The sequence below is a fragment of the Acinonyx jubatus genome, chromosome D1 (genome assembly GCF_027475565.1).
Source record: "Acinonyx jubatus isolate Ajub_Pintada_27869175 chromosome D1, VMU_Ajub_asm_v1.0, whole genome shotgun sequence".
NCBI lineage: Eukaryota > Metazoa > Chordata > Mammalia > Carnivora > Felidae > Acinonyx > Acinonyx jubatus.
Genome location: NC_069390.1, coordinates 82458851 through 82580746, shown reverse-complemented (window position 1 = coordinate 82580746; position 121896 = coordinate 82458851). Strand labels below are relative to the sequence as shown.

General features: G+C 46.1%; 2 protein-coding genes across 7 annotated transcripts; one reads left to right on the top strand and one right to left on the bottom strand.

Moving 5' to 3' along the window:
- Positions 1–445: 445 nt before the first annotated feature.
- On the top strand, positions 446–56999 carry LOC106975155 (beta-galactosidase-1-like protein 2). 3 transcript variants are annotated; one of them, XM_027036961.2, is made up of 20 exons: positions 446–632; positions 19949–19996; positions 20410–20607; positions 22252–22320; positions 22907–23002; positions 24789–24897; positions 29563–29655; positions 32489–32570; positions 38859–38929; positions 42016–42100; positions 43923–44060; positions 44622–44702; positions 45103–45209; positions 45861–46001; positions 46297–46368; positions 46633–46711; positions 48886–48973; positions 49254–49365; positions 49804–49920; positions 50198–56999. In XM_027036961.2, exons 1-20 carry the CDS (start codon positions 517–519, stop codon positions 50282–50284), a joined length of 1989 nt encoding a protein of 662 aa, XP_026892762.2. In that variant the 5' UTR covers positions 446–516; the 3' UTR covers positions 50285–56999. The 3 variants fall into 3 exon arrangements, with proteins under 3 accessions (XP_026892762.2, XP_014927949.3, XP_053059818.1); XM_015072463.3 differs by lacking the exon at positions 19949–19996 and having other exon boundaries at positions 451–632; positions 50198–56997; XM_053203843.1 differs by lacking the exon at positions 446–632 and having other exon boundaries at positions 18527–19996.
- On the bottom strand, positions 53504–84248 carry B3GAT1 (beta-1,3-glucuronyltransferase 1). Of its 4 annotated transcripts, none has more exons than XM_015072464.3 (7): positions 83570–84248; positions 62571–62666; positions 62259–62405; positions 58374–58882; positions 57437–57733; positions 56638–56738; positions 53504–55446 (listed from the first exon to the last, which is right to left on the bottom strand). In XM_015072464.3, exons 2-6 carry the CDS (start codon positions 62572–62574, stop codon positions 56652–56654), a joined length of 1044 nt encoding a protein of 347 aa, XP_014927950.2. In that variant the 5' UTR covers positions 62575–62666; positions 83570–84248; the 3' UTR covers positions 53504–55446; positions 56638–56651. The 4 variants fall into 4 exon arrangements, with proteins under 4 accessions (XP_014927950.2, XP_014927951.2, XP_053059820.1 ...); XM_015072465.3 differs by having other exon boundaries at positions 62554–62666; positions 83570–83718; XM_053203845.1 differs by lacking the exon at positions 83570–84248 and adding an exon at positions 63336–64828 and having other exon boundaries at positions 62554–62666.
- Positions 84249–121896: the final 37648 nt, after the last annotated feature.

Here is a 121896-nt window from a genome sequence, read left to right as displayed (position 1 = left end):
GCAAACGTGAACCACACTAAGCCATAAATTATGTCTAAAGAAAATTCTACAACGTTTTGACTTTTCACATATGTCACTACAAATTTTTCTTTCTTCAAAATCTGAATTGCTTTAAGATAGTGCGTTGGCTTTGCAGGTGCCTTTAATCGCTGCTTGCTAATGTAGCGTGGGGGTGGGGTGTACTCTACGAGTGTGCAAGGACTGGGCTACACGCGCCGGGTATTTTGCATCCGTTTGCATATCACGTGCAGGTAAATATCCGCAGAAACAGCCAATGCCTCTTTGAGACTTGGGGCGCGGCAGACCCCGAGAACCGCCGGATAGCGCTGGGCTGCAGCCTGTTCTAGGCCCCGTTCCCGCCCACGCTAGCCCGACGGCGCGAGGGGCGGGGCCGAGGGCTTCAGCGAATGAGCGCCTGCGGGCCGGGCGGGCCGCGGTCAGGTAGCCCGGGCGACCGGAGTGCGGCCCCGCCCCCCGCGTCTAGCCTCCCGCGCGCGCAGCTGAGTGCTGGCTGGAATGCTAGCTGCGGTCCCTCCGAGCAGCGCGATGAGCAAGTGGAGCGTCGGGCGAAAGCCCAGCCGCACACTCGGACTCCTGCTGCTGGTGATCTTGAGTTACCTGGTGCTCCGCAGGTGAGAGAGCCCCGCCCGGCACCTGCCTGACTCCAGACATCTCAGCCTTCCACACCCGTAGTTCTCGCCTACCCTCTCACCTGAGGGAGGCGGCCCCAAGAGTCTGCATCCCGCGAATTCCGAGCCCCCACGGGGAAGGGCTCTCCAGTCTCTTCTTCTTTGGGTCTGGCGTCCCCCTGCATCATTAGGCACTCTGCTCCTTGCCTCGAGATCCAGGCCCCTGGGTCACACTAGGTGCTACCCGCTCAGTCTCCAGGCGTCTGTGTCCTAGAGCTTCCCCACTCTTTCTCTGTGCTTCTGATGCCCGGGCTCTGCTTTCCTCGTGGATACTCCCAGCTCTCTGGGAAGGACAACAGAACTAGCTTTCAGGTCTCTTTCAAATGTCCCCCATCACTGCTCCGCCCCTAGTCCTCCTTGGGGAACCTGCTTCTGTTTTTCTCCCGGGTCCGTACGTTTCCTACCAATCCTGCTAGAAGGCTTGTCTATTCCGCAGAGGCCGGAGCTCCGGGGCTCCCAGCTCTGGTAGATCTTGACTTCCCAGAGCAGTCAGCAGAACGCTGTCCCATGGGTCCTCCAAGATCCTCAGCCCTGGATTTATTTGCCCCACTCTAGGATTGATACAGCTTCTCTCTCCATTTGTCAGTCACCAGCTCACTCCTTCCCAGTCCCCTTTTGCAAAGTGTTGTCTGTGGCAAATGGTTGTGTTTAATGATAGAATAACTTACCCACAGCCTGCATGGGTGCCCTAGCCCAGATTTTTTGTTAACTGTATCTATTTATAGTATTCTATAACCCTGACCATGTCTTTCAGGTAGATGGCTGGCACTTTCCATATTCAAAACCTCCAGTGTTGCTGGGAACACAGACCAGCAGTATCAAATGCTTTGGCAGTGCAAGTTAATGTTGAAGCTTAGTCCGGGCAGACAACACCACTTAGCTTTTGCTTCTTCTCTATCCCCTTTGTTAGTTTCTCTGAGTTTCCTCCAGGAGATAGGGAAGTTTTTGATGGAAGTGAATATCTGAATGTATTTTGCTGCCACAAGAACACCTTCAGAAACACTTTCTATTTCCACCTTTTCAAGACTTACATGTCTTCTTTGTTTTACCTGTTCTTGACTTTGGTGTTGGGAAGGATGTCATGATATTGTTTGAGAGAAAGACATGGCACTCTTCTTACTCTGGGGCTCAGAAAATTAAAGAGGCATTTTGTTTCCCCAGTTGTTCCCAAGACTTTTTTTCCATCTCGTCAGTGATCTCTAACCCATTCCTCTTTGAAGACTGGCTCTGGCTCTTGTAGGATGCTCAGCCTTCCTCCTGATGCAAGGCTGATGCAAACCCCAGAAGGATTTACTCAAAGCAGAGCCAACAGGAGCCTCTGGCATGCAGCAGGGTATCAGGAGCCCACACCACAGAGAGAAAGGCCAGAGGTGTGCAAGTAGCATGTTGTTTATCTATTGTTGCGGGTCAAGGATATGGCAGTCCATGCATGGGACCCAGACAGGTCATTATGAGGAGCAGCTCTGAGGGGCTTGAGTTGGGCCAGATAGTGCACCCTAATAGTCCACAGGAAAAGGTGTGGGAGGGAGGCTGGGTATTTGTTGATGTCTGGCATGAAAGAAGATGAGGTGTCAGGTAGTCGACTGGCTGTGAAGAAGCCTGAGCTTCTCACAGGTGAGTTAACCATGTCCCTACCTGGGTTGGGGTGGCTGCAGCAGGAATCAGTCAGGGGCTTATGGAGGTACCTGGGAATAGCTGTGACTCAAGCCTGAGGAAATAGTTTGAAATGCTTAGTAAAGTCATTGTTATCCTTGTTATTCTTTTATATTAGGTAAGACAGAGAAACTCTGACCCAAATTCAGGGCCGTCTCTTAGGGTCCTTCACAATATGTGTCTTTTGGGCATCTTTTTGATTGTATCACCATCATGGTAATAGGCTTTCTGATCAATTTGTCCTGTCTTGCATGGGCTGGGCACCAAGGATTATCTCTGGAGGCCAGAGGAGAACACACTTTTTGTTGCTTCCTCTTCTTGCCTTGCTCTAGCTTTGACTGGATCATTAACTGAGTTGGAGGTGGGGACCTTTCCCAGCAGTAGCTGGGAATGTGGATGTGGCCAGTGGAATATAGGTCACAAGGGAATTGGCTACTTAGCTGGCAGCTTTGTGGAGCTGAGCTGTTAGGATCAGCCCTTTTCTTGTACCTCAGAAGGCAGGTAGTGGGTGGGGGAAGGGAAGGGGCTGCTGGGATCCAGCTTTTGTTTTTTCCCATGAACTTTACCTTATGCTGGTTCATAGTCAGTCATAACTGTTTGATTATATCACATCCAAGAAATAGGAGGACAAAGATGACTTTTGAGGATGACCTCTTTTTTTTTTTCTTTAGATTGGACAGTGGTCTCAAATTACCTTTACTGCAGTATAATTGTTAGCAATAAGCTTGCATGTTTAGCTTGCACAGTTTGAAAATTTTACAGATATATAAATAAATATATATATAATTATATATATAATTTTATATACTATATAGTTATATATATATAATTTATATATATATAGATCAACATATATATATATATATAAAATTTTCAAATATGAAAATTCAGAATTTCAAACATGAAAATACTACCACAATTAAGACAGTGAAAATATCCATCAGCCCCAGAGATTTCCTTATGCCCCTTTGCATCTCTCTCTCCTGCCTCTCTCTGCTTCCGCAGCCCCAGGCACACTGATCTGTTGTTTTCTGGCACCATATATTTGTTTGCATTTTCTAGAGTTTTATAGAAATGCAGTCCTAAAGTATGTACTCTGTTTTTATCTGGTTTCTTTTACTCAGCATATCATTTGGAGATCTTTGGTGCTTATCAATGTGAACCATATCTGAACCAGCTCCCTCTCCTCTTTCCTACTCCCACTCCATGAATGCAAGAATTCCTGCTTGATATGATCAAGGCATAGTTCTTACTCATGACTTTTTTCCTTAATATAAATGCATCAGTGAGCAATAATCCAATTAACTCTGCATCTCGTATACCTGATATTTTAGCTGGCAAAAGTTAGGAGAGAGGAAAGTGGCCAGGTAGGCACCCTGCATCATGCCTCTGTAAAGGTAAGTTCATCTCTTTGCCCAGCTCTGCCTCATTTAGTGCTCCTTCACTGACATTACCTGGATTCTAGATCCAAAGTTCTTGAAGGAAAGAAGAGGAGAACCTTATCAGTCTTCTCCTTAGAGGAGGTGGATAACTTAGCAACATGACCTGGTCACCTTCTTTCAAATATATTACGGAAAGTGCTGCCTTCCAAGGGTGTGTGGGCAAATTGTGCCTCTCTTCCTGGCCTTATGTGAGGTCACCGATTTTATGAGCTTTGCCTGTTTTAGGACTTTACCCTGCTTGAGGCCTGAGTCATATTCCCTGGAATGTTTGAACTCTTTGAACACTGTTCCTTTCATCTTCTAGTAGTGAAGTTTTCAGCATGTGGGAAGTGTCTCTTTCAGCAGGTAGTCATTTCTCTGACACAAGTGGGGGAACATGGCTACCTGGGCAGTGGCTCAGTCAGAGAGAGGTAGGATGTCTGAGCCATCCTGTGCTGGGAAGATAGAGTTGGCACTGGGATTCTTACAGTGCTGTACTAGCCAACTGAAGGGACCAGAGTGTCTTGGAGCAGGAACATGGAGATTAAATTTGGGGCAAAATCTGCACAGCCTGAGCAGCAGAAGTATTGGAAGGTTAGCCAAAGAGTTTTCTGTGCGTTAGGTCAAGGAAGTAGCAAGTGAAATAAAAGTGCTTAATCTTTGATGCAATGACTCAGAGTTCCATTATACTGACTTGAATGCTCTTCTAATGAAGATTCAGGATATGCTGGAGTTTAGGTCAGTATTTTCAGAATATTTAGCACCTGAGAAGGATTCTGGAGGCCAGCCCCCTTTCTCTGGTTCCTCCCCTATAATCTAGCAGAATTCTTTTCGTATAGGGATATTTTCTGCTTCTTCCCCATTCAGGTTTATTTCTTGCTTAAATCTATTGCTCTGGATATTAAAGGCCACACATGTTGTGTGAGATTCTCCTGCAATAGAAGGGCAGGGGTATTTTTAGAGGCTAATGGTAATGAAGCAAATAACTCTTGACTGGGTCTACTGGGTAGACCTTCTTAGGTGATGATCCTCACTGATTTCATGCATCCGTGCACAGCAAGACAGTGGCATTGTTCCTTTCAAGAGCATGCTGCTCTTCCTGCAAAGTTTACTTTGTGAGTAGGTAATCTGTAAGGATAAAATATTCAAATAATATAAAGAGGAAAATAAAGCCTCCACTTCTGGTCCTAAGGTACCCCTCTCACCTCTAGCAGAGGTGATTACTAATAATGGTTTCTTCAGGGGAATTACATATACAACAAGACAGCTCTATGTATTATTACCCCATTTGTCCATTAGGGACATAATTTATTCAAACAATCTCCTATTGATGAACATCGATTGTCTCCAATCTTTTAGCTACTGCAAGCAAAGTTGCAACGTAGGTTAACTACACTGGAATTAAAATAAAATAATATAAAGTAAAAACAAATAAGAAAATCCACAAAGTTACAATGAATATCTGTAGGTATATTTCTGTCTCTAGGATTGCTGACCATATAAGATATTCATTTTAAATATCTATAGACATTTAAAATAAGTAAGTAAAAATAAGTTAAAATAAGTAAGTAAAATAGCACATTCTGTTTCTGTTGGATCATTGTGAGGGAGATTCTGAGATCTAAAGTCCGAGGGGAAAATTCTGTTTACTTTGTATGTGCACAGGTTCTTAGGTTCTTTGTGTCTTTAAGAGCTAGTACATTTCTTGTATATCTATGTAGATAAGTCTCATGCAGTGGCGACTGATTAAAAAAAAATGTTGAGCATATTTATATTGCCCCTGTGTCATTAAATCATTTTATTCTGATTCCACAAGTACTGTAAGAGGGGAGTCTTGCTATCAGTAGAGTCCTCTGGGTCATCTAACAGAATTTTCACCCCTCTCTAAGTTGAGATATAATATTTTTTTCTATTTATGATGCTATCAGTGGGAAATTTTCCCATAATGAAAAAATTCTGTTACATAACATCAGGACACTTTTTATTGTTAATATGTGGTTGATTACTCCTGAACTGTTTTGTTGCTTCACCTTTGGGTCTCAAGGTTTTGGTCTAGTAGGTGTTTATTCAATACAAACTTCCTACAGCATTTGGAAGATGTTGCCCTCCAAACCAACAGCATGTCCCTGGATCATGTAGGTAGACACTTGGCCTGACTTGCTGGAGTCTGCATGCTAGGCCAGTTCCTGGCTCACCAAGAAGCCTTTTCAGAGGGAAAGACAGAGGTACTAAGATTGTAGCAGTGCCATCGACCTGCAGAATGCTGCAAAATGACCTGCAAAATGAGGTTATACTAGCTTTTGAAATGGAAGGTTCAACCCCTTTGGAAATATTTAATGCTGTTCTAGCAAAGCAGGAGCCTAAAGCTTTGGGCACAGGCCAAGGATCACATCCAGGAAGTTGGATCAGTTACAAGGATAGAGTTCCATTTCCCTGGGATTGAAGTTCTTGGGGTTCCAGGATTGATCCGAGAGCCATTATTCTGGATTAGAGGCATTAAAGGCACTGGCCTGGGTCAAAGAGTGGGCAGCTCCTTCCTTAGGCCTTCACGATTCCCCACTGAGGGAGGAGTATATAGCCTTAAGGCTGGTAAGGCCAAAATATCCCCAAGTGCACAGTTGAGGGGAACAGAATGCCCAAGGAAATAGGGCCTCATGGGAGCCTGTAACCACATTAGGATCTTGAGAGTGACGACTAGAAATTTGTATTTTAAATCCAAGTGAGGAGATTTCTATGCATGATGATGTCTTTTGGGCAGTTTAACATAACTGCCATCTAAATAATGGTTTCTAGCATGAACACTTGGATTAATGAAGATATGAGTGTTTCCTTGGTCATCATCTTTAATGTGATGCTTTGGACCCAGATTGAACCTCTTCTCAAGGTGGCCCTGATGGGTTCACAGTGCACCTGGAAATTGGATTTGTAAGTTGTCATATCTCAAGTATACATTACATATAGTGCCAAAATAACCAGTCCTTAGGACCAGCGAGGACTTATGTTCTGTGACTTGAAGGACTATTTCTACAGGTTCCTACTTCATCTCCTGAGCTTGTCCATACCCTTGGAGAGCCTCAAATTGTATGGGCATTGCCTGGTCTATGCTGGAGGCCATGATGCTCCAGAAGATGATGATGCTGTCTCTGTCACATCTGGTCGATGGATACTGGTCTGAATCTGGTCAGACTGTGTGGTATGACAGAAAGCTGAAGGAGATGGCTGTGACCCCAGGTGAAGCTTCCCAGTTCTACAATGGCCCCAGTTACTGACCAATATATTTTCAGGATTTACAGGTGATATAGGGATGCCTTCTGGCATGGAAAGAACCATTTCAGACCTGCTTCAATGAGCATACTTCATTCAAGATCATTCAAGTAAGCGACCGGATCTGGCTCTTCTCCTACCCCACCCTGAAGACTCTCTCTGAGATCTGAGAATCAATTCAGGGACCCATTTCACATGAAAGAAATTGTAAGTTTGCCACCTGCTCATCTGCCTTTTCTAATTCAAGCACATTAACTCAGCACTTTTGACCATGTCTGGTGAAGTCTGGCCTGTGTAGAGCCTGTGCTGTGTCCCTTGTCCTTATGATCCACTACTGTGATAAAGTATAAGAAGGATTCATCCCTCTACCCCTTCACACTCCCAGTCTCTGCCTGACGGCAACTCCTCACCTGGGAAACTCAGGCCCCAAGTCCTCTGCCTAATGTTTCTGCTATAACTTGTTGCATCTATGGCTCACACAGCATATATCACCTGCCAAAAGGGATGGAAGTAACCAGAATGTAGAGGTATTGTTACATTGTGTGGGGCCCCGTCAGAAATCTGACATGTGTGCCACTTTCCAGGAACCTCACTGTAGACTGTGAACAGAGTAGGACTCTGAGCAGGGCAAACCTGAGGACAGGTCAGGTCAGTGACCAAGGCCTGCTCTTCAGTTTACTCAAGGACTGAAAATTTACTTATCCTACTATGAAGCTAAGATACAAAGGCAAACAAAAATTCCAGGAGAAAGTAAAATACGCTCCAGCTAAAAAGAAGGCAGATGCCCTGTATCAAAAAAAAAAAAAAAAAGTTTCAACAAGGGACACCTGGTTGGCTCAGTTGGTAGAGCATGGAACTCCTGATCTTGGGGTTTTGAGTCTGAGCCCCATGTTGGGTGCAGGGATTTCTTTAAAAAAAAAAAAAAAGAAGAAGCTTTCCACAATCTAACAAACAAACAGACACACAGAAAAGCTTTCCACAATCTGAAACAAAAAGTTTCAACATGAATGAGTTGCTCACTGGGAAAAACAACACAAACAAGGGAACAGGGTTTCCTAAAGGTTTGGTTTGCTCTGTGGTAACAGGCCTAATTTAGAAGGAAAGTGTCTCCCGACCTCATGTAACCATATAGTTTCCATTGTCCTTATTTTGTTATTACTGAGTTAATTATTCAGGAAGCACTGAGGTTATTATTAACTTATGGTAACAAGTACTAATGATCATTATCAGTATTAATAACCATTTTCACTGTGTTTTCTCGTTTATGAAGCTCTAATATATATCATCTCATTTTTCACAGTGGATTCCTTGGAGAAATACCAAATTTATCATCCTCATTTTCTCAGTGAATTCATCCCTTTTATTAATGTATTAAAAATTCACCTAGTAACCTACCAGAAAGATTTCAGAAAGGTAACAGTTGAATTCTCTAGAATTTGGAGTTACAAGCTAGCTTTTTTTATTTGCAGTGTTAGTTTCATGCCTCTAAACAAGCACTGAGAGGTAATATTTATTTTAAAAAATCTAGAAAGTGATAGTACATAAAGACACTAGCAAATACAAGCTCTGTCCAGGAAGAGATGGCATATACGTATATCAAAGGACAAAATATAGATTAGTGCTTCTCAAACTTTACTGTGGGGTCTGGTCAAAATGCACATTCTGATTCAGGTCTCAGGTAAAGCCTGAGTTTCTGCATTTTTATCAAACTCCAGATGAAGGTACCCTGCAGGTACAGTGCACACCTGGAGATGTAAATCCAGAAGGAGGGGACAGATTAGGGAGACTCTCTTACTAGCAGGAAGTATTTCGGAATGAGGGTCACAGAGAGTGCTTCCAGCACCATCAGCACCTCTGCACCGAGTGGGTGGAGAGAGGGAGGCTCTCGCATCATTTGGGAGACACAGTCCTAAATAAAAGTTGGGGTCAGTGATGTGAGCTTGGTGAGCTGGAGATTGTTCTTTTGAAGTTCTTGCCAGTGGATAAGGATTGCTGCCTGGTGGCATGACTGCTGAATTGTATTTTCACTGTCTTTAAAAGTAATGAGATTTTGTGCGTGCATGTGTGTATTTTTACCACTGGCAAAAATATGTATTATTACCACTGGTCAATGTATCTCTGTGTTTAAGAAGAGAATCTGTCCATCAGTTCTTCCTCACTCTAGCCTGGGGTGAGCCTGAAGGATGGAGGACCTAAGGGATGCCTAGAGGTGTCCAGTGGGGAAAGTACATAAAGCCTAGTGAGTAGATGAGGCATGAGGGCAGAGTGTGTTCTTTGGAGCAGATATGAGGAAAACAACTTGTCCTGTGCACACGGTATGAGAAACTTCAGATGCAGTCAGAACACTCAGGAGCTTATGGTCAAAGGGAAGAGCTAAGGGGAAGAGCCAAAGCAAGGAGATGGCTAGGAGGCCCAGACAGTGGCCACAGAGGGCCTGAGGCCTCCTTTTAGTATATAAGGCCTCATCCTTCAGGGCAGGGTTGGCAGTTTCCTGTAAAGGGCCAGGTAGCAAATGTGTTCAGCTTTGCAGACTACATGGTGTCTTTCACGTCAACATCACTATGCCCCAAAGCAGCCGCAGACAGTATGTCAACGAATGGGCATGGCAGGGTGCCAATAAAACTATTTATTAACATTGAAATGTGAAGTTAATATAATTTTTTTGTGTTCCCACATCTTGCTCTTTTGATTTTATTTTTCTAACCACTTAATAATGTGAAAGACATTCGTATCTTGCTGACTACACAAAGACAGGAGGCATAGTGGCTTTGGCCCACACCTGGGGTTTGCTGACTGCTGGTCAAGGGGCTGGGTTGGTTTGACAGGATCCCACTGGACAGACCTTTTGTTGTAAAATTTTAGAAACTTTAATAAGATGACTTGACACAAAATCTTGTGCATAAAACATGGTTAGACAGAAAATTAAATGCTTAAGAATGGAAAGATTGGGATTATTCCCTATTAAGGACATAAAAAAAACCCCACACTGAGGCTATTCTAATATACAAAGCATACAAAAATAAACATTTCAAATATCCACAAAACTCCTTTATAGCACGTTTCAGAGTATTTCATTTATATCTGACCTTCAAAGGGTCTTTGTGAACAGTTAGGCATTCACCCATTTTACAGAGGAAGAAACTCATGGCCACAGAGCTAGTGTCACTGACCCAAAGTGATGGTCCTACAAGGGTAGGGCCAGGATCATGTCCAGATCCTCCTTGTGCAAATATTGTTCTTGTTTTCACTTTCCCATACAGGTGGTCCTCTGGAAGAACTATATTCTGAAATATCACTTACAAGTCACTTGGAACATGGGACTTTTCTGTTTAGAGAAAGGAAAAAGTGATTAGGTTCCCAGGTTATCCACAAATGACTGTTTCAACTATAATATAGCATAACTTCACTCCTGCAGTGGCATCATGAATTCTGGGTCCTGGTGGCTGTGAGAAGTAGGAAGGAGGAGATCAAAATAATTTACTTTTCCCATAGTGGCCATTTACAATATTCCCAAGTGGTCAGTGATGTCTGTGCCACCTCTGTCTTCTTGGCCTCCTGTTCTCCCTACTCTGGCCATCAGGGTCCCTGATTTGCCCCAGACCCTCCTGTAAAACTTGCCCTAGACCAGTGGCTCAGCCTTGCTCCGATCTGTGGAGGAGCTTTTAAAAACTACCAATACCTGTGCCCCACCTCCAAGGTCATTAACTGGTCAGGAGTAGGGCCTGCGCATTCATTGTTCTAAGTTTCCCAGGTGATTTAGATATGGGACCAGCTTTGAGAGCCACTGTGGCTAAACCCAAACCTCTCTTTTTGTGCTGTAGCTGACTTCAGCAAAGTGCTAGGAAGGCTTCTGCTGAAGTGGTTTCACACTGTTTTGGTCTCATACGTCCTACATCCATTTGGTTGCTAAGCCTGGTAAACTGAACTGGTCAATATATTTGTCCTCCCAGCTCTGATCACAACTGCCCAAGGACAGACTGTTTCTGGTCTAGAGCAATACTTCTCAATCTGTCTGTGGTGAAGAATCATTTTTCCTTTTGTAAAAAAATTTTTTTCTAGTCTGTTACTTGATAAAACACATTCAAAAATTATTACTAGAAAAAGGAAATGAAAAGATATACAAAGTCCCTGCCCCAGCTTTTATGATGAGCTTCAACAGACATAAAATTACCTTCATTACGGTAAAGGTACCTCAATTTCTGTACCAATCCCAGACTGTAGCAGGCAGTTGTGAGCAGTGAGTGCCAGTGCCACGCATACACTGTTGAGGGGCTCCAGGCTGGGATACTGCTCATACAGTCTTCTCACCAGTCTGCTTGCTATTCTTGGAGTACATCTGAGTTCACTTTTTAATACTTTTGCCCCTAGTTTCCTCTGTTTTCTTATATTCTCTGCCTTCAAGACCTGTGAAATAGTTATCATCTAAACAAAGCCTTCTGACTCCTCCTGGATGATTTAGATAATTTCTTCATTCAACAATTAGCTATATATATATTTCAGCTACTGCCCTCTGCCACTGCTAGGCCAGGTTACCCTAACGTGTGGGGCCCAGTGCGTAATGAAAATATGGGGCCCTTGTTTAAAAAGTATTAAGAATTTCAGGATGAAGGTAGTGTGTCTGAAACTATGTATACAGTGTGTGCTTTGATACATTTATATGTTGTAATATGATTGCCACTGTAGCAGTATTTATCACATGACATAATTATAGTACAATATTATCTATATTCATTGCACTGTGGATTAGATCTCTGTGGCTTATTTTACTTGTTGCAAGGGAGCCTTCTCAGCTTGGGACCCTGTGTGGACTGCATGCCTTACATGCCCTGGAGGGCCAGCCCTGGCCTTATCTTTGCGCTTGGCTTATAGCAGCCGATAATTTGTAATTATCTGAGTGTGCAGTGATGTGGAGAACATTGTACATGTCAGAAGCATCTGGTTTGGAGGAACTTTGGTAGGACGGGAGCTAACTTCCCGAGGAGTGTGTGCAATTGAATTTTTCCCATTAATAGCAGGGCTCCAGCTGCTTTACAGTTTAGGGTATGTAACTTTATATTCAGAGCTGAAGCACTTGGCATTGTAGGTGGAGGAGAAGCTGGCTGGCCTGTAGGAAAAGGACCCAGCAGGAATACAGGGCTGTGGAAGAAATGGAGAGAGAGCAGGAGGGATGGCTCATCCAATAAGCACGTTGGGAGAGTCAATGATGGTGTGTGCGACATGCATGTGTTCTCTGCCCCCATGACCTGCACCATTGGTCCCTGTGGCTGGCCAGAGCTCTGTGAAAGAGCTGCCTATTTGAAGTGCACAGAGAATGGCTGAATCCAGAATCAAGACTGAAGATCTCAGCCCATTTTGGTTCATGCATCTCTGTTTCTTCTAAGTGATGACAGTCCCCAGTGTGTATCAGTATCGATTGAATGAAGCAATTTGGGCCTTAAGCAGTGGCACAGTTTTAGCCAGTGTTACAAAAGGAATGGAAAGACCAGCAGCAGTTTAGGGAGCTCTTTTATGCAGAAGAGCCCTGCAGGGCAATATGCCTTCTAGTGGCAGGAACTGTAATGAAAAGTGGGCATAGAAGAGGCACCAATGGAAATTTGCTTTTGCCCCAGACTCACTCACTCACTCACTCACTCACTCACTCACGCTGTTGTTTTCTGTCTCCAACTCTCATATATATATATATATATATATACACACACACACATACATATACATATATACACATATGTATACATATATGTACACATATATACATATGTATATATAAATTTGTGTATATATATGTATATGTATATATATGTATATATATAGATTTGTGTGTGTGTATATATATATATATATATATATATATATATATCTCCAATTTCCCCTCTCCTCCACCCCCCATCGACCCTCAGTTTGTTCTCATTATTCAAGAGTCTCTTATGATTTGCCTCCTTCCCTCTGTGTAATATATTTTTTACCCCTTCCCCTCCCCCATAGTCCTCTATTAAGTTTCTCAGGATCCACATAAGAGTGAAAACATATGGTATCTTCCTCTGTATGACTTATTTCACTTAGCATAATACTCTCCAGTTCCATCCACGTTGCTACAAATGGCCAGATTTCATTCTTTCTCATTGCCAAGTAGTATTCCATTGTGTATATAAACCACAATTTCTTTATCCATTTGTCAGTTGATGGACATTTAGGCTCTTTCCATAATTTGGCTATTGTTGAAAGTGCTGCTATAAACATTTCGGTGCAAATGCCCCTATGCATCAGCACTCCTGTATCTGTTGGGAAAATTCCTAGCAGTGCTATTGCTGGGTCATAGGGTAGATCTATTTTTAATTTTTTGAGGAACCTCCACACTGTTTTCCAGAGCGGCTGCACCAATTTGCATTCCCACCAACAGTGCAAGAGGGTTCCCATTTCTCCACATCCTCTCCAGCATCTATAGTCCCCTGATTTGTTCATTTTAGCCACTCTGACTGGCATGAGGTGGTATCTCAGTGTGGTTTTGATTTGTCTTTCCCTGATGAGGAGTGACATTGAACATCTCTTCATGTGCCTGTTGGCCATCTGGATGTCTTCTTTAGAAAAGTGTCTATTCATGTCTTCTGCCCATTTCTTCACTGGATTATTTGTTTTTCGGGTGTGGAGTTTGGTGAGTTCTTTATAGATTTTGGATACCAGCCTTTTATCCGATATGTCATTTGCAAATATCTTTTCCCATTCCGTTGGGTGCCTTTTAGTTTTGTTGATTGTTTCCTTTGCAGTGCAGAAGCTTTTTATCTTCATGAGGTCCCAAAAGTTCATTGTTGCTTTTAATTCCCTTGCCTTTGGAGATGTGTCAAGTAAGAAATTCCTGCGGCTGAGGTCAGAGAGGTTTTTTCCTGCTTTCTTTTCTACGTTTTTGATTGTTTCCTGTTTCACATTCAGGTCCTTCATCCATTTTGAGTTTACATTTGTGAATGTGTAAGAAAGTGGTCTAGTTTCATTCTTCTGCATGTTGCTGTCCAGCTCTCCCAGCACCATTTGTTAAAGAGACTGTCTTTTTTCCATTGGATATTCTTTCCTGCTTTGTCAAAGATTAGTTGTCCATACATTTGTGGGTCCAATTGTGGAGTCTCTATTCAATTCTGTTGGTCTGTGTGTCTGTTTTTGTGCCAATACCATGCTGTCTTGATGATTACAGCTTTGTAGTAGAGGATAAAGTCTGGGATTGGGATGCCTCCCGCTTTGGTTTTCTTCTTCAATATTACTTTGGCTATTCGGGGTCTTTTGTGGTTCCATACAATTTTAGGATTGCTTTTTCTAGCTTCGAAAAGAATGCTGGTGCAATTTTGATTGGGATTGCATTGAATGTGTAGATAGCTTTGGGTAGTATTGACATTTTAACAATATTTATTCTTCCAATCCATGAGCATGGAATGCTTTTCCATTTCTTTGTATCTTCTTCAATTTCCTTCATAAGCTTTCTATAGTTTTCAGCATGCAGATCATTTACATATTTAGTTAGATTTATTCCTAGGTATTTTATGCTCTTGGTGCAATTGTGAATGGGATCAGTTTCTTTATTTGTCTTTCTGTTGCTTCATTATTAGTGTATAAGAATGCAACTGATTTCTGTACATTAATTTTGTATCCTGCGACTTTGTTGAAGTCATGTATCAGTTCTAGCAGACTTTTGGTGGAGTCTGTCAGTACAGTATCATGTACAGTATCATGTCATCTGAAAAAGTGAAAGCTTGACTTCATCTTTGCCAATTTTGATGCCTTTGATTTCCTTTTGTTGTCTGATTGCTAATGCTAGAACTTCCAACACTATGTTAAATAACAGCGGTGAGAGTGGACATCCCTGTCGTGTTCTTGATCTCAGGGCGAAAGCTCTCAGTGTATCCCCGTTGAGGATGATACTAGCTGTGGGCTTTTCATAAATGGCTTTTATGATGTTTAAGTATGTTCCTTCCATCCCGATTCTCTCGAGGGTCTTTATTAAGAAAGGATGATGAATTTTGTCAAATGCTTTTTCTGCATCGATTGACAGGATGATATAGTTCTTATCTCTTCTTTTATTAATGTGATATATCACATTGATTGATTTGCAAATATTGAACCAGCCCTGCAGCCCAGGAATGAATCCCACTTGATCATGGTGAATCATTCTTTTTATATACCATTGAATTTGATTTGCTAGTATCTTATTGAGAAATTTTGCATCCATATTCATCAGGTATATTGGCCTGTAGTTGTCTTTTTTTGTCTGGTTTGGGGATCAGAGTAATGCTGGCTTCAGAGAATGAGTCTGGAAGTTTTCCTTCCCTTTCTGTTTTTTGGAACAGCTTGAGAAGGATAGGTATTATCTCTGCTTTAAATGTCTGGTAGAATTCCCCACGATGCCATCTGGTCCTGGACTCTTATTTGTTGGGAGATTTTGGATAACTGATTCAATTTCTTCGCTGGTTATGGGTCTGTTCAAGTTTTCTATTTCTTCCTGTTTGAGTTTTGGAAGTGTGTGGGTGCTTAGGAATTTTTCCATTTCTTCCATCTTGTCCAGTTTGTTGGCATATAATTTTTCTTAGTATTCCCTGATAATTGCTTGTATTTCTGAGGGATTGGTTGTAATAATTCCATTTTCATTCATGATTTTATCTATTTGGGTTCTCTCCCTTTTCTTTTTGAGAAGCCTAGCTAGAGGTTTATCAATTTTGTTTATTTTCTCAAAAAACCAACTCTTGGTTTCATTGATCTGCCTACTGTTTTTTCAGGTTCTATATTATTTATTTCTGCTATGATCTTTATTATTTCTCTTCTTCTGCTGGGTTTGGGGTGTATTTGCTGTTCTGTTTCTAGTTACTTTAGGTGTGCTGTTAGATTTTGTATTGGGGATTTTTCTTATTTCTTGAGATAGGCCTGGATTACAATGTATTTTCCTCTCAGGACTGCCTTCGCTGCATCCCAAAATATTTGGATTGTTGTATTTTCATTTTCATTTTCATTTGTTTCCATTTATTTTCTAATTTCTCTAATTACCTGATTGACACATTCATTCTTCAGTAGGATGTTTTTTAACCTCCATGCATTTGGAGGTTTTCCAGACTTTTTCCTGTGGTTGATTTCAAGTTTCATAGCATTGTGGTCTCAAAGTGTGCATGGTATGGTCTCGATTTGTTTATACTTATTAAGGGCTGTTTTGTGACCCAGTATGTGATCTATCTTTGATATGTTCCATGTGCACTCGAGAAGAAAGTATATTCTGTTGCTTTGGGATGCAGAGTTCTAAATATATCTGTCACGTCCATCTGATCCAATGTATCATTCAGGGTCCTTGTTTGTTTATTGATTCTCTGTCTAGATGATCTATCCATTGATACAAGTGGAGTATTAAAGTGTCTTGCAATTACCACATTCTTATCAATAAGGTTGCTTATGTTTGTGATTAATTGTTTTATATATTTGGGGGCTCCCGTATTCTGTGCATAGACATTTATAATAGTTAGCTCTTCCTAATGGATAGACCCTGTAATTATTAAATAATGCCCTTTTTCATATGTTGTTACAGCCTTTAATTTAAAGTCTAATTTGTCTGATACAAGTATGTTTACTCCAGCTTTCTTTTGACTTCCAGTAGCATGATAGATAGGTCTCCGTCCCCTCACTTTCAATCTGAAGGTGTCCTCAGGTCTAAAATGAGTCTCCTGTAGACAGCAAATAGAGGGGTCTTGTTTTTTTTTTTTTATCCATTCTCATACCCTATGTCTTTTGGTTGGAGCATTTAGTCCATTTACATTCAGTTTTATTACTGAAAGATATGGGTTTAGAGTCATTGTGATGTCTGTAGGTTTCATGCTTGTAGTGGTGTCTCTGGTACTTTGTGGTCCTTGCAACATTTCACTCAGAATCCCCCTTAGGATCTCTTGTGGGACTGGTTTAGTGGTGATGAATTCCTTCAGTTTTTGTTTGTTTGCGAAAACCTTTATCTCTCCTTGTATTCTGAATCACAGACTTTCTGGGTAAAGGATTCTTGGCTGCATATTTTTTCTGTTCATCACATTGAAGTTTTCCTGCCATTCCTTTCTGGCCTCCCAAGTTTCAGTAGATTGGTCTGCTACTACTCTTATGTGTCTACCATTGTATATTGAGGCCCATTTATCCATAGCTGCTTTCAGAATTCTCTCTTTATCCTTGTATTGTGCCGGTTTTACTATGATATATCATGCAGAAGATCGATTCAAGTTACGTCTGAATGGAGTTCTCTGTGCCTCTTGGATTTCAATGCCTGTTTCCTTCCCCAGATTGGGGAAGTTCTCAGGTATGATTGTTCAAGTACACCTTTAGCCCATTTTTCTCTCTTCTTCTTCTTCTGGAATTCCCATGATATGGATATTGTTCTATTTGATTGCATCACTTAGTCTCTAATTCTCCCCTCATACTCCTGGATTTTTTTGTCTCTCTTTTTCTCAGGTTGCTGTTTTTCCAAAATTTCGTCTTCTAATTCACCTATTCTCCCCTCTGCCTCTTCAATCCGCACTGTGGCTGCCTCCATTTTATTTTCCTCCTCATTTGTAGCATTTTTAATTCATCATCACTATTTTTTAGTCCCTTGATCTCTGCAGCAATAGATTCTCTGCTGTCCTCTGTTTTTTTCAAGACCAGGAATTAATTTTATGACTATTATTCTAAATTCTTGTTCAGTTATACTGCTTAAATCGGTTTTGATCAATTTGTTAGCTGTTGCCACGTCTTGGAATTTCATTTGAGGAGAATTATTCTGTTTTGTCATTTTGGCTAGTTTTTTGTCCCTTATGCATTTTAAATGCTTGTTGTGTGCTCTGCACCTGCAAGCACTGCTATATGAAAGGAGGGTTATACAGTGTCCAGGGCCTGGCCCTTCAAGAGGTGTTTTTTCAGAGATGGTTACTTGCTCTCTGTTGTGTTTGGTTTTTTTATTACCCTACTCTTAGTGATATTTTGGATCCTCCTCCAGGTGTGCTTTGATTTGTTCCTTGGAGTAGCCCTGTAAAGGAAAACAAATAGACAAACAGGAGACAAAAACACACAAACACACAAACAAATAACACAAACAAACAAAAACAAAAACCTAAAGACTAAAAACAAAAAACCCCAAAACACTGACTAAAGTAAAGAAGAGGGTGGAGGCAGTGCTAATGGAAGAGAACATACAAGGAGAGAAATGACAGGAGGAGTGGCGGTGGGGAGCGTGGGGGCGGGGGGGGGGGGGAGAAAAGATAAACATTGATTAGACAGAGAGGTAAAAGGCTTAATCCAGATGGAGAGAAAGGAAAATAAAGAAGGAGGCAGGGAAAAGGAAACAGATAAAGTTACCCAGACAGAGAAACTATATTGCTTGATTATTCCAGAGAGAGAGAAATGAGTGTAAATAAGGAGGTGTAGAACATGTATCAAGACAATGGATTAAATATGTCTGTTTAGACAGACAATAACCAGAGTAACCAGCCTAGGGCATGGAAGAGATAAGGAGGAGAAATGGGGGGGGGGGGATGGAGAATATATCTATATATCCAGAATTGACCTAGAGTTAATCCAGGCAATGCTGCGTCGCTTGTCGGGAGTAGCTGTCTGCAGGGTCTGTGCTGCTGTGGTGGATACGCAGTTACCCAGCACAAAGGGGCATGGTTTGGCATAATCTGGACCCACCTCCACTCTGGGCCCCAGTACTGATCCCTGAGGCCCCACCTTGGTGGTGGTGGTGTGTGGAATGGTGATCGCCCAGTCTCTTCTCCACGGAGCTGGACCCGATGGACTCTGTTTGAGTCGTCCTTATTGTGCCGAGGGCACAGGTGGGGAGGTTCTTCTCGCTCCACCAACTCCCGTGACCCTGTGCTTGACTAGGATTCAAAGTCCCGCTCTGTGCACTCTGGCACTGGGGAAGCGCCTCTCAGTGTGACGGATATGTGGTCCTGGCTGGCTTTGTCTGTGCCCCTGCACTTCAGGGAGGACAGCCTTCTCCTACTGGGGACCAAGAGCCACCACCTTCGCCACGAGCCCCCGGGGTGGCAGACACAGGCAGGCTTTGTCTTTTCCCACAGCACTCCAGAGAGATGGCAGCCTTTTCCTCCTGCAGACTGCACCCTTGGCCCAGCCACTGTGCCCAGGAGTGGCAGACACAGGCAGATTCTGTACTATCACATAGCCCTCCAGGGAGGGAACCACTTCCTCCAACTGAGGACTGAGCACCTGACCTACCACCACACCCAGGCTCCCCTCCTCTTCAGGTGCACCAACAGGGAGCCAGCTCCAGTCCAAAGAAAGCCCTGCAGTTAGAGATCGGATCCCTCTCAGTCTCAGTCCCTGGTCTTTCTCCTGTCCAGATACGGTCCTGCACTTCCCTAGCTGCTCTTTCTTTTCCCTTTGTCTCTCCGTTGAAGGGAGTGCCTCCGCTCCGTGCCCATGTGGCTGTTTTTTATCTCCCCCAGTTTGCAGTTACCCACCTATCTTCTTTCCAGCTTCCCCATTTTCTTCCTAGTAGATTCAGTCTCTTTTCCTCCCAGGCTCTGGTGTTCAAAGTCCTTTGGCTTCTGCACTTCTTTGTTTGAGAGTGGCAGGAAGTATGGGTCCCCCTACTTCTCTGCCATCTTGGCCTAGCTGAGGTTCTTTCTCTCCAACTCTCTTGAATGTCCTGGCTCCTCCAGCGTCTCTTGCTGGATTTCTCTCATGGCCTTTGGAGACTGGGGAGAAAAGAGAGGGAGGGAATTCTAGTCATGGGGATCAATTTGAGTGGGCTCCGCTTGGTCGAGTTGCTTTTCCAGGGACTAACACTTTCCAACAGCCCTCCCAGGTGGGGCTCTCTGTTGTGCTAGATCATCACTTCAACTTGATCTTTAGATAATAATTAAGACTTGGAAATTTGGTCAATGAATAAATGCTGTTTCTAACCCAGATACCTCCTTCCAGGTATTTGCACCTCAAGCCGGGCAGCTGTGACCACAATGTGGCTCAGAGGTACTATTTGAAGTAGCTGCTCCTTTGATGTTTAGTCAAATGGCCTAGAAGAGCTGGCCATTGTAGGAACCTGCGTGCCACACCTGCCCTGGGCACCCCGCGCCCCCTGAGAATATCCATTCCGTGCCGTGTGCCCCCACCTTGCCCTCTGTCCCCATAGCAGAGTCTCCATGTTGACCATTGTGTTTGTCTTGTTCCTGACTATAGTCTCAGCTTGCTCTTCCCCTACAGTGGGGTGCATATGAGTGTGCTGAAGAAAGATGCCTTTCAAAGTTTGGCTAAGTCGGAGGGTGGGGAGCCTTTTCTGAAGGCCTCAGAAGCAGGCCTGTGGAGAAGAACCCTGTCTCCTAACACTCTGTGCTGCTCATTGCTGAAGATAAGCCAGCCTTGCCAGCTGCCTTTTCTCTTTGCAGGTTGGACTGGTATAATCTGGTCCCTGCATGGCTGAGACACCGGCAATCAGGGCTGCAGGCCAACGGCCAACACTTCATGCTGGAGGACTCCACCTTCTGGATCTTTGGGGGCTCTGTGCACTATTTCCGGGTGCCCAAGGAATACTGGAGGGACCGCTTGCTGAAGATGAAAGCCTGTGGCTTGAATACCCTCACCACGTGAGTGCTGCCACCCCCCCCCACCCCCCCAGAGCTTTGGCATCTGTGGCATCTGTGTCCTGGGCTGCTTCTAGGCATCCTAGCCTGTAGGTCTCCATCGTGTCAGGATGGGGGAGCACTGCCAGATCCTGGACCTGAGCAGTCCCTGAAGAGAATCTTTGTGCTAAGCTTTGTGAGGAAAAATATAGGAGGATCAGGTCACCCACACTCCTGCTTAGGTTTGCCAGCTATGACACCTTCCTTTTCCTCATCTGCACAGCACTCCCCACTAGTGCAGATGAGGAGACAGGATGGACGTAAGGTTTAGAGGCATAGAAAGAACAATGGTGTATACACGAAGGAATATAGTGAAGGAGGGGAGTGTAGGGGTGGAGGTGATTAAATTATCATATATATATATATATTTTTTAAACAAGCACTCCACCCCCCAATTTATTTAGCAAATGAGTGTGATCTTTTTCAAAATAGCTTCCTAAGGAAGTTCTCATCACCTTTCAGCATTCCTGTTTAGAATTATCTTCAGAGCACTATGGCTTCCAGTCTAGCACTGACCACAAGGACAGGCACATGATAGGCACTCAGTACAATGTTGAATATGTGAATCAGTTAAAAATATGCTCAGTTGCGAAGAATCTTATCATTCTGTGGATTTATTTTTCAAAACTGCCAAAAGATAGTTGGATCCAAGTCTATGAAATAAAGTGGGTTATATCAGGCTGGACTATTCTATTTTCAGGAAAAAATATGTGATTACAAGATCAAGGATGTGGATTTTCTTGGGTGGTTTATTGAAGCAGCTCTGAAGATAATTTCTAAAAAGAATTACAAGAATGTTCTGGGCTATAACAGCACAGTTGAAACACATGTATATAATTTTCCAGAAGGATTACTTAAAAGGATCCATTTATTTGTGTATGTAAGTTCTGATCCTGAGGGTACATTCACACATCACAGGACTCCTGAAGCTGGTGGGAATATTGTAGGCTAAGCATCTTGCATTATAAAATCTGAGTAATGTGTATTTCCTTAAATGTGGAGCTCCTGAGTCTCAATTGGAAGGGGCTCCACTGGAAGTCAGGGGTGGGTGGGAGTCCAGGAGAGGAGCAGCTGTGTTACTATCATACATCCCTTGAGTTGGGCCCCTTGAAGAACTTACTTTATTTCCTTATCTTCTCTTTAGAAGATAAGGAAAGAGTTATTTGAAATTCTGGTTGCTTCAGTAAAAACAGGACTGATCAGAGGTTTCCTCTTACCTTACTTCTAACTTACTCTCTTAGAAAGTTACCTTTTCTCCACCAGCTGATAAAGAGAGAACAGGAGACATGGGAGGGAAGGAGGAATGTGGGGGAGTGCGTGCTCAAGCTGACCTGTGATCACATCTTATGCTTCACCCAAATCTTACTGGCCTTCTCTCCCTTCTCCTAAGGAGATGAGTTGTTAGCCACCCAGGGACTGGCCCTGGATACTCTAAGGTCCCTAGATCTCCTCAGTTAGTTCTTGGTTCCAGTCCTGATACCATTAAAACAATGTGCCTAAGAAATACATCTTCGACCATCATAATGGGTTTTAGGGATAAAGAAGGTAATCTGGAAGATGAAGTGGAATAAATGAAAAGCTCATTCCTGTAATTATCTTCTATTATAGCTATGTTCCATGGAATCTCCACGAGCCAGAAAGAGGCAAATTTGACTTCTCTGGGAACCTGGACCTGGAGTAAGTGCTGTCACTGCTTCTGTGGCATGGCCTAAGGCTGGGAGGCAAAGAGGTGGCCCCTTGGGTTGGTCAGGAATCAAAGGGCCATCTCCATTCTGCATTGAGAACCAGAGACAGCCTGGGGTCTGGAGCCTTGTTCTCAGGACCCAAATGCTCTCCAGACATGAACCTGTTACTCTCAGGGTCTGAGTTTGCCTCCTCTGAGCTCAGACCTTTTCACTGCAGCTCAGAGGTATCAATCTTCAGTGTCTGCCCTGTTCTGTAGTGTGGTCCAGCACCTGGGCTGGGACAGGGCTTACCCATGTAGGGTAGCAAGACTGTTGGGGTCAGGTTCACTGTTAGGAACACCCCCCACCCCCCACCCCCCCACACACACCGTATCTTGTCTGATGTCCTTGGTCCTCATGCCCCCAGTAGAACTATGCAGAAGGTACTGGGCTGGGGGCAGGGGAGAACCCAGCTCGAAGGGTGTCTGAAAGCAGGGAGGGGAGGAGCCAGGTAGATCCACCACCTTGTGATGTGTGCCAGGCTCATCCCCACCTTCCCCCCCTGATGTCTTGAGAGCTGCTAACACTGACCTCCCTAGGGCCTTTGTGCTGATGGCTGAAGAGATCGGGTTGTGGGTGATTCTGCGTCCAGGCCCCTACATCTGCAGTGAGATCGACCTCGGGGGCTTGCCCAGGTGAGCGGGGCTGTGAGGGGCTGTGGCTTGAGCTGTCCTGTGTGCTTGTGCAAAATGCTAATCACAAAGGTAGGTTTAATTTTGCTATTGACGTATATTTTTCATTCTGTACTGAAACACCATTCCAGAATAAGTGGGACCTAAAGGGAGCCATTTTAAATGATGTTACTTTATCTTAATAAAGTATTAGAGAAACAAATTATTGTTTTTGTTTTATGTTTTATCTTAAAATTTAAGGCTTTAATGAGTTATGTTAGAATGTGTAGTCTCCACTGAGGTCAGTAGAGTGCTCTGTGGCTGGAGTAGAAATCTGGGCAGTAATCACCTGGTACCACATTCATTCCTTGTCCTCATCATTGTGATTAATTTTCAGCAAAAAGACTTCCTTGTTAATAGGGGTAATCTCTCCCATCCTCACAGTGTTCCAGATGGTTAGATAAACTCTCTCCTATACCATGCCACCCCAAGAGGGAAGAAGGCTGGTCCTGTTTTGCCTCGTGGTCTCCTTTGGGAATGGCCTCTCCCTGTAACACAGCTACTAGCCCAGGCTTTGTTTTCTCTCTTTTCTCCAGTTCCACCCAGCCCTTCCCTAGGGATCCCAGGCAGGCTCTGTCTCCATCTCCTTTGCTCTCCAGGATGACTTCTCTGTCTCTGTGCTGTTCAGCTTGGCAAGAGTGCCCTTGACAAGGCCATGCACACAGCCAGAGTGCCCTCCCCCTGCACCTAGGGATTAGAAATCTGTGTGTCAGTGATGTCCTCAGGCCCAGCCAGAGCTGCCAGGAGGACAGGATTTAAGTGTTAGCTCAGAACAGCAGGAGCTCCAGCACTCAGCCTTTCTCCTGGGCAGCATTGTCCACTCAGGTCCTGGCATCGAGGATGGGCATGTGGGCACACCCCAGGGAGGCCCAAACAGGCAAAGACCCAGTGGTGATGAGAAGCTAGACCTGGTTTAGGTGAGATGGAGGGTAGAGGTGTCAGTCTAAAGGAAGCTGCTCTCTCCTCCTGCATTTTTACCTAACATCAATTGATAATTTTCTGACCTTGTTCAGGACTTCCAACTTAGGATGTGAAGCATTAGACCCTTTTTAAGAAAATATAAGTGTTTTACTTAGAATTTCAAGTGAGAAGGAAGAGTTCCTAACTCTGGAACAAATGATCTGGGTTCACCTGGGAAATGTGATCACAAGGGACAGGCTGTGGGAAGAACTAATCTTGCTCTGCAGCTCCTCCTCTGAACTAAGCTCTGAAGAGCTGTGGAGGCTGATGTTAATGAGTCACAGGGTCAGCGTGGAGAGCAGCAGATGGATGGATGGACAGGAATGAGAAGTCGATTAGCCTCTCATGACCTCCATGTCAGGCTTAGTTTTCTGGGAGACACCAGAAAGTTGCATCTGGTCCCAGTGATTCTTTAACCCTTTTGGCTTTACCCCTTTGTAATGAGATTTTAGAGTAAATGCTTCCATGCTGGGCCTTGAATTCAGTGAGAAGCTTTTCTCACTCTGACTGGCAGCCAGACCATAGCCATAAAGCTGGAAATAAAATCCCTAGCAGTGCTGGTGTCTTTTGGTAGGGAAACAAGTGCAGAGTGCAGGTCTTGAGTTCTGGCAGTGTTTGCCCCTGAATCTGTTTGCACAATCTCCTGCCTTCCTGGCTGAGTGGAGGTGGTGGGGTGGGAATTGTCTTGCTTACCCCCAGCACTCTGAAGCCACTGCTTTTCTCCCCACCGTCTCCTGCCAAGAGAAACCCACAAACAGTGCAACTAATTCCCACCCCCCTTTTATTCAAGCTGGTTACTCCAAGACTCTGGCATGAGGCTGAGAACAACTTACAAGGGCTTCACCGAAGCAGTGGACCTTTATTTTGATCACCTGATGTCCAGGGTGGTGCCACTCCAGGTAAAAGCAAGGAGACTCTTCTTGGAAGTTCAGCTATTTTCCTACTGGAAGTAAACAGTCCTAGGTTAGCTCTCAGACAAAGGGCTCCCAGTTCCTTTCAATACAGAACACATTCTTCCCCACTGCCTGAGATCTATAATTGGAGGGGTTTGCAATAGTTGTCTTTTAAAAGATGTATTTCAATATTGTTTTAGGTGGTTCAGTGCTGAAGAGATAGGCACAAGGGCTTACATTATTCCACACAATGTCCGATGTGATGTCTTATTCTGAAAAACCCACTGATTGGCATCCCAATAGTGGCTCAGTTCTTTGTGAAAAAGAGCATAAATGGATAGGCCCTTACCTGTAATACACGGGACTTTTTGTAGTTATAAAATTACAATTGATGACTTTTCAAGGTACATCTTTCTACTATCAAAAAGGTGCTGTATGGTGCATATTTCATTCAATAAGTGATAAAAATCAATTTTGGGAAGAAATTATCTTATCATTGCATGTAATATTTGGAAGCAATAAAAAAGCAGGAATGGGAATAATTAATAGTTTATGTAAAAATAAGAGTCATGCTGAGAAATTAGTACATTAATAAAAAATTAGTACATCAATAAAAATTGCTCTTCAGTCAATGGTTTGTAATGTTCACAGCACACATAGATCAAAGGAACTACTTGATCATCTGTAGGGTAGACAAATAAAACACTGGGTACTAAGTTAAATTTGAACTTCAGATAAACAAGGAATATGTTTTAGTATAAATATATCCTAAATGTTACATGGGACATACTTACATTAAAAATATTCATAATTTATATAAAAACTTATTCATTATATATTCACGTATAACTGGCTATCTTGTATTTTTATTTCTTAAATCTGGAAGCCCTAATAATGAAAGAAGCAACAAGCCAGGAAGTTTTTGGCCTACATTTTTATAAGGAAGATGGAATTACTGAGATGATTCAGCAGGTTGTAGTAGATTGGTGGAGGTAGAGGTTTTAGGGAAGGTGGTTTTAGGGAAGGTCATGCCAGGAGTATGGCTTAGAAGCATTCTTAAATATGGAAATGATGTACTAGACCTTTCTTTAAAAAAGCATTTTCTGAGTATAACATAATTATTTTATTTTTATTATGGTAATTTTGTCATAATATAAATTTTACCTAACATAAAAATTACCATTCTAACCATTTTTAAGTGGTTTTAAGTTCACTGGTATTAAGTACATTCACATTGTTGTGCAAACATTACCACCATCCATTTCCTGAACTTTTTCAGCTTCCCAAACTGAAACTCTGCATCCATTAAATATTAACTTCCTATCTCCCCTCTCCATAACCCCTGCCAACCACCATTCTACTTTCTGTTTCTATGAAATTGACCACTCTAGGTACCTCATATAAGTAGAATCCTGTAATACTTGTCCTGTTATGTCTGGCTTCTTTCATTTGTCATAATGTCTTCAACATTCATTTGTGTTGTAGTGGGTGTCAGAATTTCCTTACTTTTTAAGACCTAATAATAATCTATTGTATCTCTGGACCACATTTTGCTCATCCATTCATTCATCAGTGGACACCTAGGTTACTTTTGTCTATTGTGAATAATGTGGCTATGCTAGTTAATCTCACTAAAGCTTTGCCAATTTTGTTAATCTCTTCAAAGAACTAACTCTTGGGTTTTTTTTATTTTTCTCTATTTTAAAATCTCTTTTTATCTCTGTTCTAACCTTTGTTATTTCCTTCCTCCTTAAACCTTTAAGTTTAGCTTCTCTTTCCTAGTTCATTAAGGTGAAAAGTTAGGTGTTGACTTAAGACCTTTCTTCCTTTTTAATATGTTTATAGATATAAATTTCCCTCTTAGCACTGCTTTTGCTTCATCCCATAGCTTTATGTTGAATTTTTATTTTCATTTGACTCAAGATATATCCTGATTTTCCCATTATATCTTCTTTGGGTTACTGGTTGTTTTTTAAGAGTGTGTTGTTTAATTTCCACATATTCGTGGAATTTGAAATTTGAATTTTTCAGTGTTCTTTCTGCTGTTGGTTTCTAGTTTCATTCTACTGTGATTGGAAAATATGCTTTGAATGGTTTCAATCTTTTAAAAGTATTAAAGCTTCTGTTGTGGCCTAAAATATGATCTCTCCTGGAGAAGAATGTTCCATGTGTACATGAGAAAAATGGGTATTGTGTCACTGGATGGAGTGTTTATATATGTGGATATGGTACATTTGGTCTATAGTGTTGTTCAAGTCCAAATCTATGTCTTTTTATTGGGGAGTTTAAACATTTACATTTAAGGAAGTTACTATTAGGGAAGCATTTATTTTGGCCATTTTGTTATTTGTTTTCTGTATGTTTTGTAGCTTTTTTTCTCCCTTATTTCCTCTATTACTACCTTCCTTTGTACTTATTTGATTTTTCATAGTGACAAGTTTTGATTCCTTTTTCATTCATTTTTGTATATATTCTATAGATATTTTCATTGTGGTTACCATGAAGATTACAAATACTGTCCTAAAGATATGATGTTCTATTTTATATTGATGTCAACTAAACTTTAATCACACATACAATCACAACTACTCCTTTACAGCTCAACCTTGCTGTATGTTATTGATGTCACAAGTCACATATTTATATATTGTGTACTCATTAATCTAGATTAATAATTATTTTCATGCATTTGTCTTTTAAATCCTGTTAAAAAATAAGAAGTAGATTTATAAACTAAAATTAGAATAATACTGGTTTTTACATTTTTAAAATATATTTACCTTTACAGGAGAACCTTATATTTTCAAGGGGCTTCAAGTCACTGTGTGGCATCTTTTCATTTCAATTTGAGGGACTCTGTGTAGCATTTCTCATAACTCAAGTCTAGTGGTATCAGATTCCCTCAACTTTTACTTGTATGAGTATGTCTTAACTTCTTCCTCATTGTTTAAGGACAGTTTTGCTGGATACAGAATTCTCAGTTGATAGTTTTTTTTTTTCCCCTTCAGCACTTTGAATATATCATCCTTCTGTCACTGCCCTGCCAGATTTCTGGTGAGATATCCACTGATAGTCTTATTGGGGATCCTTTGTATGTGTCAAGTTGCTTTTCTCTTGCTCCTTTCAAGAATCTCTTTTTGTCTTTGGCTTTGATGGTTTGATTGTAATGTGCCTCAGTGTCGTCTCTTGGTTAATGCTACTTGGAGTTCACCGAAGCTTCTTGGATTTGTATACCCATGTCCTCTCAAATTTGAGAGGTTTCCAGCCATTAATTTTTTCAAATAATCTCTCTTCCCCTTTTCTTTCTTCTTTTTGGAATTTCCACAATGAGTATTTTTGTCTGCTTACTGATGTTGCATAAGCCCCTCAGGTTTTGTTCCCTTTTCTTCATTCTCTCTTTTTGTTCTGTAGACTGAATAATTTCAAATGACTTGTTTTCAAGTTAGCCCATTCTTTCTTCTTCCTGTTTGAATCTGCTGTTGAACTTCTATGGTGAATTTTTTCTAGTCAGATATATTTTTCAGCTCCAGAAATCTTGTTTATTATATTTTATAGTTTCTCTATGTGTATTGATATTCTCACTTTGCTGATATAGCATTTTCCTGATCTCTTTGTCCATGTTTTTCTTTAGCTCATTGAGCATATTTATGGCGATTGTTTTAAAATCTTTGTCTATTAAGTGTGTGCATTTCTTTAGAGATTTACTTTATTCCTTTGAATGAGCTGTATTATCCTGTTTCTTTGCCTTGTGTTTTTGTTGTTGTTGAAAATTGGACATTTGAAACAACAGTCACCTCTCATAGTCTTTGCAGACTTGTGGGGAACATCTTCACTATTTGGTGGGCTCCTACACATTAAGATAAGCATGGGGTTATGGCTCCAGGTCTTCTCAGATGTTTCCTGGGTATGTGTCTAGTCTGGCCTGTGTGTGTGTGCCTTTCCCCAAACCCCTGCCTCCAATTTTCCCTGGCTGCTTTTACATGTCTTAATTTTCCAAAGAGTCTCACCCCACCTTCCTTTGTGGCCTTAGATGTTCTATCATATTCCTCTGCCTATAATCCCTTGCACAGGCATACATGAGTCTGTAGAACCTCTGAATTTTCACATGCTGTGACCTCCACTGCCTTGTGTTGCTTTTAGCCTGAGGTCCAAACTATGCCAACATTTGCTGTCTGAGCTCCAAATCAGATGAGACAGAAACTAGTCTACTGGGCAGCCCACAGACAAGTGGGCTACAAACAAGTTCCATTTTGCTCCTTTTGTCCTGAGGGAAGGAACTGGGAATTAGATTGATCTTTTGGGATTATGCCACACTGTGCCAGGGAGGAGGTTGGGCAAGGATGAGCAAAAACACCAAGATATTTCCTATCATTTTAAACATGTGTTTTTCTTCATTTGCTTAAACATTTAACTAGTTTCCAGACCAGTTAATAAAATAAAGTTATTTTATTTAGTCTTTAATTGTTTGATGTTTCCATAGGGAACCAGGGCCTGGAACTCCCTACTTTCTCTGTGTCTTACTGACATCACTCTCAATTATATAATCAAATCTTTTGAGACTTTTGCTTCCAAATGGAATATTTTGCTGCTAATGGGTGAGAAGTATGATGAAATTAGATAGTACAGCTTCCACTACAAATTCAGCTTCTGATTGTTTATCTCTTTCTCCAGTACAAGCATGGAGGCCCCATCATTGCTGTGCAGGTGGAGAATGAATATGGTTCCTATAACAGAGACCCCGCCTATATGCCTTACATCAAGAAGGTAAATATCAGCTCTTTATTTCTTCATATTCCTTCCTCTGGAATGTAGTATGGGCTGTGATGTGACATGTTGGTCTAGTACTTTTCTCATATTAATACCACATTTATTAGTGAATCCTTTCACCATACTTTTATTTCAGTGAGGTCATCACTTATTTACTTTTTATTGAGTCTAATTGGGGGTTGCAGTACACACATGGGGTTGCAGTGGCTGAGAATAAAGGGATGGACTTAATTGAGTGTGAGGATTAGTGAAGTCTCCCTGTAAAGGCTGCCCTCATTCCAGCATCTAAAGCAAGGGTTCCCAGCTTCGTCTGTACATTCACTTTAAAAATCCCTATGCCCAAACCATATAGCATATCAATTAAATAAGAATCTCTGGGGTGGTCCTCAGACAACTGATTCCAATGTGTGTGTGTTTGAGAACCATTGATTTAATGTATGGGAGATCAGAGAAGGGCTGGGCTAGATGACACTTTGAAGAACAGGCCTATCTGGTTTCTGTTACTTAGTAGCTGAGACCTTGAGAAAAGGCCTTTATTTTTCTAAACCTCCATTTTCTATTCTTTGAAGTGGGGATAATGAGAGAATTTGCCTCTCTGAATTGTGCGCGTGTGTGAGATCACTTGGCTCAGGATTGTTCTAGGACTGTTCTCAGTAAGTAGTCAATAAATAAGACTTTGATAGATCATTGGCAGTGGTTATAGAGGAAACATTGAGGAAATGTTAAGTGGCCTCAGGGAATCCACCTAATTAAAGCTGCTTTAGCTTTGGCCCATGATGTCAGCATCTCTTCTACTGTCATAGGCAGATTCATTTTCTGTCTGGAAATTACTTCAGTCCCTGCATGTAGGTAGAATGAGCTCAAGCACTCCTGCTTATAGGATTTCATCTACTCTTGCTCCCTTTTTGTTTCTTGCAGAAAGCCCCATGTAGGGAGCAAGGCTGTCTCCAGAAAGAGGCATTCCCAAAATCAGGAAGGGGAGAGTTCCACCCTGATAGTCAAACCCAACTGCAGACTTGATTAGACCACACCTCCAGCTTCCTCTTTGCCTTTGAATTAGCTAGAAAGATCCCAACGAGGGTGCAGGACAGGAGAGCTTCTTGCATTATAACTCTTTCCCTTGGACTATCTCTTGAATGCTGGAGCTTCTCCAGCAGGTGTTTACTGAGTCCTGAGCTGCAGAGAAGAGCTCTGCTGATGGTGTGGAGAGGAGAATACAGTTGTTAAGGGGCTTCTCCTGCTCAGTCAACACCTCCCTGGTGTCTGGGGAAGGTACCATATGTGAGACAGATGGACAAAAAGAAGCTGCAGCACACACCCCTATCATCCTGAGCTCTTGCTCTCAAGCAAGAGCTCCCAGCTCCCCTCCTGAGCTGCCATGCAGCTTCTTCTGGGTGTAATGGACATGTGGACACCTTCAGCATAGGATGACCTTGGGTAAGTCACCTCACCTTTCTGAGCCTTAGCCTCATCATGTGTTCAATGGAGACAAGAATGCTTTCTCTAAGGCTGTTCTGGGAATGAAATGAGATTATAGACACAAGACCCTGAACTCTGCTTGGCAGGTCGTCAGGAAACAGTAATAGTAATTACCCCTTACAGTGTGCAGTCAGTAGATTAATGGCCATGAAAAGTCAAGTGCAACTAGTACAGCTGTAAAAGATGGTTACACCCTCTCAACCCACATGATGCTATATGTATAAGGTACAAACAAAGGCAAAGCCTGTTGCATATCAGCAAATGACTGGCTAGAGAGTTGTGAGGTGGTAGGTCCAGGGCTTTTAATAAACGTCTTATCTTATCTAATGGATTGAACTTCTGTGGCTTCTGTTGTCCCTGAGAATTAGGGCCCACTCTGCTCTTTCCTTACTTGCATCAGGTTTAGATATGAACATTATGCACCCCAGGGATTATCTCTCTGCCTCACCTGTTTCCCAAAGAATTTGGTTGAAATAAGCAATCTTATAAAAATATCTGCATGTTAAATTATAGGAAAGTTCCCCTTGCTGGGGTTTCTAATCCAAAAGAGCCCATAGGCCCAAAGCAGAGCCTTTCAAGGTGGGCAGACTCTAGATTCAAGTCCATACTGGCTCACTTGCTCTGTATCCCTTAACACTTTATCCAACCTCTCTGAGACTCTTCATCTGTACAGTTATTAAATGTAAGGATTGAATTGGCTAGTCTATGTAAAGTAGTTAGCAGAAGGCCTGGAGTGACTGTAAGTGGTCCATAAATGTTAGCAGTTATTTGGAGTGGTAAAATGGTTATTGCATCTCAACACAGTGTGTGTTCCTTCCAGTTCTTCATTTGATTTACAACCTGCAAGGAGTGCCTCCTGTTCTACTGGGCATGTGCAGCATGTCATAGGCATGTGGCTGGGGCATGGCGGTTGAACAGAGCCCACCCTGGCCCAGTGTGAGGAAGTGATGGGCTGCTTGCTTCTGGTATCAGGAAGGCCTGACCCACTTGTAGAGCCCTGTAGTCAGCTGCTAGGTGACAGCATAGCATCTGGCCCTGCCGAGCTGCCCTCTGTTCCTAGATGGGAACAGGGCACCAGCCAGACCTGACACCTTGCCAGATCTGGGGCAGCCAAGAGATGTCAGAGTCTGATAGCCCTACCCCTGCCTCAGCTGGACTTTAGCTATAGGAGCTTTGTTGAACATGGTGGGCACAGACAGGAGGGTTTCTGTCCATTTTCTGTGGAGAGGTAAATGCTTTATTTTGAATCTTTCCCTCTTTCTTTTCTGGCTGCCACCTTCCCAGCTGTGTGACATGGCAGGAGCTCTGAGGAGTGAATATTGACTTGTCTTCTTCCCCCCCCCCCCCATAGGCCTTGGAAGACCGGGGTATTGTGGAATTGCTCTTGACTTCAGACAACAAGGACGGCCTGCAAAAGGGAGTCATGGATGGAGGTGCCTACCTGGAGGCTGTGCAGGGATAGGGTGGGGGATCAGCACCCTGGCCTCACTGTGCACGCCCCCCTCCCCAAATGGCCTGAGCCACAAGTGGAGTTTCTCTGCTATCTGTGCTTCTCCTGTTTGCATGGCACTGGGCCTGAAGCTCTGGGCCTCAGAGGGTTGGAGGATCCATGTCACATGGATCTCTCTGGTCTCCCACTTCTGCTGAGCACTTACTCAGGACACTAACAGTGTTCTGCAGACTACAAGCTGGAAATGGTGAGTTGGTCATACTGGAAAGCGTCTGCATGTCTGCAGAGAGGGTGTCCTGTGAGGATGGCTTACTCAAACCCTGCCAAAATCGTAGAGATGGCTGACCACTGCCCAGGGGGTATGTAGCCCCTGCTGTGACAGCAACTGGCTGAGCAGCAAGTGTAGATGACCATGGTGGCTCTCCATCCAGCAGCATCCATCTCCCTGACTCTAACCTCTCTTCCTGTTACTGTAGATGTGCCGGCCCAGCTCCACCCTTGTGCACCAAGCCCTTTCTCCCTCAGCTACTCAAGGGCATTGCTCCAGGAGCTCCCTGCTTCTGCCCTCAGTGATCAGATTTTCTCTTTCTGTTTGATTATTCCCATCTGCATATCAACATGTTCTTTCTCTCTTCTTTATTTTTTAAAGTTTATGTATTTATTTTGAAGAGAGAGAGAGCGAGAGAGAGAGAGAGAGCACCTGTGCCCATAGGACAGGCAGAGAGAAAGGAGAGGGAGAATCCCAAGCAGGCTCCATGCTCTCAGCAGGGAGCCTGATGCGGGGCTCAAACTCATGAACCCCAGATCATGACCTGAGCCAAAAGCAAGAGTCAGATGCTTAACCAACAGAGTCACCTAGGCACCCCTATTTCTCTCTTCTAAAAGAAATCTCTTGACTCATTTCCCCATCCAAAGCCTGTTGTGTTTCTCTGCTCCCCTTTAAAGAGCTCTCCCCATGTCCATGCTCACTGGCCCCCCAGGCCCTTTCCCCTCCTCTCTCTTAAACCATGGGAACCACATTACCACCCTCACCATTCCACTGCCACTGCTCTTTTTGAGATCGCCAGTGACCTCATGTTATAAATGTAAGCGTTCATCCTCATTGCCTCTAACTTCTCTGATTTTACTTATCAGCAGCCATCAATCTCTTCCCTTTGAAATGTTTTCCACCCTTGGTGTCTGAGACCCAATTTCCTACTTTTTTCTCTGAACTCACAGGCTGCTCCTTGGTATCTCCTGCTGGTCACATGTCTGTCTCCAAATTCTGATGTTTAAATTCTTTACTTCTCACCCTTTGGAATGAATTCTTTCCTCCATACACTCAGTGCCCTGGTGGTATCATCCAGGTGACTTTAAATCTGATCTGTGTGTTGATAACTGTGAGATGCTTGTTTCTGTCAGCAACCTTCCCTGAACTCCTGCCTCACGTGTGCATCTGCATACTGGGCACAGTGCCCAGGAAGGCTGCAGGTCTCAGTGGAACCAGCAGAGAACTGAACTTGTCTGTTTCCCTCCCAGAGTCTGCCCCACTTTTTAGTCTTCTTATTCTCAGTAAATTGCATCTCCATTTCCCCTAGTTGCCCTGGCCCTAAACTTTGTAGGCACTCTCAGACCTCTCCTTCTGTGTGCCTGACATACAGCCATCAGCAAATTCTTTTTATCTTTATCTTTATCTTCAAATTTATCCAGATTCAAGTTTTAGCATCTGAACTGTTACCACTGTTCTCATATGCATTATTGCCACAGCACTGAACTAATGCTCCTTTTTACTGTTGACTCCTGCACAACTTTTTCTGAACATAGTATTTGAAAATGTCATTTGGATCACCTCATGCCTCACCTGAACTTCAGGTACATTCTGCCTTGCTGACAGTGAAGCACAAGCTATGAGAAAAACCTCCAGGGGCATCCTTTGACCTGTGACCTCTGTGATCTGGCCAGGTGTCTCCTGCTCCACCCTCCTGGCCTCCTACCTGTTCTTGGAACATACTGGACACCTCCAGCCTTCATGCAGATACCTGCATAGCTATTCCATTTCCTCCCGTTTTTCTCTGAGATCACCTCCAAGTGAGGTTTCCTCCAAACACCCAAGCTCCTCCTGGAGCTCCCCCGGCTCTTTGGGCCTGCTTTATTTGGCCTTCTAACATTCTGGGTAGTTTGTTTTATTTACCTGTCTCACTGCAGTGCTAAGTTCCGTCTTGTTAGGCTGTACTCCTGTGCCTGGACACGGTTCGGTTCATGCTCTGCATAGATGATGGTGGTTGAAGGGCCTCTTATGAGCTGCCTGGTGCTTCCTGCGGGCTCCCACAATCGGCTTGCCCCTGCTGCAATGCATGTCCCTTTCCAGTTCCTTCTTCGTCGCCCTCCCCTCCACTAGACTGAACAGATAGGGACTTTCATCTTTGCAGCCCTAGGCCAGCGCCGGCCAGCAGGGGGCCCCCAGGGCGTGACTGCTGGATGAATGAACAGAAGGCCCTTTCCCTAGACTATTGAGTTCCTCAAGGACCAGCAGCGATTCCCGCCATTTCCACGCGGTGGCACTGTCTCCTGTGACTACTTCCAAGGCCTCCGCTGGCCCATGCCACTCGGTGGGGCCTAGGAAGAGCTGTGGCCAGTGCTGGGAAGGCAAGGCCCTTTGAAGGCTGGTGTACATTTTTAGCGTGTCGGCAGTGTGCTGAGCAAGGCCTCCGGTGCATTAGGGAGTCTCCCAGGCAGGTTGCTGGACACCATACCCTCTCTACGGCGCGCTCCTCCCCTCGCCCGCCCGCCAGGCCCCTTCTCCAGGCTATGCCCCCTCCATGCTCCTCCCCACGCCCCGCTTCGGCCCCTCCTTGCTCTCCCTGCCAACTCGGGCGCCGCCCCCGCGGTGCCCTTCTCTGCCTCACCCTGGCTCCGCCCCCGCCGTGCCCCTCCCGGTCCCACCCCCCGGCCCCGCCTTCGGCGTGCCCTTCCCGCCCCAACCCCGGCTCCGCCCCCGCCAAGCCCCTCCTGGTGCCTTCTAACTCCCTGACCTCCAGAGCCGTGCTTGCTGCCCAGAAGGACTTTTTTCAGTTAGTTAAAAATGTAATTAAAGTAAGACATTCACAAGGTGTAAAAATAAAGCCACAGAAGTGCGGCTTCCTCCTCCACTCCCCGTACGAGACCTGGGCCCGCAGCGTTCCTGGCGGTGTGGCTACGTCATAATTCTGGTTGGTTTCTTGGTGCCTGCATTACGACGTGGAAATGCCCTTCCCACCCGCTACGGTGCGAGCCATATTCTGGGCAGTATTTGTGAACTGGCTGACTTTCGGTTGCTTGGTTTTCACTTTCGGTGTAATTATCCTGTTTATTCTCTTTTCCTTTCAATTTTTTAAATCTCCCCTCTTCCCCCTTTCTCTTTTATTGTTTTTTTTTTTTAAGTTGACACACAATATTACATTAGTTTTAGGTGTCCCCCCCCCCTTTCTCTTTTAAACAAACCTTTACCAAAGATCTTCCAAATTTCTGTCACACTGTGTTTCAAACATCTGTATATATCAGATTCTGTGTCAAGTCCGATGCGTCTGAGACCCCACTGCCCCTGACCTGATGGAGCTCTACCTGAGGCTGACCTCTGGTTCTCTCTGGAACTGTGAAGGCACTGTTCCCTGATTTTCTAGCGCCCGCTGTCACTGATGAGGTACAGGCACATTCTGTTTCCTGATCCTTCTTTTATATGTTCTCTGTGTATATTTTTTCCTTCCCATTTCTACAAAATTACAGGATTTTCCTTTATCCTTGGTATTCTGGTATTTCACAATGATGTTCTTTGGTGTGAGATTCTTTTCCTTTTGTGGCACTTTTGTGAGTCATTTGAATTGAAACAGTTGTGGTTGTTGTCAGTGGGACATCTAGTCAGTGCTTTCTTTCTTTCTTTCTTTTTTTTTTTTTTTTTTTGATATGTTTTCCCTCTTTTTTCTGATCTTTTGGTCACTCCTGTTATTTGTAGATTGGGCTTTTATATCGATTATCTAAGTTGCTTGTCTTTTTGATTGATCTCTGCCCTTTAGTTCCATATTCTGGATTACTTCCTCAATTTCTGTCCTGTAATCTTTCTCTTATTTCCTGGATTCTATTTTCTTGAATATATTTCTTTTCTCAGGGCATACTTTTTTTTTTTAACGTTTATTTATTATTGAGAGACAGAGAGACACAGAGCATGAGCAGGGGAGGGGTAGAGAGAGGGGGAGACACAGAATCTGAAGTAGGCTCCAGGCTCTAAGCTGTGAGCACAGAGCCTGACGCGGGGGTCGAACTCACAAACTGTGAGATCATGACCTGAGCCAAAGTGGGTTGCTCAACCAAGCCACTCAGATGCCCCAAGGACATACTTTTTAAATGGACAGTATCTTTCTTACCTTGCTTTGAGAATGTGCTACTTTTTTTTTTTTTTAATACTTAACAGTTCTGCTCAATCTTCCACGAGGGGATTTTTCTCAATTGTTTGGCTCTTGTCTGAGCAGTTGAAGGAGGAGGCACTGAACAGCCACATGGCAATGAGTGCCAGGAGAGGCTGGGGCAGGGGTTGGGCTGGGGTGTGCTATTTAAAGGATGGAAGCCTTTAAATGTCAGTGTTTGGAGATAATCTCTTTAGCGCTTTTAAGTGTTTCCAGAGAAGAATCCTTTGATCTGTTGCTGGAGTCAGGCAGGAGGAATGGGCAGGAATCCCCTGACTGAGATGGCCCTTATGCCCCACTGCAAACCTCTCCACACTCTGCTGCACAGATCCCTCCAAGCCTGGAGACACTCGGGCTCAGCTTTTCCGGAGAGTGTGGTCCCCTGGGGTTGGGCACCAGTGGGGAAGCAGCTGGGGAAGAGGCTTGAGGAGTGTGTAAGGCAGGGGACAGAGATGTCCTCTGGCTGCATGGTGTCTGGGACGTCAGGTAAGTCCTTAGGCTGGAAGTGGGGAGTGGTCGAAACTTCTTCCACTCTCCTAGGCCATTTACTGACCCGCTGCCCTTTGCAGTCTTCTGAGATTTTCTTGAAACTTCCTCTCTGCTTTGTCTTCTCTTCAGGTCTTGTTTTTTACAAACTTCTACTTTTGCATTCCTTCATTTTTATTTTAGTGGAGTGTGAGGAAGGCTAGCAATAGTTGTTATGTTCAGTTAGCCATGCTAATCCTGTTCACTTCTGAGATTTTTGCCTGCTCAGTTTCAGACGGGCTTCTTGTCTTCAAGGTTTCTCCTTTATGTGATGAGGGGTCTCGATATAGAGTCTTATCCAGTAGATTGCTGGAGTATGGTGACATCCAAGGACAATGGGTCAGTGTCAGATGGGCCTGGGATTGTAGCCCTAGTCTGCTGCTCACCAATTGTGACCTTGAAGCAAATGTTTTAATCTCTTAGAGCCTCAGCTATTGTTTATTTTTAATCACTGGTAATCAGTGGCTTATGTCCAACAGGACAGTGTCAGGGTGGCCAGCTTGGCAGGCTGGCCCAGTCTCTGTCATGTATTCCCAGACCCACTGGAGCTAAGACCAAGCCCAGTGCCTCTGAGTCCTACTGTCCAGGTGGACAACAGGCAGGCAAGGAGCCTCAGAGCCAAGTTCTGCAGCTGGGGTAGGCCAAAGGGTCCATGGCCACAAGCCAAATGTAGCTTTCTTTCTCCAGCATACCTTTCACTGGTGCCATTTATTATTATTTTTAAATGTTTATTTGTTTGTAGAGAGAATGCCAAGCAGGCTCTGAGCTGTCAGTGCAGAGCCCGATGCAGGGCTCGAACACGTGAACCATGAGATCATGACCTGAGCCAAAATCAAGAGTTGGATGCTTAACCAACGAAGTCACCCAAGCACCCCTCACTGGTGCCATTTAAAATATAATTTTAAATTATAGAATGGACACATTATGGAATGGAATACAAAATTAGTCCTCATCTAAGGAATAAAAGAGGAGTTTTCATTTAGATCATCACCTTGCACTAGATACTTGAGGTGCAAAATAAACATCAGACTCTCGGCTCCTCCAAAAGAATAACTAACAGAAATGCACACTCTCATTGTAAAAATTACATTAATCAAGAACAGATGCCTCGTGAGTGACTGCCCTGTAAGCTCTGTGCTGAGTGGTAGAGTTTCCAAGATGAATAAGATAAATCTCCTGACATCACAGGAACTTAACTCTAATTGGAGGTGGGAAACAATGTCAAGATTAGTTAATTTATTTTGCTGATGAATTGGGAAAGGTCATGGTTAATTCAGAATGTCTCCCTGGCTTTAAGACAATCCTTTCTCTTTTCTGCTTGCCGTTCACAGTGCTGGCCACCATCAACTTGCAGTCACAGCATGAGTTGCAGTTATTAACCAACTTTCTCTTAAGTGTCCAGGTAAGTCTGGCCCAGGAGCAGCTGCCTGCTCTGCTTGGAATGAGTGTAGGAAGTCTTAGAGTCAAGTAGAACCTCTGTCAGGAAGTGTGTGGTGTTTTTGGGTACCTGCAGCTATGCCCAGGGCTCTGGGACAGGGGAAGAAGGACTCAGGACTCGCTCAGCCTTTCATCTCACAGACATCCTGTTGCACTGTGGCTCCTAACCCCTGTTGTCCCCATGTTGCCACACCCCCAGTCAGAATAGCAGTGTAGAAGTGGAGAAGTTTCTCTAAGTTGTTGCTATATAGACTGATGCATGAATGTGGTTTCCTGCCTCTGGAGAAAGGGGCCCTTTTTGGAGCTCTAGGCTCAGTTTGCTCATAGAAGCTCTGGACTAGAATTTTGTGGACTCCACAAAAATGCTTTCCTGTCCTGTACTGTGTGTCTGACCTTAACTTGTAGGTTTCTAGGCCTAGAAAGATGATTTCATCAGCAGGATGGGAGGCCTGAGCCATTCCAGGTCAGAGGAGAAAAGAGTTTCTAACTATAAGTCCACATCTCTCAAGTTGATGGGAATTTACAGTTAAATCCTATTCTGATTGATTTCTCTTCTCTAGAATTCATGTGTCTGTCTTTCCTAAGGAGGCAGATGGAATCTGGCCATGGCCCATTCATAGAGCTGAGGCCCCATCTCCCACCATGTCTTACTGAAGGGTGTGAATGCTCCAAATTGTCACCACCTATTAGATGTAGGCATTGATCCCAGGCCTAGTGTGGAGCTGTTGGAGTGTTCATATCACTCGTGAATAGGTGCCCACAGAGATGGTAGGGCTGTTCTCCATCCCACCTGTTTGTTTGGTAGAGCAGAAGTAGCATCCGAAGGCACATGCATCTGAAGTCACCATGGAAGTGTGAAGCCGTGGAAGATGAGGGCTGCCCATGTGTATGATGTGGCTACTACTTGAGTTTAGAGGGACAAATGGAATGAGAAGAGATGGGGCAGGATGGGAACTGACCCCAGGGAGATTTTGTTAGGCTGATCAGGGGAGAGACAGTAGGTCTGGGTGGGCCTGGGTCCAGACCCTTTCTCCTTGCCTTCCTTCCTCCAATGTTCACTGAGTGTCTTCTCTGCATGTAGAGTGTGGCTAGGCCCTCTTACCCTGAAGTAACTAAGATAGTAGGGTCTGTGTCCTCATGGGGTTTGTGACCTACCTGTGGAAATATGTGTCCAATAAACAGTTCCCCAGCAACTGAGTAGGATTGTGCTTGAGTGCTGTCCAAGGCAGGTATAGCATTTTGTGAGCTTCCCCTCTGCCCACTCTGTAGTGTGATCTCTTTGTGCTTCTCTTTCCTCTTCTGTGAAGTGTGAATGATGGTAGTATCTTCTCATAGGGTTGAGGATCAAATGAGGTAATATTTGGAAAGCACCTGGGATAGCAAGGCTTCATGTTGGCTCCTTTCTAGTCATCCTTAGAGAGCGGCCCCACACCTGTGCACCCAGGCCAGGTCATCCTGCTGACAGACTGGTACTACCAATGGCCTTTCTGTCCACAGTTCAGGGATGTCTGTTTTCCTCAAGGAAGAGGACTTAGATCAAAGTCTGCTTTGAATACTCAAACAGGATAGTTCCAGCTCTGCTTACTTTGGGATGTCAAAACCTTGCTGGGTCCTCATGTCCATGTCCAGTGATGGTTTCTTGAGCTCTTCCCAAGTGCTAGGCATCATGTGCTGAAGGCTGTACATGTAATATCTCATTTAATTCTCCCAGTAACCAGGTGAGCTGTCTCCTCATTTTACAGTTAAGGGCACAGATTTATAGAACAAATAGAGCACCCAGTAAGTGACTGGTGAGGGAGTATAACACAGTTGACTGAGGCAGAGTTCTAGCTCTTCACCACATTGTGTGGGGCAGTGACCTGGGCCACTGGTAGATACCCCCATACCTTGGCCCTGGCACCCTCAAGTTGGGAAATCCCTTCCTGGCACTGGAGACTATTGACATATGACACTTGGAATCTACTTCTCCCTTAGTGACTTAAACATGGTATAGTGTATCCCCTTCTTGGGAGGGAGATAGCTGTAAAGACAACCAAACCACCAGTCTTGCTAAAAAAATTGTTGTGACTACTTTGACCTTTACTCTGGTGAGGTTGATATCTTCTACTCATAAGATAATAAATCTACCCCATCACTCTGGACCAGATTTTGTTGCTCTGTATGTGTTGTCCTCTAAATGTAAGGCCATCACTAACAGAGAAACTACTTGATAAATGAGGATGAATGAGGAAGGATCTCTAGTAGGAAACCTGAAACAGCAGCAAATTAGTCCTTACACCTCCCTCAGATGCTCTGGTTCTTCTGAAAACATGGCAGAATAAAGCATGGCTCTGGGAATGATTTCTGCTTCCTGGGGACAATCCCATGCGAAAGTCAGTACTCTGAGGTAATATTAAAGACTTAATTGTTATTGAACATCCTAGCCAAGGTGTGGAGCCAATTATTGTGGCTGCAGCGCCTGAACTGTGAATAAGTGTGCTATATAGTGCTCTGATTTTCTTGTCCAGTTTTACACTTTTGTTTAAGCTAGATCTCAAGAAAGGGCCCACTCTATAGCCCTCTGACTCTTCCAGCACCTGAGGGGTCTGCATCCTCGGCGTGCCCTTCAGAAATGGAATTATCCTGATATAACATTCTCCTTCCCCGAGAGAGGATAGGCAAAGGTTGGCTTGGCCTGGAAAGCAAACCAATGTAGGAAAAGACTCTCGGAGCACATGCTGAATTCTAATGCAGACTAACATTGAACACACATTTCTGTGTTTTCTCACTAGCACCATATGCAACATTAAAACCACATTAAGGCAGCAGGGTCTCCTGCATCAACTGTGTTAGTTCGTTCCACTTTCCACCTGAAGTGTGGAGGCCACATGTGGAGATTCAGCTGGTGCTCGTGCATTTGGTCCTCATCTGTGCTCTGCTTTTGATAGACCTTAAGTCAAGGAGTGTGTGGCCAGGGATGAGTTGGGAGGGTCGAGGGGCTAGGATTTCCCTGAAGGAAGAGCTCTCCTCTGCCTCTTTTGGCCAGCTAACTTCTCATTTTGTGGTGTCCAGAGGGTTCAGCCCAAGATGGTGATGGAGTACTGGACCGGGTGGTTTGACTCGTGGGGAGGCCCACACAACATCCTGGATTCTTCTGGTGAGTGCTTTACGGTACCTATATCCACCATGTGTATTGACCTACAAAGTAAAAATCAGTTCCAAATAACCTGCTAATTGATGTAAATAAGCTGTAGGGTGCAAGGCTCCTGGGATTATCTGCATGTAATAGTCAAATCTTGATAGTCCAGAGTCATTTGTCTTGACATTTAAAGAGAATGGTAGGACTTTTAACAGTACTTTATCATGTTTCTGTATTAGATAAATAACGTGTGCCTATTGAAAACATCCTGCAAATACAGAAAATGTAGAAAGAAGAAATAAAAATCCCAGAGCCCAGAGAAAACACATGCAGTTGACTGTTGAACAATGTGCAGGTTAAGGGTGCTGACCCCCTGCACAGCTGAAATCTGGGTATAACTTTTGACTCACCCCAAATATAACTAATAGCCTGCTATTGACCAAAAACCTACTGATACCATGAACAATTGATTAACACATATTTTGTACATGGTATGTATCATATACTGTATTATTACAACAAAGCAAGCTAGAGGGAAGACAATGTTATTAAGAAAATCACATGGAAGAGAAAATACAGCACTGCACTATAAAAAAGTATACATAAATGGAGCTGCACAGCTCAAACCCATGTTGTTCAAGGGTCAGCTGTAGAGTGTGCTAGCAGTTTGCTATCTCTGTCTGCAGCCCTGTACGCACACACAGATAGAGATATGGACACATACAGTCACATCTGCTCTGTGTTACCTGCTTGTGCCAGTGACTGACACAAATGGAGAGCCTTCCACACTATTAGAGAGTCCATCACTGTTTTAAAGGATGCAAAGAACCCTGTGGTGTTGGTGATTAAAACACGATTTATTTAGCCATTCTCTTATTGATGAACACTTAGGTTGCTTCCAGTGGTTTTCGTTTTTTTAAATTTATTTTTAATTAATTTTTTTTTTTTTAGAGATCAGGGAAAGAGAGAGAGAGGGAGAGCGAGAGAATCTTAAGCAGGTTCCAATGCTCCGTGCAGGGCCCCTGATGAAGGACTTGATCTCATGACCCCAGGAGCATGACCTGAGCCAAATTCAAGAGTTGGATGCTCAACTCCTGAGCTCAACGCCTAAGTCACCCAGGCACCCCTCAGTGGTTTTTGTTAATTGAACACCATTGCAGTGAACATTCTTAAACATCCAATTTTGCATACCTGGCATATTATTTTTCCTAGCTTAAGTTCCTAGCAATAGAATTGCTACATGAATGAAGTTTCAGTATACATTTTGGTATACATGTACTCTGGCAAGATGTTAGCAATTCTTACTATTATTAAACAAGAATACTTATTTCCCACAGATTCATCAATACTGAGTTTTAAAAAAAAATTAATATTTTCCAATATGATTGCCAATACATGTGTGTGTGTGTGTGTGTGTATAAAAGTACTTGATATTTCTCCTTTGATGTTATGTTTTCACATCTTTGGCTTATTTTCTCATAGAGGTGGGATTGGGGAGGTGATCAGAATTAAACATCTCCAATTATGAGTCCAGTCTTTTGCATCTTTCCAAGTGTGAGTAATGGTTGAGAAGGGTGGAGGTAGCCCAAGCAGCACACTGTTCTGATCGTAGTCATCAGGGACATGGTGGAACCGACAGCTGGAAGGCTGCAGCTCGGGGGCTGTGGTGCTGGCCCATTTCTCTTCATGCCCTTCATGTTTTGTGATTGCGGTTCTAGTGGAGGCTGAAGGGCAGAGCTATGGAGTTGAATTTGATGGGGTTGGGGGATCAGAAAAGCTGAGAGGCTTGTCCCAATCTCTGACTCGCTCTGCACATCCCCTCTCTCCCCTCCTGCTGCAGAGGTTTTAAAAACAGTGTCTGCCATTCTCGATGCTGGCTCCTCCATCAACCTCTACATGTTCCATGGAGGCACCAACTTTGGCTTCATAAATGGAGCCATGCATTTTCATGACTATAAGTCTGATGTCACCAGCTATGGTAAGTAGTCCCCAACACTGGCCTTCCCTGGAACATGCCACATTTGCATGTCTGGGGCTTTTTATGGAGAATCATTTAGGGGCAGCATCTGGCACCTTTAATGCATTCGGCTCTAGAGTGCCTGGGGAAGGGATAGTTTTGTCTGGATTGTCACTTTTAAATTTCTAGAGCAGTAGGAGATGGAAGCCCATGGACATGCCTGTGAGCCTTTGGAAATGAGAGGCACAGGCAGGGTGAAGGCAGATTCTTCAATGAGGGCAGCCTCTTTAGGCCCTTGAGATGTGTGACCTCTGATTCCCTTTAGGTTGAGAGTCCACAGAAGGTAGGCAAGATGCAGGAAATTGAGGGTCATGCTATGGCCATGGCACTTTTGGTGTCACTTTATAGTATTTAGTATTTATTGTATTCTGACTGATGGCTCACACGAAAAGTGTTTTGCCTCCCAGATTACTGAGAAAAAGACCCTGCCTCTATACTCCAGCTTCTCCTTTCTCTTTTTTTCTGCTGCGGACACTATCCTGTGATACAGGTGACAAGTGACAGTGTCCTGGTGTCTTGCAGACTACGATGCTGTGCTGACAGAGGCGGGGGATTACACAGCTAAATACTTCAAGCTCCGAAGTTTCTTTGGCTCCATCTCAGGTACCTGGCAGTCAGCAGACTTGAGCACCTATTTGGGCCCTTACTTGTGCTCTGAGACCCCTAAAGAGTTACTTCTTCACTATCCCACCTAAACCCCAGTTGACCTATGTGCAAGAATGTCCCTAGACAAGGACAGGCAAGTTTGAGAAACTGTTTTCATCATAGTTTGTGTGCTTGCAGCTTCATCTTTTCTCTGGGCGGTAAGACTCCTGAGGGTATGAGAAAGTCCCCTGCACCCCCGCCCCCACATTACTTTCCCAGTGGGAATCAGGCAGTCTAAGACTGTTTAAATCTTGGCTCCAGAATAAAGGATCACACTGGGCTGTGGACAAGAGCCAGTGGCTAGGGAGGCTGGAGGAGGCAATGACTTTTTGGGATGGCCCTCTTGTCTGTGTTGCAGGTGTTCCTCTCCCTCCCCAGCCTGACCTTCTTCCCAAGATTGCATATGAGCCCTTGAGCCTGAATTTTTACCTGTCACTGTGGGATGCCCTGCAGTACATGGAGGAGGTGAGTGCAGCAGGGTAGAGAATCCAGGGCAGTTGCTAGGTGGGCAAGCAGGGCTGTGGAGGGGTAAAAAATGCTTGATAGCTTTGAGGTCTGTTTTATGACGTTAGAGCTCAGAGTTAAGAGAACAGACTTTTGCTAGGGTATGAAGTGGGAAGGAACAAAAAGAACTTGAAGAAAAACTGGGTAACACAGTAGGAAGTCTTTTTCTCCAGCCTGGGTGGACAGAGAGGAGGTGAGGAGGCCTGTGAGTGGGCTCTATCCCTCTCTGAGAATAGGGTGCACCCTGGAGCTGACTCAGGGGGTGCTGTGATGCAGCAATGGTGGCGGTTTGAAAGGCCACAGGTCTGATACATTGCTGGGCTTCATTCCATTGCCTTCACACACACGCGTGACCCTGGATAGCCATGGGTTAATGTGATAAGTCAAAATCAGAACTTTGGAGGTTGGAGAACCAGTTGGCAGGACTGGTTCCCCATGTTTGTGTAATGAGAAGTCAAACTAGTAGAAAAGGCTAGAGGGCCCCTTGCCCCACAGCCAGCCCCAGGTAGGATCTGTCTGCTACTCCACACTCCCCAAGAAGCCTCAGGATGAAATTTGTGCCTCTTTTCTCCTCTGCCTAGTCTGCATCTTTCCCGACTCTTCTCTCTACAGCCAGTCAATTCTGAAAAACCAGTCAATATGGAGAACCTGCCAATAAACAATGGAAATGGACAGTCATTTGGGTACACTCTGTATGAGACTACCATTGCTTCATCAGGTGTCCTTAGTGGTCTTGTGCGTGACCGGGGACAGGTAGGAATGTCTTCTCTTAATTCCTGTGACCTTGTAGTCATCCAGCCCTACCATATACATCTGACTCTCTCTCCTGAGTCTTCATGTATCTGCCTGGTACCAGTGTGTAGAAATGGCCCATCATTGTCTTTTTCAACTACAATCATGGGCTAATGCCCATTTTTCCTCCTATGCCTGGCTAACACCCATATTCACCACACACACATAATATTACCCCTTTCTTTGCTTAGCAGAAATTCCTCTTATGCCACTCTCCTGTGGACCCATGGATGCTTTCTGTCTGTTCCTTTGGCAGGTATTTGTGAACACAGTGTCTATAGGATTCTTGGACTATGAAAAGAAGAAGATCGTTATTCCCTTGATCCAGGTTTGTTATTCTGGGGAGCTGGGTAATGGCTAGCACCAGCTGCTTCCTGAATAGGTTTGGTGGGAGTCAAAGAGGAAGACCTAGAAGATGGGAGCCTTCTTAATCACAGAGCTGCTGATGGCAAGAAGGGAAGAGCATTGGTATCTGATCAGTGGGTACTATTTCACCCCCATCCTCAGAGTTCAGGGAATAATTGGGGTTCCACAAAGAAATCTTATGGCTGGGTAATCAGGCAGTCATCATCAACCACTATGTTCCTGGCAGGGTTACACCAGGCTGAGGATCTTGGTGGAGAATCGTGGGCGAGTCAACTACGGGGATAATATTGATGACCAGCGCAAAGGTGGGTCATAGCATGTGCTAAGAGAAGAGCTTCTAGTGCTTAGCAGTGCCTGGCTATATTTTCTTCATACCAGCATGCCAGCAGTTCATGGAGGCTGACTCTCATGAGGTAGAGTCATTGTAGCCCATTGTAGCCCTTTGGAGGGAGCCCATTGTGGAAACCCATTGAAGGCAGGTGGGTCATGGAGGCCCATTGGAAGGAAGAGGTTTGTAGAGTCCTATTGGAGACAGGTGGGTTGCAGAGGGCCATTGGAGGGAGCTGAGTCATGGAGGCCCACTGGAGGGAGGTGGATGTGGGCCTGAAAGTCCCACCTGGGTTCTGACCTCTTTCCTATGCATGTTGTCCACATGTCCATGGTGAACACACAGGAAACACTGAGCCAGCCTTTCCACATCTCTCTGGGCTGCAGTCTGCTTTATCAGGGGATAATCTGCTTGGGGTGGGGTGGGGGTGGTGAGACTTAAGGAAGGGGATCCCCAGAAATCGAAAAATGGCGTAGGACCCTTGCCTTCTTGGATCTTCACACTCAATTTCTTTTCTTGATCCACCTTGGAAATCCATTGATGATCTCATTTGTGGTGGGGAGGAGGAGTTAGTACATACAGTAAACAAATGCTCTTGATGGTATGCTCCCCTAGGAATATTTTACCAATTCATGTTATTTTTCCTGGGTTGTTTGTTTGTTTGTTTGTTTTTTGAAAGAGGCTGAGAGAGGTGAGGGAGGGGCAGAAGGAGAGAGAGAATCCCGAGCAGTCTCCATGCCTGGCATGGAACCTGATGTGGGCTTGATCTCATGACTGTCAGATCATGACCTGAGCCGAAATCAAGAGTCGGATTCTCAGCAAACTGAGCCACCCAGATGCCTGTATTTTTCCTGGTCTTCTAAACCTTCTATGCTTAAATGTGCCTCTTCCTTTTCATCTGTCAAAATGTGGGTGGTTTCATGTAAGTTGTGACATAAGAATTCAGACAAATAAATCCTACTACTGTAAGGGACACTGGTGACCTCCCAACTCTCATGGGTGTTTGCCTTTGTAATGAGGAAGTTTGTGCATCCCTTCCCTGCCTGCCAGGGAAGCACTGTGGCCCAGCCATTGGGGGCTTCTTGGGTCCTGGGGATTGGCCCTCTCTGGATAGGCCTCACAGTTGCTTCTAGCATTGTCCAGGCTTACCTTCCTTTTCCCCTAAGCAATCCCCCCGGTGTTACTCTCTGGATCTCAGCTTCTTCCTCCAAAGAGCTCCATCTCCAGGCCCATCTTCACTTCCTTTGCTCTCCTGGGGACAGGAAGGGATTGCCAGCATGACCCTGTTCCCAGTCTTTGCCTCCCAGGTCCCTGATTAAGATGTGCCTTGGACTCTCACTGTGGAGTTCTTACCCCTGGAGCAGTTCAGTGTTTTTAAGTCATAGACCTACCCCCACATACACCTGTACCTGCAATTTAAGAGTCCACAGGCTCCATGGAACCTGTTTACAGTCCCAAGCCTATTCACAATCCCTCTTCAGAAACTCAGCAGCTCCATGATTATGAGGACCTTGGAAGCTGCTCCAGGACCAACATCGATGGCTCCTCCCCCCAGGCACTAGTTAATCACTATGCAAAAGTGTGCATGGGTCCTCAGACTCAGATGCCCAAATCATATTGCCATCTGTTCACAATTCAAATACTTGAACAATATATCCTTAATCCTAGGCCATATAGAAGATTTCTGGCTGAGTTATTAGGTCTGTTTAGTTTGGGACACCACTGAATCTGACCCTGAAGCTAAGTTAGAACTGTTGTGACCTCTTGATCATTTGCCCACTGGGCTTCATTTTATTGTGTTGGAATTCTCATACCCAAAAGGGAGTTTCCCCTTCAGAGAGAGACCAGAGACTGTTCTCACCCTATGACATTCTCAGCTCTGTCATTGCCCTTAGATGTACTCTTCCATGCAAGTCCCAGAGAAGGCCTGGCAAATATTGCTATTACTAACTCTTCTCTCCTTTGGGATTTCTAGAGGAGGTTTTATACCACGTGAAGAGCTCTGTAGTATATACTGTAGGGAGTATATACTTCTGGAGGAATTTTCACTTGAGCTTTCCAGAAACTCTCCATGTATGTGCTGGGCCTTAGCTGGGTCAGCTGTGCCCCTTCCTTTGGCCTTATTCATGTTTCCTTGGCTTCTTCCAACAGGTTTAATTGGAAATATCTATCTGAATGATTCTCCCTTGAAAAAATTCAGAATCTACAGCTTGGATATGAAAAAGAGCTTCTTTCAGAGGTGAGTCCTGACCCCATGAAGTGTGTGTACCCATGGATAACATGTAATAAGATCCAGGAAGGCCCTGCTCTGGCCTAGCTCCTCCCAATCACATGTAAACAGACCCAGAGCTCAGAGCAGCTTGCTCAGGGTAGGGGCAGTACCAACGCTAAAGACTGGGGAATTTCCATGATATGCTGGTTAACAGGTGGTGAAAATTTGGGATGCCTTTGTGATTGAGTGCGGGATAGGGTCCAGATGTGAGAATGTGCCCTTCTTCTTTCTTGTCTTCTGTTCATAGGTTCAGCGTCGACAAATGGAGCCCTATCCCTGCAGTACCTACGTTCCCTGCTTTCTTTTTGGGTGTCTTGTCAATTTCCCTTTCCCCTTTTGACACCTTCATGAAGCTGGAGGTTTGTAGTCCCCTTACTGCCTGGGTTCTCCAGTCTTCCCTCCGAGGGCTCTGAGCCCAAGCCCCTGTACTTGCCCTTGCTGGAGCCTTCTATATCACCTGCACCCAGAGAGTCTCTGTCTTTGTGTTGCCCTCTCTGAAGGGTCTCTGGGGCCTCCCTGGAGAGGGGGAGTGGACTCAAAGCAGAAGAACCACCTGGTGATACTTCTTAGGGTCCAGGTCTGAGCTTGGGTGCCTTGCTGGGGAGGCTTAGAGCTAGTGGACACAGGAGATAGAATACCCCATGTGTTAACCTCATGACTGTTAAAATATCCATTCATACTGATATCTTGGAAGCTGAGAGAAGAATGCAAGGCATGTGTCCATCTCTGTCTTCTCATGTGACTTTATATTCAGTGCCTTTCATGGTAAACTAACCCCTTTCCCACTCTGCTTAAAGGGCTGGGAGAAGGGGGTTGTATTCATCAATGGCCAAAACCTTGGACGCTACTGGAACATTGGACCCCAGGAGACCCTCTACCTCCCAGGTGCCTGGTTGGATCAAGGCATCAACCAGGTGGGAACACTTGCAAGTCCTTCCCTTGTCCCAGCCCTCCCCAGTATCACAGTGTTTCCCTGGGGGCTGCGGGTGACAGTCTATTAAGGTTGGTTAGGGCAGGAGAGGGGGGGGGCAGAAGGTTTAGCCAGCTCCTTCTGTATTCCTCCTTAGTGCTCATGAGTTGTGGGTCCTCATTCCTTCCAGCCTGCTTCTCAATCCCTTCCCCTAAGGCACCCTCATCTGGCTCCAAGACAAACCTCGGCTACTGTCATACACCAGCCCTTCTCTCTCCCAGGTCATTGTTTTCGAGGAGAAGATGGCAGGCCCTGTGATACAGTTCACTGAAACACCCCACCTAGGCAGGAACCAGTACCTTGATTGAGCAGCACCGCTCCTGCGCCCCCTGGAAGCAGGAGAGCACCACTGTCCTCCCAGCTGAGCAAGGCCTGGTGCTCTGCTCCCTGACACTCTCCCATGTGGGAGAGTTTCCTTAAGTAACATTCTCAGGCAGCCACGGGGGCTACAGCTCTGCCCCCTACTTTAATTCAAGGCCCTAAACTTGGAAGAACTGAAGAAGAGAAGTGGAATAGGAGGGAGGGACCCTCTTCTTACCTAAGTGGCTTTTTGACTGGGCTTTGTTGATGGCACCTTTCTACTTTCCTGCTCTTTGGGAGAGGACAGAGGGATGTCTCTCTGTGGGGTGGGAATGTCTCATCATATCTCCACGTGATGAGGTTTGCTTCTATGATGTTCTCACCTGCACTCAGCATGGCCCTCATGGCCCCTTTTCATTTCTGAAATAGAAGGTTTGTCACCATTTGTATAGAATGGGGAAGGGGGTGGATGTCTCACCTCTCTCTGGGATTCTGGAAGAAGCTCCATTTGAGAGACACACACATCTTCTTCTTTTCCTTTCCACTTTAACTGCATCTGACAGGATGACAAGCCAAGCTTAGGAGAAACAGAAATACTCAGCCTGAATTAGAGAATATTTCTGGTTTTACTTGATGAGAAGGAACATCAGCTGAGGAGGGAATGCAGGCCCTAGAAGAAACCACACCCCAATATGAGGGCCCAGCTCCAGTGGCTTGGGCAAGGAGCCTCCCTGCTATGTTGGTGTAACCACGGGGCCTGCAAGCCTAGACCAGACCTTGCTTCCGGCTCAGTCTCTCCTTCAATCCTTGTAACTAAGCAGGAGGGAGGAGAGCCAGCCTTCCTTTGCAACTGTCTGTCCAAATTTGAGGTGCTTGTTCTAGGGATCAAGTCCACTGGTTTGGCTTAGGTTCACTGTCCTGAATTGCAATAAAGCAAGAGTTGAATCAAACCCTTTTTAATGATATTTCTGATCCCATCTGTGCCCCTGTTTACCACAGGCAAAGGCATTGTGGTGTCAGGCACCCATTTAGTCTATCTGGCACTGAGAATCTAGACCCTGACTTTACCTAGTTAGTGGATGATCTAGCCCCTGGCTCCTTACCACCTCCCTCCTGACCTTCATTCTGCCTGACATGTCATTGTGGATTGGTAGTGCCCTTGGAGAGGAGAAGTCAAGTACATATTCACTCTGGTGCTGGTGGGCAGTTGCAAGAATCTGCTAGATAGCCAAGAGCTCGACATGTGAGTTAGCTACAGAGGGTGAGTTTTCCTCACGAATAACATCTGGATTGTACTGCCAGAAACTAATTATTGCCAGTAATAATCAAACGTAAATAGCCAATACCTCTCCAGGACGATGACTATGCCAGGAATCCATAAAGGCCTGTGGGGAATAGCAGGCCATGGGGCTCCCAGCCATCCCATGGCTTACATCTTGGGCTTGGCTAAGGAAAGGACTCTGCAGTAGGGCATTTGTGGTGTGTAGCCACTGGGCCCAAGAGCTGAGCCTGGGTCAAGGACATACAGTAACAAGGGGCTGGGCCCAAGGGTCCTACTATCTGGGGATGGCCAGCACTGGGAGCGGTGTCACTGTACCTTACTTTATACCTGACCGTGTTCTTACAAAGGTGTATGTAAAGGTTGGCTTTGTTGGAAGATGTGATAGGGAACAATCTTACAGCAAATCCTTTTATAAAGTGAAGAATCCCCTTGAATTGCTTTTATCAAAATCTGCTTAGGGATGCATTGGTCCTCTTGCCCCATCTTACTGTTCTTGACCTTCTTATCTGCCAGCTAACCCTGCAGCTTCTCTCTGTCAAAGCCCCTTGGCAGAGCTCATCCTAGAGTTTATTCATGTTTGTCCGGACCTTCCCTACTGGATAGCTTCATCACAGAATCTTTAGAAGACTCTTCATCACCCCCACATCTCTAGACCTGCTTCTTGGGCCTCTTCTTCCCTCTGTCCACACTCACTGTGGGTGCATCACTAACCAGGGTTTGTAAACAGCCTGGAAATTCATGCTCTCCAATGTTTATCTCCATCTGAGCTCCAGATCTACTGGCTGTACACTCACCTTTGCTCCTGCATGTGATGACAAAGTCCGATTACTCCCCCATGATCCCTGCTGCACTCTGTCCCGTAGCAGGAAATGGTTATTCTGTGTCTCAGATTGGTTTTAGCTTCTCCATTTTATATTGCACAACCACTCCACCACTCCATTCTCCTGGCTGTATCTCAGGCATATCCAGAACCTGACCACTTCTCTCTGTCCCAAGGCTTGCTCTTCTGACTCACCATCATCTCCTGCCTGGATCATGGCAGGAGCCACCTCCGCTAGCCTGCCCTGCCCTCTGTTTATGGTCAGCACAGAAAGGGGAGTGATTTCTTTATAGGCCAGTTTGGCCCTTTGCTCCAAACCCTCCAACGGCTCCACTTCCCTTTTTACTTGCAGAAGCCAAAAGCTTTGCCCGGTTCCCAGGGCCAGTATATTCTGTGCACCCCACCAACTGCATCCATCTTACCTCCCACCCAACCCCTCCTGTCTTGCCAGTCAGTTGTAGGCACACTGGCCTTTTTGCTGATCTTTAAAAATGCTAAGTACTCTCTGCCTGGAAGTGAGTTCCCGTTTCTGGAATGGTCTGATCCAGGTAACTGTGTGTCTGTACTCTACTGCTCTGCTGGGTCCTCTCATCAGGGAGGTCTTCCTGATCACCCTAGAGAGGGGATCAACTCCTCCTCAGCTACACTCTGACACCCCTATCTGGCCTCATACTTCTTGTTAGACCAGATCACATCTAAAATACCGTATATGCCTGGTGTTCATCTGTCTTGTCCCTAAGGAGGGAAGCTCCATGAAGACAAGTGCTCTGTGCTAGTTCCTAGAATAATGCCTGCTCATAGTAGGCACCTGCCAAGTAAATACTTGTTGGATGGTTAAAGCAGTAAATGAGAATAAAGTAAGGCAGGGCTGCAGAGGATTAGGGCTATTAAAAACCATGTTTGACTTTTAATTTTGGAAACAAATTAAATACAGTTAAATTAAAACAGACCAGATGGTGCAGCTGCACAGGCTTCACCCTCACCCCAGGCTCTGTTCTGGTGGCTCCTAGACCCCGGCCTCACTCTTGTGGTGGGGAGCAGGAACACACTGGGTTTGAGAAACAAATTGTAGTCACGGACCCAACTCTGATTGATAACAAACTCATTCCCAACAAAGATGAAAGCTGCAGTCCACCAGGGTTATAATTATAAATAAATACACATGCGGCTAAGAGAGGCTATTAGGTGAAATCAACAGAAATAGCATCCGCCAAAAAAAACAAAAATAAAAACAGAATATCCCATTTTGTTGTTCATTATCAATTTCCTGAAAAATAAGCCCTGGGTTTTTGGCTAAGAAGGTGGCCTAAGACCAGCCAGGCTGACCTGAGCATTCAGGGCTGGTTTCAGTGAGTGAGGCAGTGCTGTGCCTGGGCATGAATTCACTCATTTGGTGGGTGCCCTGTGCACACCTCCTCCCTCCCCTCCCATGACACCCCACTTGATTCTGATGGGTTGATTTCCAGAGCCACCATAGAAAGTGTAAGAGGCTGGGAATATCCTGCAAGGTGGCTCAGGGTTCTCAGGGATATGATCCCATCGGATGGTTTCACGAATGCTGTGGGAAGTTAAATCCATTTCAAAATAGGCAGCCAATGCTATTTTTTGAATGTTAGGTTGCTGGACTGAATCCTACCCACCCACCCAGGAGTGGGTTCTTAGCGGTCCTCAGACCGGTCCTGTGAGTTTAAATGGAGTGGGGGCTGTTAGGGTTAAAAAATAAACACCTCTTCAGTAGGCTCAGGCCTTTCCTTTTCCTCCAGTTGGGAGGAAAATTGTGCTTCCAACTTTCAGGAGCATGAGTGATAGCCAGCAGAGGGCTGTCCCTGTCAGTAGCCTCCAGGTACAGGGAAGTAACACATGCACACTGTTCTTCCTCAGGGGTGGGGGTGGGGGGAGAGGGAACAAGCAGCAGGCTTGTTCTCATGCTCCCAACTCAGAGAGAAGGGAGAGTTTTGTTCCCATTTTGTGTTTACAATAGAATGATTTCCAAAGTAATGTGTGCTCAGGTCTCCTTTCCCCTCAGGATCCAAATGATCTCTGCCCCTTTTCCACAAGTCCCTCTGCTAACCCAAAGCCCCTTCCTCCCTTAAGCAGGGGCAGGAAGGAGTACTGGATGGCCCCTGCCTCCCTCCTCTTTCTGCCTTGCCCACCCCTGGCTCACTTCAGCCCCTGAGGTCTGTGGTTCTCAAGAGCTCCAGAAAGAGGGCTCCTGCCCTCCCCAGTCCCAGCCCAAGCAAGAGGCCATGGAGCCCAGTGGGCAGTGGGGAGACAGTGTCTAGACAGGGGCCCGCATGATCTTAGTCCAGGTCAGTCCATGACCTGTGCTGGCTCAAGGGCCCACCTCCTTCCCTGTGCTGGAAGGAGCAGGCTTGAAGGATGTGGGCCCGGAGTAGGGGACTCCACTCCCACCACAAGCCTGAGGTATGGGGGAGCCTGATGGCAGGCCCAGGCTCCCCTCATGCAGGGTGGTTGCCTGTTGGGATCAAAGACAGCCTTATGCTCTGGAAATAGGAACCAGAGGAAAGCCACAGAGGTATGTCTACTTGAGAGCAGCTCTCCGAGGACAGGGCGGGGCAGTGTTCCTGATGCCTGGGCAGGGGGCTGTTCTCTGGTCTTCAGAATTCCCTGGCCAGGTGGCCTGTGCAGTCGTGCTGGGCCCCAGGAGCAGGGAGCCGGGCAAGGCCACACTGCACTTGACAGCTGGAGTCTTTTCACCTCTCTCCCAGCCTGGCATCACTCCAGGGCTTAGGTGCCCACCGCATCTGCTCCGTCAGGCCCTGTCAGTGCAGGAAGCTCTGGGGAGGCGTGCTGGGGCACCGGCTCGCTGGTTGGCATGACTTGGCTAGCAGCTGGGCCCCTGGTCATACTGGATGGAAGGTAACAACAGATCTGGGATTTCTGTGCTTTGATTCTCCGTCCTTTGTCCTGGCATCAGGCTGGGCTCTCTCTGAAGCCCCCAGTATAGAAAGGAGGGTGATGGTGATTCCTTAGGAGTTTGCCTCGGAGGGACCATCAGCCATGGGGAGAGGATGGAAGGCCAGGAACAGGGTTCGAGAAGGAGGCTCCTGTGAAGGGGAGAAGAATATGGGTGAGGCGTTTAAGCAGGGAGGCAGGTGAGGGGCAGCCAGTCTGGCCAAACTGCTCAAGCATGAGCCCCCATCAGGGTTCACCCAGGAGCTCCACAGAGCCCAACCCCTAGGGTCCTCTGTGAATCCCTTATTGAGAGGCAGGTGGGGGCAGGTCCTTCCAGTGACCAGGTGAGGAGGTAGGGGATGGGGCTCTGTACAGATGCATTTTCAGTGGCACTGTTCAAGCTGATATTTTGGTTCAAGGCACAAAACAGGCAGACTGACACCCCATGGTCTCCTGTGGGCAGGGTAGCTGCCAACATGGTAAAGAAGTTGAAGCTTAACTCTGAGGCCAGAGGACAGATGTGTATCCCACCGTCTGAGCTCCCACCTCTGGGATGATATTATAGAAAAGCCCATAAATTTCCTGACTTGGACAAACAGCTGGCACAATTCACTTCATTTAGCTTTTCTGAACACCCTTTCTTTACCTCTAAAATGTAGATAGATCCTGTGGCCTACTTCAATAGAAAGTTTTAAAGAATTAAATAAAAGTAGCAACACTTACATAAGACTCATTATGTACCAAAGATTGTTCTTGGTGCCCCTAACAACCCATTTTACAGGTCAATAAACTGGGGCCTAGAGAAAGAAAGTAAGGTCAAAGGATGAAAAGTGGTAGGCCTGGAGCCTGAACTAGGCTCTGGGGTCCATGCTTTCATCAATGTGCTACACTGTTGCTATTAAGAGACACACGGAGGTGCTTGATGAGGTGGAAGCAGGAGAGTGAGGGGTGCCTGCCACAGCAGCATGGCTGAAGAGGAACCCACAGGGGAAGACAAAGCCTGGAGAAAGAGTCCACATAGTAATGCCTTGCAATGGGACTGGTGTCATGGCCACAATAACAGCAGTAATGACAGGAGGTTGTCATGAGGCTGTGTCTAGAAGCTGAGACCTTCAAAGGAGTTGGTGGCAGAAGGACCCAGGTGTGCAGGGGAAATTGGCTCCCGTGAACTTCTAGGCGGCACAATGAGAAGGGGACTTCAGCTATGTCTCTTCCACTCTTGAAGTATTTGCCCTGCCCTCCCACAATTAAAAACCAAGAGGAAACGCCTTGGCAGATTTGTTCCACATCCACACTTGGGGTGCCCCTGCCCAGTGTGTTGTCTACCCTTGTCACTGCCATACCTGTAGCCTGGGGCTCAGATCTCCACAGTGGGGTCAGTGAAGCCTTTTTTCCCCTCATTCACCAGCACCGGCTTCTCTGTCCGTGTGTGCCAGACCAGGATCTGTGTGTCCAGAGACACAAAACAACATGGTGCAGGTCCCCCCACTAACCTCACCTTGCCCCCTCCCAGGTCCCTCCCACACTCTACAAGTACTTCTGCTGCCCCTCCATTCTGTCCTTGTTCTTTATTTCTACCTGCCTCCTGATTCTTGCTGTTTGTACATATAAGGCATTCAAAATGTCTGTTGGAAATACAAAGTGTGCAGCTACAGAAAATAGACAAATAAGTCCCAAGATTTCCTCTTACTTCTCATCTTCCCCTGTGTTTTTTGATGGGTCTCTTCAAGAGACTTCGGCTCAGCCAAGTGTATAGTCCTGGCCCTCGCTGGAGCAGTCCAAACTAGAAGCAGTGTGTATGTGTATGTGTGTGTGTGTGCATGCACCTTGGCATGAACATGTTCATGCATATGTGTTCACACATGTCTGGAGCCTAGCTGTTTTGAGGTTTGGGAGGGGATGCGACCCTTGGTCTTCCTTACTGACTGCCACCCTCTCCATTTCTGTGCTTGATTTTAGCATGATGGCCTGACTGGGTATAAGCTACCTTCTTGGGAGGGTGTTCTAGGAAGGCATGGCTCTAGGCTGGTCCCTTGCAGTGCAGTTTTGAGGTCTTTATTTCCTTCCCCCTGACCTGTCGGGAGTGTTTGGATGGGCTGGGAAAAGCTTGCGTTATACCTGCCAGTTCTGCTGAGGGTTTACCTTGGTGCAGTTGGCTGCCTTGGGCTCCAGGTCATTGAGGGTAACAAGTTCTCGGAGGAGGCTGCTTTCCTGGTAGCCTCCCTTCACACCACGCAGCTTGAAGTAGGCCTGGCTACGCTGTAGAATGAGCCTCAGGTTGACTGCAAATCCAGCCATGTCTATTGCAAATGGTCGGTGTGGGTCGAACACTGTCTTCCAGCCGACCACCTTCCCAGCCCCGTTGACCCGTGGGGCCTCGTACCGAAGGCCACCAACGAAGGCAACGGGCCACACAGATACCCTCCTGGTGCTGCGCATCTACAAGAGGGAATCCAGAGTCAGGACACATGGGACTGCTGATAGGGAGTGGTGCCTGTCCCCAGAGAAGGAGAAATCAATTAACTCTACACACATAGGCCATCTGAAGCCATACCAGGGGATCCCGCCCAGCCCATCTCCAGGTGCATCCTCCATGGTAGGCATCTACAGAGGAACCTGCCTTGCCATAAGCAAGGCCTGACACTCACCCCAGCTAAAATGCTTCTTCTCCACAACACTTGGAGTCTAGCTTTCTCTCCTCCTGCAAAAACCTCTGTCTTCCCAATGTAGAGTCTGAAATGACTCCTTCCCCTACCCAGACTCCCATGACTCCCCAGTCCCAAGGATAAATTATTGCACATAAAATTATACCACTTGAGGGCATGCCTCTAAGGCCAAGACTTTGTTCTATGAGCTACATCCTCTGCTTTCTTCCTTTGAGGCAGGGGTGACTGCAGAAGTCTGCAATGAGTTTTTTCCATCCCTTCTCGGGTTGCCTGCAGTCTACACTGACACCCCAGCAGGCATTGCTCGCCCCACCCCACTGTTTCCCTTCGTGCCCATACCAAAGGGCCCCCACACCAGAGGCCCCTCACCGGCATCCTCCCACCCCTTCCCAGCCTTCTGCCCCGTCCCACACCTCCTCAAAGAGCTCCAGACTGTAGGTGTTGTCGTCGTCAGCGAAGTACACCACACCCGGTTGGCTGGTGTTGCGCGGGAAGGTCTCCCGCAGCCAGCGCAGGGCCAGGTTGCGCTGCATTGTGCCCCGCGGGATGCGCGGGTCACGGGCGTCGCCGCGCAGCTTGTAGTTACGGGGCGTCTCCACGTGCAGATGGGTGTAGTTGAGGCCGGTGTCGCGCAGCAGGCGCGCGGTCAGCGGCGTCCGGCGCGGCGCGTCCTCCACCACCAGCCAGTGCAGGTTGGGCACGTGCAGCAGTGTGTTGGCCAAGCGTGTCAGCTCGGCCTTCTGCACCGGGCGGCTGTAGGTGGGCGTCACCACGTGGATGGTGGGCAGCGTGTCGGACCACGGCGGGGGCCGCGTGTACACATACTCGGTGCGCACCACCTCCACGATGTCGCGGTCGGACATGCAGTATTCCCTGGGGTCGGCGCCCTGAGGCACATCGCGCCGGGGGTCACTACCGTCATCTGTAGGGTTGGGAGACACACGGTGTGTGGCTGGGCTGTGCAGGCCTGGCTCTGGCCTTAGGTACAGGCAGGATGTCACCCACCCTGCTAAGACACACCTCCCCACTGCTCCTTCTGCAGGAATGCCATCGGAAACCTGCCTGGGCTCTAGCTTTTACAGGTAACCGAGAAAGCTGCATCCCTGGAATTCTCTCAGGCATTTTCCCAGTTCTGACTCCCGAAATGACACAGAAATAACCTCTTCCTCCTTCTCATATTTGACAGCTCTGTGGCTATTTGAGTGTGGCTGGCCAAATTCCAAGACTGCTTTCTCACTTCCTAAATGTGTTGGGTTTTATATGACAAAGTGTCCTGACGCTTCCCACCCTAGTGCTCTCCCTATCTGGCCAGAGCTTACTGCACTTGCCGCCCCCGCTCTCCCCCCGCCCCCCACCTCCTTGGGATTGCATAGCAGGGCAGCACTGCCACCCGCAGTGGTGTAAATGCCACAATGCCCCAGTGTTAGTGCTTTCCTAGCTGCAGCACACTGTGGATCTCACAAAGTGTGAGGTTAGCTCAGCCCAATTTTTCACAAACCCTCTACTCAAGTGGGGCCTCTCTCTCCCTTCCTGTTTATGAATCTTGGTGCAGAATTTCATGCTTAACTACCACGTTTTCTTCCAGGGTTATGCCTATAGTTGCCAAGATAATTTTGAATCCTGAACCTGTTGTTTGTGCTTTTAGATGTTCTTAAATTTTGACCTACACAAAAAGACAGAGTGGACACTTGCTTTAGCTTTTCTGCTGCTTGATGTCAAACTCCTGATCTGCACTTTCTAGACACTCATTCAAACATCTGGGAGACTAACCGTACCACTGACCCTAACTGTGCTAGCATCCAGCTAGTGTTTATACATATCTCCTCAAGGACACCATCAGGGGCAGTGAAATTTTGAAGAGGTCTGGCCTCTGGTAAAACACTCACAGGCATGGGGAACCCATTCCTTCCTGAAGGCAACCTGTTTCGGTTGGGGCAGCTCTTATTACCAAGCTTTTTCTTACATCCTGGACATTTTTCTCATTAGTAAGGCTAGCAGTCCTGTCAAGAGGACAAATCAGGGTCATTGGTATTGATTTTACTGAGCTCCTGCTCTCCAAGTCTTTCTGTGTGAAAAACTGTGTGGCCCTCACTGCTCTTACATGATCTCAGCAGGAGGTGGCAATGGTCAGAGGACATACCTAGGAGATGGGAATGGTCAGAGGACATACCTAGGAATCCAAACACTGGGCTCATACCCTGTCCAGTTCTGGCACTAACTATGCCCTTGAGCAGGTTACTTCTCGTGCCTCAATTTTAGCAACTGCAATATGGAGCTAATAATAGCATCTATTTTATTGAGTTACTATGTGGATTAATGAGTCAATATATGTAAAGCACTCAGAACACTGCCAGGCAGTTGTTATCATTTCCTCGTGTTTAAAAGGAGGACAGTTGCCAGCCCTACTTCTGCATAGCTTCCTGTACCTAGAGAAAGGATGCAATAAGCATTTTCATGATTGGGTTGAAGTATGGTTCCAGGGAGGATGCTGGGAATCAGCCATTCTGCCACCTCCCCTACTTCCCATCACTGACATTAGCACATGGAGTGTGTGCAGTTCATGTATTAGATCTGACACTGGGCTCTGGGAGGAGGTACAGATGCACCCAGAAGATGACCAGCTCCAGGCTCTTAGGGAGTTCACACAGGCCAAGGGCACAAGACATGCAGTGGGGAATACCATGCCCCATGGTGTGTGAATGCAGGTGTAGAAGACTAGCTCAGCCTCTGTTGATCAAAGGTGACTTTTTGGAGGGGTTTTAGGTCAAACTTGGAAAACAGACCAAGGTGGAGGAAAGAGAGATAGGTGATGGGGATTCTGACCAAAATTGATATAAGGGTTAATTCATCCTGCAGTCAGTGAAGTTTTGGAAACTGAATACTGGGAAGGAAGATTTAGAGCCATTTTCCCCATCTTTCTTCCATTCAAATCACCCCAAACAGACTGATCTTGGCCCTGGGAAAGTTCTCCATGCATTCTGACTGGGCCACAGTGCTGGCTTCAGGGCTTCTGCAACCTTTGAGTTACAAAGGCCTCCTGGTGCCCCTGACATTATTTCATTGCAGCTTTCTTTAAGCCCGTCTTGACATATTCTGAGGACACAGAAAGCCAGCTCCCTATCCTCAGGCAGCAGCATCAGTGCTTAGCGAAACATTCTGACACCTCTGACTCTAGAGCTTTGCCAAGAATGGAATTTACATGATATTATGTCACTTGGTGTATTGTAGCTTTAAACCTTCTGGAATGATGTAGTTGTAGGATAACAATTCCAAATGATGAGCATTAAAGAGAGATATTGGAGGATAAATGTCAGGAGAGGCTCTAAGTGCCCAGCATGGGGCAGTGGGAATTCTGCAATCTCCAGCCTGGAAAATATTCCTCATGGAAGCTTCAAGAACTGCTGGGGCTGAGCAGGCCCCACTGTGTAACTGTGAAACAGCCTGGCTTCAGACTATGATTCTTGGCTACTGCCTGCATCCAAATCACTCAGGGTTATGAGCCATACATGGATTTATAGGCCCTAACACAGAGCCATACTCTCTCTGGGATGGGCCTGGGTACTTGTGTATGTTATCATGTCCCCCATGTAATATGATGTGCATTTCAATAGGAGAATTGCTGCCCTACAGTATTGAGTCTGTACATGCATGGGGTGGGTGGGAAAGAAGAGCATGAGATGAAAGACTGAGGAATGAGGAGGCAGGCCAGATATGGGGCAGATAGAAGGGAGAAGAGTAAAGGGAGCCCATTGTGAGAAGGAAAGGCAACCTGGTGGGAGGGAAAGCCTTGGACTCAGAGCCAGGAGAAACTGGTTCTAGTCTGTTCATCCACGAGTGCTTTGTGGGACTTTTTCTCTTTCAAGGTCTATTTTCACTAGGTAGGATCAGGGTTGCCCAAGCAGGAAAAGAGAAGCAAATAATATGCTCTCCCTGAATGGTTTTAAAACACAGGCCAGAAACCCTGTCCATCCATCCCTCCCCATTCACAGCTGAAAGCAACTAGTCCTTACATGTCCTGAGACTGGATGCAGCGTTGTGCATGTGTGCCTTTGTGTGTTTCTCTGCATGTGTGTCTCTGTGCACGTGTATGTGCATCTGTGCATGCATGCGTGTGTTGGCACTCATCAGATTCTGAAAGGGACCAAGACCCCCCAAAAGGTAAGGTCATTGGCCTTGATCATCCTATGGCTCTTCCCAACTGCCTAGTAAATGAAAATATGAACTCCATCAGCGTCAGCTGTGGTCATTCTTATTACAGAAGCCTGGCTGGGGCCAGGGCAAGAGGTTGAGGGGCTCACCCTTGTGTGCGGTGAGCAGAGGCGCAATGGTGCTCTGGTGCCACACGGTGACAAGCAGTGTCCAGGGCAGTACGATGAGGACGATCGCAAGGATGTCCCGTCTTTTCGGCATCTCCAAGGCTGGCTGGGCCCACAGCTCCTCGTTACCTGAGTGGCGGCAAGGTCAGGAGAAGGGTGGCCCCAGGGGTGACGGCAGCAGACAGTGGCAAGCACAGGGGAGAAAAGAACAGGAATGGGCTGCTCAGGCCAGGCACAGGGAGAGCAGAGAAGCCGAATGTTGGCTAGCAGGTCTTACCAGCGCTCACAACCCACCCATTGTGGAAGCAGGTTTGCAGAGTCCAGCCAGACCGGAGACTGCAAAGGGGTGGCTGTCCAGGGGCACAATCAGGAACCCTGTGAAGTGGACACCTGCAAGAGAGAGCAGAACAGGATGGCCAGAGACCTGGGGGTGGGGGGAGAGATGCCCAGAAGGGCAGGGCCTGGCTGCAGGGTTCACAGCATTGGCGTTTTCATAGTGGAGACTGCACTGCCTTCTCCCTGAGGACTGCTTTGGCCAGCCTCTGTCCCCCACAGGCATGGGGACAAGGTGCTGCCCAGTTACATGAGTCAGCAGGGCACAGAGGTTAAGGGCACGGCTTTCAGACACACAAGTCTTGGTTTAAACCCCAACTCTGCCACCAACAAGCCATATGCCCTTTACCAAGTTATGGCAACTGTTTCTGCCTCTATTTTCTCATCTATGAAATAGGGTACTATCACTACCTATGTCACAAGGCTCAGAATTAAATGTTAACCTCACAAAAGCCACAGAATGGTGCCTGGTGTATATATATGTACTGAGTGCTCAAGATGCATTGGCTACTCTGGTGTCCACGTTTGTGTCCAGATGGTTTCTTCATAGCCTAGATAAAGGGGTAGGCGTTGGGGTGAGGGCCAACAGATGTTTTGGGGACAGGCCCTGGGAGTACATGCAGCAAGTGCCTTCTCTTTGTCGATGTCAATAGGAAATTCTCATGAATTCTGCATAGCTTGGGTATCAGCAAGGTGAAGAGATGGTCCCTGTGGGGGCTGCCATACCCTGAGGAGACGGAACTCAAAATAGCAGCAACAGGAGCCCTGGGAGAGACACCCCTTCGGTGAGTAGGGTGAGCCTGCTTGAATTTCTTCTCAGTTCTGCAGAGGGTCCGTCAGCAGCATCCTTCTCTGGGGCTTGTTGTCTTGTGTGACAAAGAGAGCACACACAGAGCCCTCACAACCACCATGGAAACTGTCAGATCCTATTCTCTGCCTTCCTTGTCCCTTCTCTGCTGAACCCTGTGTAAGATACAGATGGGATCTGCAAAGGGGGTGGGGAAATGTCAGTCCTGGGAAGTCCAAGGCTGGTCCTGGCATGCTCACCACTTCTAGTGTCCAGCACTGTGCAGTGACATCCCTTAGAGAGGCCAGCTGCCCAATCCAGCCCCAGGTAGCACATGCTTTCCATCTCTGGCAGCATCAGGAGCCATGGCTAAGGAGAATTTTGCCCCCCACCTCCCAATCCCAGATTTGGAAACAGTGTGTTTCTCTGTCCTTGTCTAGTTCTCTCTCCAAATAGTTTTGTCACCTTGTGGAGGAACCAGTTATGTCTTCCAGTAAAGAGCACTGTGGTTTCCAGGGTCAGTCAGCATGTTGCAGCCAACCACTTACCACCAGGGGCCTGCTCTGCCTCCACTGTCTCCTCGTAGGCAGGAGGTAAACAGGCTACCCCAACTTCTCAGGGAAATGGAAGATCCACTGAGGTTAAATGTTACTGGCAGGGACAAATGATGTGGACACAGACCAGGGAGAATAATTCTGGGGTATGTGCTGTGTCTCCTACAAACTCCTCTTCCACTGCCCCTCCAGGTGACAGAGCCCAGTGTCCACCCCAGGAGGCCTGTCTGGATCTCATGTACTAAGTATGATGAAATGGAGTGACCTCATGCCACCCTCAGCCCCAGCCCAATTTCCCCACTCCAAGGTCACTGACTAGGCTGCAAAGGGCTGAGTCAGGGGCTTGGTTTGGCTGGGCCATCTTAGGCCACATTTGATGGGAGACAAGGGAGCTTCTAAGAGGTCTAGCTGAGAGATTTCCTTTGGGTTCTTAGTGACTCAAAAAGAGCTTTTCCAAATGTCCTTCATCTTGGGGAGGGTCCTAATTCCAGGATGGAGAAAGTAACAGAGAGGCAAGCTCCATGCCAATTTGTTGTGTGCATATCCAGCCTGCTCATGGTGCAGGTGCCTGCATCTGTACCTTTTTTTTTAATGGGCAGCCTCTTTATGCCAAGTCTCTTTCCTCTTGTACCTGCTCAACCTCCTGCTTGTCTGCTTGGGCTGTCATTAGTAATAACAAGCTGTTATGTAGCACTTGGTGGTGTCCAGAAATGACACTCAATACTTCATGTTCGATCCTCATGGTCCGCTGGCCATAGGTGCTGTTGTAACCCCATTTCACAAGGAAATCATTGATGCCCAGTGAGGATCAGTGACTTGTCTGAAGTTGCAATCAATAAGGTCATGGTTGGCCCAGACATAAGTCCAGGCCCTTTGGCTCTATGCTGTTGGCAGGAGTGTGGGAAGAGAGGTTCCAGGCTCAAGAGCCTAGAATCCAGCTCAGGTGCAGGGTAACCACAGGTCCACACACAGGCCCTGGCCAAGAACTGCTTCACAGCCACACTCCTCCATGAAAGTTGTCTGCTCTGTGGGGTCCCAGCAGCTCCCTGGAGGTGGGAGCAGGCAGCAGGTTTGGGGTGAGGAAGGATGCAGTCAAGTGTACATGAGGGCTCTGGAGAGACCGTTCTGATCCCATCCAGTCTTTTTGGTCAAAACATCTATGAAAGGAAAGGAAGGATGGGATGAGGGAGAAAAGCTCTAAAAATAAACTTAGCAATAAACCCAGTTGTGCATTAATTACTCTGGAAGCCATTATGGCTTGAAAACCCCATAACTTTAATGGAGGCTATTATAAGCATAGTAGCAAAATCGTGGAGCTAATTACCAGGCAGTTGTTAAGCAGCACAGAGAGAGCCCCCAGCCTTAGAGAAAGCCAGCTAGCCAGCAGGGGGCAGGTTTATGGGAAATGGGGCTGGGGGCAGGGGAGGCAGCTGGGGGCTGCACTTACCCCTATTGCAGATCTGTAGACGGGACTGCAAGGGTGGCCTCCTCACCACAGCCTGCTGCTTCTGCCTGTGCCTTGGTGGAAAGGCAGTAGCTAGACTGTGGTCACAGGTTCAGACCCCAGAATTGCTCTGTGCCCTTGCTGGCTAGGGCAGAAGAATCAACATGAAGATGGAGCAGGGGCTTGGCCACACCCCAGAGGCCAGCAGAGAGGAGGTGGCAAGAGCAGGGAGAATGGGATGTTTGAGGAAGTGTTGGGTGGAGGCTGCGAGGGGTGCCTGACAGGAAACTGCAGGGACCTGGTGGGGCTATGATTCCCCACCTGATACTTATCACTCATATCTGTGAGCAACCTCAATTGTCATTTGTCCCCCAGTAAGTGCAGATATGTGGAGGCCCTTCCACCCTCAGAAGCCTTCACTGGACACAAAGGCTGTGATGTGGGTGGAGAATATAAGGTCGAGTGGGGGATGGTCATTTGGCGACAAAAGCAGAGCACTTGGAGGCAGTGGTAGGGAGATGGGGCAGCAATGGCCTGGACAGTGCTCTGGGTAGTGGACAGTGTCCCCCTTCACTGGGGAACTGGGTTCCATTGCTTGCCCTCCTTGGCCTCCACCTTCATCTTAAAATACAGAGGCTGGATTGGGAGAGTTCTAATGAATTTTTAGTTTTGCCATTTTAGCAATGTGAGGTTGAAACAGGCCTCCATGAAGATGAAGAAGTGTTCTATATGAGAACAGTGGGGGTCATGTAGGCATTCAAGGCTGGAAGTCAACCTAGCAACTTTTCATGGAACGTAGTCATGATTTAAGTACCAATTAGCTATGATGATTGGCCATGTCTGGAAAGACATAGGAATTTGTCTATGGGTTTTAGGGTGTCATAGGCTGTGTGTGAGAACTAGGTTCCCTGGGTATGGGAACTCAGATGGAACTTCCCAAGACTGGGGGCAGAGCCAGTCAGGCTGGACAGGAGATGCTGGGCCTGGGGTGGCAGAGCTAGATCCATGTTGGCTTCAAGGCTGGATGATTCTAAATGCAAGGAAAGTTTCCTTCTGAGCCTACAGGTGTTCAGATGAAAACCTCATCAATGCCCCTAGTTGCTGAAGAGGAGGCTTATTTAATCAGATTCAACAAATATTAACTCAGCATCTGTAGTAGGCAAATACTGTGTTAGGTTCTATGGGCAATGCAGCAGCATGGGGGAGGGAGGCAAGGGTTTCCTTCCAGCATCTCACAGCCCAGAGGGAAGGAGGAACTTTACACAGGTGTCTGTGAGGCTCCCACAACATCACTCAGGGTGATGTGTGATGAGTTCTAATGTTGCAGAGTGTGTGTGTGTGATGGAGACTAGTCACAAACAAACTCAGAAACCATCCAAGACTGACATCATTTGTCAGTTGGTCAAAGGAATCCATTAAAGTGAAGAGTCCTTCAAAATGCACACATAGAATACACATTTCAACTTAAGCAACTTTTAAATAGCTAAGAGCTCAATAAATGATGTTTTCCCATTACTACACAATAATGTGGTCATTTTTCACAAACCCAAACCACCCAGCACTGGGTAGCTTGCAGCACTTCTGCTTTTTTGACACAGGGCCGAGGCTCTTTCTTGGGCCAAGGGACAGTTGAGGTGAGTCCCATGTTGCCTTTCTGACATCATCTACACCATAGTGCCCTGCCTGTGACCTCCAGTGTGGGTTTCTTTGAAGTAGTCTGAGACCTGAAGGACACTTGGTGAACAATTCAAGTGCAGTATGCTTTAAAGTTTTTATGACTTTTCCAACCAATCCTCACCTAATTTTGAGAATTTTTCCCTAGATGCATCTTATGGAGTCCTTTGAGAGCATTCAACTTAAGTTTTCATAGAAACAGCATATTTATTTCTTTCCAGTTCATGTTTCATGGTTTGTATAATATCCCACGATGGTGACAGCAAGCATGCCCATTGTAAACTGTTCAGGAACAAACACTATGGACTCTCAGCAAGTATGCAGCTTGGCTAGTATAAGCACAGGGAGGGGGGACACCAGAGGGGAGGTCCAGCATTATGCTTGCACACACATCTGTTAGTGTGCTTTACAAATGGAATGGATAGCATCAGTAGTATGCTAAGCCAATTGAGGAAAGTCTTGGTTAGGAGAGCTTCTGCTGTATGTGTGAAGCCATCCTCTGTCATCTGGAAGCCTGAGTCCCCCTGGGGCTGACGAGACAGATGCTGAAGCCTCCCCATACAGAAGCATAACCAGCTCCACTGGTTGGGGGCCCAGAAGGAGGTTGGGGTAGTCAGAGGGGGATGGGGAAGCTAGGATGGCTAGGGAAGGCACCAGACCTTTGAGCATGGGAGCAGGGATGTGGTAATAGGAGGCAGAAAGTGGGGAAGTTTTAAAAGAAGATAGTGGGAAGGATGCTGGTCAAGGCTCCAGCTTTACCCTCTAGCCCCAGACAGTGCCTCTCTCAGAGGGGCAGAGACTTTGTCCCAAAGACCTGCAAGAGCCCCTAATGGGATCAAGGGATTAGTATTGATTCTGCTGCCGTTGCTCAGGAAAAGCCCAATGCCAGAGCTAATCATTGCCTGGGCCAGTCAATCCATACTTCATTAACCCGGCCTCAGTCTTCTGCCACCCCTGGCCACCCCCATGTTCCATCCCCAAACCTGGCCCTGGCTTCCAGCCACCAGCTCCTGCTGGGGAACAGGACACAGGCACTGGCCTCTCTCCACCCACCATCCCCCAGAACACTCATGGTGGAGGTATCCAAGTAGCGTCTTTGCCCAGGCCTCCTGATCCTTTTCCTCCTCCCTTTCCCCCATGACTTGGAGGGAGGGATGGGTGTTCCACCACTCATTCCACTCAGAAGAAGTGAAGGTACTGTGGGACACCTGGTTGGAACTGCAAGCCTTCCCAGTAACAGCCCTATGCTGGGCCAACAGGATTCATTTTCCTTTGATCTTCACAACAGCCCTATGAAGCAGGCAGGAAAACTCTACATATGAGGAAACCAAGGCTGTGTGGCCAAAGGTCGCCGCCAAAGTCAGTCTCTGGCAGAGTTCATGCTCAAGCCTTTGGACTCTCAATCAGTGTGCCCCACATGCCCATGCTGCCTCCCTTCCTGCAGGCCTGGTGCTGCCTCCTGGCTTACCCATCTGGCACTTCTGCCCCAGGGACAGAGCTTCCTGAGCTTGTGGGGGCCCAGTCCTGGCCTGCCCTCCTCGTGGTCAGGTTGAGTGTCCCAGGAAGGGGCTCCCTTACCCTGCTTTCATGATGTGGTGCTGAGGAGAGGAAGACCCAGGCTCTGGGGAGGTCTGTGTCCTGCCTCAGGGCCTGGCTACTGCTGGCTCTCACTCCTGGATACTTCCGATAGGAAGAGTGGCATAGATTCCAGATCTTGCACCATCTTGTTCCTTTCTAGCTGGGAAAACCAAGCCAAGGGCTTGGGCAGAGGAAGTATTAGTTCAGTTCAGGTTTGGCATAAAGCACACTTTTATGCTTTGGTTTTCTTCCAGCCCAACAGTGTCAGAAAATGCAACTCATGGTTTGTTTGTTTTAGGTAGCTCCTTTGTTTCTTTTTTTGTTTTTTCTGAAACAGCCTTTCAACTCAATTTGGATTATGAATCAGTAAGAAATGAAAATTGGGGTTTGGTTTTGTGTGGTATTCTGCAAGGTAAAGTCCATTCTGGTTCACTGCAGGAATTTAAACAGAACAAGAGATTGGCCCCAGCTGGTTTCATTGAAGTTCCCTGAATCATGTAGCTTGTGGGCTTCAGTCAGAGAGGCATCCACTCATCCCAGAGCCTCCAGGCAGGAGGCTCTTAGAGAAAAAAATCAAATGCTTCATTTTGTGGGGACATTAGTTGCTACTGTCAGTTGGTGCTGGCCTAGGCTGGGGCCCAAGCACACAGATGACCCCAGCTTGGTCCTTCAAGAGTGGGGACAGCAGGGAGGGCGCAGTGGCCAGGGAGACAGCTAGTTGGAGGACATATGCCTGACGGAGGGTTGTGGAGAGTTGGGTAGTGGCCGGCAAGGCCCATGGGCACCCCCCTGAAGAGCTAGCATGTGGCAAGTTGTGAGGGTTGACTGTAGGGGGCTAGTGGGCAAGGCATTCCGCAGGTGTGTGCTAATCACTGGCAGGACAATGGAGAGTACAAGTCAGGCAAACTGCTGCACATGGCCACAGAGCCCTGCAGTAAGGGTCACACTTTGGAGTGTGGGACTTTGGGGAGCAGTCCAAAGAGCCCTGTGGCACAGCTTCCAGCATAGCATTCTGCATTTGGCTGGGGCCTTGGGGCCCAGGGAGGGCTCTGGGCCTGCAAAGTGCCACCACCCTCACCTCCTTTACCTTCCCTTCCATGTCATCTTTCCATCCTCGCCCCAGGCCTGTTCTGGCAGCCATGCCAGCATTTTGAAGGGAAGGTCAACTGCTGCCTAGCAAGTCTTCATATACTTAGCTGCTTAAAATGACACACGTCTACTCTCTTCAGTTTCTGTGGCTCAGGAGCACAGACATGGCTCAGGGGCTCACAAGGTTGCAGTGTACTGTCTGGGCTGCACTCTCCTTGGGGGGCTCACTGGGGAGGAACCTGCTTCTAGGCTCAAGCTATTGGCAGAGTCCTCTGCCTTTCAGGCATAGGACTCAGGGCCACTCTCCCTGCTGGCTGTTGTCTGGGACTGCCCTCAATGCCTAGAGGCCGCCCGAAGTTCCTTGCCATATAGGTTTCTCCAATATAAATACTTACTCCATCAGGCCAGCAAGGGAGGGGGGTGGGATCTAGAGCAAGTCTGCCAATGGGACAGAGTCCTACATAACAAAATATGGGAGTGACATCCCATCACTTCTGCTACATCCTACTGGTTAGAGGGTGGTCACAGGTGCCATCCACACCAAAGGGGAAGAAGTTACACAAAGGACAAACAGCAGCAGTCAGGAGATGTGGTGGAGGGAGGACACCTTAGAGTCTGTCCACCAAAACAAGGAGGCCTGGTCTCCACTCTGGACCCTCAGCTCCTGTTTGGCCCCTGTAGCTCCTGAGGGTAACAGCAGGTTCTAACCATAGTCACAGCCTTCTGTTGCCTCCCTCCCATCTTTCTTTGCTCTTTTCTGCCCAGAAGAGTGGCACACAGTTGGACAAGTAGTGAAGAGCCTGTGCCCTGGAGCCAACAGCCCTGGGCACAATACTAGAGGCTTTCATCATCTGCTGTGTGACTTGGGCAAGGTAATCTCTCTGGGCCTTGGTTTTCCATCTGTAAAATGGGAATAAAAATAGTGCATCCCTCACTAGGGTTGTTAGGGTAATTAGGCAAAATAAGTTTAAACTATCTGACCCATGATTGGTGCCAATAAAAGCAGCTATTTGCAACTGCCAAACTTACTTACAGCCCAGAAGGGGGCATGAGATGGATCTGCTTGGCCTTGCTTCTCTCCAACTCCCTCCAGCTGAACTGGCTGCTGGAAGGCAGGGTGGGAGCCACAGATCCTGAAAGCCCCATATCACCCCCGAAGGAGGAGGCAGTGAGGAAGGGTGGCTGGGATAGTCAGAACGGACACCTCCCTTCCTCAAGTGCTAACATTGGCCTTACACAGTGTGAGGACATTGATAACTACCTATGATTTCTCTTAGCCTCAGTTTCCCCATCTCCAGTGTGGAGTTGTTATGCCTCTTTTATTGTCTGGCATATTCCACTGTGACCTTAAATACAACATGACTAAGATTCAAGTATCATCTTTCTTCCTAGAGCAGCTCCCCATCCCTTCCTTCTTTCTGTCATCCATCTTCTGCCAATATAAAAATCCCAGAAATGCCCTGGATCCCTCCCCCTCTTCACATAAGATGGGCCTCAGCTCCTTTGGCCTGGCCTGCCCCTAGGCCTTGAGCTGCATCCCTCCAATACAGGTCTGGGTCATATCTTTGCTCCCACAGCCACCCATTGTGATCTTTCTTCAGATTCCAGCCCACTGCCTGACCCTCACCCCCATACTGACTTGCTCACACTCAAAACCTTTTGCATCTCCTGCTGACTGTAACTTACTTAGCTTGGCATTCAAGGCTCTTTGCCATGTGGCCCAGTCCACTGCTCTAGCTGCACCCTCTTCTATTTCCTATCCACTTTCTGTCCACAGCAGTCTCTGGCCTCTACCATCCAGAGCCTTCTCCTCTCCCTGCACTACTTGGGGAAGTTCTGGTAGCTAGAAGACCTACTTGGTTCATTCAGATGGTAATTGCCCATTCCCATCTAGGGCCAGTGTCTGAGCCAGCCCCAAGAGAAGAGGTCTCAATTTAGAGTCAAGATGCCCAAAGAGCAAGCAAGGCCTGGCTCTCACAAGCTAGCATCTCCCTTATTTCCTTCCACCTGCAACCTTGCTTCTTCACCTTGGCCTCTGACCCCTGCTGTCCCTCTTTGCCAGACCTCTGCCATCACCCAGCATGGTACGTGTGTACCTGACCCTGCTGGCTGTCACAGCTCCTTATCCTGTGATAGTCTGAGTATCAATTTGGTGTTTGTGGCCTCTCACCTCTTACCACCCTCTGTAAACTGACTGGGGAAGATGTCAGCCTGGTAAAGGTGACTGAGATACCCTGCTCCCCATCCTCCTGAATTTGTAATTTCACTCAGGAGAATGGCCGGACTGAGTCTTCCATTCTGACAAGTCACCAAGGCTGTGTCAGCTAACTACACAGCACCCCTTCAGAGTGATTTAACAGGGCAGCAAGTTATTTCACACACACACCTGAATGTAGAACTGTGCTCATGGCCAGCACACCATCTGAATGAATGCACATGTGTTCATGGGCACATGTACACACACTCTTGGCTGGGTTTGGTTATTGCTTCTGAGTCCTTCTGGAGAATCCCATGATTGGGTCTCTGTTCAAAGGACGGATTACCTTGTGTGCCCTTGGCATCCAATGGCCCCAGATCCTAGAACATAGAGGTGGACAGGCCAATTTACCTTCTTTGTGGTGCTGTGGGTAGGGGGCAGCCTCCCCTAAAAACTACTGATAAAATGACTCATCCCGATAGGGACCTGTAACTTCCCAAATGATTTCATACTGGTGATCTCATTTAATCAATAAATCCTTGTAATTCCAAAGTTTTATTGATGTTTTACAGATGAAGAAAACTGAGGCACAGGGCATTGAGTGTCCAGGCATCCTGGGTCCAGTGAGACAGCGGCTCAGCCTCATGTCTGTCTGAGACCTGCTCCCTAGGTGGAAGTGACCCTCACAGGGGCCAGGCAGCGCAGCTGTGACACCTCTCCTGGTCCAAGCTCACTGCTGGCTGCCTTCCAGGGACATGCTCTCACCTCTTCACTGGGCTCAGTGGAAACTAGGGCTCCTCCTCCTGGCCTGCATGCCTATACTGGGCATCTGTGCTTAAGTCACCTCCCTTGACCCTGTCCATCAGAGTGGGTGTGACCATGTATTTTATTACCAAAAACAGGGCCCTCCAGACCATGCTGAAGTGATAAAACAACAGGAGTCAATGCATCAGGAATAGACATGCTCAGGGACTGTTCTGGGCACAGTGGGCAGTGGTCCCCTTAACTGGAGCCTGCTAACACTCAGTATGTGGTGCCCAGCTATGCGTATGAGTGCCAAGTTTGGACCCAGTGCTTCTCCTGATTCTGCCAACTCCCAGAATTGGATCTTTGCTCCTGCATGAAGCACAAATCAACATACTTGCTTTGTTCTGTGAGCAAATCCAGAACAGCTCCTCTGTCCTCTGCATCATGAGCTGTGGGAGCACTGGAGTTCTCACTCACAGTTGCTAGGACACCTCCCCATATCCTCTGCCTGCCCTGTCCTCACCTCACCCTCTTGGAGACAGGGGTGCAGAACTGGCAATGCATATCACCCTGGCACAAGTCGAGGTTGCACCAGGATACTGTCCAGCCTTGGATTCCACGTATGGTTACAGAAAAATGCTTGTGAGCCTTTCCTGCCCAGCTTGCCGCAATACTTAGTGAGCTCTGTGAGAGGTGCAGAGAAGCTCAGGACGTGTGGTGGGGCCTTGCCTCCAAGTGGCACACACTCATGGGGTCACGCCACCACAGGTACCTGCTTGAGTGGGGATGAGGGCAATAGGAGTGGAGGGCTCAGCAGATTCCAATACAAGATGAACAGTAGGGGCTAGTGGGACAAGACAAGCAAATCATCAGTTGCTAGTGGAATAGCGGTCAAGAACCACACAGGTATGACCCTCCTTTTCTGCCAGCCTAGCAGCAGCAGTGGGGATGGTCTGCTCCCTGCTGAGGCTGAGGTTAGAGAACAGTCTGGAACCCAGAAAGACCATGGTACCCTAGCATCCTGGGCTTTGGGAGCTGGGAGGGCACAGCTCTCATCTCATTGGCCCTCAATTACAGAGGTGGCCCAGGGAGGATGAAACAAGCCCAGTGCTGGCCTCAGTGGATGCGAAGCACTTGTTGCAATGAGGGTCCACATTATGGAGCCTGGCACAGGACATGGTGACTGACTTGGCATCCATTAGATCCCTGCAGACCAGCAGGCAGGGCATGTGACCAGGGCCTAGGGACTGGAACCAAGCAGGCCAGGTAACCTGAGGGTCGATGGTGAGGGTGGACTGGGATAGCCATGCAGAGCCTCTCAGACTGTGGGTGATGCTGGCATTCAGACACCTTCCAGGGAGGGTGAAAGCAGCCAATGCTAGTCTGTCCCCATAGCACCATCTTTCCCACCCTCATGTCGTTCAGGCTGCTGTCTGTCTCGGTTTCTCTTGGAGCTGATGTCTACATAGTTCTGGGTGAGGGTGCTGACTAGGTGAGACCATCCTGAGCTCTATGCCCTCAGGCTGCCCTTCCTTCTTTGAAGCCTTCCCCAGCCATGCTCTTCTCCAGGCCTGAGCACTCAGTGTCCATGCAGTGAAGGTTCAGCCCTGTAACCTTCTGTGCACTTGTTGTTTTTCATGTTTGTCTCCAGCTTCTAGGCCATGGGTTCCCCTGGGGGCACCAGGTCTTACTTAAGTACCTCTGGATCCCACCACAGAATCCAGGCCCTGACACAAAGCAGAAGCTGCACCAATACCCCTGTGACTCAGTTTTCTTATCTGTAACTCTTACTGGGCTATTTTTGGGATCAGATGAAGGAATCCATGGAAAAATCTAGCATGGGGCCTGCATACAATTAACACTAAAAATGTCAGATAATGTAAAGTAAAAGAGTAATTATAACCACCACCACCACCTTGTTTTAAGATTCAGCTGAATTCAAGAGCCTGAAAAAGAAGGGGAAGAGAGAGGTGAGCACTGACCAGCCTCTGGGGCAGCTTTTCTAGCAGATTCCTCCCTCCATGGACAAGGCTGTGCTGAGACTGGACTCCACAATAAGCAGGCACATTGGCATGCAGCAGTGTGATAAACAAAGGTGCAAGTGTGCAGTGGCCTGGAGAAGGCAGACTTGCCACACACACAGAGAGGCCATGTCCTGGAAACCTGGCGCCCTGGCCCTGGCCCCTCTAGCCCCGTGCTGACCTCCAGGTCACCTCCAGCCCACTACAGAGTTTATAAGCTCTTTCACATACAGTTGCCCATGGCTGCCTTTCTGCACAGCTCCCTTGGGAAGGCACTTCTTTCCTTGCTCCTCTTTCACAGATTTGGAAGCTAAGCTCAGAACTGAGAGGCTGTGCTATGGGTAGATGGCCAGGGCCTGTCCTGGTATTGGGACACCTCCTGGTGCTGCCTCCCAACATCAGTTCCATGTTTCTGCCCAATCCCCTGAGACACACACTTAGGCAAGGACTGGGGATGTTGGAAGGTCAGGTGCCCCCTCTTCTCTTTTCCTGCTTCCAGAGCTCTCAGAGAATGGAGACTCTCACAGCATTGGGGCTGACAGTTGGCCATCAGCAGGGGTCTAGGGCCATGCACCTATGGGCCCCCTCATTCCCTGGCTTTTCTCCCCTGGAAGCAGGCCGGGTGCCTGGAAAGCTTCATCTTCCACCTCGGAGGCTGCCCAACTTTCTCTCTTACTTGTACCTTATCCTTTAGATCCCTCCTGGTATCAGCTAACCCTGTTGACTGGATGAGGAATAGTTAAGGAAAGGTGTTGAAGGTGGTTGGGTACGGGGAGCCCAGCCTCAGAAGGCCTGGGAGTCCAGAGTGGACAGTGTGTGTTCCCCCTGTGAGCAGGCAGGCGTGAATGTGATGAATGGAGGATCCCTAAATCTCAGTCCCCCAGATGGTAGATTATGCTGACATTATCTATATGTTTTACCGACTGTGTATTATATAGCTAGCAGCAGGGTGGCTATGGATCATAAAGATGGAGCCTTAACAGCACAAAGCCATGTGCTAAGGTAGGCTTGCCACATACACAGGAGCTCTCTGAGGTCACCAAGGGCTCCTGCCCCCAGGGAAGAGCTCTGGGTGTACAGGGAAGATTTCTCTCTCAGGGTCCTGAGAAGGTGGCATGTAGGGAGGGGTTTGGGACAGGATTTTGGCATCCCTTCACTGGCAGGTACCTCTGCCTAGAATGTTTTTCTCCTCATTATTCCTCAGTGCACTGAGCTCCTGTTTAACCTTCAAGGACTGGGCCAGGTGCACTTCTCCTGGGGAATGCCACACAGGGGTAGGCATCAAGGATGCTCAGTTGTCAATGGGCAGTGAAGGGAGCAACCGGAGATCCCAAAAAGATACCATTCTCTTCAAATAAAATGGGGCTTCTTTTCTGTGCTCCTATGCTACCTGGCATGTAGGTTAACTCAGAGCATAGAGGTCTCTGCTGGACCCTTATACTGAGACACCCCCTAAATGAGAAGGTCAAGTGGGGAGAACCACCATTACTGAGAACTTTTTGCTCCATGGCCTGGCATCAAAGAACCTGTCAACTGGATGACTGAATAAAATGCAGTTGACATATACAATGGAATATTATTCAGCCTAAGAAAGGAAGGAAATCCTGACCCATGCTGCAATATGGATGAACCTTGAGGACATTATGCTAAGTGAAAGATGCCAGGCACAGAAGGACAAATACTGGATGACCCCACTTACATTAGGTATCTAGAGTAGTCGGACTCAGAAACAGAAGGCAGAACAGTGGTTACCTGGGCCAAGGGAAGGAGAAGTGGAAAGATGTTGTTTAATGAGTATAGTTTCCAATTTTCAAGATGAAAAAGTTCTGGAGATAGATGGTTGCATGGCAATGTGAATGTACTTAATACCACTGAACTCTGAGAAATGGTTAAGATGGTAGATGGTGTGTGTGTGTGTGTGTGTGTGTGTGTGTGTGTGTGTGTGTGTGTAGTACACACACAAAAAAGAACTGGTTATCCAGAGGTCTGGTTAGATCTGTCAACAATGACACGTCCCTTAGGGCCTGCACACTAGGCAGGGTGAGGGGATGGCAGGGCTGGGGGCTTTCATGGCATCAGGGCTGGAGTGGGCACCTGTGTGTAGTACCAAGTGGGGCTGCTGGGTACACCTTCCTGCTGGCTGTCACTGGGGAGCACTGCTGTGTGTACACATACACAGGGCACCCCCCAGAGGTTCCAGATGTGCTGCTAGGAGTGAGCAAGATGTAGTGGAAGAGTGTGTGCACACATACACGGACACACATGAATGCACACACATGCTCACACATGCATGCACACACACACACACACATCCTCATACACTCATGGCAGCTTGCTGTGTCACCCAGTCATGGGGCTTGGGAAGGGACAGAGATGGAGCAGTTGGGGCATTTGTTTCCAGAGAGAGATTTATGAGTGGGAGAAGAAGTTAGTATCAACAAGTGATGAGTTAGGCTAGTAATACTTCAGCTTAAGTTCAGAAACGCTGGCAGAAAAAGAAAATAACATGTCCAGAGGCTGTACGTCAACCTAAACAGGCTGGTGGCATGGACAACCTGCTGCCCAGAAATGAGGCTCCTGGATCCTGGTGTGAGTTCTGGCCAGTCACTCTTTTGGAACAAGGGGTTGTCCTTGGTCCGTGCTCCATGCACTAAGAGGGTAGAGAAGAGAGCACAGGGTACTGAGTGGGGGAAACAAATATATGCCCAGGATGGCCAAAGGGAAGAGGCACCTCCTTGAAGTCCATCATGCGGCCTATTTGGCCTGGATGCATTATTCCATTAACTTTGCCTCCCAGGGGACAGGTCACTAACATCTCTGGGAGTCTGCACGTACCTATTTCCAAGGGCATCAGGATGCTGGTGATGGGGGAGGTGGGCTGAGGAGCATGCCCAGATCTCCTCAGGCTTCAGAAGACATCCCTGAGGAAACCCTCAATCAACCACTGGGAACCCTGAGTGCTTTAGGTCTGGGCTGAGACAACCTCAGTCTCAAGATATCAAGGGCCCCTGGTGGCTCACTCAGCCTGATGATTTCCAGGCTGACCTTATTCCTTTGGTTAGAGTGTGCATGGACACAATACCGGGATAATGGTTCAGTGATTTAATTAAAGTTTTGTATGTATTTTTAATGTGTTGCCTGTGGTCTGAAAGATCTGACCTTCCCTGGGGTCTGTCAGAGATAGCTTGGTTAGTCTTCCCGGGCCATGTGTCAGAGGAGGAGAGAGAAGACTCATCCCAGCCTGTGTGAAAGGGGCCTTGGTGTCTCAAGTGCTGGCCTCTTAGCCCCAGCCTGAGGCTGTTCCTGCTGCCCTGATGTGCATCTCTGTCTTGATAAGAGGGCAGGCGGCTGACAGAGAGGGAGAAGCAGGGAGCTGGGAGACTTAGGTCATGGTCTAGGATAAGGCACTACCATGCTGTGTGACCTGAGATAAGCCAGGAACCTCTCTGGGCATTAGTTTCCTTATCTATAAAAAGAAGGAAGCAACCAAGAATCACAGAATCCAAATTCTGGGCAAAGCCCTGCAGGCTAGATAGTTTTCAGTGTTTATCTGATACTATGTGGCTATGGATGGCAAATTCTTGATTCTCAGACCCATTTCCTCTACCAAGGTAAATGGTATAATTCAGGTAGGGCAATGTTCATATGGCTCCCACTCCTCATATTTTAGATGAGGAAGATGAAGTTCCATGAGATTCTATTACATAGTGAGCTGCTGACATAGCTGTGTCCCTGGGTTAGCCAGCTGATCACCTCATCCTGTCAGGCCAAGGGCCCTTCTCCCTCCTTGCTGCTTCCCTCTGTTGAGCTCAGGACAGTGGCCTCCTAGCTTTCTTTCCCTCAGGACGAGGGTGGGGTTGAGCCCAGGCAAGAGCCCCTTAAGTCTCCTGCTCCATCCTCACTCAGCATGATGCTGGAGGCAGCTGGGGCCTCATTTGCTCATTTTGAACCTCTGGGGGCTTAGGAAATGCTTTTTGGTGAGAGTGGTTCCAATAAAAAGAGAATTTCAGGTGCATCCACTTCCAAAAATGTTAGCTCCTGTTTATCTGGAAGTGTCATGGACAAAGGAAGACATATTCCTCATCTCATTGTATCGCCTCAGGGGTGTGGTGCAGGGGCTATTATTGGGCTACATTCCCATCACAGGTGAGGAGCCTGAGGCTTAGGAAGCAAGGTCACATGCTGACCACTGACAGACCCAGCACCTGGCATCATGCCAGGCATAAAGTAAGCTGTTCAGTGTTTATTAAGTGAATTGTTAAATAAATGAATAGAAATTGCTAGGCAAAGCACTTACTATTGCATGTTCTGGGTGATCACCATGATTAACTGTAATGACTTGCTCTGTCCTCATAAATCTCCTAGTATTATTCCCATTTTTGAGATGATAAATCTGAGGCACAGAGAGGTTAAGTAACATCCCAAGGAGACACAGTTATTAAGTAGCAGAGCAATATTTGAATTTAGCCAGTCAGACTCCAGAGTCCATGCTCTTAGCCATCTCACTAAACCATCTATGTCAAGTCTAGAATGGCACTTTCAGTAGAACTTTCTGTGATGCTGGGAATGTTCTGTATCTGTGCTGTCCAGTATGGTAGCCATTAGCCACATGTGGCTACTGAACTCTTGAAATGTGGCTGCTATGAATGAGGAATTGCCCACTATGGGAGGGAAAGCAGCCCATCCTACATCTAGTGTTGGGCTATGCAGGTTTCTGAATAACGGTCAAATGAATAGTACAGAGTCTTGAGCCTAAAGAGACGTGTGGCCTCAGAGGCCAGATTGCCCACCTGCCTCATAAGGAAGGAAGCAAGACAGAAGTGAAGGAGAGAGGAGAAGGCATGAGCCCAGCCAGAGAGGACTGGCAGAACCAGGTACCCAATCTCAGGTCTGGTACTATAGTTCCACTCCTAATACCCAATATTGCTTTCTTGTCTCTGCTCCCTCCATGCTTCTTCCCTTCATAAAGAGATAATAAGAGCTCACATTTCCCACATACAAGAAGAAAGAAGCCCTGCCCATGGCTCTAATACTTAGCTGTGAGACCCGCAGCCCTGTGGGCAAGGCTTATCCCTAAATCCAGTCAACTCTTGGTGATCCAGACTGAGACTCTCCACTTTTGGGCTTATCGGTGGCAAAGCCCTAATCCCTGCCAGGCACTTTGCTGGGAGGCTGCCTGCCCTGCTGTCAGCTGGTACGCACAGGGAGCACAGACTCATTTTAATATTGGCTGGGGCTGAACCTCATTAGAAAAGTAAATTTGCTGTAGCTGCAAAAAAAAAAAAAAAAAAAAAAAAGCAACCCACATAACCCTTCCAAAAGCTAAATAAAAACCCCTGATTTTGGATTATTTGATGCCTTATGTTCTCAGCACTGGCCCAGAGCCTGGAACACAGTAGGTGCTCAGTCAATGTGTGTGGAAGTGAATGGAATTTTGAGTGATCTCTGTCCACCTTGTCATCTTTCATCATGGATAATAGGAGGTCACAGAGCCAGAGTTCTTCTAAGTTACACAAATTGTTTTAGGGGAGCATTGGCTGATAAATTGGAACAATTACACTGACTACTAATGAGACATCGAAACATTGTTGATGCTGTTTCAAGGAGACACCTAGAGTGTCCTTGCAACACAGGCATGCCCCAGGTGGGCCAGGGGAAGGCCCAGAGTCTGGAGGTGTGGCAAAGCAGATGGGGTGGAACAGCATGGGGGGTGGAGAGACTACAACCATCCCAATGTGACTGGTTTCAGAACTAGCCAGAGAATTGCTACTCCAAATCCTAGAGCCATCCAGATCCTGGAAGAATAGGGGAGGAGGTTATATAAAATAAGTACATAAATTAATATCCATCTAGCACTTCACTTAAAGACAGCCTGGTGAGATGAGGCTTCCTCAATTTACAGGTTTTTAGGAAACCAGGGCTTAGAGGGCTCAGTTTTTCCCACAGTCCACTCAACTAGTCATAGAGGGAACAGAGCTGGGCCCCCCAGGCCTGGCTGAGAGCCTGTGCTCTGCATTGTACTAATTCCTTTCCCCATAATGCTCTTCAGCAGGGTCTCCAAAGTTCTTGTCTGGCAGCCTGGGGGGTCATGAAAGAGGTTTTTCTTTTTCCTTCTCCCCAGAGCCAGTCTCCCCAGAGTCGACACCCTTCCCTACCCTACTTCATCCCAGGACCAGGAGGGGCGGAGGGGCAGGGTCCAGAAGATGGGAGAAACCCTCAGCACTGGGGGATGGACCTGAGCAAGAAGGTCTTCCAGAAGACTCTTGATCCAATAGCCAGTCCCCTTTCTGCCTTTTGGGCCTCCCTCTGAACCACCCCTGCATTCATCAGAGCCATGGAAAGAGCATTCCTCAGGAGACTGTCCTTCTGATTCCCTGAGGAGTCCCCTGCCCAGGCAAATGAGTGCTGATACCTTGGAGCTTGGGAGAGCACTGGACAAACCCCAACTGCACTGCCAGGCAAGCCAGACCTCTGCCTCTGGGCCCCCTGCCCTGTTGTTCTGTGAGCGTGCTTCTGTGTCTTTGTCTGTTGTCTCAGGCTAACTCCTCTGCCTGCCTCAGACTCTCAGATTCCTTCTCTTCCTGAGCCCTGCCTTTGCTTCTCCTTCAGTGTCAGCAGATGGGAGCTCTCAGGCATTTCTATTTCTCTTTTCTAGCCAGACTTAACCAGCATGTTCCCCTACCCTTAAGCCTGACTCCCAGGCAGCTCACCCTACTGCATTTCTCACACTTGCAAAGCTCCTGCCTTGTCTCCTCACCCTATGCTTCACAACAAGAAGTAAAGCCAACTTGTTTCCCTCACCGCTCAAAAACTACTATGGGAAAATCCAGGTCTATCCAGAGGCCTGAGGCAGGGGACTGGGCTAGCCCCACTGGCATCTTCCTCTACAACCCCTGGTCTCTACTGCAGGCTCCAATCCTGTCACTGGAGCTGTCCCACCTCAGTGATTTACCTGCCCCATCCTTCAGGTGGACCAGTTAGTGTCTGCTCATCCAGAAACCTATATGCACATATTCAATCCAGCACATGTAAGCTTCCAACATGCCTAAAAATAGAGTAATTTCCAAGTATGTAGGAACAGGTAGAGAAATGGGCACAGCAAGCCACTTGGCTCCTGTGCTGAATGGGCACACATTCATTAACCCTCCTTCTTCCATTAATGCTGGCGAGCCATCTTGCTCGCACCAAAAGGGGAAGCAGTAAATGGCGTGCAACTCTAGAACCTTTGGGGTGCTGGGGATGGACTTGGCAGAGTAGACAGTGTCCTTGAGGGTCTCATGGGAAGAGTCTTCATTCCATAGGAAGGAAGGGGGGTCTTGTCATTTGGTCCAGTAAGGGCAATAATGGTCACCAGTTAAGCAGGTTCTGGGAGCAAATGTCTCAATCTCTGTGGTGGCTATTGGCAGAGGTAGGGAGACATGAGGCACAGAAAGACAAATCTTAGAAAACCCTACAGCATCAGTCTTGTGAAGCCACTTGCCCCCATAACCCCAGTAACTTAAGAAGCTATGTGCCCCCTGTTTCCACACAAACACATAATAACTTCACAGTGCTATGCACAGGACACTCACACCTGATCCTTTTACAGAGCATGCCACAGAACCCAACCAGGTCCCAACGGGTCCTCCATCCAGACTGGTAACCATGCAGGCAGAGCTGCCCCACCAGCATAGGGCTAGCAACTGTCAGCAGAGGTCCCCTTTGGAGTCCTGTGAATTGGAAATCCCTGGAATCCCTTAGCTCCAGCTTCTACTAGAATTCATCTAAATAGTACATGGCTGGGGAGTCTGGGTGGCTCAGCTGGTTGAGCTTCCGACTTCAACTCAGATCATGATCTTGAGGTTGATGAGTTAGATCCCAGCATCAGGCTCTGTGCTGACAGCTCAGAGCCTGGAGCCTGCTTGGGATTCTGTGTTTCCCTCTCTCTCTGCCCCTCCCCGACTGATGCTCTGTCTCTCTGTTTCAAAAATAAATATAAACATTAAAAAAATTTTTTAAAAATAGTGCATGGGTGACACTAGGCCTGGCTGGGTGGAGGCAGGGGAAGGGGAGGTAGTCAGGACTGTTTGTTGATTGATGTATTATATGTGTGGGGGGGAGGGGGTGTCTCTCTTGACCTTAGTTGCTGGTACCAGGCTGTCACCTCCTTTCCCTGGCACTGTTAGATCCTGTGGCTTCCTCTATTCTTTCCTGCCTCACCTCTCAGCCTCCTTTTCAGAAGTTGTATCCCTCCCTTTGGAGGGATCAGGACCTCAGGCCTAAGCCCAGATGCAGGAGGCTGGGTGGTGAAGCTGGTCATGCCTCCTTCCTCCTGGCTACGATGAGGGTCCCAAGGACCCTTTGTCATCCTTGCCACCTCACAACCTTTCAGTCTCCCCAGCAGAGTTGCAGAGCCTGGGTCCCCTGAAGAGAGTTAACTTGCCAGCGCCTGCAGCCTCAGAGCGACTGGGGATGGCTTTGGGGAGCAGGGGTGCGGCAGGTGTGCGGGCCCCTGACTCCTCCGGGCCACCAGGAACCACCTGCTGAGGTGGAAAGGGACCCAAGATCTAGAAGCCTGCGCCAGTTGTGAGAAGCTGCCGAGAACCAACTCTCCCCTTAAGGCCGACCGGAGGAGGGCAGGCATCGCCCGGGTTTTGTTTCGCAGCCCCCTCGGTAGCAGTGCCTACCAGCCCCGGCCCGTTCCCGGCCGCTTTCCAGCTGCCCCCGCTGCGCGCGCTCTCGCACGCACGCACACACACACACACACACACACACACACACACCACACAGACACACTCGCACCCAAGGAGGACATGGCATGGGTACTGATGGGGACGCATAAAGGGGCTCTGTGCGCGGCGGTGGCTCTCGCGGGCGCGGGGGCACTGACCTGCGGCGGCGAGTCCGGATCGTCCCCGGCGCGGTCCATGGCGGGCGGCGGCCCCTACGCGCCGACTCCGGCGCCCCTTGGCTGCTGCCCTGGGCCGCGCGCACCTCCCTCCCCGGGGGCTCTCGGGCTCCGGGCCCCCGGGGGCCACTTCATAGCCGCGGGGTCCGCGCACCCACCCGCCGCCCCGGCGCGGCTCCTTCTGGGCTCAACGAGGCGGCGGCCGGAGCCTGGGAGCGCGCGGGAGGGCGCAGGCAGGGAGACAGGGGCGGGGGAGCCGGGGAGGGGGAGGCACGGGGCACCGGAGAGGGGGCGAGGCGAGGGAGCCAGGCCCTGGGGACAGCGAGGGGGAGGCGCGGAGCGGCCGGAGCCGAGCCGACAGGGCCAGCGCGGAGTCCCCTCGGCGGCAGCGGATGCGCCGGTGCAGCCGCGGCTCTGACAGCGCCTGCCGCCCCGCCCCCACCCCTTCGTTCCCCACCCCCACTCCCCCTGCCCCCGCCCCCGAGAGCGCGCAAGCTGCTGGCGGGACCCGCGCCGCTAATGGGCGGTACCAACCTCGCCAGCTGAGGCGGGGGGCGCGAGGAGGAGGAGGCGACCCCCCCTCCCGGGATTGGTATCACCCCTCGCCCCCCTACACACTCGCCCTTCCCAGCCCCAACAGCACCAGCTTGAGGAGCTGGAGCAGGGGCTGCGGGCTGGGGCCGAGACAAGCCCGACCTCGGCTCTCTAGAGTTAAAGCTCGCCAGACCCGCTGCCTGCACCCCCATCCCACCCCGCCTCCATCCTGGCTGTTCCTGGCGCCCAGCTTGGCAGCCTTTCTCAAAGGGTGATTGTTTCCGGGCTGGGCAGTTGGGGGGCGGTTCTCTGGGACTGGGAGGCAGAGCTGGGGAGCGGGGAGGGTGCGGCTCCCTCCTCGGTTTCAGGCACCCCGGAGTGGGAGATAGCTGGTGGGGGCAGGGGTACCTGCTGGGATACGGAGCTACCTATGTAGGGTGAAGACGGGGGTCCCTGGGCGCCGGCCAACAGAGCGGCCCCACCTGTGGGCACTGCTGCCTTGTCGAAGGGCATGTCCAGCTGCCGAGTGTCATCTTCAACTCCCTCTCCCACAGTGCCCTGGACATTCCAAAGAGAAAGCAGGGGGGCAATGCGTGGGGTAGAGATGGACTGGGAAGGAACAAGGAGGAGCAGAGATGGAGAGAAGGGGGCCAGCAGGCTATCTAGTAATTTCCCAGGGTTCCTTGGGCAAAGAAGCCCCAGTATATTTCCTGCCTGTGTGTGCCAGGAGGGCCAGGGGAGTGTATGACCAGGGAGTCCTTGTGTATGCATATGTGTGTACATGTGTATATGGGGTGTAGATATAGCCATGGCATGTAGCTATCTATGGAGATACTTCCAAATGCTTTTGTGTCAGGTTGCCAGAGACTTAGAAGCTATCCTTATACCTGTTTTAAGGGTTTGTACCCACAGGCTGGTCTTCCTCCCGGACACCTGTAGTCAAGGCCACCCTGTATCCTCTTCACAGCCCCAGGAGAGGCCAGCTCCTATTGCTGGGGTTCTGGCCATAGCAGGGCCAGAGAATGTCAGTGTTTTTTAGAAGCTCAAATTCTTGCTCAAGGTCTGATGCCTTCTTACCTCCACCAACTCTAGACCCACTGTCAGGCATTGCTGAATTAAAGTTGTACCACCAGTCAATGTGTTTCTATGTACCATGGACTGATGGTGAGAAGCAGGGGACCTCTTTCCCCACCACCTTCCCTCTCCTGGTCAGTACCCAGCCAGGCTCTGCCCTGCTCCTTCCCTGAATATGTGTGGTGGGTGGAGGATGGGGTAGGGGCAGGGGCAGGGGCTTCAGAATCAGCTACTTTGATCAAGATCTTGAGATGTGGAAGGGGCCTCATCGTCCATACCATCTCACAGATATTTGAAAATATAATTAATTACTGCTTCTGGTGACAGCTGTCCCTCCCTCTCATTCCCTCTTCCTTTCCTGTATTTAACAGCCCTCTTCGCCAGCAAGGAAGTTCTTCCAAATCTAACCTGAGTACCTTCTGCTGCAGCACAGGATCATTTCCTCATTCTCTTAATGAAGCATGAATTACAGCAATCCCTATACTCTGCTTTTTCCTTCCCTATTGAATAACCCTTGTTCCTTTTACTCTGCTAAGAGAATCTTTCCGGAGACTATGTTTTCCTTGTCTCTACATTCTGCTCCCTGCTCCACACCAACTGGAGCAGGGGAAGGGCAGATGCTGGAACAAGAGAGGGCAGATCAGGAGAGCACAGTGGAGGGGCCAGGCCATGAGTTTGCATGGAATACAAACTGCCTCTCTCCCCAACTAAACCAGCTGGTCCTGTTCACACACTCACCAAATGGTAGAATAGAAATGGCTTACAAGAGTTGTTAGTTCTAACCCCTGATTTTATGAACAAGGGAACTGGAGCCACAAAGGATGTCATCATCAGCAATGTGTGAACTATGTGCGTGAGGGTGTGCCAGAGATTACACTCATTTTCCATCCATTCTCCCAGGACAGGATATAACCTTCATATGGTAAGCTCAGGCAATGGAGAGCTTCAGGCTGATTCTGAAGATACTACCTGAGTGACTAGGTAGTTAGTCTTTTCACAGTGTTTTCAGTAAGAAAACCAGGGGTCTGACTAAACAGTCACCAGTCCTCTCTGGTTCTGACAGGCTGTGGCCAGTTGGATACCTTCTGCAGGTGTTCTCTGGTGCTCTGCCTTGCACTAATGGGAGGCTAGCCAGATGGAACAGGAAGGGTGACAAGCTTTACCCTCAACATTCTTATGAGAACAATAGTGATAATAAAACTCCTTTCTAGGGACCTTTCTTGCAGTTTAGCCCCAGGCTCTGTTTATAGAATTTTTTAATATTAATTTTTAGAGCCAACTTAAAACAATAGTGTGGGATTAAAATTAGCATGATAAGCCTCAGTGAAGAGAGAACAGCCTGCCATTAGTTTCGGTGGGAAGTTTTGGCAACACCCCAAGTGCGTGAACACATATAAATACACAAACAGCTATATAGACACAAAATGTGCACACAGAGGCAGATACACATACAAACACACACAACTCTTGTATTCCTCCAGTGCGCTCATGCATGCATGCATACACCTATGCATACCTGAACCCGCCCACACATGTATATGTGCACACACATATACACACCAGTCCCCACAAGGTGGTTGGGCCATAATGATTGCCTTCTACTCCTTTTTCTGTTTTCCTGCTTGCCTCTTCAGGTCTCTGGAAACCCTTCTCTTCCACATCTGGATTTAGTGCTTCCCCTATAATTTAGCCCTTGCTCCAAACACCTGGAGCAGTTCTTGAATCTCCTTGAATGATTGATCTTCCCATTCCCCCTCTTCCCTGCCAAGAGTGAGCCCCTCTTCTCAGAGGCCCCCAAAGCCTACCACCAAAATGTTTAGTATGCAAAGCCTGGGTCTGTCCTCTGGGACAAGCTATTATGTGTTTATTGTGTAGTTAAATAGGAAGGGAGTCCTGTCCCTGCTCGGGTCCTGGCACAGCTCCTACAATCTGACTCCCAGAAGGGTTCCATAAAACCATCATCTGCAGTGCAAAACCCCAAAAACCATCTGGGAGGGTCTGTAGGTTTTCTCCAAATCACCTGTCCCCTAATTTAATATGAATAACAGTTTACTCTTATTGGTTAATTTTTCCCCTTGTAAGTTCCCTCTGACTCTGCTGGCCTTTCAGCAGGAGCTTTGGCCTTCTCCTGATTTGTAATGAAACTTCCTTTTCTGACCACCCTTCCTCCTCAGCTAACCAAAAAGTCCAGAGAGATAACAGAAAACAGCTGAGCTGCTGTCTGCCTATCTGGGATCCAGTGCTAGTCTTTGCTCTCTGTTGGGGCCCCCATTTCTAGGGAGCCACCCCCCACCCTGGAATCTACAGCAGTGATTTTGCTGATGTGAATGTACTGGTCCACAAAGACTCCCCCGGGCCCCCACATGCTGCATGTGCTCACCCATTATTGTAGCCCCTACCTCACCAGAGTGGTGGGAGTTGAGAGGAAGGACAGCTGCACTCAGGCTGGGCAGGGCAGTCAGGGTGAGTTCCCCAGGGCCCTGGCACACCTCACAGCATCTGGCAGGCATGCATGACCTGCTCCTCAGTGGCTCTTGCTGGATGTGTGTGCATGTGTTGTTTTGGGTGGTTGAGCTCATGGCCCAGAGAGAGAATGGAGAGGAAACCTTTTAGCTGTTCTCTTTTATCAGCAGTTCTCTGGTCAGAGCTTTGGATTTTGAACATTATTGCTTCCCCATAACAAATTAGAGATGGTCCTTGGGTTCTCAGGACTCTCAGACCTCCCACTGTCTCCCTCTTTCTCTCTTTAGCAGGTCCAGGATCCTTCCTGAACTACAGCAAGGAGGCTGAACTTGCCCTTCTCAAATCCCTGCATCCATGGGGAGGGTGCAGTTGCATGGCTTTAGACCCCCCAAATTATCTCAGTTTCTAAAATTCCAGTATAGTTAACATACAGTGTTATATTAGTTTCAGGTGTACAATACAGTGATTCAACAATTCTATACATTACTCAGTGTTTATCATGATAAATGTACTCTTAATCCCCTTCACCTATTTCAGCCACCTGCCCACTCACCTCCCCTCTGGTAAGCATCAGTTTGTTCTCTGTACTTAAGAGTCTGTTACTTGGTTTGTCTCTTTTTTTCTTTGTTTGTTTTCTTAATTTTCACACATGAATTAAATCATGGAATTCATCTCTCTCTGATTGACTTATTTCACTTACCATTAGAGACTGTAGATCCATCCATGTTGCTGCAAATGGCAAGATTTCATTCTTTTTATTGGCAAGTAATATTCCACTATATGTATACCACATCTTCTTTATCCATTCCTCAATAGATGAACACTTGGGCTGCTCAGTGTGCCAAACTATGGAGTTTGACTATTGTAAATAATGTTGCAATAAACACAGAGGTGCATATGTCTTTTTGAATTGGTGTTTTCGTGTTCTTTGGGTAAATACCCAGTAGTACAGTTACTGGATTGTAGGGTACTTCAAATTTTAACTTTTTGAGGAACCTCCATACTGTTTTCCAGAGTGGCTGCACCAGCTTGCATTCCCACAACAGTGCACAAGGGTTCCTTTTTCTCTACATCCTCGCCAACATAAAATGATCTCATTTTTGTTTTGCTTTCTTTTTCCTGTGGCTGAGGGAGGCGTGAGAGGCTATGGGAGGAGAGCCCTGTGAGTTGGAGGTGCATCCCTCTGAGGCAAACTTGGGACCAGTCTCTGTCCTCTTGGGGCGGTGAAAACAACCCGAGGTTGCCCCTTGACCTCTTCAACTACTCCCTAACTATTCCCCAGAACCCATTCCTCCCAAGTCCCTCTGGAACTCCTTATGGCCCAGGTCTGGGTCAGTCACAGTGTGAGCCCTAGGGACTCCCTCAGTTCCTTCAAGAGCCTTCTCTGGCCCTGCTGCTCTCCCCCTGCAACCTCTCCTGACTGAGGCACCTCAGGAAGTAAACTGCCTTCCTCTCAGTGCCATCACATCTTCTCTGGGCTTTTCTGAAGGCTCTTATTGATGCATGCATGCTTTCATTTGTTTAGCTGATATTATGTGCCTATTATAAGATACTCTTATGCCAGACTCTGTGCTAAGCATCAGGATAGAGCAGTAATAACAGATGTAGCAGTAAATAACAACAATGAGCAAAGTTAATTTTCATGAGTCCCTTTATATGTACCAGGTAATGTTCTAAGTCTTCACATGCATTAACAAATTTCATGATGTTTGTTTATGAGGCACTGTTTATGACAAGGTTCTATTATAAATTCCATTTTATAGGTCAGGAATCCAGGGCATAGTATTTAGGTAATATAATCAAGGTCACATGTTTAGTAAGTGAGAAAGTGGGCATTTCATGCAGGCAGTCTAATTCTAGAACTCATGCTGTTCATCATCCCAGTATACCTCAGGAGCTTATATGCTAGGGGTATAATAGACAAGCAAACACGCTGAATAAATACAAATATTGAATGAGATATAAGAAGGAAATCACAGGATCAAGAACTAGGGAGAATCCTGAGAGGGGCTTTTTACATGAGAAGATCAGGGAAAGTCTCCATCAAGAGTTCACAGTTGAGCTTCATCCTGCAGAATGGTAGGGCCAGTTGCATGAAGAGCTGGAGAAAAGAGTCCCAGCCCTAGAGAACAGCAATAGACAAAGTTGGGAGGCAAGAAAAGGCTCAGTGTGTTTGAGAAACAAAAACAAGGCAAGTGAGGCTGGAGTGTGGAGAGCAAGGACAAAGTGCTGTGAAGTGAGAAGAACATTCTCTTTTAGAGTTTGAGGATTCATGTGCATGACCGACCTCCTGCACAAGTGTCTTCTAGAGAAGAGCTGTTCAATAAATATGATGGATGTAGTTGCTTAATTTCCTGCCTAGACTCCAGGGTGATGAGCAGACATCTTAGACCTCCAGTGTGAGCAGAGCTTCTGCAGAAGTGACTCCTTTCTCCTGAGCCTCTCTCACCTTCCTTTTTGAATTTGGAAGACATAAAGAAGGACTAAGAGTCTTTCCTTATGGGTGCTTTGATTTCTCTCATTCATTCATTCATTCATTCATTCATTTATTCCACCCAATTTCTGGGAGCCTGCTCTGTGCCAGGACTTATACTAGGTGCTGAAAATAGAGAAATGAAATATATGGCTCCTGCTTTCAGTCTGGCAGTCCTCTCAAGCCTGAGGTTTCTGTGTTTCCATTTGCCATCTGCTTTTCCCCATGTGCCCTACCACTGGATTCTTCTGAAGGCAAGAAGAGGGATGAGTCATCTGGGAGGCAGGTAGAGACTGGGGCGAGGCTTCTGTAGAGGGCAAAATGTAGGAGGGGAGGAGAGAGGAAGCACTGGGCAATGACCTCCAACTTTTTCCTTATTGCCCAAGATGCTGGGTGTCATGACTTATTTTGGATAGGAAAGGAAGAAAAGGAGTCTATAACAGTTGCAGGCAAATTTTAGACTTAAATTAGTGATTTTTAAAAATTTTATTTATTTAAAATTTTTTAATGTTTATTCATTTTTTGAGAGAGAGAGAGAGAGAGAGGGAGAGAGAGAGAGAGAGAGAGAGAGAGAGAGAGAGAGAGACAGAATCTGAATCAGGCTCCAAACTATCAGCACAGAGTCAGATGCAGGGCTTGAACTCATGAACTGCAAGATCATGACCTGAGCCCAAGTTGGATCCTTAACTCACTGAGCCACCTAGATGCCCCTTAAAGTATTAATTTTTGATCAAGCATATTCTGGAAGAAAATTTGATATTAAAAAATTTGAGAATTTTTTTTTTTTGCTCAGTGTATCAGAAGCAGACCTCTCTCCTCCCTCTCAAGATTCCTTAGATCTGTGAATTTCCTTCCTTCCTTCCTTCCTTCCTTCCTTCCTTCCTTCCTTCCTTCCTTCCTTCCTATTTTTCTCTTCTTTTTTTTTTCTCCTGGAGACATGAGAATCGCAGAAGTGAGGAGGGGATATTCAGAATCAGTGAGCATTGATGCTCTTTGCCAAACCTGCATGTGGCCTGATCTATGTGTTATGGAAGACAGAAAAAGAGAGAACTCACACTAAATGCTCTCTGACAGCCTCATTGATAATGGGAAGCTGAGGGGACTGAGGAACGCGTTCTTTCTGGCTTTGTGAAACAAACAAGAGTCTGTCAGGATTTCTGGGCAGTGAGGACATATGAATGGAAAGGGTGCTGAATATCGAGAATCAAACTTTTCCTCAGACTGGGAAGAAATGATGGAGGCAAGGCCAGTTGAAAGCCTGGAAACTATTCAGCAGTCGACTGTTCAGTGAGATCTCAAAGATTGAAGTCTTGAACTTCCAGCTCAGACAATTAACCTTCAGGCCACTGTGGCTGCTCACCAGGTAGCCCACACTCAAATGACTGCAGCCAGGCCTATAACTGGGAAAACTCCCCTTCATCTGATTGCTACTTCCTCACTGCATGCATTCAGGGTCTGTGTAGGGGAGCTGGTGATCTGTCCTCAGATAGACTACTGATGGATAAAGGGGCTAAGGAGTTAGGGAGAGCTCTAATAGCCCTCTGGGTTAGAGCACACATCTGATAGTTCTAATTCTCCAGCTCCATTTTCTGCAAATAGATGGTCATCTTGGGCTTTCTGGTCTCTAATCCCTCATTCAGCAAAGCAAACACCCTAAATCCTCAATAATGTAGGTTTTACTGTCTCATATACATATCTATGTTTCAGCACCGAGGCCAGCACCACTCATGAACAGCATATGTTCTTGCATCTGGACATAAGCAATATTAGGACTCTGGAAGCCCAACTTGGGCTTGGCAGGAGGGCATCACATTGTGGAAGCCAGGCTGACATCCACATAGAGCCCTGTTTATAGGCCCTGTAGCTGTGTTTCTTTGAAAAAGACAGAATCTTTAAAAAAATTTTTTTAATGTTTATTTATTTTTGAGAGAGAGAGACAGAGTGTGAGTGGGGAGGGTCAGAGAGAGAGGGAGACACAGAATCCAAAGCAGGCTCCAGGATCTGAGCCGTCAGCACAGAGCCTAACGTGGGGCTTGAAATCATGAACTGTGAGATCATGACCTGAGCTGAAGTTGGCTGTTTGACCTACTGAGCCACCTGGGCACCCCAAGATAGAGTCTTCTTTAAAATGACAACTAGATAAGACATAGAATAGAAACAACGTATTCAGGAAAGGATTGGAAAAGGTCAAGAGGGCCCATTTTCCAAATGAGGGGGCTGACCTAGATCATGATGGCAAATCAATTTTATTTTGCATGCCAATTTCAGCAATTCATTGTAGATGTGTGAAGTGTTGTGTGAAGTGTTGTCTGAAGCTACATGTGTGGTAAGCAGGACAGAGTGCCATGACCTATTAGTGATTTTGCATTGAGTGGGTGGTAGGATAGGGATGGCCATTTCTGCTAATTAGGTGATGTCTAAAATCCTTTTTAACTTATAGTATTATATGTTTTAAAAAATCAGTTTCTATATGTTCTCTTCTTTTAGTTCTTCCTTAAAAAAACCCCACCCATTTATTCACCCATTTAACTTTGGTTGAGGGCCTGCTAGGTGCTTGTAACATTTTACTTACCCTCAGTGAGCTTGTAGTCTAACGGAGAAAAAAGACAACCAAGGAGATGCAGCACAGTGGGAAAAGACAGTGTTCTATGGAATTGATGACATGATTTTGGTGTAGTGAAGGTAGGATGAAGTCCCAGCACAATGGGTCCCCAAATTCAAATTACAACTCTCAGCACATTGGTGGCACAACTGGCAGAACTTGAAAGCAGGCTTCCTGTTACTTAGCTCTGAGGTTGAGAAAAGAGGTCCCAAACTCTGGGTCATCAGTTTGTTGGTAGACCCACCCTTGTTAAGTGACATTTGCCTATTGATGTAGCTAGGGCAATCAGAGAGTCCTCTCATAGGCCTAACCTAGCTACGTTCAGCCACAGACTACCTAGTAGAACTCCACAGTTGCTATACAAGAAGGTTCAGCATATCCCCAATTTGAAACCATATTTAAAGCTCCTAAATTTTAGGGGGGAGGGAGATACTGGAATGTATTTATTAAGGATTAAGGGGAAGGATAGTAGTGTCTTGTCATTGAAAGGAATTGGGAAGACTACCAGAGATGCTAAGACAGGCCATTTGTAATGAACTTTCTCCTTGTCCTCTGGTAAACTATTATTGTCTTTGTGAGTTTCAGCAGATTTATTTGTGATCAATCAGGGTTAAGAAAACATAAGCAAAGGGAAAGTGGACATTGTGGCTTTACAACTGGGCACACTGAGGCCTAGGAATGAAAGAAAGCTGCCCAGGCCACATTGCATGGCCACCAATCCTTCTGTGTTCTCAGAGTCCCAGCAGGCCTGCAGAACTAAGACATTACAATGGACAGGGGCCCTCCTAAGACTGAAAGCTAAAACCCAATCCATTCATCTCAGTGGTGAATGGTGAATCTTTCTGCCTCTCTTGAAGATCCTACAATTAAACAGGCGAGAAATGTATTTCATAAAATATGTATATTGTTTGCTTTGTATAAAAGCATTTTAATCTCTCTTAGCTCATAGCCAAGATGAGCAATGGAAGGAACAATCTTTTACTGTGTATTAAAATCAGGCACTGGTTAGCAGTATCTTCTGGAGTGAATTCCTAATCATCATTGTCATCATCATCATCATCACCACCATCATCACCACCACCATTATCATCACCACCATCCCTACTATTTATTAGGTAAGTGTATAATTTCGCATGAGTTCCACAGAAGTTGGAACTGTGACTTATTCATTAAATCATCTCTTTCACCTAAAAGTGTTTGGTACATGCTAGAGGCCTAAGAAATATCAGATGTTATAAATGTTTATTAAAAATAAATGAATGAATAAATGAGGTTTCATATAAATTATGTTGTTTGTTCCTAAATATAATACCATGAGGTAGATAGGGTAGGTCTCATTACCCTCGAATTAGATATAAGGAAACTGAGGCACAGATGGGTGCCTTGCCTTGACCTGGCCCTATCTTGAGATCTGACCTCTTAGAGGTAATTGTCCTGCTTTGATCAACTTTTCTTCCTTGGGTAGAATATGATCACTAGCCTCCCTATGCCAGCTTCCCTTCTGGCCCTGGCTGAGAGCCTATGTTGGGGAAAGAAGGCAGCCCTTAACCCATTTGTCTCCTGTGTTCTATCAGACTAACTTCACTTCTATGGATAATGGCTCACTATCAGTCTTAGAGCCTGAGGAGCAAATTCTTCATTATTGGATGAAGCTGACATACAAGAACAATTGGACTAAATTGATTGTATTTTCCAAATCATCACCCAGCTTCTAATTCTATCTATGAGATGGACTAATTTGAACAAGAATTAGCTTCTAAATTGGGAATCTAAGCCCTTGACCAGGAAGGGAGAAAAGGGTCTTACACAGTTCAGGCACTAATAATGTTTTTAGGCCTGCAATAGACCCAGCAGCATCCCAAGAAAGGGTTTCTTGGAGGGAAGGAAATGATGTACAATCATGATGGGCCCTTGTCACTTTCCTATGCCACATTCTGCTGTCTTCTACCATTACATCTGTATTTAGTAATTGTATTTCAAAACCAGTTAAGTAGAATAGTGAGCTTGAATTCAGGCTCAACTGGCCTTCTGGATAGAATCAAGGCAATGGGCAAAGGTCGAATTTAAAAACCTTATACCTCAGAAGAAATCACAGGCCATCCATCCAAACCTCTATAGGATACTCCATTCCCCTGTACAACACTCCAGATAGGTGCCTTTCTTATTTCTGCTTTAACCCAATGCCAGAGGCCCCACTGCCTTTTAAGACATCTCAGTCCATCTTTTGTCTGCTTCCTAAATTAGAAAATTATTCCTACTCAAACTGAAACCTCCCTTTTTTTTTTTAACTCTTTGGGCCATGTCCTTAGGGCACTGTCTCTCAGACTTTAAAATACATAGGAATCTCCTGATTCTGATTGGAATCTGATTGGAATATGGATTCTGATTCAGATACTGATACTGTTACCATGGTTCCACTAAGCTCACTTTGAGTATTGAAGGCTCATGGATACAAGACAGGATAAAAGTGTGAAGGCAGTGATAATGTTCATATTTTGATTTCTTGTCACCAAGATAAAAGTCCTACATTCCATTAAAATCACAGTAAACAAGTTTTACAAACTCATAGAATGCCAAGTCTAGAAGAGGCCTTGTCCTCCATAAAATATCTTATCTAATTTTTGCATTTTATAAATGAGGAAACTGAGGCCCATAAGGTTCAGTGATTTGCCTAAAATCATAAGGCTTGGCAGAGCCAAGAGTACTAGAGTTAAATTTTTCTGAGCCAACATCTTTTTCTCTTAATTTGCACTGCCTTCAGATAGTACAAGTAAGAATAACAGATAAAAGAGGTTGATAAACTTTGTTCCCTGAGCTGATGTGGGAGGCAAAAGCACAGAAGAGGTGGTCTTCTCAGTGACGTTCTATTGGGGTAAGAATAGTTGGACTTAGGTGCTCCTTCCAGGGGAAAGAGGATGTAGCAGGAGAGATATGGGGGAGGAAGAAGGCAATGGTCAAGAGAGGTGGGGGAAAACACCATGGAGAGTAGAGACAGAAAGAATGCATGGCTCTTAGGGACTCCTATTGAATAGGAAGAAATACTGAAGGCAAAGGAAGAATTAAAGGCTTGGATTCCTTAACATATATCAGAAAATGGGTACTCATTCTTCTCATTCCTATAGTACTTCTCCCTTACCCCTATATGGAACTTAGCCCTTTGTGCAGTATTTCCTGTTCACAGATACATTTCCCTACCTATATACAATAAGCATCTTGGAGGTGAGAACCATGATTGGTTCACCGTCACTTTTCAGCACCTAACCCAGGGCCTGGCATACAGTATGTATTAAATATGTATATATTTTTAAAAAGTTTATTTATTTATTTTGAGAGATAGCAAGATAGCACATGTGAGCCTAATATATTTTTGTTTTGAATGCATAGTGCTAGAATAACAAACTGGAAGCAGGAGGTCAAAATCTAGGACTGTATGTCCTAATAAGAAAATCTGATTACTGTAGACACATGAAAAATATCTTGATAGGTCAGTGTGGTAATTAGACCTAGGATAACCAATAAGACTTGATAGGTTTTGGAAATGCACGATGAAGGAAATGGAGAAATTAAAGATAACTCCTAGGTTTGTGAATCAAAAAGCAGGAATCAGATTTCTTAGGAAAAACCAAGAACTATGTTTTGGCCATTAAGTTTGAGATGAATATTAGATACTTTAAGATTTTTTTTAATGTTTACTTATTTTTGAGACAGAGAGAGAAAGAGCATGGGCAGGGAAGGGGCAGAGAGAGAGGGAGACACCAAATCTGAAGCAGGCTCCAGGCTCTGAGCTGTCAGCACAAAGCCCGACCCGGGGCTTGAACTTGTGAACTGCGAAATCATGACCTAAGCCGAAATCAGATGCTCAACCAACTGAGCCACCCAGGTGCCCCATGAGATGAATATTAGATACTTTAAGGAGGATTCTGAATAGTCCTTTAGATACCTCTATTATCCCTGGATTCAGAGAAACTGCCAAAGGTCTAAGGGTGGTCTGAGTCCCTCCCCAGCCATGAAGGTGTGAGAGTGCTACTCCAGCTGCCATGGGGGTAGAAGCAGAAAGCTTTCCTTCTGGATCATCGATGGAAGACTGACAGCTTGCCACGGGGACTCACAGGAATCCTGGTTTGCAGCAGCTCAGGGAAGCTCAGTTGGCTGGGAAGGGCCCACAAAGTAAATATGGGGTAGCAATGGAAAATTGAAGCACACTGAGTGGGACCCTTCAGCCTGGGACAGAACAATCAGAAATGTCCAGAGTAAGTGGCTCTACTAGAGAACACAGAGGAAATCTAGCAACACTATAAAACCAGAGTAATGAGTGATATTAAACCGTAGCATAATGGACACTTTCCAAAACTAAAACTCAGGTTTTCCAAGTTGAAAAATTCAGTAGCTAAATTAAAGAAGAAGATGGAAACTCCTGAGAGGTAAATTAGTGGTTTAGAAGATCAAGTGGAAGAAATATTTCACATATGAAGCAAAAAATAAAGAGTTGGAAAATATGAGGAGACAATAAAGAAGATATTTGGAGGACAGACTCTGGAGACTTCACATGTAAATAGCAGGAGTTCCATAAGGAGAAAAAGGAACAGATGGAGAAGCAATAAATAAAGAAATAATACAAAAAATTTTTCTTGGTTTGTCAAAACACTTGAGTCTGGAGATTGAAAACTTACTGAGTTCTAGGTGTGACTGACAAAAATCTCCCACCTGGGTACCTACTGGGAAAAGTGTAAAATGTGTGTCTTCATCTTCACTATATCTCCCTCAGTTCTAGGGAGATGAGTATCTCTAAGGATGTTGATGCCCTTAACGATTACCCTGAGAGGAGCTTTGGGAGAGATTCAACAGGTCCCACATTACAACATTCCATTGAAAGGATGAGGGGAAAGGGAGTGGCTTTCGGCCACATTCCTGCTGTGATAGTCATGAACCCATGGAAAAACATATAAGGAGCCAAATCCTAGATGCACAATGAAGAAGGTGGGCTAGGAACTAGTGTCTGGGTTCAAGCCTATGCTTTGTGGCCTGAGTCTCCCAAACAATGATTTCTTGTTGTGTTCCTTACTATGCAGAGAGCATGACAGCAGGCAGGGGGGAATAGATGAATGAGCACAGGTAGTGCTGTACAACCAGTCTCATGGCATATGGATTTGGAGAATCTGGAGGACATGGAGGTTGTCTCGTGTGCCACTCTCCTCCCCCTTCCTGGACTCACGGTTAGCCATAACAGTCATGTTAGCTAATGTACATATCATCTCACGCAGTACAAATCATTGTCAGACATGTTACCTCCTTACCATGATTATGTTATATCCTTGTGATGCTTCCATGGGACAGGGTAGGAGCAGGGATTATCATGTACACATTTTACAGACAGGATAATTGAGAATTAAAGTTCTTTTGTAGATGAAGAAAATAAGAAACTGTGAGAATCAGTTGGCCCCAATTCTTCACCCATCCCTGAATCTATACTATTGTTATAGACTTATTGTTGGCAGTGTGTAGTTTCCTATTTGACTCTGGGTCTGTCCATATAACTAAATCCAGACATTGGAACAGGGTGGAAGTGGCAGCAAGCCATTCTGAGACCAGGCCTCAAGAGGTCTTACAGATCTTTGCCTTTTTTCCACCTTTGCCATAGCTATGAGAGGAGTTGCTTCCCCCTCAGCCTCACTCCAGAATGACTGCATGTCTAGACCCCAGCACTTGCAAACCTATAGCTTGAAGCTAAATTGCCTCTGTTGGCCTGCTAATCTGTGAGGACAAATGACTCTTGTTTTAAGCCACTGAGGTTTTGTGGTTTTGTTTAGACTAGGCAGAATTATTATTATTATTATTATTATTATTTAATGTTTATTCATTTCTGAGAGAGAGAGAGAGACAGGCTTTGAGTGGGGGGAGGGACAGAGTGAGAGAGACACAGAATCTGAAGTAGGCTCCAGGCTCTGAGCTGTCAGCACAGGGCCTGATGCAGTGCTTGAATCCACAAACCATGAGATCACGACCTGAGCTGAAGTCAGAGGCTTAACCGACTGAGCCACGCAGGTGCCCCTGTTTTCACTATGCAGAATTATTATAGCAATAGCTAACTGATACTCTTAGAGACAATATGTCACTTAGTACGGCTTCAACTTTTGTGCACAAAAGAATCACTGAGGTTCCTGTGCCCCCACTGAGGTTCTCCTAGGGGATTCTGATTTACCAGGAAATTCTGATTTACTAATTTAGGAGGGGGCCCAGGAATCTGCCTTTTAAGTTGGGTTGTTGTGGTTCTGTGACAGGCTGTTTGTCTCATACACACTGGGTAAAGTGATGCTATTTGTCTGAGCTCACCAATGGCTGGGGATAGGAGTGTTGGAATGCATTTTCAGGACCAGGACTACCAGTTCTCAGACTCCAGATATTGCCCCTTTTAGCCCAACTATAGCAGGGGATTATGTGTGTGCATGTGTGGTGGGGGCACATATGTGAGTGTACCCCACTAGTACTGCCACCTGGGACCCTACTCTGTGTGCTGTGAATGCTGTAGTTCTAATCTAGCAAATTGTTCCAGGAACTTGGTTAATGCTGTGCTCTGAACTGCTCACAGCTGCAGCTTCTTGAAGAGAGCTGCCCCTCCCTACACACACAAGCACACACAGGCACGCACACGCAAGATGGCACTTTTCTTTCTGCAAAGATCAAATTGGCCTCCTTGTAGCAGGCTCAAAGCAGCTGTTTATTTGTTGTTTTCATGTTTTCAACTGTTGTGATGAGGTTTGCTTCCTTCTCCTTTAACTGAATTACGTGTCATTTAGCTCTTGAGTGCAAGCTGCAAAGTGAGCTGGATCCTTCTGCGTGTGGGGCTTCAAATTCCTAGTCTGTCCTACAACCCAATTAGACTAACACAGCCATCAGGAACTCAGGCTCTGAGGCCCCTCACACACACACACACACACACACACACACACAGAGAAGAACAAGCAGTTCGTTTGGTCAAGCCAGATGTTCTCCCTCATCTTACCTCCTTGGGAGTGCAGCTGTAGATGAAAGGACCAGGTAGAAAGCTGAGGTCACCCAGAGGAGTATATTCTGTCTCCCACATTTGTCCTGGTGCCCACATTCTGTGACTATTCATGAATGCAGGAACCCAGATCTGATTTACCTTTGTTTATGGGTCCATTGGGTACAATTAGTTGGCCCATGTTAGCTGAGTTGAGTGCAAGGGAAAGAGAATGGAAACAAATTTGCTTGCAAGAGAGCCTGTGAGTACACAGAGATGGCTGGAGGCAGTGTCATTGGACCAAATGTTTTTCAAAACCTTCCTTTTATCAATTGGGACCCACGTTCTATCAACACTGACCTTGAAGGGGTCAGAGAAGCTTACCATTAGGCAAATGTCACTTCTGTTTTCCTGCTGTTGAGCCCTGGCTTCCACCCCTGCCATTTAGTCTTGCCCCTGTCTCCAAGCAGGACACACCCAACCTGTCTCCATCAGGCTGCTGTGTCCAGAGGAATTACCTTTATAAGTGATTGGCTTGCTGTGTGACTTCTGCACACACCCCTTTTGGAGCTTGAGTCTTTTTAACCCTGAAATGAGGTGATTGGGCCAGATGAGCTGGGTCTAAGATTCTTGTTAATTCTAAATGTCTTTGATTTGCATGTATGGCTATATCTAAACTTAGTTACTTCTTAGTAATGCTGGAGCAAATTAGTCTAGCATAGTCAGTTTAGCATCACAGTAATAAAAAAACTTGATTCTCAGGTAAATTAGGCATGGTGATGGGCTTGGCAATGTTCAAAAGGAACGGGACAGATTCTGGAACTGAGGTGTCCTGGACCTGAAGCTTTTACTTGGCAGCAAGTACATCTGGGGATGGTGAGGTCAAGAGACAGTGCAGCACAAGGCAGTCTAGGGCAGCCCATATAACAGGTTTTAGCAGCAGGGAAGCCAGCCAGATGGATCACAGAGGTCATGCAAAGTTGAGGTAGGCTAAAAGTCTGGCAGGTAGGGGAGCTTGGCAAGGAGGAGCCCAGGAGAAGGTCAGACTAATAAGTGCTGATGCAGAAAAGTCTAGTGGCTATAGAAGGGGACTTTCTGGATATACTGAAGTTTCTAGTTGGTGCAAGGGTTGGGGTATCAGCTCTAGAGAAAAGCAAGTGCTGATCAGGGAACAGACAGGAACACACTTAGGAGACTGAGGCTTGAACTGAGCATACAAGGCACAGGGCCCACAGGTACTAACATACCCCCACCTAAGCTGGCTCATGGGGTATAAGTGTCTTTAGCTGCAGGACCTCACACACTCCAAGTGAGGGTCAGACCAAGCTCACCTTCCCTTCCCTGGATGTCTGTCAGTCCTGCTGGGTGAAGCAGGATGGGGTCATATTACTCCCTGCCCTCCCCTATATCTCACATATCAGTAGGGACAGTGGAGTGTCCAGCAAGAAGCCAGTTGCCTGGAGGGCTTGTAAACCAGTGATGGCTCTGTTCCGGAGGACTCACTGTTCCTCAGCCCCTCCCAAGTAAATTGCGGCTCTTCATAGCAGGATTAACTGATGCTTTTAATAATAATGTGAGAAGATTATATATTTTTTCTTCCCAATTAAGCCTCTATAAAGAAAGACACCAAAAACAATTCTGAAAAAAGGAATGCTATTTTTTAGAAGCAGCAAGTCAGTGTTCTTTCCTTCTAGCAGGAAAGGAAAGAGATCTGCACCCAGAAAGGCTCTCTCCTGTGTTTCCATGTGTCAGGTTGACCGTTCAGGGAGACATTTTCTTATGATTTAACAGATGAGGAAACCAAATATCAGAGAAGCTAAAGCATTTGCTCTAGGGCACACAGATATATTAGGAGGGTGATGGGGTCCATGTCTTTCTGGCCCAAGCTATCTGGCTTGATGGGGAAAACATTACCTCACATCCTGGTCCTTTCGTTCCACCTCCTGCTACAAAGATGTCACCTCATGGGGCTGCCCAGGATATTGACTTTAGTCAGGCTTTGCTCTGTTCTGCAGTTCCACTGAGAAGACCATACCTGGAACAAGAGCCAGAAAGATTGTTAGAGATCATCCAGTCCAGTGGTTTGCATACTTGATTTTTCCAAACAAAACTGTATAATATGCTCCAGTATTTAAAACAGGTAAAAGAGTTGCTGTTTCTGTTCTTGGGAGTGCTGCCATGGGAGCTGGGGCAGTGAGGTGGGGTGGGGTGGGTGCAGGGCTTGGACAACCTCCACATGGTGATCCAAGTACCTCAGGGGAGCTCGAGAAGATGTTGGAAACCATCGATTGGCCCAATGCACCCTTTTGCAGATTTGGAAACTGAGGCTCCAGGTGATTTGTTCAAGATCACAGAATATCTTGAGAGCTCTGAATAGAACCCAGGTTTATCTGTCCTTCAGTGGGGTCAAACTAATATGTCTGGCCAACTGAGATGGGCTCTGAGGAAATTTCTTCTTTCTGCAGGGAAATTGCTTCTTGGGTGTTTGGAAGGTGAGTCTGTAACTCTCCATGAGTTACATGTGGCAGGGTTGCCTGGGAGCCAGAACCAGCTGTCAGTGCATTAACCTGCCAAGTACTTTATCAGCTTTACTTAGGATTGGTTCTTCACAATACAACCTAAAGTATAATGAAGTTAATTCACCCCTCCCCTAGGAAGTTTTCCCCTGGTAGTTCTGGGTACTGGGCTTTATAACTGTTGACTTCTAATGATTGTATTCATTTCATTAAATGGACAACTTAAATGGGTCACCATATAATATTTAATTTTTATCTTAATTTTCTAGGTTTTGGTTTAGAAAATATGGTCACTATGGGTAGAACTCAAAATTTAGGAGTCTCCTGGAAAAAGCAGGCCCTCTGCTTCCACTGCAGGATGGTATTGCCAGGTCAGGGGGATGTCTCACTTCCAAAGCACCCACTTTCCTGCCTGTCCGTCTCCGTCTTAGCATCCATGAGCTCCACTCCTGCCCACAGCTCCCTGTACCCCTGAAGTTAACCCTTGGGCAGCTCTAGGTCCTCAGTACATGGGTCTTTGGTGGAGTTCAAGACTATTTAAATTTGTCTTTTGTTGAGTGCCTATTATGAGCCAGGCACTGGAGACACAAACATGAATAAGATACAGTCTGCCCTGGAGAAGCTTACACTCTTGGGAATGAGAACAGGTAAACAGTATGGTGTGGGAGGTTCACACTGAGCCTTGAAGGGGGACAAGGGGCCATATGGGAGAGGGACCAGGAGTAGGTATCTCACACATGGAGAGCTGCTGTTGCCCAGAGACCTGAGGGACATGTCATCTACATTAATTTTTCTCAGAAAGTCAGGGAGTGTATCTGAATACTCTTATCCTGTTTTCTTGGAAAATAACATTGCAGTGAAGGAAAACCACTGTAGGAGAGTCCTGTGGTTCCAGCCCAGAGGCAGCTGTCCAGCTGTGAGAGCAAAGCCAAGCCAGAAAATAGCTCATCTTTTGGCTTCCCAGCAATGGAGAACACCCCCGGGGAAGGTTAACACGGCAACATCATCATTAGCTTCAGCAGTTAGAAGGCTCCTTTCTGAGATGCCGGCTGCCTGCTGGATCTAATGATGGGAATTGGGCACTAATTACCATGAAGCCACCCTGCATGCAGTCACACAGTGACTGCACACTCCATGGGGTCGTCAGAGAGGTGCCCTTCTCCATTCTTTAAAAACCAGAATCTTACCTTACCTTTTCGTGGCACTTATTGGTGGATAACGAACTTTCACACCTGTCTACTGATTTCCTGTCTGCTGTGTGCACCGTCATTCTCATGTAACTGGTGAGGAAGGGAAGGTTGAAGGGAGGGTCCAATTTACATTGTTAATAAGCGGGAGATGTGAATTGACATAGTTTTCACCATATTTCTTTCTAATTAATCTGTGCTTCTGGGTTGGGGATGAGGAAAGGAAGAGAGTAACATTTATTGATTACCTTTCATGTGTGAGGCACTTTACCAATGCTAACTCATTTAATGAACAATACCCATTTTATAGGTGAAGAGACAGAGGCTCAAAGAAACTAAACAATGTACCCAGTGCTGCACTGTTGCTTCAGATCCAACTTCACTGTGTCTTTCCTCTTCCTATGATGTTCCCAGATTCTTCTGGCCCTTCCTTATCCGTTGCACCTGTGTGTGATTTGGGCACTATGAATACTGTGGGTTCAGGCATTGTTAGCTCACTTAGGTCTGTACAATAGAGCCTTGCAGGGGAGTCAGGTCTTTTATCTTTTATTTATTTTAGTCAAGGCTTGCAAAGCCTTGTCTGTTTGGATTAAAGGGTGTTTCAGAATTAGAACTCACTTCTGCAGCAGTGAAGACCTGGAGAATGGGTCCGTCCCTTAGAAGCCACTAGAAGTGACTGGAGATCTGACTGTAGGCTTTGTTGGGGTATGGAGGCTTACCCCCTGAGGACCTCAAGCCCACTGACAGTGTCCACAGCACTCAGGAGTATCTGCCTATTGCTGTTTTACAGCAGTAAGCTGTCCCATGTGACAGAACCTCTCAAACCCTGCCACTTTGGTTGTGGCCTCCATGCTGGTCCTATTACATTGGTCATGGAAGAAAGGAAACTGACAGATAAGATCACTGTTTTCCAGTTTTGATTCTAAACAGCAGTGAGTAATGGGAGGATCCTTTGACTCCTGTCCCCATGTCCTGCATACCCTAGGAATCTAGTCCAATGTCTTGTAGGTGTCTTAGGTTTGACTGTAAAGGCCATGGATAATAATGCTGAGGTTAAACTGTGTTTTGTATAATTGGAGTTAGAGATCAATGAATGGGATCTTCCAAATTTTGCTAATCAATCAATAAGCAAATGTAGCCACAATAGTTTGCAAGTTGGCTGCTAGAAACTCAGAGAAGAAAAAAATTTGACACTATCTAATCCAACCTATTCACTTCACAGATGCAAAAACCGAGGCCCAGAGAGGGGAAATGATGTGTCTGGTTATGCAGCTGGTAAGCAGCAGAGCTAAGAATAGGATTCATGTTTATGAGTGCTTTTTTAAAAAAAAATTTTGTAAATATGCCATGATGTTGCTACTTTCTGCAGTCTATTTTTCATCCTCATTTTGGCCCAAATTACCAAATTATTTCAGATCAAAATGTTCATTTGGGCTGTAAATTAGCTGAATAATCGCTGTATGGATCTCATACCAACAGCTCTTCAGATAGCCTTCCACGCCAGCTCTGTCCTGTGCCCTCTACCTCCAGGGGAGAGAACCCTGTCAGAAAGGTCGAGTGCTCCCCAGAGTCCTGGCACACCCCACTGCTTGCCCTCATGCCCTATCCAAACAGAGTGTAGCACATGCAGGAGGAGCCTCAATAAGAAAGGAAAATGGGAAGCCTGAATATCATAAATATATCGATTCTTCCCATGTTAACTCATAAGTTTAATTTTTTCTCAAGCTCTGATTTTTTTCATGAGGAGGGGAAGACTTGACAAAATAATTTTTAAATTCATTAAAAAATATACAGGTGAAAATAGCTAAGAATTATGACAGAGAAGTTGAATGAGAGGGTTTGTTGTATCATATATTTGAACATATCATAAATCATCACTAAATAAGACTGTTTAGTAGTTAAGGAAGAGGAGAGAGATTTACGGCACAGGATAACCTACATAAGGGCCCTTCATGTGATATAGGAGGCATGGCATCTCAGTGTGAAAAAGAGTGAGTGATCAAATTGTTAGGAAAAATGGCTTGTTCTTTGGAGAAAATAGGTAGTTAAGGATCTCACCTTGTACTGTATATAAAAAGAGATCTATGTTAATAGGGAAAAATCAAACCATATTGAAATTAGAAGAAAATTTAAGTCTGTACTTGCCTCTAAATGAAAAAGGGTATTTTAGGCATAAAAGTGAAGAAACAGATAACAATAAATTTGATTACATTTTAAAAACTCTATGCATCAAAAGTATTTGGCAATGAAAAGGCAAATGTAATGGGAAAAGTTAAAGCTATCAAAAACAAAGAATAACTGATCTGAAGAGTTCATGCTTACATTGGTAAGACAAATACTAAGACCCCTGTAGGAAGATAGATGAAAATCATACATGGGCAGGTCAAGATAGCAATGCCTAATAAACATTTTAAAAATGTTAACTCTTCTTAGGAATCAAATAAATGCAAACTGACATACAAGAGATAACGTTTTCACCTACTACATTTACAGAGATTTAAAAGGTTGACTTTTTGAAAAAAATTTTTAATGTTTTTTATTTATTTTTGAGACAGAGAGAGACAGAGCATGGGCGGCGGGGGGGGGGGGGGGCAGAGAGAGAGGGAGACACAGAATCTGAAGCAGGCTCCAGGCTCTGAGCTGTCAACACAGATCCTGACACAGGGCTCAAATTCACGGACTGGGAGATCATGGCCTGAGCTGAAGTCGGATGCTTAACTGACTGAGCCACCCAGGCACCCCTAAAAGGTTAACTTTTAAACTCATTGCTTCAATGAGTTGAGGACATGCTAACATCATTCTTTTACGCTGACTTCTGATAGGAGCCTAGAGGTACTGCCTTACCTAGCATAGTGTGGACACATGCATTAGAAGTCTATATATATATCCAAACAATCTGAGTAAATAATTCTCCTTTGTGTCTGAGATTCTTGTACAAGGATATTCATCTAAGTATTGTTTATTACAATTGCAATCCAACTGTCTATTTCTTCTTTAGGTCATTTATTCAATAAATTTCAAGATCGATAATGTTCTAAGTACTGTATTTGATGTTGGGGACATGTTGGTGAATAGAAAGGGCATGGTTTCTGCACTTCATGGAACTTACCATTTAGTGGGGGAGGCAAGAAAGAAATGAGACAATTAAGAATGTTCATCATCACAAGAAAAAAAATTGTAACATGTGAGGTGATGGATGTTGGCTAAACTTACTGTGGGGCGATTGTATCTTAATATACCCATGCACTGAATTGCTAGGTGGTACACTTATCCAAAAAAGGAAAAATGCTTAGCAATTAATGTATAATTATGGAATATCCTTGAAGAAAATATTATGTGGCCATTAAAGATGAAGAATGACATCCATCCATCCAGCAAATAAATATTGAATTCCTAATATGCATCAGGAACTATGCTAGGCATGGAGGATATAATTATCAAAACAAACACAGTTTCTGCCCTCATGACCCTCACATAACAAGGAAATTCTAATACTGTTGACAAGGAGTCTGGTAGAAGTCAGGACTAAGGTAGCCCACAAGAGAGACCATTACCTGAGGTGAGAATGGTCAGAGAAGTCTTCCTGGAAGAAATGCCATCTAAGCTGGGATTCCAAGAATGAGTGAGGTCAAACTATCTGAAGACAATAGTGTTACAAAAAGATGTTGGGAAGTGCTTAACAAAACGGATACACAACTGGACATATAACATGACATCAGCGGTATAAAATCTGTAAAAGTATTCTAGGAGAAAATTTACTAAACTGTTAGAAGTAGCTGGTGAGATTATAGATGGTCTTTATTTCCTGCCTTATTCCGTTCTGTGGAAGTCAGGCTTCAGAGTTTTTCTCCTCCAAGTTTCCCCCAGTTACTGCTGGTGAGTCCTCAGGTTTGACCACTGGGCAGTTGGCTGCTGTAGCACAAAGGACAAGAGGTGGCCATCTGGGCTCCCAAGGTTTCAAGAGAAATGGTGTATCTTGTGAACAAAGTGTCCAGAGCAATAAGGGAAGAAGAAGAGAGCCCTTGCCACCCACAGAGACAAAGTGGAAAGTTGTATTTTCAATATAAGCTGTGTTTAGGATACCTCGATGTTTCATTTTGCTTTTGATAGAAAAGGCTCTTTCTTGATAAAGAGCAACAAACACTACCCACATGGTGTGAGTGATGTTGGAGGAAGGGTGCTTGCTTTCTGAGCAGCTGAGGGACAAGGGGCACACCTCCACGGGCGGTTCAAAGAGGCCTTGGAGACGGTGGTTGGCCTGCCTTCCTTGTGCATGTCCAAGCTTGCCAGACATCAGCACCATGGCTATACCATCTTCTGCTTCTGAATGGGGAAACCCCTCCTCTCCTCAAGCCACTCCATTGGATTTCACATTTCACTCCTGCTACTTCCATGAACAAACTCCTGACTTGGTGGCCATGGGTTCCAGATGTCCTGAAATCTGGCCCTAGTTGACTTTGTCCTCTATCAGGAATGTGCTCTTCTCTCTCTAGCTGCTTAAGTAAACGCTGCTCCTTTTGTAAGATCCTGTTAAAAACTTCACGCTCTGTGTAGTCTTTCCTGACCAGCCCAATTCAAATGGGTATTTTTCTTTAACTTGTCTAGCATTTACTGTCAGAAACACTCATTTGACATTTATCACATTCTGCCTTTTATTGCCAGTTATTTGTTATTGTGTTTGCAACTCCCCTCTCCAATGTGTAATGCTATTCTCTACTTAGAAGGTGACCATTCTCTTTCCCATCTGCTGAACTCCTACTGAACAGCTCCCAGGCCCAGCTCAAAAATCACCCCCACCCTGGGCTTCTGCACTTTTTTATTTGAACCAGAATTCATTTTTATCCACAAGAGTGTATTCCTTGTAAGGCTACGAAGTGTATATGACACGGGTGCCTGGGTAGCTCATTTGGTTAAGCCATTAAACGTCCAACTTCGGCTCAGGTCATGATCTCAAGTTTTGTGGGTTTGAGCCCTGCATTGGGCTCTGTGCTGACAGCTCAGAGCCTGGAGCCTGCTTCAGATTCTGTGTCTCCCTCTCTCTCTGCCTCTCCCCTGCTTGCTCTCTATCTCTCTCTCAAAAATAAATAAACATAAAATAAAGAAAGTGTATCTTATCCTAGCATTTCCTGAGGTGTCATGCTGAGTGCTGGGGCCTAACGGGTGATAAAATTAAATACTGAGTCAGTGAGTGAATGAATGGAAAATGAATGAGGGCTTTTTGAGGACTGTTTCAGTGTCTTAAAGGTTATGGGTTGGCTGTGGTATGCTTTTGTTTATACTGCATAGAAAGTGCATGTACATAACAGGTATTTAATGAATATGAAATTTTTATTAACTGTGATATATGTATAGGTAGCTTCAGTATTAACATCAATCCTGCCATCCCTGAGATAAGTCTGTCAGAATGAGGTAGGTGCTTGGTCCCTTTCCCTCTCATTCTTGAGTAGGAAGACTTACTTCTGGAGATTTCCTGTTCCTAGAGGAAGATCCTTCCTGTCCACAAATAAGGCAGCCAGATTTAAATCCAACACTTGTTTGCATCTGGAGGAGGGTCCTCTGATGAGGGTACAGCTTCTGTCCCCAGGCAAGGTGTTTTTACAAAGCTCCCCCACAGGAAATAAGACTTCTACGCAGGTCCATCACACCCTGGGAGGGCCTCAGGTGGTAGGAGCAGATGTAAGGGTCTGCTTCCTGTCTGCTTGTTTGCCTATATGACAATTCAACTGGGTGGTAGGGACAGGGGTTGGACAGTGATCAAAGTGCCTGAACAATGTTAGGGGCCATAGAACTGCTCACCAGCTGGAAATCCCTATTTACTACTCTGACTTGCCCATGAAGACAGAGATCTGAGCTCTGGGCATGCTATCAACCCGGGTGGTTTATTCAGATACTTTTCAGAGCCATCAGCTCTTCCCTCTCTTCTCCTGCAGAGCATCTTAGTGAGATGTGCCTCATAGCAGTTCCATGAAGAATCTTAACAAAGAGAAAATAAAAATAAAAATAAAACAAAACCCCCAAAACTCCAGCTCAGCAGAGTCATGCTGTCCGGCTGGCTGTATTTATCCTGACAGTTTCTGTCCCTTGTTTTTTCCCCCCTGAGTAGAGCTGTTCTTTTGGTCCCAGCAGCTCTCAGAAAAAGCGTGGCACAGAGATAATTATTTTTTAAAGTTGCTGAGGCATCATAGCCATGAAGAGCCCCGCCTCTCTGAAAAATCAGATCCTGCTGGGAGAGAGTCTCCCAGGCTTTCCCCTCCATCCTTGGTGGGAGGGGCCTTGGCTGGTGCCAGGTCATGGGTACAGGTGCTCCTGGAGTGGTCCCAGCAACCAGGCCACTGTTCAGACCCCAGCCAGCCCTGGCTCTTGGGAAAGCCCTCATGCCATGTGTTTGGGTCATGCTGTTCTGGCAGAAATCTTTGTTAGGTGACTGAGTTGTAGAAGGACCCAGGGGTAGATCCAGGGCCACTCAGAGAAAGAGATAGGATGGAGGGATAAGGCTAGAGCAGGCAACAGCAGTCACCCATTGATGAGAAGAAACAGAAGAGAGATAGTAAATGCTTCAGACTCCTTGAGGAAGCAAAGCCGGGTGGGGTGGGAATAGAAATTCTGTTTCTCAACCCACACAATTCCAAATATACCACTGTGGAGAAATAAGTGGATGTGGAGAAAGAAATGTCCATTTGGGGTCAGCTAAAATTCTGGGAAGTCCATGGATCTCCCCATTCCTTTTTGAGAGTCTTGGCTGATTCATGAGCCAGGTTTATGATAAGGGGATTGATGCTCCATCACTCTTTCTAGGGAAATGGCTAGAAAGGCCACCCAGGGGGTTAGAAGTTTGCAGGCTTTATCATGTTTCTGAGGCAGTGCTAATTCTTTTGGATCCCTTTGTCTGGGGCCCCCCTCTCTTTATTCCTAAGCCCCTCCAATGCCCACAGACTTTCAGAGTCATACAGATCTGAGTGAGAACATGGGCTTACCCCTTATTCCTGGGCCACTCATTTAAACCTCACTGAGCTTCTGTTTCCTTACCCACGAAATGAGAGTGGTTTGAGAGTTTAGCCAGATAACTTGGGTGAATCCCCTTGCAGTCTCTGTGCCTGATGGTCATCCTGCCCAGAGAGGTGCAGAGTGTCCTCCCAGAGCACTGAGGTCACTGGGTGGGTGCCCTTTCCCCTGCTGCTCAGCTAGTGGGACGTGGCACCCACTGGTTCTAGGGAAGCCGGTGTGGCATTTGGAGTGGCATGATATGTCCATCTCATACATTCTGAACAATCTCTGTGATTCTAGGAGAGCACGGAACACAGAACCCTACCTTTGGTGATTTAGACCAGGTGGGTTCTGGGCTGTGAGCCTGGATAAGGAGCAGTATCTCCACAGTCATAACCCAGCCAGGGTCAGGGGACTTGCTGGTTGTATTTGAGTTGGGAGGTCCATACTCTGCAGTCCCAGGAATTTAAAGTTTTGACCATGTGAGAGTTAGCCCTGTGGGTAACAGTGACTTCTTAAATCACCCAGAGATAAGAAAACTTCCATCTAATCTCTGCATTTTCCCTGAGGCTTTTGCTGCTCTTTGCTGAAGCACCAAAGCTGCATTAGTGAGCATCAAAGCTCCTTTACAATGGTTAGCAGCTTCAGAGTCTGCTCTCTGCTGGAGCCATCTATTTGGGGGATTGTGAGTGGAAGGGACATAGTGGAAGTTTTAGGAAAAATTCCTAATGTGACTGTATATGCTTCCAGTCTCTATACTCCAATTGTCAGATTAGACAGCTCATATTCATGACCTGAGAACTGAATGATACAGTTTTGTGGATGGGTCCTAACAGTGATGACCTTTCTATCCCCAAAGTCTTCATAAACCTGGGAGGACTTTGGATCCAACTTGTTGGACACAGTTAGGAAATATTTGGCCTTCATGATCCAGAAATGAGTGGCTACCCACCAGCTTCAACTCTGGCCAGTTTCAGGTAGAGTGCCCCCCTCCCACCACCCTAATGCCTGCCAGCATCCTTCCTAGCTCTGTCGTTCGCCACAAGGATTACTCTTGTTTCTCTTTCTAAGTGGTAAGTAGAGGGGGTGATGGTGGATTCATCTGCCTTAAAGATGAATTTAAGGGAAGAATAAGAAAGAAACAGAAATAAATAGACTACAGGCCGACTCTGTCATAATCTACAAAAGAAAAAAGACCCAGGGTCTGAGGGCAGGTGATAAAGTTGCCCAGAGGGAGGACGGGTACCTGGCTTGCTCTAGTTTCTGGGCAGCCTATGGGCCCATTGCTGATCTTCCTACTGCTGTACAGAGAATGAATCAATCCTTAAAATGATAATTTCTGTGTGAGTGAATCACCTGGATGGATCACAGGTACAGAGTTGATGGGTAGGCAATCCCCCAGCAGTGGTGGAGTGGTTGGTTTTGTTCTTTGTAGGGAGCCTGTGCCAGCTGGAAAGTGTAGCAGGCACTTTATTCAAAAATAAAGCCCATTTTTGGTTCACTTGTTACTCCCCCAACTGATCTCCCTTTGACTCCCTTTTTCTTCCTATCTTCTGAGGTGGGGAGTCTGGAGGACTTCTCCTCCCTGCCCATGTCTTTTGCATGCATATTCCCACAGAGAGCTCATCTCCTTCCCAGATATTTCAAAGACTCCTTTCCTAGCAGGAAGACTTGGTAATTGAGAATGCCAAGGTGAACAAGGTGTGAACTGTCCCCTCAAACTGAGGACAGACATAAGCTCTTCCTTCTCTCCCAAGTTCCAGGCTCCAACTCATCATATTAAAAATAAAGCCCATTATCTTCTATCATTCCTATTGGTTTTTGGCATTTCCATTCTCCTGGTCAAACCCTAGAGTCACGAGTGCCCCCCAGTGCCCTTCACCCATGTTCATCCAGTCTCTGTGTCCTGTTGACTCTTCCTTCTTGCTTCCTGCCTGCATCCCTTCTGCCAGATCCACAGCCCTGACTCAAGCCCTCTGGCCACACCTCCAGGCCTTGGGCAATAGTCCCTGTCTGGGCTCCCTGCAGACTGCAGGCAGATTAATCGTCCCAAGGCTCTGCTTTGATGATATCACTTTTATAGACACATAAAAAGAAGCATTTAGGCAGTCAGTCATGTTAAATCTTAACCATCTTTACAGAGTTTTTTAGTGCAACCCATCAAAATTGTCACCAGTCCTGAAGGTCCCACATTTACAGTGTCCATGATAGTACTTCCTAATGGCAGGAGATAGCAGGCACCTGGAGATGTAGGGCGCTGAGCTGGCACTGTGGAAGATGTTCTCTCTTAGGTCTGATCTCACATGGCTGCTGCTGGCTTTGATTTACATCTAGACTCATTTTCTCCTGGGTACTACCTGGAGCCAGAGGTTGCCTCCTGCTTATTTTACTCAAGAGGGATAAGTAATCACTCCCTTTGGACACCATCAGCACTTATCTGCAAGAGACAATATATCACAGCAATTAAAAATGTGTCAGGTATTAATCTTTCATTTGCTGGATGGGGGAGGCCTGGGGGTCCTAGGGACATGTTAGCATGGGCAGAGTGGAAAGTCTTCAGCAGCAGCTATGAACCAAATGGTGTGGGAGCAAATCGGCCACTCGGTGACAGGGAATAGAATAAAACAGGAAACAAAACCCATAGTTTTAACCTGTGGGGTTGGGCTATGGGTGATTGTTTTCCATTAAAGTTGATATTGCTACCATGTACATTAATAATAAATAAAGACACCACTTCTGAAGAAATAAAGGCACTGGGAATAAAAACAACTTTATGGGTTCTGGAGCCAGACTCCCTGAGTTCAAAATCTAGCTCCCACACTGACTGTGTGAGTTTGGCCCAGCAACTTACCCTCTCTGGGCCTCAGTTTTCTCATTTGTTAATGGATATAAAATGGTTTCTAGTACATATAGTTGATTTGAATAAGTGACTTAGGACCTGAAAACTGCTTAGATAGTGTTTGGATACAGTGAATGTTCCAGAGTGGTTAGTGTTTAGAGGTGTGGTGTTGTTGTGTGCACACTGATGTTGGAATGGGTGGTTTGGGTTGGAATAATGACCAAGTGACCCTCTGGTTTGCCTTGTAAACTTGCCTCCTGCACTTTGCTGGCATGGGTCTGTGACCTAGGCAGAGGGATCTGTGGGTGTCTTCCTGACATGTCCATACCACATCTGTGCCTTGCTTGTGCTTATGGCATACCTCTCCTTCCACACACTGGAGTACCTTTATGAGTCCTGATTGTCCAGCAAGTCCAACTTCATCTTCATTCCCCTCCAGAAGCCTTTCTCTGTCTGCTTCAGCTCACTGTGGCCTCTGCGTCTTCTGGTCCCCAAGGACCTACTCTTTGAACTGTCTACTTGGCACTTTGTATGTGGCTCCCAGAGTTGGATATGTATCCATGTGAGTGAGACTTGTTTTCCCAACTACTTGTCTGTGTACTCATGAGTACTGCGGTGTGAGTGATGCTAAGTACTCCAGGAATTCTGTCTAACTAGGACTGATTCACTCCCACGGCCTTGTGCTTGATGCCTGGTGGTCAGTGGGGATTATGGACTAGGAATGCACTGGTCTATGTGGGACACTGACCACAAGCTTGATATTGGCTCTGCCTTTTTCTCTCACTAGCCCCCCAAAAGCAATCTATTTATGGTAGGATCAGAATGAGCAGAGTCCAGCAGGCTTGTCTGATCCTCACCTTCCTGAATCAAGGAAGAAGAAAGCTCCATGACTAGTCCATGTTATGAGGGAAATATGAACAGTTAATTCAGGCAGGGCTGACAGCCATCCTTGGCTGTACAGGGGTGAGGCACTGCAGAAGCATATGTGTAACCCAGTTTGGATTTAGTCCCTGGGCTTCCAAAGGCAATGACAGCCTGATCTGAAGTGTGGGTTATTGAGAGGTGGCCAGTTCTGCTGTGTGCTCTCAGCCCATGCATGCAGCTTGCTTTCTATGCCATTACGTAATTAAGTTGGTACTACAGAAAAACTTTCGTATTAGTAAAAGGCCTCAATTAATTGCTTTCATTTTAGCTGTGTACTACATATCCAAGAGGAAATAAGAAAGAGGTAATGTGGGTTTTGAAGCCAAGAGGAGAGATGCCCTCATAAAAAGTGACAAATGCCATTCTCATCCAGTTGGGTCTACTCAATTACACAAGTACAGGGGGTGGCAGCCACCACTAGTCCCAGACTCTGGCTGTCTACCATAGCTCCTGGTGAGCTAGGGCAGCAGATGTGGGGATCCAGCTTCTTGCTGATGGGTGGCATGTGACTGATGGCCTCTGATGGTCTGACCCAGTTCTGTGACAAGGTGTAGCAATATTGGATTGCCTTATTTTTTTAATTTTACAGAGAGAGAACATGCAATGGGGGAGAGGGGCAGAGGGATTGAGAGACAAAGATAAAGAGAGAGGGAGAATCTTAAGCAGGCTCCACACTCAGAGCGGAGCCCTACGCAGGGCTTGATGCCACAACCCTGGGATCATGACCTGAACCAAAGTCAAGAATCAGATCCTCAACCAAGTAAGCCATCCAGGCACCCTAAATGGGTTGATTTATGGTACTTCTATTGGAAAAAAATTCTGAGTCATCACACACCTGCCTCCTGGGCCTTGTGGATGAGGCCTGCTATTTACTGCAGGTGGCTGCCAAGGCCAAGGACATGCATGGTGTCTTGTGATGTCACCACGTGTATGAGATGATAAGGTGAGGAATGATCTCATGATATTTCTTACTTGCCTGAATTAGTGCCTGTCTCACCATGTTTTATTATTTGGTTTTGTATCAACTTTTCCCACTAGATGTCTGTTCTATAAGGGCAGAGACCTTCCTTCATCTCTGTTTCCTGCCTGGAGCACAGAACCCAGGGACCCTTCCACCAGATGGGTTGGTCTGTAGATTATGATGTGGACAATACCTATTGGAGCTGTGTGATGTAGTGGCACTGATAGTAGATGCTTAACAGATTATTTTGAATGAATAATGGAATTCCACAGATGTTTACTGAGTGTCCATTGAATTTGGGGGGCAATCGAATGCACTGGGGTTATGGTTAGACCAAAAAAGACAAAACCTCCCTCATGGAGTTTATTAATGAGGGCAGGTGGACTATACACAAGTAAAAAAGGGAAAAATATCCTGGAAGATGATAAGGGTAAAGAAGAGCAATAAACAGGAAGATAGCAAATGCCAGAGCATTAGTAAGGAGGGGGAGGGAATGGCAATGTTAGAGTGGTCAGGAAAATTTTCACTGAGAAGGTGATATTGAGGCGAAGACTTGAAAGAGAAGGAACTATGGTATGCATGTGTGAGAGAAGGGTGTTTCAGGCAGAAGCCCTGAGATGAACATAGACCTGGCATGCTTGAGGAACCCTAAGGAGGCTCATGTGGCTGGAACCAAGTGTTCAAAGGAGAGTAATAAATGTTGACATCAAAGAGGTAACTGGGGTGGGGGGGCAGCACCTGGTGGTTCAATCAGTTAAGGTCTCACTCTTGATTATGGCTCAGGTCATGATCTTGCGGTTGTCAGCACAGAGCTTGCTTGGGATTCCCTCTCTGTCTCAAAATAAATAACTAAACATTAAAAAAAAAAAAGAGGTAACTGGGGACCTGAGTGTGCAGTCCTTGTCAGGGCATTAGCTTTTCTTTTTTTTCTTTTCTTTTTTTAAAAACTTTTCTCTTGTTTTAATTTTATTTTAGAGAGAGAGAGCATGGGAGAGGGAGAGGGGAGAGAGACAGAGGAAGAGAGAGAGAAAGAGAGAGAGAATCTTAAGCAAACTCCATGTTCAGTGTGAAGCCAGATATGGAGCTTGGTCTGACCACCCAAGGATAATGACTTGAGCTGAAATCAGGAGTAGGATGCTCAACCTATTGAGCCAACCGGGTGCCACATCTTTTCTTTAATAGGAGGGCACTGGATAGTTTTGAGCTTCCTGAGCCATGTAATGGGAGGCAATAATGACCCCCAAAGTTGCCCACATTTTTTTTGTTTATTTATTTGAGAGAGAGAGAGAGAGAGAGAGAGAGAGAGAGAGAGAGAGAGAGAAAGCATCCATGGGGGGGGGGCAGAAAGAGAGAAAGAGAGAGAGAGAGAGAATCCAAAGCAGGCTCCCCACTGTCAGCTCAGAGCCTGATGCAGCGCTCGAACTCACGAATTGTGAGATCATCACCTGAACTGAAATCAAGAGTTGGCTGCTTAACTGACTGAGCCATTCATGTGTCCCAAAGATGTCCATATTCTGGTTCCTGGGCTCTGAGAATGTGTGCAGATGACCAAACTAAGGATCCTGAGATAGGGAGATAATCTCAGATTACCTGAATGTGCTAGTATAATCATAGGGATTCTTGTAAGCAAGTCAGAGAGAGAGGAAAGATGATGACCAAAGCAGGGTCAGAGAGTCACAGAGAGATTTGAAGATGCTATACTGCTGGCTTTGAAGATGGAGAATGGGACCACACATCAAGAAATGAAGGTGGCTCCAGAAGCTGGAAAAGGCAAGGAAACATATTCTCTGATAGTACCTCCGGAAGGGAACACAGCTCCACTGACCTCCTGAATGTTTATTATAAGGTAATAAATGTATGTGGCTTTAAGCCACTAAATTTGGGATGATTTGGTATGGCAGCAGCAGGAAGAAAATACAGAGGTCGGGAATGGTGTTCCATAACTTGTGGGCAATACTCTGAATGATTTATGTGTGTGATACCATTGGAAATAACAGAGCTAGATGTTGGGAAGTCTGGCCTCATCACCACTTAGAGGTGAATGATGGAGAGAGTGAGGTCACCAGGTGAACTGCAAATGATAAAAGACATTGAGTTCAGGTGAGCAAACCAGGGCTAGGAGTCTCCTGGGAGAGGACAGGTAAACAAAATAGACCTGACTGGAATATCTGGTGGGAATCACCTCTCACCTCTGTGAAAGCAGAAGTATCTGTGGAATAGTGGATAATCCCACACCAGGAACAGCACCTTCATAAGGATTTTGCCCAGACCAATCATTTGAGGTCTTTGCACTTCCTGGACCAGCCCTGGTCACAATACAGAAGGCAATCCAAGAGCTGGGCAGGTATTAACTGCTGGAGGCAAGACACAGGATGGACAAACCTCTAATGGGGCATTCATTCTGTGCTGACTTTAGAGGATGGAGGGCTTTTCCCCTGGGGAAAGTGGAAGGAGGGAGGCAGTTCCTCAGGCTTTCTCTAGCCTTTGGGCATTACCATTCTTATCAGGGCTCAGAGGAGGGCCAACAGCTGGAAAGTAGTGGCCACTGCTCAAATTCAAAGACTGGACTGATCAACTTGAAGAACTGGTTCTCCTCATCACCTCCTCCACCCATGCACAAGGCCTGGACTTCAACTCTATCTCCAATGACTTCTTTAATGCAGGCGGTATGTTCTTTCCCACCATCCAGCAGAGTTTCATCCTCCTAAAAGGGTTTTAAATCTTCCCTCCTTATAAAAACTTTCCAAAAATGGTAAAGTGGGAATCAATAGCTTCCCCGGCCCCATGGTCTGGGAATTCTGATGGGTATGTATTCATAGCTCTCCCCTTTCAGTACATTTTTCTAATGTGGTTTTAATATGAAATGTGCCACTATAAAGTTACTTTGGTTCATGGTGGGCTGACTCCCTATGCCCTACTAAATTTTTTTCAAATAAGTTAAATTTATAGGTGTCTTAAACAGAGAGTGTGTCATGAACATATTCTTAGAAATCATACCCATCCATCCATTTGTCCATCCAGCCATCCAGCCATCCAGTCATCCAGCCAGCCAGCCAGCCAGCCAATACTTACTGAGTCCCTACATATGCCTAGATCTGTTCTCAGCACCAGGAATACATCCAAGAACAATGCAAGTATAGCTCCTGTCAGAGGGGTTGCATCCCAGTGATTCTGACCTAGTGTTATGAATCAGCATTTAATTAAATCTTTTGGATATAGATTACTTCAAAAATGGAAAATGTCAAGGCTGGAAGGGACCTTAAAGATCATCTAGTTGGGATGCCTGGATGGCTCAGTTGAGTGTTCCAACTCTTGATTTCGGCTCAGGTCATGATCCCAGGGTTGTCGGATCGAGCCCTGAATTGGGCTTCATGCTGAGTATGGAGCCTGATTAAAATTCTCTCTTTCTCTCTCTGCTGTCTCTACTTGCTCTCTCTTTTTAAAATATAAAAATAAATAAATAAATAAATAAATAAATACATAAATAAATAAATAAATAGCTAGCATCTAGTAAAACCCTATCATTTTACAAATGAGGAATCTGAGGCCAGAAAGAGAATGTAGGTGGCCAGAGGTCCCTAAGCTGGTCAGTGGCCCAAACATACCTGAACCCAAGTCTCTGGCCAGTATTTCCCATTACATGGTGCAGTAAAACCCACCCTACGATTTTCCAGGCTTAGACTTGTTGTCTGTGAGTGGATGATTTATAAGGCCGACGTGGCACATTGTAGTCACAGTTGGAATAGGGAATACAGTGACATTTCAGGTGATTGAAATAAGAAGGAGCACTTTAAAAATGGAAAGGCTTCATGTCTGTGTGATGCATGGTAATGTCTCAGGGAGGGATGCTTCTAGGACATCCCTAGAAAGACTTGGCCCTGCAGATGCTCACCTGGATTGGATTTGGACCCCAAATTTAGGCTCCCAGGTCGGGTGAACAACCCCCTACTCCTTGCATTTCACCTTGCCAGGGGGGACTCATACTGCTGGAATTGCACCTTGTCCCTTACAGCCTCCTTCTGGGTCCTCTGTGCTGTTCCCTCCTGGGGGTCTCTTCCTCAGACACGACCTTTGCTCATGCTGGCCTGGACCACTGCATATATATATATATATATATATATATATATATATATATACATATCTATATATCTATATCTAATCTATATCATCATCTATATCTATATCTATATGCCATCATCTATTCATTTCTTCTTGATTTGTTTCCACAATGCTTCCTGACCTTTCTTCTTTTTCATGTCATGGTATACACAGGAAATAATATTTGAATGGTGTACTGGAACAACCTGGAGGGCATTTGGTGGTATCTATATGGCACATGGTGAAAATATCCATTACATTCTTTTTTTATGTTAAAGCTGATGAGAAATGATAAAATATACAATTCTAAGGAAGATATTTAATAATTTTTATAAGAGTTCTAGAAATTCATAACAAAATTTAAATGAAAACTTGAACTGGTTTCCATGAACATAACTTTTTTTATATATCAATTTTGATGCTTAAAATAGCTACAAGGCAATTTATGTCTCAGACTTAGTGATAATTTGTTCAGATTCTTGATAGGCACCATTGACTGGAAACTTTGTTCACACAAGTAGGCAATAAAAGTTTTAAAACCATTTTTTTACAACCACTCAAAAATTTACAACATCTAAAATTATATTTAAAGGCTCAAAGAGTTCTTCCTTTTCTTTCACTGACAAAAGTAATGTTGGAATTTATTATAATAACTTAAATGGATTTCTTATTGGCCTTTTTCATATCAAGTATTTCAAAATAATGAATGTGCATACACTTTTAGAGCAGCCAGTTTGGACAACACTGAAGGACATATCGGCCATAAATGTTATGTGGACATATACATATGGGCCCTTTGCCTACAGATGCACTGGCCAGAAACCATCACCACAATTGGCTATACTTTGGCTGCGGATGGTGTCCTTGGGTGACAGGAGCACAGATTCTCCTGTGGGCCCTTTTGTCAACCAGAAGCAGGGGCTGCTGGAGTAGATGTGCGTGTGACCTAGAACCTCCTCAGCCACACTCAGAGCATCACACTGAATGGCATGTGCCCCATGTCCTGTGAGTTCTGGAACTGCTTTTGAGAATCTCCTCTGGGCTTCCTGGGACTGCAAGGGCCAACCCGGCACTCTACCCTCATGGCTGGTGCTCACAGACTCATGGCACATAGATCTGCCTTGGTCCCCCTGGTTGGGAAGCTCTGTCAGCATATTGCTTTCAGAGGCATTTCTACATCCTCTCCGCATTACTTAAACTTCTAGTGCTTTCTCCATCTGTCTCATTTTTTAAAAATTTTTAAATGTTTATTTATTTCTGAGACAGAGAGAGACAGAGCATGAGTGAGGGAGGGGCAGAGAGAGAGGGAGACACAGAGCCAGAAGCAGGCTCCAGGCTCTGAGCTGTCAGCACAGACCCCGACACAGGGCTCGAACTCACAAACCATGAGATCATGACCTGAGCCGAAGTCGGTCTCTCAACCAACTGAGCCACCCAGGCGCCCCTCTGTCTGTCTCATTTTGAGCAGATGACATTTTCCTTTTCTACTGAGAAAGTTGAGATTACTCCATGGAAACTCCCATTTCCCTTCTTTTGTATTTCAAATTCTCCATTCCTCACTTCCCTTTCTTGCCTCCTATTTTAATTTGCAACTATTTGCACACTACCCACTTTATGCTGGACACACTGTTAGGTGATGGGGATGCATAGTGTGGATGAAGAAGAACAAGACACATCTCTTCCACTTGGAGACTGCTGGGTCTGGCAGGAGGTGAGCAAGGACTTGGCTGACCCTCCCCAGATAGACCCTCTCTCTCCTGCATCTTCCACATCTTTCTCCTCCTTGCTGAATGGCTTTTTAAAAATTTCTTCTTCTTCTTCTTCTTCTTCTTCTTCTTCTTCTACTTCTTCTTCTTCTTCTCATCATCATTGTTATTATTTTTTTTTAATTTACATCCAAGTTACTTAGCATATAGTGCAACAATGATTTCAGGAGTAGATTCCTTAATGCCCCTTACCTGTTTAGCCCATCCCCCATCACATAACCCCTCCAGTAACCCTCTTTTTGTTCTCCATATGTAAGAGTCTCTTATGTTTTGTTCCCCTCCCTATTTTTATATTATTTTTGCCTCCCTTCCCTTGGGTTCATCTGTTCAGTGTCATAAAGTCCTCATATGAGTGAAATCATATGATATTTCTCTTTCTCTGACTAATTTCGCTTAGCATAATACCCTCTAGTTCCAGCCGCATAGTTGCAAATGGCAAGATTTCATTCTTTTTGATTGCTGAGTAATACTCCATTGTATGTATGTGTATATATATATATATATATATATATATATATACATACCACATCTTCTTTATCCATCCATTGATAGACATTTGGACTCTTTCCATACTTTGGTTATTGTGATAGTGCTGCTATAAACATTGGGGGTGCATGTGCCCCTTCGAAACAGCATACCTGTGTCCCTTGGATAAATACCTAATAGTTCAATTGCTGGGTCATAGGGTAGTTCTATTTTTAATTTTTTGGGGAACCTTGATGCTGTTTTCCAGAGTGGCTGCACCAGTTTGCATTCCCACCAACAGTGCAAAAGAGATCCTGTTTCTCCACATCCCCACCAACAACTGTTGTTGCCTGAGTTAATGTTAGCCATTCTGACCAGTGTAAGGTGGTATCTCATTGTGGTTTTGATTTGTATTTCCCTGATGATGAGTGATACTGAGCATTT

Coding starts and splice junctions, on each gene's coding strand:
- LOC106975155 (XM_027036961.2), top strand. CDS start 517: ATGCTAGCTGCGGTCCCTCCGAGCAGCGCGATGAGCAAGTGGAGCGTC. Junction 633..19,948: donor AGTTACCTGGTGCTCCGCAG/GTGAGAGAGCCC, acceptor ACCTCCTTCCAG/GTATTTGCACCTCAAGCCGG. Junction 46,369..46,632: donor TCGTTATTCCCTTGATCCAG/GTTTGTTATTCT, acceptor TGTTCCTGGCAG/GGTTACACCAGGCTGAGGAT.
- B3GAT1 (XM_015072464.3), bottom strand. Junction 58,883..62,258: donor TCTGCTCACCGCACACAAGG/GTGAGCCCCTCA, acceptor CCAACCCTACAG/ATGACGGTAGTGACCCCCGG. Junction 56,739..57,436: donor AGGCAGCCAACTGCACCAAG/GTAAACCCTCAG, acceptor CTGGACACACAG/ATCCTGGTCTGGCACACACG.